Source organism: Nuphar pumila, chromosome 1 (genome assembly GCF_984573655.1).
Source record: "Nuphar pumila chromosome 1, dmNupPumi1.hap1.1, whole genome shotgun sequence".
Taxonomy (NCBI): domain Eukaryota; kingdom Viridiplantae; phylum Streptophyta; class Magnoliopsida; order Nymphaeales; family Nymphaeaceae; genus Nuphar; species Nuphar pumila.
In genome coordinates, this window is record NC_143249.1 from 177,278,942 (window position 1) to 177,423,120 (window position 144,179).

The following is a 144,179-nucleotide window of genomic DNA, read 5'->3' on the forward strand; positions in this document are numbered from 1 at the left end:
GGCTCTACCGGAGCGAGCTTCGGAATGAATATAGAGCCCTGAGGAACCGGCATCGTCATTGAGAATTCATTACCGAAACTGTTCTCGTTCCTGTCCGTTCCTTACCTTGTCCGTCTTGCCTTCCCAGCCTCAAGTGGGTCAAGTCCTTTTATCCTTCCCTCAAGCATAGGTCATTGGGTAGGGATGGCAGTGGACCGGGGGAAAGTGGGGCCCTGCCCCACCTCGCCCCGTTTGGACCGGGGATGAAGGGTATGAAATGAGGATGGAGGCGGGGATGAAGGTTAAAATCCATTCCCGTTCGGGGATGGACGTACACTTTTCCCCGCCCCGTCCCCGCCACTTTTCCCTGCAGTAGCCCCGTCCCACCTCATCCCCGTTTAAACCGGGGATGGAGGACATGATTCGGGGATGAAGGCAGGGGTGGAGGTTAAAATCCATCCTCGTGCGGGGATGGAGGTTCTAATTTTGAGGCAGGGCGGGGGTGGAGACCTTGTCCCCACCCCGCCCCACTGCCATCCTTATCGTTGGATGTTGAGGTTGATATCGCACGAGAGATACACGCCTAAACAGATAGGAAAGGGAAAACCACGCCTAAGCAAACCAAGTAGAAAGTAGACATGTGCTCTAAAGGGTGCGAGCGAGTGTCTCCCAAACAGAGCCTTAGAGTACAGACCATAGAGACTTGGTCATAATGTTAAGTGACGGTTTCATTGGCACAAACCAAACACGCTAAGCAATTGAACAGTTGAAGGGGGGAATAAAAACAGCTATTTTTTTGAAATTTTCATTTGTTAAATGAATTGCTTTTCCATAGTTTAGTGTAATGAATATATAGGAAAAGTTTTGTTGAAATTATGAGTGTAAGTGGGTCAGTTCAGTTTGGATCTCATAAGAGCTATTTTAAATCGGATCCAAAAATTAGATCTAAACTTGTACATGTGTGAATTTGTTGGGGGCTCAATACTAGTTACTTCATGCCCATTTGGGTCATCAGATTTTGGTATATATGGGGTTGGGAGAGTAGCGGGTCATGCCTTTACCCGGCCAGAAATGGGTTTGGTTTAGATGCAAGTAGGGCCATATAGATCAGTTTGGGTCTATGAACAGTTTGTACAAGGTTTAGTTCCGGTATAAACTAGTTAAATTGTGGTAAGCAAGTTCTTGTGTCAAGCTGAAGGCCCAGGATCGAATCCCTCGGCCACATGGGGCGGCTGTTGTTCTGGTAAGGGTCTGCCTAACCCCAGCTTGCCTATCAAAACAAAAAAAAATTAATCGCTTTAATCTTAATTTAGCCTCTGTTAGAGTGTCAGATCCTTATTAGTTTGAGTTGTTACGGCTCCAAGTACAGATCGGTTCAAGTACAAATTACTGTGTATAGATTGAGTTCGGGTTTGGGTCGGATCAATTGCACGTTATGAAGAAGTAACCGGGTCAGCAATAGAATCTGTTTATGTACAAATCGTGTTTGGATTTTAATTTTCATACCAAAGAATTAACCTGATTCAAGGTGGATTAAATTCGGGTCGTATCACTCCTTATTTGTTACGATTTTCAGTTGGGTTCGGGTTTTCCTGACTCACGCACACCTCTAACTGGATCCATAATCGTAGTTAGACATTATATAAGGGATTGTCTTTCTGCTGTATCTCTACATCCATTCATCTCTAAAACAACATTTAACGTCTAACTCAGGTAACCAAACCTGGGTCTACATATACTGCTCGGACCATGTAGGTCCGTTGATTAAACCGACCTACTTTGGTAGTTCCATACTCCAATACTTTCGGGTCAGCATCTATCCAACCTATCGACAGGCCTACCCTCCAAGTAGAATTGTCAACAAGTCTGAGATGACCCGATACGGAACCGGATCATAGTCAATAGGACCAACATTTAGGCTTAATTCAAAGGGTTAAATTAACAAAACATGTTGGAAGATCCACAGGTGTTGACATGTTGATAGAGTTCTGATTAAGATCTGAAATTAAAAGGTAAAATACACATTTATTGATTTTGGATTTTGCTATTGGAATCCGGACTCATATCTGGTCCTGACTAACCCAAGTCTCATCAGACCCAGACCCAAATTTGGTACTGGCTCCTCCAATTCAGATCCAGTTCTAGACATGTGGATCAGTCCAATCATTGGTACCTTGAAGTTTGCCCAAATTTCTGCTTAGTAACAAATATCATTGATATTTAATTTATAATGCATTTATGATGTGCTAATTTATCAGGGGTTGCCCGCATCGCCAGCAGGGTTGTTGAGAGGGTGCTGAGATAAAGGCGCCGGATCAAACCCCGCTGGCGCACTGGTGTGTTCATAGCTTTCAGAGGTGGGCTACGTAAGACAGGGTGGTTGCGATGACTAGGGATGGCAGTGGACCGGGGGAAAGCAGGGCCCCGCCCTGCCTCGCCCCGTTTGGATTGGGGATGAAGGGTATGAAACAGGGATGGAGGCGGGGACGAAGGTTAAAATCCATCCCCGTTCGGGGATGGAGGCGGGGATGGACGTACCCTTTTCCCCACCCCACCCCGTCCCTGCCACTTTTCCCCGCCTCATTCCCGCCCAGCCCCGCCTCATCCCCGTTTGAACCGGACCGGGGATGGAGGACATCAAATGGGGATGAAGGCGAGGGTGGAGGTTAAAATCCATCCCTGCCGGGGATGGAGGCGGGGATGGAGGTTCTAATCTTGAGGCGGGGCGGGGGTGGAGACCTTGTCCCCCGCCCCACTGCCCTTGATTTGATGCATCCAAGTATGACCATCCAACCAGCTGAGGTATCATGCATGCATAAAAACTATATAAGATTATTTTAACGAGACTATACGAGCCGGGCCGAGACAAACAGCTCATGTTTGTGCTTGGCTTGTCTGTGACTAACGAGCTCTTGATCAGCCAGTCATTTAAACGAACTTGACATGAACGAGCATAGGATGATCCAAGCTGACCCGAACTATGAGCTGCTTGGTTCGTTTCCCAAACCTAGTAGGAGGCAATAAGATTTTATCTTTAAATTTGTTGCTTGCAAGACAAATACTTCAACCATTTATGATATAAAATATATCTAAAGCTCTTTTTTCCCTGAGAACAATCATTAAGGGCATGTTTGGAAGAGAGTAAAACTCTTGAAAGTTTTGCCTACGAGAGTTTTTCTAAGTTTTCTAAAAGAAAGTTTTTAGCTTGTTTGTATAGCATGAGAAAAATAGAGTAGAAAAATGTGAAAAAATGAGAGAAAGAGGAGGGTGGTGATGATAGTGATGGTCGGTGGTGGTGGTGGTGGTGGTGAAATATGGTGAGATGGGTGGTGGGGAGTGTAAAAATAAATTCTTTTAGTAGGAAACATTTCTCCACTCTTTAATGGAGGAATGTTTTCTATCAAGAAGTGTACTTTTTAGAAAAACTCTCAGCCAAAAAGTCTTTCTTGTTTGAAAAGGTCAGAAAATAAGTAGGGTTTTTTCATTTTGCATCACTTTTTCTACATCTTTCTGGCTTTCAAACTTGCCCCTAAGGGTGATGAGGGATCACCGGAAAAGTATCAGATACAGAAAGATAGTACAGAGGGAGATGGGGAGGAAAGATAACAGTATAGAAGAAAAGGTCAAATTCCAAAGCACCAATCCATCTATGATCAGAATTCAGCCATTTCACCTGCGCGCAGCCTTGGATGTCTGATTGAATATGAAGATAAATCAAATGAAGATTTGAATATTTACCCGCGATTCCGCTCCAGCCACAGGCACCACCACGCCGAGCAGAGCCACCACTGACAAATGCAGCACCAGTTGGGCTGCTATTTTACAAGTTCAAACAAGTGCTTTACAAGCCGAGCCATGAGCAGCTTATCTCGTTTTCCAGCCCTAGACATAAGGCACATGCATCACAGCGCGTAAAAGCCTGCAATTCAGAATTTCATTTTCAATGCCATGTTGAACATTCTTAGGACAATGGCAGTTGATGGACTAGTTTCAGGGCCACCACTGTTGGCCACTTGCATAAAAGAAGCTGATCATATTGTTTGGTGCCATCCGGTGGCTGTCTATGCACAAAAGGATGCACCAACGGCTGGGAAATCACAGAAATCATAAATGTTCCTAAGTGCACCCTGTCTAGATAAAAGATTTTTTTCTAATCTGCAGAAAACCAAAAATAGATTACAATGTAAAATTGATTTTTACATGATTACTATTAATTGCAAGTTTATATGTGCTTGGTTGAAAATAAATTGCTAAAAGATACTCTTCAAACTTTGATTCTCTGTGATCAAACCTGCGTGATGCAGGAGCAAAGCGAGGCTTAATTTCCATTGTTCCTGCTTTCTTGTTTTTCGTAGTATAACTTGCATAGGATTAGAGGTAAATTAGATTTTCTCCCAAAATCCAGCGACCGGTTTACATCACTATAGCAGGTATTGAGCAGCACAGGGGATCGGTCCGCCCTCTGAAGTTTACCACAATAGGGTACGACCAATTAGGGCTCGATCTTGGTGGCTTTCTTGCCTGAAAAAATAGACTGACTTAGAGGACTGGAACTATGGAAGATGAGCTTGTCTTGAATGGGCTCAGACCTAGCCTTGAGTTTGGTGCCATCTCAGCCCAAACCAAGTTTGGAACACAATCAGTTTTTGAGTTGGATTTTGTTATTGGCAGCTGGATGTGTGATCTACACAAATCCTGGTGTGAAACAAAGCAATGAATGACTGATGTGGAAGTTCTAGATGGACACTTTGAAAAAGGAAGAGATGATGGGTCTCATTGTCTTAGCCAAACATTGGCTTTTGGTGGTCTGGTGTTGCAAACAGGGCAGGATGTGTGGGTGTTAGTGGGAGACCATGATAAAGAGATGATTGTACAACCAAAAGCGACCCATCCTTTTGGGTGTTCCTCTTCCTCAAAAAGGTTTAACCCATCTGATAACTAAGCAGTGCACATGTACACACCCAGCACGCCACCTTTTCCCTGGAAAAGCAGCCTATCACATCCCTGGTTTGCTAGGGCGAGGCCCACCCTAGTGCAAAATGAAGATTATGGACCCTGCTTATGCAGGACTATAAGGCCTCCCACCACCCACCCACAAGCAATCCAGCCCACTTGCAGCTTTGGCATGTGGCGGTGACCTCTCTCTCTCTCTCTCTCTCTCTCTCTCTCTCTCTCTCTCTCTCTCTCTCTCTCTCTCTCTCTCTCTCTCTCTCTCTCTCTCTCTCTCAAAGGATCGGTCCAAAAATAATTTCAATTTAACATGTCTTTTATTTTGTGGGCCTGGATCCACCGTCCTCATGGTCCCATGATGCACTGACCCATCTTGCAACTAGTTGCTCAGATATGTATAAATGAAAGATTGATGTGGAGTCAATAAAATAATGTTGGTTCATTGGTACCATCTCCATCTTTGGCACTGTTTCAAGGTCCACCTACGTAAACATGGTGTTGCACAGACAGGGCTATGGAGGTCATGTAAGATCTCAAGTGGGGTTCCACGTCTTAGAAGCTTTAGAAATAAGCAATAAGACGCCTATTGCCTAGTTTTAAACTCATTGAAGAGACCGAATTCAGTGGTCTGAATTTGTGTAATATATCTTCGTGTGGTCTCAACCATGGTGACAAAAGTTAAAAACGGCAAAATCTCTGCAGGCAAAAAACTCTGGAGATTTTAAAAAAATTCATAAATCTCGTGTTTTTTCGGCAAAATCTCAAGAATAAAAAATAAATTAAAAATATATAAAATTAAATTTTATAAGAAAATATAAATAAAACACATTCAAAAATAAAAAACTCGGGTTTTTATGGTAAATATCTTTTAAAAATATAAATATTGCGATATTTGTCACAGCTTGGAAATCTCGCGAGAAAATTTTGTTTTAAACTTTCAGGCAATTTCTCGCAATATATCGGTGATATTTTTATAAATATCGCGATATTTGTCACAGAGATCTCAACGTTATTGCTTTCTAAATATGGATGGCCATAGGCAAATGCAGACAAGTATCAGAATCCAAACATGCAAGTGCAGGATGTAACACTGTTGGGGGGATTTATGAAAGAATCACGTAGTAGACATCTCATCTTTGGCAAGTTTACTTCCACACGCAATTTAAATCTGGATCTGATTAGGAAGGCTTCTTCTCGGTTCTAACTGTGGAAAAATAACCAACGGGGGGCTCCGCCTTTCTGCTAGGCGCATTTAGTGCAAGTCACCTTGTGTTGGGACGTTGCAGGTTCAAAACCCAATGGTATAGTTGTATAACTGGTGGGGTCTGCCTAAACCCAGCTTGCCTATCAGAAAAAAAAACTGTGGAAAAACGCCCAAGGAGGTGTTGTTGGCTGCTCCCCCAGCCAATTCCCGACTCTGTGAGCTATCAAGAATTGATGGGTTTCTACTGGAATTGAATATAAAAATTGACTATGCCAATGTTGTCAGTAACTCAGTATCAGCGGCCGATATGTATCGTATCAGCAGAAAAACGATACGATACTGAATCAATGATTTTTTAATAAATGTAAAAAAATACTTCAATTACAGGTAAGATAGATCCACCTCCCATTCAGGCGGTTTATCTTTCCAAATGATACAATCTTGTCCCTGATCTAAACAATACAAAAGAATCTGCACAACAACAAATCTGGTTGTCTGAAACAAAATTTGCACTTGTGACATAGCTGTGCACACTTCGAGCAGCTGCTGGGCAAGGGAATTCTTCCTTCCACAGAAGATTTCATACTGTTAATCCACCACCGATTATTGGATGAAATATACAGGTCTCCAACATAGTCCCCAATCTGATTCAGAACATCCTATAAGATTTCAGTTTCAGGCAGGTGGTAATCATAATGATGCAGAAGCACTAATGATGAATAGGGAACTTCTAAGCATCACACCACTTGGGGAAGATCAGTGAATAAGATGGGCCATGATCCACTAGGGAAGATCAGTGAATAAGATGGGCCATGATCCAATTGAAAGTGATGCTCAGTAACCAATTAGGCGCAATTAGAGAACTCAAGTTAATCATCTCTCACATCGTTATTACCAAATGTGACTCAATTTGCGAAACAGATGGTTCCCAATCAATGCTAAAGAATGGGATGATAGGCAAACAAGGTGGTCAAGATGCAATTCCTAACCTGTTCATTGCTTTCATGATTCAATTAGTTATGATCCCAACATTATATAAACAATTATCGGAATAACAATCAGATGACAAATACTCATTTAAGCTTATACTTCGACCGCCACCCATCCCTTAATCATCTATCAAATTGAGCTCTATATGCATCTTGCCTCACACTAAAAGGTAGGTGTGGGAAACAAGGCCGGCCCGCTAATGGACCGGGCCAAAAGCCCGGTTCAGACCGGCCCGTGAACTTATCAGACCAGGCCTATATATATATATATGGCCAAGCCGGGCCAATGCCCATTGCCCGTGTCAGGCAGGGCCGAAGGACCAATCCAGGCCTAATTTATAGGCCCCGGCGGCCGGCCCATTGCCCACCTCTACTAAAAGGCCAAATAATGCATCATTTTTCAACTTTTTCCAAGCCAAACTCAATTTGCATTCAAAACTTCACAAATTAATTTTCCTGGGGTACAAATCCAGCAAAACCAAGATCAAATAAAGGAAAGTCAGATGCGAATGCCGGGGCATTCTTTTTGTTGGCACAAATTTAAACAGTGTCCAGACCCACCTGCCCTAAGCCTGGCTGCAAAAGGTGCAGCTTTAGTACTAAGACCGACAACTTAAGGCCTACCCAAAAGCATTCCAAAAGGCAAAAGAGAGAGGAGCAAACCCACTAACACGTGCAAGGATAATGATTACACATCCACACTTCCCTCCCAACACAAACAACAAATCCAAACAAACCCATCTAGCCTGAAAAAGAGAGAACAAACAACGTGATCCATTCCTTCTTCCCACCTCAGCACCAATATGGCATGCTCAATACAAATAGGTACTCAGACCATCTGCTATCCGTGCTCATACCACCCCTTTCTACTTTGTTCCTGTTCTTCCTTATGGAGCACAGAGAGTTGCAACTCCTACCAGATAAATATTCCACTAGTAAGAAATCAGAGTTTCCATCGCCAAGGTTATCTTGCATCTCTTTCCCTGGTAGCACCGCCGAATGCACCGACCTACCATCAACTGATCTGCAACTCTCAAGCAGTTCACAACCTGGGAACAGTTACAGCTCTTCAGCCAGATCAACTAGACAACATGCTTTCCTCCACCATGGTGGTGACCATGCATTTGAGAATGTTATCAAGGGATATGCAGAAGCGAGGAGCGACATAAGTTGCGCAGAAGCAATGAAACGACAAGCAGAGGAACAGCTGCGGCTTGCCACTGTGGAGAAGGCATATGCAGAGAGAGTGAGAGAATTGACGAAGCGGGAGATGGAGTTGGCAGAGTCTGAGTTTGCATGTGCAAGGCACATATGGGAGAAGGCAGCAGAAGAGATGAACAGGGCACAGAGGATGAAGGAGAAGGCAACTCGACATGTTGATTCCACCTGCATGGACGTTACTTGCCAAGCATGTCAGCAACAGTTTCGCCTATAGTCTTCAGATCACACAATAAAATTTCAAGACGACAGATGCAGCAGCAAAGATTAAGGAGTAATCTGAAGTTCATGTAATCCTCATGCGCACTTTAAACAATCGTGCAGGAACTAGAGGTTAATTTCTAGCCTTCCTGTCTTTTAGCTGTTTCATTAATTCACATGATGTTCCTAAAACTAGAAGGTCCCAAAAAGTCCCTCCTCTAATGACCATCCTGAATCAGCAAAAAGAGGCAGTTAAGTGTTCGACTGATGGTGATCACAGGAGATATGGACTCTTTTCTTCTTTCTTTACATTCATTGTTCAAACACTTGCTGCCTCAATGCAAGCAATCAAAAACGTGAATAAAGCACCATAGTCAGAGAAGTGTTTCTGCTTTCCCTTCAGAGCACTCAAAATGAACACCGGCTTTGATGGCTAAGCCAAAAAAGATCAGTTGGTTCTGAGATCATGAATTTTAAAGTTGCAAAATCTTGTATTGTTCGTAAAGATATAATCAGTAAACTTGTCTGATATTGATATTGATCCTTGACGCCTGAATATAATCCTTGTAACAGAGCTCATCTGTGCTAGAAAACTGTGAAGCAAGAACAGAAATATCTGCATTTTCTTCATCTATGAAAATTCGCGGTACTCCTGCAGAATTATAGACAAATAAAAAGGTTGAAATCATGACAAAGGAAAACAAAAGCATAAAATAAACTATACTGAAGACAGCATGTAGGAGGCCAGCTCATATCAGCTTGAATAAACATGGGTTCAATAATAAGAGTATCAAAAGCGATCTCTCCAAAAGATAGACATCACTATCCAGCTTGAGGTTGCTAATCATTTCAGCCACAAGGAACTTGATTTGTAAGATAACTATAAACTGTTTTTATGGGAGTGAATCCACAGCCTGGGACAATTCAAGATCATCTTTTGCATTGGGTACAGAAAACTGAATATCCTCATATCTTATTTTTATTTTAGATGCAATTTCTGTAATAGTATCCATGTCACAGGGACAAATGCTTTTTTGCATGTGATACATAATACGACACCATTTGGAAAATGACACCATGTATGACCCGATTCATGCAGGACACGGTCAAACCTCATGTCCAACATGGTCACACTGTGTCTAATAAAAAAAGTGTTTATTATTTTATAAATTTTATTTGAACAAGGCACCCCTCAAGTTTTGAACACAGAGACTAAACTCTCCCCTTCTCGTTAATACACAGGCATTTTCATTCCCCAAAAAACTGAAACTCTCTCTCTCTCTCTCTCTCTCACACACACACACACACATCCCGAAAACTGATTAGGCCTCTCTCCTCTCTTTAAATTTAAAAAAATAATAATAATAATGAAAAAATATACAGTTGCATTAAGCTTACATGTTATGGAATTTTAAATTATTTTTAAATGATATATTCAAGCTTATATGTTATACGTAAATTAAAATTATATCTATATACATACTTATATATAGACAAATGCATCCCTGTGCCCTAGTTTTTAAAGAATTAATGAATTCAATTCATTAGTTCATATTGCATCTGTTTCCATGTCCATATCCTTACAAGATAGAAATGTATTGATGTCTGAAGTCGCTGTCATGTAACAGAAAATAAAGTTAGCATAAAAGTCAACAAGTTCTTATCAAAGTGGATTCCTAATTGAGCGCAAATATTTTCCATGATAGAAACAAGAAAACAAACAGAACTCAACACCTCATCATTAAGAGTCAAATAATTCTCTAAGACTAACCATCAGTAGTTAAATTGCTTCAAAGTAATCCCTCAACCAGCATTTGCACGTTTTTTAATGCATAAACTTTAAGCAACATCTAAGCTAATCTTCCAACAATGTGAGTTAGTTGTGAAGCATATGCATTGACAAATAGCATGGGCCAGTTAAAGCTCAGGTCGAGCTTGTTTGCTTATAAAATGATCAGATCTTGTACTTTTAGACATAAGCTCAATAAGTTAAATGAGCCCAAGCTCAAACAATAGCGTGAGCTCATTTATTATGTACATATAAAGTATTATCTTTGTAACATGGGTACTTCTAACAGGCCCTCTTACCTATGTCACATGGATACGGATGCAGAAGTGGGATGTGATGCGGATACGCTTTGTACGATATAATAATTTTCAAAAATTAGGTATATATATATCTGCTCATATGCCTCACAAGGGCATTTTGGTCTTTTCACATGTAAATATGTTTTCCATTTTTCCTTTTTGTATTTTTATTCTTTATTTTTTCCTTTTTGTAAATATCCCAACGTAGCCGTTGGGTAGGCCCCAACAGTTCTATGGAGCCTCTTTCTTGTATATATAGGGTTGTCCCCCCTCCTCTTAAGTAACTCTTTTTCTTCAAGGGTTTTTCCCTAATATAAGTTGTATTCTTTATATGCATTTCATCCCTTAAGTGGCTTATTTCAATATTGCCTGTGTTGAGTGGCTCATTGAAGAATCGTATTGAATCGTGGCATGGTATCAGAGCCTAGATCGATTCTTTGGTGATATTTGGTGCTCCTTCAAGCGTATTTGATTGTTTGAGAAGATTGGGCCTTGCATTGGGAAGCATGTCAACCACTTATCTTGAAGATTTATCATTTCTTGGATGCATAGAAGGAGTGTTTTCTACTCTTTATTCTATTCTCTTGCCTTGTGTATTTTGGTTACCTGGCCGATAAGGAAGTTGTGATGGTAGTGCCAATAAAATTTAATGGAAAGAATTATAATTTATGGGCTAATGCCATCAAGAGGATCCTTATTGGAAAAGGTTTGTGAGAATACGTTGATGGTTCCGCAATTGAACCACAATTTACTCTCACAAAATCCATAAAAAAAATGATGGAACAATTAAAGAAGAGGTTCTTCAAGGAGATGAAAGAGAGAAGGCTCTTGTAAGCTATAAAAAAGACTTTGAAAAAATGGGAAATAGCTTATGCCAAAGTTTTTTCCCTATTCATAGGAAGTATGAGTGAAGATACTTGTGAGACTATTCTTGAGTTTAAGAGAGTCAATGAAGCATGGCTTTTCATCAAACAAACCTACACTCAATGTGATGCCGCCTTGTATACAAGAGCGACCATGAGGAACTGATGGTCGCTCTTGTATATCTGCAGTTCTATTAGCTCTGTTGGATTGATTTGTATCATCTTCAACTTCATTTGTACGTATGATTATTGGAGGTAATGGAGCTCTTGTTTGTGCATCTTTGGGTTTGAATTTGGAAATAGTGCTTGATTGTTGTGCACTATCATCCAAATCTCTCCAACGCATGTCCTCCAATCTCAACGTATTTTCTTCTACAATAAGAAGTTCTGGATTGATATCCCATTTTCGACTAGGACCTTCTTTGTAGCGATTGTTGCACCTTTTTATAACAAGAATATAAAATATGAATGGTAATAAATAATCAATGATAGAAAAAAAGAAAAAAAATGTCAAAACAAAAGTACAATATAATTTAATCATACATGTCAATCAATCGAAAATTGGAATGAATATACACTAAGGTATCAGCACGATCTTCATTGAGCCTATTTCTTTTAACATTGTGAATATAACTATAGGTGCTCCACACTCTTTCTGCAGAAGATGTACTAATAGGTTGAGATAAAACCTTAATGGCTAATGCTCTCAACTCAGGTGTATCACCACCATAAAAACGCCACTAATTAAGCACCGACATTGTAGGATTCAGTGCATATATTCTTGCTGCATTTCGGCTAAATCTTCCACTTATTGATGCAAAAGCCATAAGTTGTGACCTATAAAGTGTAGATAGCTTTTCATTTCTAACAGATATCACTTCAAGCGCGAGCATTGCACCGTCTAAGATATCATTATCCTTTTCTGCAAAAAAAAATGTTTAATAACTATAACAAGAAAATGCAAATAAAATAATAAAACAATTAAATCGTTAAACTTTAAACTTTAAACTTTATTAAATAAATAGAATAAAATTTTTACCAGGAGAAACTCGTTTGACCCCTCCTGCTGCTAGGATCTTGAGATACTCCGACTCGTAATATTTTGGAGTAAGCATGTGGGCTAGACTATAGAGAGGCACATTCATTCTATCACATCTATTTGAGACAATCTTATGAATCTTTTCATACAAATTTGGTTGCCCTTTTAGATTGTCTTTGATTTCCCCCAGCATGTTGTCCATGCCTTCATACACATCACCAATTATAGGGCCTTCATGATCACAAAATTTAATCATCTTATATATGGGTTTTGTAATCAATAATGCTAAACGTACAGAATCTCAATATTCTTCGTCAATAACAGTTGTTTCTGTTGTAACAGCCCTTTTTCATAGTTTCATCTGTGCATTACTGCTTTCACTCACTCCATGTATCTGAAATTACTATGAGCCTCAAGCTCTCCCTCACATCAAGCAAGCGCTTCAAAGTAGTATAATGTGAAGCAAACCTTGTTTTTGCAATCTTTATTAACTCTAATTTTTCATTGCTTTTAAAGATTGCTAGTGCCTTTGAATGATTTGTAATATACTTCACAATTTCTTTACTCTGCAAAAATGTTTCCCCCAACCAATGAAACTCATGTGCCAAATCCTTAAAGATCAAATTAAGTGTGTGCACAACACAAGGTGACCAAAAAATATAATTATACGTTTGTTTTAACTCTTCACCTGCTAACTTGCAATTTGTTGCATTGTCTGTAATCACTTGCACTACATTAGAAGGCCCCACAAGTCTAAATCCCGTCTTCAAAAAGTTGGCAATGTTTGCAGCTGACTGTTGCACATTAGAAAAATCGCGTGCATATAAAAACATAGAGCCAAAACAGTTTGAGGCAAGTATATTTATCAAGTGTTTGTTCTTGATATTTGTCCAACTATCTGAGACAATGGAAACTCCAAACTCCTCAAACTTTTCTCGAAATTCATTTAACTCTCTGTGAACACACACTTTCTCATTGTCAAGCAACGTTGTTCATGTTTTTTCATATGATGGGGGTTTATATCCAGGCACTTTACTAACTGCAGATATCATCTCTTCCCAATATGGTGATCGAAGCACATTGAAAGGTATGTCATTTGCACACAAAAATCTGATAATTTTGTGATTTACATCATCTCTTTCTACCTTTTTAAAGATATCACGAATATCAACTGTTTTTCGGCTTCCACTAGATGATGTAGTCATACTAATAGGCTTCTTCGGATTATCAATTTTTGATCTCCTCAACTCAAATGCACTTGATGAAACCTCCACTCTGCGAACTTGCCTCTTAATTTTTTTTGCCAATTCTGCATTTTTTGCAACTACAGGGCAAAAGGCAATCCCAACACTTTGTCCCTTTAAAGATCCCATGAGATGTGCAAAAACTCGAGTATATGACCCATGATAAATATTTTTGCAGTGCCTGCACATAAAAACCTGGGTTCCACCTTGCTTTCTTTGCCCACTCTTCTTTTGTTTCAATACATGACGCCATAGCACTGTTGTTTTATGCATGCTAGGTGGTTCATCATCTTGGTCATCTTCAGAATAGTAGTCATATTCTTCTTCATCTTCCTCATCGAAACAATTTTCATTTTTGTCCTCAAACTCATATGGACAATCAGAAGACCTCTTGGTCTTGCCCTTTCTTGCATTGTCCTTCCCAACACCACTAGACGATTCATGCTCCAAATTGTACAAAGAATCATCATCGTCATCATAATTATCGTGATCATAGCTTGTGATGGTCATTAATGAAGCAAAGAACAGGCAAATATACCTGCATCATAAAAGTATAGGAATCATTTTAGAACACTTTAAAAAAACTATTATTAACAGCAAAAGATGGAGAGTGGAATGCGAAAACAAAAGGAAAAAAAAGACTCAAAGTGAACCATGAACCCTCCTTACAATCGAATTCCCGTAAAATACTGTGGGGTTTACTAAACAACTTCAGTGTCAACGCACATAAACTAATCATGCTCATTTCTTATAATAATCCAGACAATATGTATCACACACAGTTTGGCAGTCACAATCTAAATTTCAAAACTATGAAACCAATCAGATTTCCTTTTTCTAATAGCATTAACACCTGTAATGAATACAGAGGAAAGCATCAAGCCTTAAAATTCAAGTTTAATCAAACTAAATCTCAAACAAACATGACAGTTGAAACTTGAAACACCACTGATTTAATTTAACCCAGGAAATCACAAATAGGTAGAAGCTTGATAAATCCAATCTAAAAAGAACTGCAGACTAGTTCTATTTATTCTTATCAGAATATGCCCATCAAATCAAATTTAACGAATCAATACATGAATCAGCCAAGAGTCCAAGACTCAATGCATATAGCAAAATTTGTGAATCAGCCAATTTTTTTTTTGAGATAAAATAAAAAATGGCTACAATTATTAATAAAAGACTATTTCATATGGACAAATCGAACTATTTGCTGCAGTCAGGGCTGGGCTACAAAAATGGATAAAAATCCATTTCATATGGAATCAGGGTTGGGCTAGGACTGGGCTTTTAAAAAATAAAAAATAAATAACTATTTCGGGAGGCTCTCGTAACAGTTATTTATTTATTTTTTTTAAAAGCCCAGCCCTAATTCCATATGAAATAGATTTTTATCCATTTTTGTAGCCCAGTCCTACCCAGCCCTGACTGCAGCAAATAGTTCGATTTGTCCATATGAAATAGATTTTTATTAATAATTGTAGCCATTTTTTATTTTATGTCAAAAAAAAATCGGGGACGCTGCCCCCGAACCCCCGACTCTCACACAAAAAAATTTTTTTTGCTACACCCCTGTTTGCGCCCCCCCCCCCCACACACACACACACATGAATCCTAGCTACGCCACTGCACTGAATCCCTACAACTTGCTACTCACGAAACAAACCATTCACAGAGGTATGAATATCACTATCACTTTGATGGATCAACAGTTTGAACACAAGAATGAATAGTGGATGAGACCTCGAGCGAATCGAAAGAGAGAGGTCGTCGAACGTCAGTGGAAGAGAGAGGAACATACCTGAACAGAGACATTGCCAACGTCGATCGAGGTCTTCGGATGTCAACAAAGGAGGAGGTCGTCGATCGTCAGAGGTCGTCGATCGTCAGAGGTCGCCGATCGTCGGAGGTAGCGGATCGTCGGAGGTCGCCGATCGTTGGAGGTCGCAGATCGTCGGAGGTCGCCGGTCGTCGGAGGTCGCAGATCGTCGGAGGTCGTTGGTCGTCGGTGGCCGAAAATGAGAGAGAGAGAGAGAGAGAGAGAGGAGTCGGGTGAAAAAGCAAAACCCTGAGCCTTCATTCTTAAGTTTTCACGATTTTTTTAAAATGTCTGTTTTGCCCTTATTCAGAAATTTTTTTTTAGTTTATTGTTTTTCACGTGTCAATTTCGTTTTGAAAAAGGGTAAAATTGGTATTTCGTAAATGTGTCCCCCTTTAAAGGGGGACGCGATTCCCTTTAAAGGGGGACGCGTTTCTTTTTTTACGTGTGCTTCCCTGTGCGTTTCGGAAGCGCCATGTTTCGCGCTTTCGAAGCGCGTCTCGGGGAAGCGCGCTTCCCCTTATGTATATGCGTTTCCAGTAACTCTGGTTGGACTAGAGTCCAACGTCTCTTTTGGAGAGCTCAAATCTCTCTTCCACTTTTTTGTATATATAGGGGTGAACCCCTTTAATGTAAATTACAATGCTTCTTAAGCATTTTGCGCATGAATAAAGTAATTATTTATTTTTCAAGTGTTCTTTCTTTTATACCCTTTCAAGGGTCATGCTTGTACTGTCTCCAATAGACACTTGTTTGTGAGTTATTTGTGCATTTGTGGAAGACCACCATTTCATTACATGGTATCAGAGCTACAGAATCCTTAGATCTTGAAGTGCTTCTACCTCGATTTTCGTGCCACATTTACAAAAAGTGTTTCATCACCTTGTTATTGGCTCAAACAGATTTGTTTGAAGAATGGCGGATTTGTGCTACAAAAAAAATGGTTTTGTATCCTCTCTCTTATTCCCTTGTCTACTCTTTTTCTTTTCTTCTTTTTTTTCTCTCTCTCTCTCCTCCTATCTATCCCTCTCTTACCCTTGTAAAAGATGGATGACAATGATAAGATCACCATTATTCCTATGAAGTTAAATGATACTAACTATGTAATGTGGGCTTCGATTATGAAGCACCACATTTGGGGAAAAGGTTTATGGATGGTTCCGATTCGGAACCTAAACTATTTTTTATCAAGAGTGATAAAAAGGTTCCTCTAACGGAGAAAGAGTAAGGCGTTATCCACTTATGAAAAGAAATGGAAAGAGTGGAGGATAGGGCATGCAAAAATTATGTCATGGCTCATCAATAGCGTAGACATTAAAAAATGCTCTAGTCTAGCTAAGTTTGAGCATGTCAATAAGGCTTGGGAATACCTCAAAACATGTATTCCCTTAAAGATATTGCACATGTGTGCAATTTACAAGACAAAGTTCGGACAATAACTCAAAAAGATAAAACTATTCGAGAATATTACAATGAGTTGTCCGAACTTTGAGAAGATTTGGTTTTTCTTGAGCCCAAATGGCATTGTGCTAAAGATATCGAGCTTCACCAAAAGCAACTCGATATGAAACATTTCTATCAATTTGTGAATGGTCTAAGGCCGGAGTTTGAATCCACCAAATCGGCCCTTTTACATCATGGAAAAATTTCTTCTATTGTTGATACTATAGAAGAGCTCACTATGGAGGAAAATAGACTTAGAAAAAGTACTCCAAAAGTTGATGATGACTCAGTTTTAGTTGTGTCTAGACCGGAGAATCATACTCGTACTTACAAGCCGCCTCATTTTGGAAGGCAAAACGGTGACTTTGATAAAAGAAAAGTCATTTGTCATCATTGTCATGAACCGGGGCACTATAGACCTCAATGTCCAAAGTTAAAAAGAAGAGAGAAAAAAGAGTTGCATCTGTTGAATCTGAGTCAAAAGATCAAGATGCACCTGTATATATGGCTCAATTGATGAAAATTCGTCAACCTCTTCTCAAAGGGGTATCCTCCTCAACTGGAGTAGCAGTTGCATCTTTCTCCGGTCCAGGTAACTTTCCTTGTCTTTTAGATTTTGGTGCTTCTTTTCACGTGACCGCAAATGTTAATAGTTTATCTAAATGTCTTAAAAATAACTCAAGTGTGTCAAAGGTTTTTACAGCCGATGGCACATCTCTTGAAGTAAAAGGAATAGAATGTTTTGAAAATCTTTAAAAATCCAAAAAAAAAATTATCCCAGAAGTTAGATATATCCCTAAACTTAATTTGAATCTCTTATCTGTCTCGCAAATATTGGACTATGGATGTAATATCTCATTCTCTTCTCATGGTTGTTCGGTACAAGATTGTCAATCAGGGAAGTTGATTTGAGAAGGGCATAGAGAATGAGGACTCTATTACATGAACTTTTTGGAATTACCCAAGAATGCATTTTGTTATAATGTTCAGAAATTAGAATTAGATTTATGGTACAAAAGACTTGGCCATCCTCACATGTCTAAAATTCAATATTTTTCAAGTTTGAAAAAAAATTGTAATTCTGAAATTTTTTCTTCTAAAGACTGCATTCTTGGCAAAATGAAAAGGTTACCATTTCTTAGTAGAACTTTTGTTTCTTCACGACTACTTGAGTTAATACATTCGGATGTTTGGGGCCCCGCACCAGTTATTTCCAAAGGTGGTTATACATATTATGTCATTTTTGTTGATGACTTTTCTAGACATACTTGGATTTATTTTCTTAAACATAAATCTGAAGTCTTTGCTAACTTCCAAATATTTCATAAAATGGTTAAAAATAAGTTTCAAAATGATATTTCTGTTTTTCGCACTGATTCAGGGGGAGAGTTTATGTCCAAAGAATTCAAAGGCTATCTCAATTTACATAGTATTACGCATCAAAGATCATGTCCACACACTCTACAACAGAATGGCCTAGCTGAACAGAAACATCGGCATATTATGGAAACTACTAGGACCTCGCTAATTGCAAATCAGGTTCCAAAAAGTTTTTGGGCTGAAGCGGTCCTAACTGCCACCTACCTCATCAATAGAATGCCATCTTCCTCATTAAAGAATACAACTCCAATAGAAAAACTTATTAATTTAACTCCAGATTATTCTAGATTAAGAGTCTTTGAATGTAAATGTTTTGTTTTCACCAACAAAAATGACAAACTCTCTCCTTATGCAATCTCATATGCCTTTTTAGGATATGTTGATAATAAAAAAGGCTACAGGTGTTTTGATTTTCAAAATGACAAATTATATGTGTCAAGAAATGTATCCTTTTTGGAAAAAGAAAGCTTCTTTGAATTTGAAAAATCCAAGGATGTCACTTAATACTCGTTTTTAATTGATCCAACTTCAAAATCCAATGAATGTGATTTTGGATGTGACCTTGACAATGATCAAAGTCCTATTGTTGTTGAAAATGATGATAATGAAGAGCAAATCCATAGGGATGTTAGTCTACAATATTCAAGACGTAGAGAGCAAAATCTTCCATGTGCATTACAAAAATACTCTGAAGTTCCACCCAGAAGAACCTCTAGAATCTCTAGACCTCTTAAAAAAATTGTGTCTTACGAATCTTTTTCACCCATGTATAGAGAAGTCATTACATTAATGCAATCATATGTTGAATCATCATCCAATTCTCAAGCCAAAAATTATATAGAATAGATAGAAGTCATGAAAATAGAATTGGATGCACTAGAAAAGGTCAACACTTGGATGATCCAAGATATCCCTCCAGGTAAGAAACCTTTAGGTTGTAGGTGGGTATACAAAGTCAAAACCAAAAGTGATGGGACCCTGAAAAGGTATAAGGCTCGTTTAGTGGCAAAAGGATATGCCTAAGAGTATGGCATCGATTATGAAGAAACATTTGCTCCTGTGGCCTGTATGACCACTGTTAGAACTTTAATAGCGTTGGCCTCTATTAGAACATGGCCTATATTTTAATTGGACGTCAAAAATATTTTCCTGAATGAGAATCTCGTTGAAGAAGTATACATGGAAGCCTCACCTGGTATTAGTATGCCTAAGGGTAAAGCTCTTCATCTAGAAAAAAAAATTTATGGTATGGTATGACCGATTTAGTCATGTTATGCTTGATATTGGTTTTCAACCTTGTTTAACTGACACTGTTTTGTTTGTTAAGAAATCTGATGCAGGCATCATTATTATTTTTCTCTATGTGGATGATATGATCATCACTGAAGGCCACAAACAGGGAGTTGCAAATATCAAATCTCTTCTTAAAACTCACTTTGAAATGACTGACTTAGGTTTATTAAGATATTTTTTAGGCATTGAAGTCGCTTATTCCCCTTGGGGGTATTTGATATCTCAATCTAATTTTGCTCTTGATATTGTTTTAAGATCTGGAATTACAGATGATAAGAAAGTGAACACTCCAGAAGTTGTCAATGTTAAAATGAAAATTGATGATGGAGAGCTTCTTGATGATCCTACTTCTTACAGACAGCTTATTGGAGCTCTTTCTTATCTTTCCATTACTAGGCCAAATATAGCTCATGTGGTTCATACAGCTAGTCAGTTTCAGCATGCTCCCACCTCTGTGCATATGGGAGCAGTTTTGCGGATTATTATATAGTTAAAATCCTCTCTTTCACGAGGACTCTTCTTGCCTGTTTCGTCTTCATTAAATTTAATTGCATATACTGATGCTAACTGGGGAGGTTATCCCAATAATAGGCACTCAACTACTGGTTTTTGTGTGTTCCTAGGTGAAGCCTTAATTTCGTGGAGGTGCAAGAAGCAGCAGAAGGTCTCTCTTTCCTCCACCGAAGTTGAATACAGAGTCATGGCAACCACCACTATGGAGGTTGTTTGGCTCAGACGATTGCTAGCGGATATGGGAGCTGAAGCAACGCAAGCTTCAAAGATTTGATGTGACAACAAAAGTGTGATCTACATTGCAAGCAACCGGACATTCTATGAGCGCACTAAATGCATTGAGATGAACTGTCACTATGTCAAATAGGAATACTTACATGGAACCATTGATCTGCCATATGTTACATCAGAATATCAATTAGCAGACTTCTTCACCAAGCCTCTCGCTGCTCTGAGATTTCACTCCCTCTTAGACAAACTTTCGCTCATTGTACCGTAAGTTTGAGGGGGAGTGTTAAAATGTAAATTGTAATACATATATATTATTTAATATTATTATTATATTTTTTTTATTGTTTTTTTTTCTATTTTTCTTTATTTTCTTTTTTAGCATATAGTTCAATAGGAACTAGATATTTGATCCTTGGAACTTGACTGTGCAAATAGTTGTTGGATTGTAGTCCAACAACTATAATAAGAGTCGTTGGACTAGAGTCTGTCTCTTTTGGAGAGCTCAAAATGAGCTCTCCTCTCTCTTCCACTTTTTTGTATATACATGGGTGAACCCCTTCAATGTAAATTACAATGCTTCTTAAGCATTTTGTGCATGAATAAAGTATTATTTATTTTTCAATTGTTCATCCTTTTATACCCTTTCAAGGGTCATGCTTGTAGTGTCTCCAATAGACACTTGCTTGTGAGTTATTCGTGCATTTGTTGAAGACCACCATTTCATTACAGTAGAGGTATCCTTCTCTATGGCCTTCCACAATCAGCTTCCCTGACTGACAATCCTGCACTCAACAACCATTTAATGAGTTACCATAATTATGGTCTAAGATTTGATAATAAAATAAGATATTAAAATTCAATTTGAGAATATATCTAATTTTTAGAATTGAAATCTTTTTTGAGTTTTGAAAATCTTTTTCAAAATTTTCTATTATTTAATTTCAAGAGATGTACCATCGACAATGAAAACATTAGGCACACTTGAGTTAGTATGATATTCGGATAAGATATCAATGTTTGGAGTCATATGAAACGATGTATCGAAATCAAGAAGCCAAGAAAACTTACTGGGGTTAGATAAGGACGAGACTGTGGCTCCCATTATAGAAGATGCTCCTTTAAGAAGAGGTTGAAGAGCTACTAATTATGACAAGGACTTAGCAACTTCAGTGGATGAATCTTGTGAGTTGTCCTTAATCTATTGTGGTGTCTCAACGATAGCCACTTTCTTGTCTTTCCTTCTTCTTAGCTTAGGACACATAGGCTTAATATGTCCCGGTTCATGGCAATAATGACAAATAATTTTTCTTTGTTGTCATACTCATTGTCTTGTTTCCAATAAAGTTTGTTGTCATATTCATTGCTTTATTTCCAATGAGGTGGTTTATATGTATGAGTGTAGTTACCCGACCTAGACACGGCCAAAACAGATTCTTCCTCATTCTTGGTTGTGTGATTCTTCAACTTATTTCCCTCCATGCTTAGCTCTTCTATAGTATCAACAATAGAGAGAACTTTTTCTCTATATAAAAGAGTTGACTTAGTGGTTTTAAATTTGGGTCTTAGCCCATTTATGAATTGATAGAAATGTTCCATATCAATGTCTTTGTCGGAGCTCAATGTCCTGAGGGCAATGCTACTTTAATTCAAGAAGAGTCAATTCTTCCCAAAGTTCGGATAATTCATTATAATATTCTCTAATACTTTTATTTTCTTGAGTCATAGTATGAACTTTGTCTTGCAAATTGCACACATGTATAATATCCTTAATGGAATACATTTTTTTGAAGTATTCTCAAGCATTATTGGCATGCTCATATTTTGTAAGAATTGAACATTTTTTAATATCTACACTATTAATGAGCCAATACATTATCTTGGCATGTCTCATTCTTCATCCTTTCCATTTTTTTTCATATTTGGATATAGCTTTGGTTCTTTCTCCATCTAAAAGAGTCACTTCCTTTCCATTCTCTTCTTTGGTGAGAATTAGAATAGGTTCCTAATCAGATCCATCAACTAACCCACATAATCTCTTGCCCCAAATGTGGTGCTTCATAATAGAAGGCCACATCACATAATTAGTATCATTAAGTTTGATAGGCACGGTGACACTTTCCTTTTCATCCATGATTACAAAAGAGAATAAGAACGTGAAATAAAGAGAGAGATAAAGAAAAGTGGCAAGAAAGAGAGAGAGAGAATGATCATGAACTCTTCGAATAAGATGAATCCAAAGGACCAAGTAAATCTCCAAGAGAGCAATATAGGATCACACGGTCACATAAATGCCAATCACCAAAAGAGCAATACATGATCATGCGAGCTCTGATACCATGTAATGAAATGAGTCTTCAAAACACAAATGTCCACCAATACGAACCCCAAATGGACATGTACAAAAGTGGGCCACAAAGAGCACACTCACAAAACCCACAATGGACACACACGAAGAAGACTCTCAAATATAAAAATAACATTTTATTGGATGTTCAAATATGCTTAAGAAGCATTACACAAAAGAGGGGATTCATTCCCTTTATATACACAAGAAAAAATGGCAAAATGGGCTCAAAGGAGAGCCCATTATAGCAGTTGGACCTAGTCCAACGGCTAGATTTCTATCCATTGGAACCTTTGGTTGACCAAGATACAAAGAAAAAAAAATAAAGGAAAGGAAAAAATAAGAAAATAAAAAAGGAAAAAAATATATAAGAGTTAATATATATATATATACAAACATACATATGTATATATGTATATATGTATACATATATATACATATTGCGATATGTATATACCAGAGTTATCGGAAGCGCCCCTACAATAGGGGAAGCGCGCTTCCCCGATACGCGTTTCAGAAGCGCGAAACGTCGCGCTTCCGAACACGTGGGGAAGTGTCCCCTTTTTTGGGAAGCACGCTTCCCGCTTTTTTCCATTTTATTTTTTTATTTTTTTTTTCTTCTTTTTTCGCTTCCGGTTCGCTTCCTAGGTCGCTTCCGAGACGGTTCGTGATTCCCTTCTAAGTAGTCCCACGCTTCCCGCTTCCTAATTTTTGAAAGTGCCTCGTTTCCCGCTCCCGCTTCCTCGACTGGCAACCATGGTATATACATATATATATATACAATATATACACTATATATGTACATTTTAACACATATGTTTGATCAGTTTGTTTTGTCAGGTATTTCTCAATTACAACTTTCTTATTTGATCTTGTTAGTTTTTGTGTATGAATGCATGGATCTATCATTGTTCGTTTACGAAACATGGAAGCTGCATCATCATTTCCGCACCTTCCTTTGTTGGTGTGTGGTGCTTATATTTCAAACCTTATATACAAGGTGAGCCCCTTTAAACTAGGCCAAACAACTCACCTAGGCCACAGAATCACCCAGCACTTTGACAAGTTAACAGGTCATTGAAATTAATGGTTGACAATATCTTTAACGAAGGATGTACAAACTTACAAATCCCCAACATTTTTTTCTCTTGGAATATATCCAAAGTTCTGCCCAAAAGAATAAAACATGAGCAAAAAGGAAAAAATAAATATAATGGCCATGAAGTTGGTAAATGACATGTATTCGCCTCCATCAAGTGAAGGAAAAACCTGCAACTGTTATAACAAAAACCCACAGGTTGAGCAATGACAGGGAAATAAGTCAACTAAGGAGAGTACCAGAACAACAATCACTTGTACTACAACAGATCAAGCAATAGCAACAAGTTGATGGAAAACCATTGAACATGTCCTCAATAAAACAACACAAGTTGAAGGAAAGCCACTGAATGCATCCTCAATAAGTTCAATGGGCATTATGAGCAACATGGGGTTTAAAGGGCTTTTGAAGGTACATAGCTTTGTCACATGGATACTCCATTTTGGCCCCCATATTGTGTCCTCTTATATAGTAGTCATATGGAAAACTTCATACAGATGGCCATATTCCTGTATCCGCACCTGTATCCATGTGACACAGGTACATAGTTTAGCATAAATTTTACCCTCCAGTTTAATATTAACAAACAAAGATTAGCTAGCTCTACTGTCACTTCTTGCTCGGGCAAAAGGATAGTGGATTGATTCCTAAGCCTATGAGTTCATGTTCCTTCCTCCTAAATATCTTCTCCTCTTTAATATTAACAACAAACAGGGAGTTGACAGCCACAAATAATACAACAATAGCATCTAATGATGATGGATAATCAGTATAACCAGATTATGAACTCCTGAAAGACTTACCTTTTTTTGTTAGAATGATCTGATGATAAGAAAATCATAGCTAAACCAGAGTTACCGGAAGCTTCTTAGATAGGTGGGAAGCTCGCTTCCTGGAAACTCATTTCGGAAGCGCGATACTCCTTGCTCCCGAAACTTGATGAAATCCTCGATTCCCCCACGCTTCTCCTATGCTTTTCACACGCTTCATCTATTCTTCTTATATGTTCTCTTACTCAACTTTTCATGTTTTTTATGTGTTTTCTCATTCTTGTCACTCACTTCCATGTGCTTTCTCTAAATTGGTAGTCATCATTTTTAGATTTCGTTAAAAATTTAATTATTACACTAAAAAATCATGAAATTTAATATTATTTATTTTTATTAGTGTTTCATTTTGATTCTCCTTCAATTCTTATATATATATATATATTATTCCTCGCTTCTCGCTTCCTATACATTTTAAAGTGCATCGCTTCTCGCTTTCGCTTCCTGAATCGTTTCCCGCTTCCGCTTCCTAGTCTGGCAACCTTGAGCTAAACTTATTTAATAGTTACATCAAAGTTGACAATAACATACTCTTCATGAATGCATATAAAAGGTCATTAATGCATAAGAACTATTTGAATAAGATAAAAGAATATATCAAATATAACCCCTAGAAGTAGATCCCTAGGTCATCAACTTTAAATTTTATCAACTGGAAAAATAGAGGGAGAGAGAACTAAACAGAGTACAGAACAATGGAAGAGATTGGAGTTCATTTAGCCTCATTCTGAACAATGGAAGAGATGGGAGTTCATTTAGCCTCAAGTCTATCAGTGTTTCAGTTGTTTGAAATAATAAATATTCATTGTAAATTGAGACACTTAGTCATACATTTTGATGCAATTTATTGTGCAACGATATGTTAAATTAAAATGACTCGTGACTTCGGTCACAACTGGAATTTTAATACATGTGACATAGTTTCTTTATGGGTTTGTTTATTCATAACGACATGCAGTAGATTCACAAATTGCAATCAAATGTTATCATGCATATGGATGAGCTGTGATGATTTATGACAGATGTTGCTCTCTATACTTTGTTCAAACTTGGTGATTAGTTTCCTTTTTTTTTTTTGCTTCGTCATGAGGAGTCAAAGAAAACATAATAAGTAAAATGATGCAACTTATGATGCAAGTGACTAGGTGCATGAGTAAAGGTAAAAACTTAGAAGCAACCTCAATCATGAAGATGGTGTCACTGGAAAGCAAAGCATAACCAACTTAAATGGCACATATTAAGCTACTATGCAAACGAAGGCAGCTAAATGATAAAATAATAAGCAATATAATTATTACTAGAAAAGCTAATTGGAAATCGTATGGCCAGATTGGATTTTGAATTTGCATGATATTTAAAAGTTACATTGCACAATAGCTTCAGATTACAAGTACATTTTCCACTATTTTTCAACTAAAAATCACAAGCTTATTTCAGCTAGTACTAACAAGGAAACTGCAACTCTATGCAAAAGTGCTCTGGATGATGCACATATAGCAGGCTTAGAATAAGGACACATGAGTAGAAAGAAAATGAGCAATGGAAAATTACTATACTAACCATGGAAGCATTCTCTTGCGGCTCCAGCCATAAGCACAACATCACCACTCCGAAGAAACATCGCAATTGGAGGGTGATCCCTATGGTTCCCACCCAGTAGAAAAACAGCTTTGCATCCTAGGCTGCAGTCACCATAGTTACCGGCCTATTTAAGTCCCCCACAGTAATTCATCTATGCAATAATAGAATAACAATGCTATCCAGGAAGCAATACCTGATGCTTACAATGGGCTTACTCCAATCTGCTTCCATGTCATCAACATGACCTCCAAGTGTATCATCTAATGACATAAGGCAAAAGCTTAGGCAACAAAGTCTACAGGATACTTTTTCAGACATAAAGAAAAGATAAAACATTAAGGACGAAAATAAGCATATCCAGTGACAGTTCCACACTAAACTGCCAAAGTATCTTTGAACTACACACATACCAGCACCATAATAATTAATGATTGCAGCTTCTGGGCGGAATTGACCTGCTGGCATGGCCGCCCTAGCTAGTCTCTTCGAAATTTCAGACAGCTTGTCGGGAATCATGCCATGCGGAAGAGAAACATCATAGCTCCGCTACATGTCAAAGTAGTTGAATAAAGATGATGTACGAACCAGTCAGTAATAGAAGGAACTGTTAGCAAAGGACGGGAAGATATTTTCAAGTAAAAAGGAAAAAAAAAAAAAGTAGAAGTGCATCAAAGGAAAACCAAACATATGTGAAATTAAAAAAAAAAAAAAAAGTGGCAGAAGCCACAGGACATAACCAGACCAAATCTGATTGAACAAATGGACAATGAAGATAACAAACTGACATTCACTTACCATGGTATTTTTGTTTATTTTCTTCATGAATAAAGTTCATAAATCTGGTAAAAGAATTCTATAAAGGATGCAAATTTACATGTTCACAACATCCACATATAAGACAAACAAAAAGCAAAGAGTGACAACTGACAACCATGTTCAGTCACCACAAGACATTATGTGATTTATGAGAGTGAAATTATGGCAGTTTATCCCTCTATATCCGATGTGATACTTATCTCCATTAACACAAGGAAGAAGACTGAAGAGCTATGAGAAGTCTATGTGAGTCTTGGTCCAGCAAAAGGTTGGGGGCGCAGCAGGGGAGAGGGGAATAGCTGGTTGAGTTATGTAGCACATAACCAAGAGCTTTTGGGTTCAATTCTTAACACTGTTAATACAACATTTTGTTTATTTAAAATGATCAGCTCTGGCTTGTCTTGGGCCCAGGATAATGAATGTTTATGTGAAAATGTCTTCAAAGAGACTGCACAAAAGCACTAAGTTCTCAAGGTGTGATGTGTGCACAAAGGCACAAGAAGAACACTTGGAACAAATGTGCACAAAGGCATAACACATACAAGAGATTACAAGTGCACAAAAGCATAAAATAATATAGAATCTTTATTGTAATAGAGAGAGCTTTTGCCAAAAAAGCTTAAGAAATACAAAGGGGATGAACCCCTATTTATACAAGTAGGAGGCCTTGGAGGGGCTCCACTCATATACGTTGAAGCCCCTCCAACGGTCACAAATGTGACCGTTGGAGGGGCCCAACATCTATGATGTGGGCCCCCCAAAGGTTGGAATAAATAAAAAATAAAAAAGGAAAAATAGAAAAAATAAAAGGCAAAAAAGAATTACAATCATATTTAAAAAGTGAATATGCGCAAAAAGTGAAATGACAGTTTTACCCTTATTGGGTATTTTATATATATATATATATAGTTTACATTTTAACCTCCCCCCTCAAACTTACAATGTGATGATCGAAAGTTTGCCAAAAAGAAAATTAAATCTAGGGGAACATAGTGCCTTAGTAAAGAAGTCAGCTAGTTGATATTCTGATGTGACATACGGGAGATCAATGACTTTCTTCAGGTATTCTTCTCTAACATAGTGGCAGTCCATCTCGATATGCTTTGTGCGTTCATGAAATGTATGATTCTTGGCAATATATATTACACTTTTGTTGTCACAACACAGCTTTGTAGGCCCTTGAACATGAACACCTATATCTTTTAGCAACCACCGAATCCAAACAATTTTCATGGTTGTAGTTGTCATAGCTCGGTACTCAGCCTTAGTAGAAGACAGAGACACCTTCTGTTGTTTCTTGCATCTCCAAGAAACCAATGATGCATCTAGAAAGACACAAAAACCAGTGATAGAGTGACGATTATTGGGGTCACCTCACCAATCAGAGTCAGTATAAGCAATTAAATTTAATTCAAAAGATGAAAATAGAAATACTCCCTTATTTATGATTCGCTTTACATATCTAACAATTCGAAGAATGACACTCATATGAATTATCGTAAGGGCATGCTGAAATTGACTTGCAACATGTACTACATGAGAGATATCTGGCCTGGTAATGCTAAGATACATCAATGATCCGACGAGTTGCCTGTAAAGAGTAGGATCTTCTAGAGGAATCTCATCATCAATCTTCATTCTTGTTCCTACTACTTCAGGAGTTTCACAGATTTTATCATCTGTAATGCCTGGCCTGTCAATGACCTCACAAACAAGTTTAGTTTGAGACAAAAAATAGCCCTTGCGAGAATAGGCAACTTCAATGCCTAAAAAATATGTCAGAAAACCTAAGTCCAACATTTTAAATTTTTCTGTTAATGCAAACTTGATACTCTTGATTCCTTTGGCATCATCCCCTGTGATCAATATATCGTCAACATATAATAATAAAATTACAATTCCTGCATCAGATTTCTTGACAAACAAAGCAGTGTCAGTATAACATGAAATAAATCTATTTTCTACCATTAAATTGTTAAATCGATCATACCAAACCTTGGGAGCTTGTTTCAAACCATAAAGAGTTTTTCGTAGGCGAAGAACTTTTTCCTTAGGCACATCCATACCAGGAGGAGCATTCATATAGACTTCTTCATTTAAATCTCCATTTAAAAATGTATTTTTAACATTCATTTGATATATGTTCTATTTTTTAAAAGAAGCAATTGTAATTAGGCACCTAACAGTAACCATTAGCGCAACAGGAGCAAAGGTTTCATCGTAATCTATATTATATTCTTGACTATACCCTTTGGCGACTAGAGGAACTTTATATCTTTCAAGTGACCCGTCACTCTTAGTTTTGACTTTGAAAACCCATCTACATCCTATTGTTTTCTTTCTTTTAGGTAAATTTTGGAAATCCCAAGTTTTAACTTTCCTAAGTGCTCTAAGTTCATTATCCATTGCATCCCTCCATTCTAGCATTTTATTGGCTTCTTCAAAATTCTTGGGTTCTATATATGAATAAATAGCACTAAGATATAATTAGGTGAGAAGGATTCATAGGATATAAATCTAGAAAGATTTCTCCTAGTTCTCTCAGTTCTACGAGGATTGTTTATTGAGGAAGGCTCACTATATTCACTATATTTTTCAATTGCACTTTTAAAAGTATTTTTATCTCTATGTGTATATGTAATTGGTTCACTAGATATTCCTTCTTCAATAGTTTGATCAAGAAGTGGAGAATACTCACTCTCTTCTGTATCATTATTAGAAACATCAAATATCATTTCATCATCACTAGAAATATCCTCATTTCTAGACAATAATTCAAATAATTTGGAGCCTTTTTGTAAAAGTTTGAAATAAGGTCTTATGAATTTTGAAATTGTGTCCCCCTCTTTTCAACTGGCAAAATTTTGAAATATTAAAACCATCCAGATTATTTTCTTGAGAAACTTTTCGTAATTCGGGGTCCTGGGGGTAAAATGGAAAGAATTGATAATTTAAAACCCAGGGTTTTAAAATCAAATTTGAAAAGTTTAGAAATCAAATCTGGATTGATAATTTTGAAAATCAGGAGTTTTGAATCTCAAATCCTCATGGGGTTTATATTCTTCAAAACCACTTAAATTTTTTTAAAATGTTACATTTTTAGAAACATATAGTTTATCATTTTTGACATCATAACACCTAAATCCCTTTTGTGTTTACGAATATCCAAGAAAAGCAAGGAATGGCTTTGGGTGAAAGTTTATCATTTTTATCAGTAAAAACAAAACATTTGCATCCAAAAATTCTTAGTCTATTATAATCGGGCTTGTTTTTATACATGATTTCAAAAGGTGATATTTTATTCAAGTTCTTTGAAGGAAGGCGATTTATAAGATATACGGATGCAAGAGTCATCTCGGCCCAAAATCTTTTAGGGATTTTTTGAGAGATAAGCAAAGTCTTAGTGGTTTCAACTATATGTCTATGTTTTCTTTCGACTAGGCCATTTTGTTGGGGTGTTTTGAGACATGATTTTTGATGAATAATTTCATTAGTTTCAAGATAATCTTTAAAATCATTTGAGAGATATTCTCCTCCGGAATCAGTCTTAAGAATTTTTAATTTATCATTGAATTGATTTTTTATCATCATGTGATATGTCTTAAAAGTAAAAAAAAAATGCATGTTTATGCTTGAGAAAGTATATCCAACAAAATCTAGAATAATCATCAACAAAAATGACATACTAAGAAAATCCTCCTTTAGATATAACGAGTGTCGGTCCCCATACATCCAAATGCACAATTTCAAAAGGTTTGGTTGTAAACATAGTTCTTTTACCAAAAGGTAAGCTTCTCATTTTTTCAAGAATACAATCATTACAAGTGAAGTTGTCTTTACATAGATCTTTAACAAAATGCAAATAAGAAAGCTTGACAGTATTAAGATGCCCAAGACGTTTATGCCAAACATTTATAGCTTTATTTTGGGCAATGTTACAAAAATAGTGTTTTGAAATTTGAAGAAATTTCATGTAATATAGATCTCCTTTACTAGAACCTTCATCAATCAACTTCTCAGACCGGCGATCATGTATCCAACATTTATTTGATGAGAATTTGATATTACACCCATGGTCCGATAGAGAGACCAAAAGCAAATTTAAGTTTAACTTAGGAATAAATCTAATTTTAGGAATAAAAAATCCATGATCTTCAAAATTTTCAATTCCTTTAATTTCAAGAGAAGCATCATCCGCGGTTGAGACAAAAGAAGGATATATTTTTGTGTATTTAGAAAGAGCAAAAATATTTGGAGTCATATGAAAGGAGGCACCCGAATCTAAAAGCCAAGAAGTCTTACCGGAATGAGAGAAGGTTGACATGGTGGCCCCGAAAATGGATCCCTTGAGAAGAAGTTAAAGAGCTTACATGATTTGACTTAGAGACAATGCTCCATTGTTGAAAGTAGATGAACCCTCCTCCTTATGTGATTGAAATGTTGTAGACATGGCCACCATCTTCTTCCATTTTAGACACACCGGTTTAATATGTTCCGGTTCTTTGCAAAAATGACATAATTTTACTATAATCTCTTCCTTGGTACCTTCCATTTTGGCCACCATTTTCTCTTGCTCCTTGATTTTGATTTTGGAATTTATTAAAATGAGGGAGTTTGTATGTTTTTACATTATTCTCCGATCTAGAGACGGCATAGGCTCCTTCATTTTCATCTTTAGAAGGAACGACCAACACACTTTGATTGGTTTTGTTCATTCTCAATCTAGTTTCTTTTTCACTTAATTAGTAAGAACCTATGTCATATGGGTGCGGGTGCGGCAAAAAAAAATTATATATATATATGGGGGTCCGGGGGTTCCCCCGGCACGGGTGCAAGCACAACTACGGAACCCAACACCAAATGGGGGTAGGAGCACTTCTCCCTATGGTGGGACGTTGCATGTTCAAAACCTCATTTGTACGTTGAATAATAGCTGGTGGTTCTGCCCAGCTGGACTTAAAAAAAAAAAACCCACGAAACTGTCTGACCCAATTGTATTGTTAGGATCTATACACAAGGCAGGCGTTAGGGTGGGCCGTTCAAGAAATCCCATCTATGAGACTCTTAACTTGGCCATCTTTTCCATCCAAGTTCATCCAGCGCATAGAGTCATCCGACCCAATATCACAATGACAGTTGTGAGTCTTGTGACTGAACCGTGAATGGAAAGTGTAAAGAAAAATGTCCATAAAACCCCTTCTCGCATAAAACTGCAGTACCATCCGTAATGGCTTGTGGTGGGGACCAAACCAATCACATTGCTTCGTTCTACGTGGGTCCCACATAAAAAAACACGAGGCCATGTGGTTGGTCCACCGGCAGAAGCATCCAGACACGATTGTCTTCACAGCGATAAGCATTTTGGGATACGATGGTCATTTTGGAAAAAGAAACAACAGAGAACAGGTACCCCAGTTGCCAACTATTTTCCCAATAAAATGAGGAACCATTTATATATATATATATATAGAGAGAGAGAGAGAGGTCATGGCGCTGGCTCAACAGGATGGGAAGCTGGAGGAGAGGCTTCTGCTACTGCCCAAGTCGAGGGGAAACGGAGCCACGACGTCCGCGGTGCAGGTGGACCATGGTGGTGGTGGGGCATCGTTCCCCAAGGCAGTGCTCAACCTGACGACGACCATCATCGACGCAGGGATCATATCCATCTCGACGACCGTCAAGGCGCTGGGGGCCATCCCCTCCCTTCTCCTCGTCTTCTTCCTCGCCCTCCTCTCCAACGTCTTCATCGAATTCCTGTTGCGCTTCACCGACTCTGGCTCGTCCACATCCTACTCCGGCGTCATGATCGAGTCCTTCGGCCGCCTCAGCTCCCTCACTCTGCAGATTGGACACAAATTTTTTTTTAATAAAAAAGTTGGACACAAATGACCTTGGGTGCGGTCAACGCACCCAGGGTCAGGTTGACCGCACCCGGTGCCGCACCCGCGTCGAGTCGCGTTGATGCGGGTGCGGCACCCTGCTAGCCGAATCCCTGTGACATAGGTAAGAACATCTTCTGGAGGTGGAGATGTAAAAGAAGATATAAGTGAGGATCTAGTTTGCTCAAATTCGGGTCTAAGCCTATTCAAAAAATTGAAAAGTGATCATCTTCCAATTGTTTATGCCTTAGTTCAATAGCTTCTCCACTCCATTTGGGTTCAAGGAGTGCAAGTTCATCCCAAATGGATGATAATTCGGCAAAGTACTCTCTAATGGACATTTCTCCTTGTTGAAGGGTCAATGCCTTTTTTGAAGATAGAATTTGTGGGATAAATCTCTTGAGGTATACATCCTCTGAAGATAATCCCAAACTTGAAATGCCTTTTTAAATTTCAAAATACTGGCATTTATCCTTGTTTCCACCGTGGAAAAATCCATGAAAGGATTTTGCAATTCTTCATTTCCCACACTTCATGCTTCTTATTATATTCTTCAAATGCCTTCTCTCTTTCTTCCCCGTCAAGAACCTTAATTTCACCTTTTTCATTACTAATGATTTTTTGTTTGAGTTCCAGAATAGTGCCTTTGGCATAGCCCCAAAGGTCTTTTCCCTTAATATGGGCTTCCATATTGCAGGCTCAAACATGATAGTTGGACCCATTGAGTTTAAATCCGAGGGAAAAATGAGAATCATTTTTCCCTATGGAAATGCCTTTATGAGAAAGAAAGTCTTCAAAATTTGAAATCTTACCACAACGAATCTTGTTTGAGCTTACTTGATGCATTTTGCTTCACTTGAAATGATTTGCAAGACCTTGTTATGCCAAAAGAATGAGAATGAGGAAAGGGTATGTTCTTTGAGGTGACCATCGTGATGACGCAATACCCAAGCTCTTCTTCTAGAGACCAAGCTATGATACCATGTGAAAATGTCTTCAAAAAGACTGTGCACAAAAGCACTAAGTTCTCAACGTGTGATGTGTGCACAAAGGCACAAGAAGAATACTTTGAACAAATGTACACAAAAGCACAACACATACAAGAGATTACAAGTGCACAAAGGCAAAAATAATATAGAATCTTTATTGTAATGGAGAGAGCTTTTGCCAAAAATCTCAAGAAATACAAAAGGGATGAACCCCTATTTATACAAGTAGGAGGTCTTGGAGGGGTTCCACTCATAGACGCCCCCCAAAGGCTGGAATAAATAAAAAATGAAAAAAATAAAAGGCAAAAAAGAATTACAATCATATTCAAAAAGTGAATATGTGCAAAAAGTGAAATGACAGTTTTACCCTTATCGGGTATTACAATATATATATATATATATATATATATATATATATATATATATATATATTTATATGCAGTCAAAACAAAGGTTAAATTTGCAGATGAGTGGACAACATAACAGCGAGAATGATGGGCAGATTCATATTCATGAGGATTCAAGTTCAGCCTTACCATAGCCTAGAAGGTCAACTAGAGTTAGACATCCTCTACAACGATGGGTCACTTATGAATCGTTTACCGTTGATTTTCAAGCTTTTGCTGCAGCGTTGGATAATGAAAAGGAACACAGATTCTGTGCAAAAACCAGTAATGACCTTAAATGGATTAATGCCATGAATGAAAAAATGTATGCAGTGCATGAATGTGACATGGGAGGTTCAAGGTTGTCCCTCGCCCTTCTGGTAAAAATGTTATAGGTTGTCGATGGGTGTATAGAATGAAGTATAAAGCGGACAGTAGCATTGAAAGATATAAAATACATCTAGTGGTGAAAGTGTAACGCCCCAAATAATTAACTTGAACATTGTGGAATAAAAAAAAAATTTAAACATCAATGGAAAAGCTTTAATAAATCCTTAGTGAATTTATTTGGGTGGGTTACAAGTAATAGCACAGGAGTAATAGCCGTAGGCGAATTAAACTCTTTCATTGAAACATTACAAGTCATAAATTACATCTTAATGAATTGTTACAAGTGATAGTTCCTCAAGACATGCGCAGAAGATATGGTCACATGGCACTGTCCGCAGCGACGACCGCAATTGCTCACCTTTACCTTTTTCCTAAAAATATTAATTCAGAAGGGGTCAGACTACCACGTCTGAGTAAGAAGCATAATATCCATATGAATATGCTAAGTGTCATGTGTACAAGTATATGTGATACACATTTATATCAGCAGTAACAAACCTTTAAACAAGTGTTGGATGTACACTTCACTCACTTAAAGCATTTTATGATCTATTGCATAAAATAAAGACATTCATGAACCATGGCTCACATTAGGTTATCGCATTTTGCATGTAAAGGAAAACAAATCTGAGCTAAGCATCACATGAGTGAATCACCATCATATTGTAACATTTTCAACATCAAGCATTATACGACTACTTGAAGCCTTTTCAGAAATGCATTAACTTTATGTTTTCTCTTGTTAATTACCCTGTGGGTACAAACAGGCATTCGACATCATAGCGGACCGAGACCATACGGGGGTCTATTATGCTTTTCAAATTAATACCTCGTATGACTAATCGTACGAATATCCAAAGGGGACAGTTCACGACCGAGAGAGTACTCCCCAATGGCTAGAACTACAATTAGGATGCACCATGTAACTTCTGCAGAAGACTTGGATCTACCACCTAGGACGCATTGGTAGTCCTGACCCCCTAACTCTGAGGACTAGGGATCAGGTGAGACGCCTCGCTCTCACAAAACATAATTGTCCCACGGAGCTTGTATCATCTACCCTCTCCAAGGTAGACCATGGGTCTGGTAACATACACCGTCTTTCAGGTGTACCCAGAGCCCTGAGAACCAGTAACATATACCGTTTTCAGGTATACCCAGTATCCCGAGAAACCAGTAACATATACCATCTTTCAGGTATACCCAGAATCCCACATTTATATTATATGTGCATAACTTTCATTCTTGTTTGTTTTTGTGTGTGAGTCAGTGCACCACCAATGATTTCCAAAATCCCAACCCACACTCGGGGTGATCTCAGTGTATGCACATTACCCATCGAATGCCCAATAGGCACCAACCATAATTCCTCAGAATTTTGGCTCAACTCTGAGCCGAGTACTTATACTTTCAGCATTTTAAAGTTTTATTTATGAGCTCGGGTGTACGTTTTGTACCCCACTGACCAAATACTCATAAGGCAAGTCTCAAGTACAACTATTCATAAGTGCTCATATGGCACTACAATGGTCCCACAAGACCGCAAGCTCGGTTTTGAGCTTTCACATGATCATGACTTGACAAATGCCCTGTATTAGGCAAATTTTTGCAAAACAAGTATATATATCAACTAGCACAGAAACATATCATAACATTTGTATGCAATCACAATCCAATTTATATGCGAATCAATTTGCATCATAAGTGCCCCTATGGCACTACAAGGGTTCTACATGTGATTCATGCATTGAACATTGGTCGCAACATATATACGTCAACCACACACAAAACCATGTGCAACATGATTGCGTTAGTGACATCTCATTCATTTACCCTAATCACATACATTCTTTTCAAAAGAAGATAATCGAAATTTCATGATGGCAGTGACTATGTGCATTGCAGTGTTTTATTCTATAACCAATATATATCCATATTGGTGAGTTTTCGACCGATTCGAGATATGTGTACTATAGTTCATTGACGATGCTATACATATGTATTCACAAATTGAATTTTTCAGACATAACTACCATGGAAGAGGTGCATATACTGGTGTAGAACAATCACAAGTGCAATGACAGGTTTACCATCGTATCAGGTTTGCATTTGCACTGTAAGACACTTATTGATACAATGACCGATATATAATCCCCATAAGTTGGTACATGTTTGGGGTATGCCATTTATGAATGAAATTTATGAAATTTCAAATGTAAGTGGGCGGTACATGGGTAGAATGACATGCCAAAATTTTGGCCTATTGCTAGAGTTGGTAGACCCAGCTTATAACACCTCCATGGTTATGCTAACTGCTGCCACCGTTAACTACCAGAGTTTGACACTATGGTGTTCAACGGGGCAGCAGAACCATGTTGTACCTTAGGTGACGATAGACAACAGTAGCCTCCGTGTCACCTATAGTACCTGTAGCGCCCGTAGCACCTGCAGTGCCAGCGGCACCAGTAGTGCCAACAATACCTGCAATGCCAGCGGTGCCAGCAGCTCCATTAGCACCTATCGTGCCAGTAGCAGAATGTAAAATATTCAGTTGTACACATTTGTTGTCAGCCACAATATTACGAGTCATTAGAATTTTTGCATCTAGTAGAAATGAGGCATAATTTACTTATAAACAAAGTAATAATTACCATTGTTAATCTATTTTACAAAACTTGGGATAGTTATAAGCATTGATTTTGGGAACGGAGGATAAAATACGCAATATTTGCAAAAGTGTGTCTACGTGCATTATTTTCATAAAATGATGATCAAGCCATCAAATTTCTCTCTTTCTTAGGACTATTGAATGGAACAAGAGTAGGTATATAATTGGGCCTTTGCAATTTCAAGTATCCACCGTGCAACCGACCAATTTTTTTTCCAAAAATGTTTTATCACATAAAACATTTATATATATATACCGATTGGTGTTAGGCAGACTCCTTGAGTTCGATGTGCAGCATCCCCACTCACAATGATGCTTACACGCTGCCCCAATGGTAAGGCATGTCACTACTGGTTTAGTTAGCCCCAGCAAGGCGCAGGGCCGTCAGTGAAAATAAAGGTAACAGGCAATGGTGAAGCGCACCTAGCCACACAAACTGAACTCGGGTTGTATAGCTACCCAGAACCAGCCGAACCAAACCGACCTACAAGGATGGTCCATAAATATATAAATAAATAAATATATATATATATATATATATATATTTGTATGTACTTCCCACATACATATCTATAATGATTAGGTTGTAGCGGACCTCCTTTGGTCCTATCGCGCACTAAACATGGATATGCGCATTACGTCAACAACCAGAAATGAATGTAAACAGTTTATTACAGTGTTTTAAAACTCGCCGAGTCAACTCGTTGACTCGGCTGACTCGGGTCGGCTCGGCCTCGGCTCGGCCCTCCAGCGAGTCAACCCGGCAAGGCAAACTCGGTTTGCCAAAACTCGGGCTTGACTCGGGCGAGTTTTGGGATGTTTGAAATTTGATTTTTGAGTTTCAAATTACAGTTTCGAAATATATAAGTCCATATATTTTAACAAGGGTTACCCCCAGATTTTGTATAAAAATGAAAATAAAAATCATTTAAAGATAAAAAATCATTTAAATCCATAGAATAAAATCGCCATGCATCAACTTATTCTAGCAAAATATTTTACAAATGTGCCTATAGGAAGTCACATTTAGGTTTCATCATCCATTTGTTATGTGAACAAGCATTGTACAGATTCAAATATTAGTAGTCTTTTTATAGTTGTGCCATTAATATATTTCCTGCATAGTTTTCATACATGAGAAAATTGCTTATTTATGTTGATATTGGGCATTCTGTAAACTTTCAATATGCATATATATATCCCTATTTTACATTTATAGATTTGTTAGAGAGGGAATTGAAACTTTTAAAACAAGCTAGCATATATGATTGGCCATTTTAGGAACCGTAGGTAGTAGCAGACTGAACTCATGGTGACCACATCCTCTAATTCAAGTCATGAATTAGTCAAAGTGCTTGTATAGATATCAAATTCAAGCAAACCTTTATAGCTCTTTGCAGTTTTTATATTCTTACAGACATTTGGAGACTATATGTTTACTCAAAAACATGGTTTGAGACAAATTATATATTGTTTTTCTTTTAAAATCAAAAGTTAACAAAACCCGGTCCGAGTGACCGAGTTGACCCGCCGAGTCACGAGTCAATAAAGAACGAGTCGAGTTCCGAGTCACGGGTTTTAAAACCTTGGTTTATTACGTCTATGTATGTATACATATATTCTTGCAATACAAACTCAATAGCATGCTGAAAAAAATTTCTGTGCAGATGATACACGTCGTGTATGCAGGTGTGATGATCCAAACCATACCCCTTTTTTTCTAAGGGGATACCAACTGGATAGCATGCTGAAAATTTTTCTGCGTAGGAGATATACATCCCGCATACAATATACCATGGTCAGGGTCAAAGTGCCCCTAGCCAACTATGTTCAGCAAGGCGCAAAGGACCTTGTTGCGCACTGTCACCATTGGAAATCCTCACTTGCAACAGCAGGCTGGAGTCGGACAGACTCCAGTCTACTGCACTACCATGCTGACCCTAACCCCAACATCAGCAGGGTGCAGCGTCCCCTGTCATACCCACTGCCGCTGGTTCAGGCCAACCTACGTCACACTGGGTCAGACCACTTACCACGGTCAGATCTGATCATCCATTTTGCAGAAAAGGAGAAATACAAACCGAGGTCGAGCAGATCCCGATCCATTCCTCATTTCAACTAAATGTATTTAAACTGAACCTATGCATTCACATGCAAGAATGATAATGTACCAATAGCATACACAATTATAAATATGTGATGCAAAAACAAGAGGTATACGATTTGGAAATAAATGTTGCATTTGTCACGTAATTTAGCCCATACCTATCAAATCTTAATGCAGAATTAAGTAATGATTTCCAGATGTTGAATCGATCTAGTGGTTAACACCGACTCTCATATGTATCTAAACTATGATGAAACATGTATCTACCTATAACCGGTCATAAGCATAAACAAAGAAAATAAATCAGCACATGAGAACATGGCACTCATATATGTATATTATTATTCCTTTGCATTCATATTTTCAAGCAATAGGCTGGATACGTGTACTCCATGCCCCCTAAGTACATGCATAAAGATAAAATGCTCTTACCTTTTTGACAATTTGAATCACCGAGTATTCTTGCACGACGTGACCGGGTTCTAAGCTTGAAATCCTTCCTCCGGTGGCTGTCTCATCCAGCACTCCATTCGGTTTTAATGGCTTGGCAGGGCTGAGGTAGTAGGGACGAAAGGGAAGGGAGGAAAATCATGGGGAATAAGAGGAAAGAGAGAAATGGCTGGGATAGAGAAAACGTGAAAGAGGGAGGAAGATGGTCACACGACTGAGAGGAGCAGACGTGAGAGAGAGAGGGAAAGAGTCAAAAAGTTGATTTTTTTGTAACCCCCCCCCCCCTTAGTCTTTCGTTTTTTTCTTTCTTGAAAACCACCCTCCTCATTCAAGTTTCTTGTAACTCCCTCCATCATTTTCGAAATTCAAGAGGCCCTTCCCATTTATTGTATTGTAACCCCCCCCCCCTTCCCAATTTTGAAATTCGTGGGAAAGAGGATCTTTCCAATTTGGATGGTTGGGTTTCCAACCAAGACCCATCCGTTCCACCTTCTTTCTAGAAAAAACGAGTTTTCCTTTTTTAATGACCTCTTCAATGAGGAGTTATGATCCCTTTCAAATTTCAAAAATTGTCATAAAAGGCATCTTAGTAAAAATATCTCGGCGCACAGGGGGATTTGAACCGGGGTTCTCTTCTCTAAGGGGTAACGAGCCCCACCAGTGTGCCATTTCTTATTTCGTTGCAAATTCTTGCAACATAAATTCATTTAACCTCTTGTAGCCGTTTGGCGGATTTTCCAAAAATAACATCTATTTTTTTTTTCTTTCCTTGGAACCGTCATTCTCATTTAAGACTCCTCCCAATTCTAAAATCGTGGGCACGGTGGTCTTCCCAAAACGTTTTTCTCACCCTCTTCAATTATTGTGTTTCCAACTTGGGAAGTCGGTCAGCCACCTCCCTCTTGAAAAACGTCTTTCCTCATTTAAGCCCTCTTAAATGAGAAGTTCTAAGGTCTTTTCGAATTCCAACAAAAGTAATAAAAATATTTTTGTCAAAATGGCCCTGCACACGGGGGAATTTGAACAAGGGTTCTCTTCCCTAAGGGGTAACGAGCCCCACCAGTGCGCTATTGCTTATTTCGTTGCAAACTCTTCCAACATTATTTTATTTATCCTCTTTTAACATTTTGATTAGTTTTACAAAATGATATTTTTGACAAAAACAAACACGTCCTCTTTCAAAAAAAAATCTGTGTATATGGCTAATGAGATTTGAACTTGGGTTGCCTCCTAACTAGGCAAGACCTCTTGCCATAACACCACTTCACCTCTTGTTGTAATATTGGTCTTGTTTAATGTCTTTATATACGAATTTGGTTCTTGACGAATCTCAAATACGAGTTAGATCGAAAATTATATTTAGATCTTTTGAACTTTCTAACTACGATTCGGATCTTGATTGAAGTTCGACCATATTTGGATCCAATTGTATTCTAATTGGGTTTTGGATCCATCTAGGATCCGAGTTCATACATCGTATCCGAATTCAAACACTGGATCCATTTTATCTTGTTTGGATTTAAGATCCATTTGGATCGACCCTATATCACATTATCGTATTTATTCCAAAGAATTTTACCATTTATTTATTTTAATAATTGTCAAAATTTTGCGTGTTTTACAGAAAGGGTATACTCACGAGTATGGATTAGACCTTGATGGAATGTTTAGTCATGTTGATAGAATGGAAACCATCAAAATTGTTCTCTCATTAGTAGTTGCTTATGATTGGTAATTGAGTCAGATGGATGTGAAGAATGTCTTCTTACATGGGAACTTACATGAAGAGGTTTGTATGGAGCATCCCCCAAGATATCCAGAAGGAGACATTCATTCTACAATCCTATGTTTAAAGAAAGTGATTTATGGCCTTAAACAGGTCTTTTACACGTGGTTTGAGACTTTCAGTGCAGTTAGATCTTTGGTTTTATTTGCAGCCAATGTGACTATTTGTTGTTTATCCACTACGACGGGCTGCAGATCACTATTATCCTTGTTTATGTTGATCATATAGTGATCACAAGGAGCAATTGTGGAAGAATACAAAGATCAAATGATATGCTAGGTAGCAAGTTTCACATGAAAGATTTAGGTACGTTAAAGTATTTCCTTGATGTAGAGGAGGATGACCCAGCATAAATATGCTACTGATTTGCTTACCCGATTTGGTATGATTGATTGCAAACCTACCCAATCTTCTATAGCTATGAATGTTAAGTTGACAAATGGCAAACAAGGACATGAATTATTTGAGCATCTCGAAAAATTCAGAAGCTTGGTTGGGGTGCTGTAGTACTTGACTTTCACTCAGCCAGATTTGGTTTATGCAGTAAACCAAGTCTCTCAGTTTATGAAATCTCCGTGGAGAAGCCATATGGAAGCTGCAAAACATATTCTAAGATACATCAAGGGCTCTATTTCATATGGGTTGATCCATAAGAAGTTTAGAGACAAGCCCCCTAATCTACTTTTAGTTGTAGTTGCACATTCGAATGTCATCTGTAACAGGATATGCAATTTTTCTAGGAAGTCATCTTGTTTTCTGGTCCAGCAAAAAAATAAAAAATGGTTGCTCGGTCCAATACAAAGGCAGAGTATAGAGAAATGGCGACGGTGACAGCTGAGGTTTTATGGATTCGACATTTACTTGTTTTTTGCATCAGAGAGTTGTTCGATCATTATTGTTTTGTGATAATAGAAGCTTTGTTGCAATAGCTACTAATCCCATTCAACATAGAAGAATGAAACATGTTGAGTTGGATAAGTAATTTGTTCAAGAGAAAGTGGAGAGCAAAGAAATTCAACCTTTATTTGTCAAAGGGGAAGACCAAGTGGTTGATTTATTCACAAAGTCTATAACATCTATGAGACATTGGTTTCTGAAAGGCAAATTGTCCATGGTCATTCAAAACCCATGTCCAGTTTGAAGGAGCATGTTAAAGGATGTGCTTGTATATAGGGGTATATTAGTCATTTGAGTTAGAAGAAATACCATGTTGCCTTATGTAATTGTGCCTAGGGGTATTTTTGTAAAACAGCATGTAATCTTAATATATTTTGAGGGATGACCCAAGAGAAAGGGTTTTGCCTTATTCTTTCTCACTTCCTCCTTTCTCTTTCCTCTATTCTTTCTTGTCTTACAGGGCACGGAATCCAAGGAGATGCCTTCGCAAGCCCCTGGTTGAGATAGTGTGGTTTTTACATCTTATTAATACAACTCTCACGTTCAACCTCTCTTCAAATACATATTAAAGAAAAAAAAAGTTCCTATCACAACATGAAGCTTTTGCATGTAAAAAATGGAACATCAAGGTGGCAGAAAAAATGCTACACAAGTAATTAAGAGGAAAGTAGAAGTCCTTACCAACCTTGGACCAGTCGAATTGCAATCCCAAAGTACACCAGCGCAACTTTCTCAATAGAATAGATGTTGGGATCATTTTATGTGAACACCCTGAGCTCGTGCCACAACTTTCCTCCGTAAATACCCACCCAGAACCATTTGATCCCATTGGATCCAAGCACAACCCAGACTCAGACTCACCGACATTTGGATTACATAATTCAACCAGCACCTTCCCCTTCCTGTATGCGTCTAACAAATCATAAATTGGACCATAGATTGCATTATGATTGGTCCTGTTAGGTGGTTGAGGAAAGCTTGCTAAGCTCTCTTTGACCAAGTGGCATTGTTCTTCTGTACTCAACGCATCCAGAATAAAATAAAAACCTAGTTCGGATAAAAAATCTCGAGTCATAAACATGATCAAAGTTTGAGTGAATTTGTTAGGAAAATAACAGGAATGGTGGAGTGATCCATAATAAAACACAAATCCATATTTTCTGAGTGAATTAATAATATCAAATAAACAACAGTTTAAACATCAGCTGATCACAAATATTAAAGAGAAAAAACTAACTTGATGGGCATCAATAGTTGCTTACAAAGAAAAAAAAAGTTACCAGTTAGGGAAAAATGAAAAGAGCCCTAATCTCCAAAAAATGTCGCTGAGTTTAGTTATTTATTTTCATAATATCACACCATTATAAATAGCCATCACCAATGCCATTAGTACCAGGCTACCAGCAACCACTCTCACCAACATGTGAAGCTTCCTTTTTTTTAAACATACCTCACTAATAAGAACACATTAAAATTCTGGTATTTCGTTTTTTATTAGCAAATGTTGCATTCTTTTCTCAAGAATATATACATGCATACGTGTTTGCTACTTTTGCTTGTGCCACATATCTCTAATAGAAACCATCCATTGTCAACATTTTGTTGATATTTTTGTGGATCAAGCACTATGTATCTGATCTACATACTTTATTTAGTCAAAGAAACATGCTTTGAGTGTGCTTCAAAAATGGTGGTCCATAATGCACCCAAATTTCACGATTGAGAAAAACATATTATTGTGTACAAGCACTTGGTCCAACATGTGATTCCTAATAAATGAACCATGTCGAACACATCTCTGGGGTCAGATTGATTGGATAAAGCTCACAACCATACCTTTCAAATAGACAGCACAGTACAGTGGAGTGCACCAAATATGATCCAAACACACACAAAAATGCATACATATCCACACAAACTGGCATTTTTGGCACATATCGTGATTTTTTTGGAATTTTGACTGTGGATGTGTTCTACATGCTTGATTTTGTAGGGACATATGAGCAGATGCTTTTAGGCCTTGAAAATCAACAATCCAAAATTATTTTAAATATTTAAGCCTCAAAATATTATATTTATCCATTGAAAAAACACAATCCAAGTGTCCATTCCTAACAAACATACCATGTTGAACACATCTGTGGGGTCAAATTTGCAAAAAAAAGTGCCAGGAATGCCCAATAAATATATATATATATATATATATATATTTATTTATTTATTTATTTATTTATTATTATTATTATTATTTATATATTTATATTTATATTTATATATTTATATTTATATTTATATATTTATATATTTATATATTTATATTTATATATTTATATATATAGGTCATTGGGTGTGCAACGGATAATGTGTGCACTCATTGTGCATTAGGGCCAAGGAATCTCTCGCTCAATCCAACTCTATGGATGTGATCAAAATGGTTTGTTTAATAAAAAACAGGTTTCGGATCATATTAATGCAATGTGTAAGGAAGATTTTCAAAGGTGCCATTTTTTTCAAAAATTCACAACTTAAAGAGACCATGATTTTATTTCGAAGAAACATGATCCAAAGTTTGATTCCTACCAAACAAACTATCTTTAACACATCCATAGGATTGGATTGGGAGAGAGCAATGATTCTTGTGCATGCGGGACACATTCTTCATTATAAACGCAAACGACAAGAAATTAAGAACACCAATCCATCATTCACAAGACCCACACCTACTAAAATTCAATTTCTGCATATTGAGTTAGAAGCTAAGAAATTCCGCATCAGAACCACGGCTAAGCACACTAAAACACAACACTCAAGGCACAATTCTGCACAAAATCCCTTATAATTTATGCCACGACCAAGAACTACAAATAAAAATGCACAACCCCTAAAATCCAATCATACAAGAAAAATGCAAGAAGAAAGAAACTCTCACTACCGACACTGAATCGAAGAAAAACGAAACAGAAGCCAAAACGCAGTTACGGTAAGAGGAACGAAAAAAACTAATAATCCATTTCATCACATTTAACGACTGATTAACAGATTAAAAGCCATATCAAACACTAAGAGAACGACGAAAAAAAGTTCGAAACCAGGAACCCTAATTTTTAAACGAAAAAGCAGGATTAGGGAAACGGAATCGTTTAGGCAATTGGGTACCGGGGCGATCATCGAAAGCGAAGACAGAGAGGCCGGAATCGTCCGGGAGCTTGCGAATGCCGGGCGGGAGGGTTCCGTCGAGGGCGAATGAGTGGAGGATGGACTTGAAGTCTACGACTTGGGAGAGATCGACGGGCGGGTGGTGCGCACGCGAGTGCTTCTTCCTAGGCGCTCATTCCAAATCAAAACAATTAGAAGAATAAGAGAGAGAGAGAGAGAGAGAGAGAGAGAGAGAGAGAGACCTGGGCTTGGGTTGAGGGTGCTTGTAGAGCTTGTACTTCTTCTCTGCGTTTCTGAACGCCGTTCTCTCCGTGTTCGTCCCTCCGGCTTCCTCGCCGTAACCCATTCGGCCTCTCACTCGATCGATCGGTCGATTGATCGAAATGACGGGCTCAGAGATTTTGAGCGGGCGAGTAAAACGGCAATCAAGCGGAAGTTAATTTCCCGTGAGGTTTGGTAAAAGCGTTTTATGGGAAAAATAAGTATATCCGAAAATAACGGTCCTTTATCACGGAATAAAGACGTTACAAATAGTACCTATAACGATAATTCAAGAAATTTATAAAGCAAAAATATCAGGATATTTTGAAAACCCAATGGTATAGTTGTATAACTGGTGGGGATCTGCCAAACCCAGCTTGCCTTTTAGAAAAACAAAAAACAATTTGGGCTTAGCTACGGATCGGGCAGCCTAAGCCCGTCCAGCAAACTCTTTGGGCTTGGGTGCACGAGTTTGGTTCTTCTGATATAGATTGCAATCTGGTGCGCATGATCCTCAACCAACTTCCATTTCTAAGTTCTAAACTTATAATTAGTCCAGTCCATGTCGAAGCCGTTTCTTTAACACCCTCACAATTATCTGATCCATATGATGAAAATGGATCTGGACCAGCCAATCGAATCCATGCTGTGCCCGATAGATAGGTTAAGTTTGCCAAGAAAAGATGGCAACAGGGGCCCACTTTGTTTGGTAGGAGCAGTTAGTGCACGTCACCTTGTGTTGGGATGTTGCAAGTTCAAATCCCAATGGCATAGTTGTACAGCAGGTGGTGTCTGCCTAACCCCAGTTTGCCTGTAAAAATAAAAAATGACAAATTACCAAAGCAAGACACAGATTTTCAGGTAATGTTGAATTCCTGTCGGAAATATAATATTTGAAGGCTAGCAATATGCTTCCAACCTGAGGAACCTAATTTTTTTCCTTTTCTTTTTTGTTAAAAAGCATCAACAGTGATTCCCCTTTTATCTTGAAATGTTATTTTTCACGTAGAATTTTCGGGATAATTCAATATTTTTTCTTTTCTGGAAATTAGTGAAAGTGGGTAGTTTTTGTAGCTTTGTCTTGGGAAGCATCTTTGGTGACTTGATTGCTTCTACCACATGAATTGAGGATTTGCTGGAACGATGCAAATGATGAGTTTAAAGGAAATCAATAAAACTTTGTTTAACTACAGTTTCAGCTAATCTTAATCTTGACAATAGTGAGGAAACATTTTTTTTTGGGTAAATATGGCAGCCAAAAACCATAAAGGGTTTGGCCTGATGGGATGGGGGCCTAAGCTGCTAGATTCAAATCCCATGAGCTTATGCCCTTGTGCAAGCTAAAAAGTGATGACTCTCCGGGGGCAAAGGGTAAGCCTATGAAGCTTTATGCTGCTAGAACAGCGACCGTAAGTACCTCCGATCATTACAAGAAATTTGTGGATTAGCGACGGTCGTAATCCATCGCTAATTTGTTGCTAAACAGTTTAGCGATGAACTAGCGATGGATAACTTTCATTGTAATATTCTAGTCGTTAATTAACGACAAAACATATTTGTCGCTACTTTTGTCGCTAATTTACGATGGATTAGAGAATATCATAATCCGTCGTGAGGCCATCGTTAATCCACAAATATTTGGTTTTGAGACAGTTATACATCTGTCGTTAATTCCGTCACTATTATAGCGATAGATTATAATTTGTCGCAAAGCCGGTTCAGTTTTGCGATAGATAAATATATGTCCCTAATTCATCGCTAAATTAGAGGCCGATACTAATTAGCGACGGATATTATCTGTCGCTAATCCATCACAAAAAATAAAAAAAATTGTTTGAAATATAAATATCGAGAATTTTTTTTCATTATACAATTTATATATCCTGTGTATAAAAAACAAAGTACACATACAAAATACAAATACAAAGCAGCTGAAACAAATTTAACACAAGATACAAGGTGAAAAAATTTATCGATCCACTATAATCTTCGTCAAGTTCTAATTATTTACAAATGAGTATATACAATGAGTTTCTTTTGAAACAACAAGAAGATGCAATAAATGCAACACATAAATCTAATCATCGCCAAGATTCTGAGCATCATCATCTTCATTGTCTCGATCTGACCCTTCATCCATGCCTCCATCAGCTCCTCTATGTTGATTATCTCCAGCATCTCCTAAGAGAACCGAAAGGTTAGTATTGATAAACAAAATATAATGAAATAAATTATATGCAATGCACCTAATCTAAGGCAATTAAAGTAACATGAATGAATTACACATAGACTAGCTAGCAATAAAGTAAAGGACATTAACTGAAATTAGATATGTTTTCTAAGGCTGACAAAAAAAAATCATAGTAATTCAATCATGCAGATATGTGTTCTAAGGTTGTCAAAAAAATATCATAGTGATTCAAGCATGCATATATATGTTATAAGATTGTCAAATAAATGTATTTTGTATCACAATCATGTATATATGTGTTATAAGGCAGTAAAAAAAAATTATAGTGATTCAATCATGCAGATATGTGTTCTAAGGTTGTCAAAAAACTTTCATAGTGATTCAATAATGCATATATGTGTTATAAGGCAGTCAAACAATTTCATAATGAGCCAATCATGCTTATATATGTATTATAAGGTTGTCAAAAAACTTTCATAGTGAATCAATCATGCTTATATATGTGTTCTAAGGTTGTCAAAAAACTTTCATAGTAATTCAATTATGCATATATGTGTTATAAGGCAGTCAAAAACTTTTATAGTGATGGAATCATGATTATATGTGTTCTAATGTTGTAAAAAAACTTTCATAGTGATTCAATCATGCATATATGTGTTATAAGGTAGTCAAAAACTTTCATAGTGATGAAATCATGCTTATATGTGTTCTAATGTTGTGAAAAAACTCTCATAGTGCTTCAATCAAGCATATATGTGTTCTAAGGTTGTCAAAAAACTTTCATAGTGATTTAAGCATGCATATATGTGTTCTAAGGTTGTCAAAAAACTTTCATAGTGATGGAATCACGCGTATATGTGTTCTAATATTGTAAAAAAACTTTCATAGTGATTCAATCATGCATATATGTGTTATAAGGTAGTCAAAAAACTTTCATAGTGATGAAATCATACTTATATGTGTTTCAATATTGTTAAAAGACTCTTATAGTGATTCAATCATGCATATATGTGTTCTAAGGTTGTCAAAAAACTTTCATAATGATTCAAGCATACATATATGTGTTCTAAGGCAGTCAAAAAACTTTCATAATAATGAAATCATGCTAATATGTGTTCTAAGGTTGTCAAAAAACTTTCATAGTGATTCAATTATGCATATATGTGTTCTAAGGTTGTCAAAAAACTTTCATAATGATTCAAGCATGCATATATGTGTTATAAGGCAGTAAAAAAACTTTCATAATGATGAAATCATGCTAATATGTGTTCTAAGGTTGCCAAAAAAATTTGTAGTGATTCAATCATGCACATATGTGTTATAAAGCAGTCAAAAAAACTTTTATAGTGATGAAATCATGCTTATATGTGTTCTAATGTTGTCAAAAAACTCTTGTAGTGATTCATTCATGCATATATGTGTTCTAAGGTTGTCAAAAAACTTTCATAGTGATTCAAGCATGCATATATATGTTTTAAGGTAGTAAAAAAACTTTCATAATGATGAAATCATGCTAATATGTGTTCTAAGGTTGTCAAAAAAATTCCATAGTGATTCAATCATGCATATATGTGTTATAAGGTAGTCAAAAAACTTTCATAGTGATGAAATCATGCTTATATGTATTCTAATGTTGTCAAAAACTCTCATAGTGATTTAATAATGCATATATGTGTTTTAAGGTTTCAAAAAACTTTCATGATGATTCAAGCATGCATATATGTGTTCTAAGACAGTAAAAAAACCTTCATAATGATGAAATCATGCTAATATGTGTTCTAAGGTTGTCAAAAAACTTTCATAGTGATTCAATCATGCATATATGTATTATAAGGCAGTCAGAAAACTTTTATAATGATGAAAGCATGCTCATATATGGTGAAATCATGAATATACTAGCTTGAAATCTAACGACATGAAACTTTCATACCTGACAGGCACCTGCAGACGAAGTTTTCCTGTCCCAAAAAAAGTTGCACAACTCATTACAGATAACATCGGAAATTGCTTCATGTAAATAGTCACACACTGTGTCCTTAACAAGTTGGCCGATACCATTCCAAGAATTAGCAGGGTCAATCAGACGTTGGGAGCTGATGCTGGCGGGAGAACTCTGAGAGCCCTGGCTGGAGGTGGCAACGACTAGTGTGATGTTCATATTACTCCCAAACCCGAACACACAACCCATTTTTGGTTCACCGATTGTAGTCACCCATGCTGTAGGATTGAAAGGCAGATGTTGAGTGGAGTCATCACCATATCGCTCTATCATTTATCGCTCGTATGACTCGTACAAAGTAATGATTACAGTATAGATTAATAATTAAGAATTACAATGTTCATGGTAACTTGTCTATTATAATGTGTATTAATACAATAAATACATACCATTGTCACTCTCGCCTTCTCTGATACGAACTCACTCGTGCTCTTACGTTTATGTGTTTCAACAAACACATCCTTGTAAGGCACAATGCATCCTTTTTTTGCTTCTTGCGAGGTTAAATGATAAAAAAAATAATTAAAAAGTATGCAACAATACTTATAAATTTGACAATATATATATATATATATATATATATATATATATATATATATATATATATATATATTGATGAGTTACCATTTTCTTTTGGTGGCTCCCAAAAGTCCTAGATCCACCTATGTGTAGATGGGCATCAGGCATCTTCGCTCAATTTTGTGCAGCCTTTGCTGAGCGATTTCAAAATTCATGGCATGCCCACTTATTGCACATTGCATCCCAATGATCTGACCTGATAGTTGGAGGGTCATGGCCCTTCCACTGCAGTGGAACATCTATCCCACCAGATGCTTTTATTGTTCCAGTCTTCATATTGTACAACATGTCTACAAATCGACTAGCAGCCACCTTCTGTCATACCTGCCTCGTGTCCTGCTCCTCCTTTGCAGTCACGAAGTGATTCAAACCCTACAGATAATTTTAGAAAGTTATTACACATGACTATAATAAAAAATTAAATATGAAACACATTAACTATGATAAATCATTATATACCATGAATGAAAACTACAATCTTTCCAACACTTCCTTCAAGTACACTTTTCACTGAGCGACCAGTCCTAGAAGATGCTGAACTAGTGACTGCCTAATTTCTCGTATTACTTCTTGTGGCTCGAACCTCGTGATGAATATGAATTGATAGACACTAACTATCGATATACATTATATATAAGATAAGTATTAGATAAGTGAAAATGAAATACTTATAGTCGATTATCGATATACACTATTTGAATGAGTCATCATATGTCAGACTGAGAAGACCCTGCATCCAACATTGTCTTGTGACATGTATGAATAACTGGTGTGGGTGGGTCATATGCAGACGAAACATCATCTATAGAAGAATGAGTTAGAAATTCACACAATGCACATTTAAACTAATCAAGTATATAATTAGTTAAATGATATACCTATCGAAGTAGCCCGTGAAGATGAAGGCTGAGACTGGCTACCACTGGGTGCTCGACCACTGTGACCTCCACGAATCAAATTCTAACAAATAAAAATTTTATTTGGATCAGTTATACATTCAAATCATTCACATCAAACATTGCAATACATTCAAACATAAGAGCATATGAGAATGTGATGTGGTATGTATTACAAGATGTATTTTACTAGCTCGAGTATGCTTCCTCATCACTTGTTTGTTTTTCATATTCTTTTTCTTCTTCATCGTCCTCTTCGTCTTCTTTTTCATTGGGCGTCAATCCGCTTGGTATATTATTTGAATCACATTCTTTCATACGTGTACCATCGAACAATGGAGATATGACAAGCATATAATGTGTGACATTGTGACCATAAGAGAAGTCATACATATCATCTGATTGATAGTAATCATCTTCTTCAGCAATCTTGTCTTCCTGTAATTGATCATACTCGGGGTATAGTTTAGATTTCACCTTGCAAACTGCCCACCATTCATTTATATCTGACTTCTTTGTATTCAGATATGAAGTATAGTAAACTTGTTGAGCTTGTGAGGCTAATATAAATGGTTCATATGTTCTAAACCTTGCTTTATGATTTACCTCCACAATGCCTGAGACTTTGTCGACTCTTGTTGTTGTGGGATCAAACCAATGACACTTGAATAAAGTTACTCTATTATTTATGCCTAAGTAAGTCAACTCCATTATTTCTTTTATAACATCGTAATAGTCATGTCACTATGTTGCATGCATTAATAACTTAATATTTTCATGTGCAAAATCATTCATTTGAAGCATGTTTGAAGCATTGATAACTTATCATTCATTTTCATATGCAAACTCATTCATAACACGATACATTCATTTGAAGCATATTTTCATGATACAATTTCACATGAAAGACATAATCAAATTGAAAATAACTTCATAAAAGCATGAATACAGTCACATCAAACATTGCAATACATTAAAATCATTCATATCAAAACAATGTCAAACATGTATCTGCAACAAACACATTTCAATATCCCGCTAATTACTACCATGACTAGCATGGAATCTGAACTCCAAAAATAAGAGCACTTCTATTTTCATACATTAAAATCATGCTCAGCATGATTTATGAACTCCATCAAAGCAGTCCTAGATATCCACAATTAAGTGAGTGTATGAACAAAAAAGTGTTGCATCCAAGAAATTAAATAACATGTGATGCGTTTGCATCACTTACTACGGGTATTTACCCGATTTACATGTTATTGCCTTTATATTTTTTTCTTATTTCTTTTTTCATTGTATTTTTAGCCACATGTGATGCTTACCACTAAGCATCGCGCAATTAGCTCAGCTACACACCTGCAAAGCACATTTATATATGACAGGGATAGCAACCCATCAAGAGGCGACAGAGGCTCTGCCATCGCTTGGTAGAGAGAGAGAGAGAGAGAGAGAGTTGTGAGAGGCGTACGCCTCAGTACCTGAAGCGTACGCCTCAGAGGCGAGGCGCACGCTCAAGGTACTGAGGCATTGTTGTGATGCACTTAAAGTAAATATAAAAAGTTTCTAACCCAAATCTGGAATTTCTGGGTTAGAAGCAGTCATGTTCACCATAATAATGATGAAATGTTTCACTAGTGCGAGGCGTTGAGTGTGATGCCACAAATTTTTACGATATTTTAGATAATACCACAGATACTTGAGAATCTCATGTTGTGAGAGGCGTACGCCTCAGAGGTGAAGCGCAGGCTCAACGCCTCGCTTCGCCTCATCGCATTTAACAACCTTGGGCGGTATACCTGCAGACTCACTAGCAAAGGGGATCCGTTCGCGAGTCAGCTGCAGAGCTAGGCTACCAGAACAGGAGGACGACAAGGTCACCGACGTGGGTCAGGGGAGACTTTCAAAAAATAACTGATATTTGCAAAATCGTCTCCTCCCCTCCCTGCCCCCAACAACCTGACAGAAAAGGAAAACAGGGGCGCAACCCCTGCCTTCCTGTCAAAAGAAAAGGAAGAGAGGAAGGGGCAGGAGTGTGTCGCCTCCCTCCCCCGTCTTCTTGTCTGCCTGAAAAGGGAGCAAGCCCCTCCCTTGCTATCAGAGGAAACAAGGAGGGGCTTGGCCACTCCACTGCAAAAAGAGGAAGCAGGGAGAGGGGTGGGCTTAGTTGCCAGGCCGAGCCCGACCCCAACCTCGACCGAGAGGGAGGTGGGCTCAGCTACCTGTTTGAGTCTGACCCCATCGATATATATATATATATATATATATATATATATATATATAGAGAGAGAGAGAGAGAGAGAGAGAGAGAGGGCCTCCCCCTCCCCTGTCGAAAAGAGAGTGAGCGAGCAGGGAGGGGCGACACCCCTCCCGTTGAAATCAGGAGGCAGAGGTTGGGGTTACATCGAGCGAGCAAGGTGAGAAAGGGAGAGAGAAAGGGCGGGGGCGAGAGAGGGGTAGAGGCATCGACCCCTGCTGAAAATAAAAAGAGAGGCAGGGGCATCGACCCCTGCCAAAAATAAAAGAGGGGCAGGGGCATCTACTCGTGCCAAAAATAAAAGAGGAGCAGGGGCTGATGTTCCCTGTCGGACCATGAAGAAAAAAGGGGAGGGGGGGGGGCGTAAAGGCCCCTGCGGCTCTTGAAAGGAGGAGGCAGAGGCCAATGACCGCTACCGACTTCAAAAGAAAATCAGGGCAGGGGCCATTGGCCCCTGTCAGATTCTGAAAAATGAAGCACAGGCCAAAGCCCCCTGCCAAAATCTCCAAAACAGGCGAAAAGTGGGGGAGGGGTCCCGACCCCTTTCGTCGGCCCGCTGGGTGACAAAGAGCAGAGAGAGAGATATGAGGGGAAGAAGAAGGGAAGGGAGGAGATGTACCTGGGGGAGGAGGTCGTCGGTGTCGGTAGACGAGCAAGAGGAAAGGAGAGAGGAGACGAGCAAGAGGGGGCGAGAGAAAGGTCAGATGACCAACGAGGTGGTGCCGACAAAGCTATCAGAGAGGGAGGCGGTCGTCGAAAGGGGGAGAAGGAAGGGCGAGCAACGAGGCAAGAGAAATGGTGAGGGTGTGCGATGAATGAAACAGAAAGTAAAGAGAAAGGGGGCTCGCATTAGGGTTTTACGAGAAATTTAGCGATGGATTAGCAATGACAAAATTTTATCGCAAACGCCGTCATAAATTTGCGACGAAGTAGCGACGAAAAAATGGTGTCGCTAATTCGTCGCGAAGTTGCGATGGAGTGTGAGACATAATTTTTCTGTTGCTAATCCGTCGTAAATTTGCAGCGACATTTGCAATGAAATTTTTTCGTGGCTAATTCTGCAACTAATTTCAATTTTAAGGACGAATAGTTTTCTCTCGCTAATCTGTCGCAACTTTGCGATAAATTCTTTTTGTTACAAATTTCTGTCACTAAATAATATTTTTCTTATAGTGGACAAAGCGAGCACGACTAGGTCTCTGATATTGTGATTGGTTTCTCAGTGTAAATATAAAAAGAAAAATATCAGCAGCCAAATGCTCGTGATCAATAAAAAAAGTTATTTTTCTTTCATTTTTTGCCAAAAAGGGAAAAGACTAAAACAAAAACAAAAATACAATATATTTTTAATAAAAATAACATAAATTAAAGAACTAATTTTGTGTGCTTTTTATAAAAAAATATGAGCCAGTCAAATTCTCCCACCTTTTTCGTGTTTGTTTTTTTAAATGCCAACATAGCCAAGTTCTTGATTTCAACGTGATCATGCATTTTTTCCAATATTAAAATATTAAAAAATTAGTTTTTATTGATTAAAATTTGAAAAAAACTTCGTGTCCCTGCCTCATTGTGCTCCTATTTTTCCAAACAATTTTCAAACCCTCGAGTCCAACCTGCATCACGCGTCCTCTTGTCCACGTGTCTTTGTGAATAGCTAACATGCAACAACTAACAATGCGCCTATCGGGACTTTTCCCTTGGCTACCCATCTCCCCACATTTCCAAAAAAAGAAAAACCCAGACCTTCAAAATTGGATAGAAATGTAATAAAAACAGCCAAAAAAAAATAAAGGTAACAACAACATTTTCTTTTTTCAAAAAAGAAAAGTATTATCATTGTGTATGGCTTTTAGTTAAATATTCAGAAATAAATTAAGAACCAAACCGACCTTTTTTTTTATCAGCAACAAGAGCTTGCCATCTTGAGCCGACACCATAACCATCTTTATAAAACTGGATCCAGTTTTATTTTAACGTCACAATTTTAAAGCTGGTACAATACCAGAAAAAAATGCGGTATTTTCAGAATATCTCCTATTTTGAAACCATCACCTTTTTTTTGGCCTACCATGTGCAGTTGGTGATGGGGGGATTCTCTCCTATAAGCTGATAAAAACAGTTTTTTGTTTAATTTTATTTGTATTCTTACATTTACATATATTGATAAATTTTCAAGATTTACATTCTTACATGGGTAGGAGCTGGTCCTGACTTAGGTCGGGACCCGAACCCACCATGCCCAAACATCAAGCCCCAGGGCTGCTCGGTTTCTGGCCCAATGTGATGTGGCTTAGACGAGCAGAAGCGTGTGACGAGTGCAACGGGGAACGCAGTGGTTAAAATTGCATACGTGGGAACTCTGTTGGGTGAACATTTGAAATTCAAACGCATATGAACGGGAGTTTAGTCCCATATCGTTCAGAAAGAGATGTCGATGCCCCCGCTCTCTTGTATATAAAGGGGTGAGAGGTAAGATCGAAAAGCACGCAGCCGCGTGGTGAGCACAGAGCGAACTATTCTTTCGCCTTTTACTAAAGAATACCGTGTGCTCACCACTTAAAAGCGGCATACGCCTATTTTTAGAGGGTGTTCCCGCTAGGGAAAGCCCTAACAATGGCTTAACATAAAAATTTTCCTTTGCAATATAGGCTTAATGGTTTTGGGTGAGGCCGAGCAAATAATAGGTTTAGTTAGATTGGGATATACCCATACGAATCTAGATCTAGGCTTACAGTCTGGAATATCTTCGAATTTATTGTGAGATTTTAAAAAAATCTTGAATGTGATGTGGTATTTTCAAAATAATGCTTATTTGGAAAATATAATTGCAATATAACAAGACGTGTAGCGTAGGAGACTCTGAGTTGATATTACCACCCAGATCCGAACTCTCTCACCTTGAGGCCGGCGTCAGCGGGCAGTGGCTTGCGGGTCCAAACGTCGGCGACCCAGTCGAAGATCCGGCGGACGGTGTAGAGGAGGGGGACCATGGCCCTGACGGGAGGAGAGAAGAGGGGGAAGCCGAGATGATGTTCCCGGTGAGTATGTGGCAGGAGAGGAGGAAGAGGCGTGGGGTCGCCGCTGGCGAAGCCGCTGAGGACGTATAGTGCCCACCACCACGTAGAGCTGTAATTAAGAGCCTGGAGGTGCGGAAGATTTCCTTGCAAGAGGAGGAAGATGGGGAGAGGGTGGGGAAGGCGTAGCGGGAGAGGGAGAGGAGGTAGAGGGTGGCGAAGGTGAGGTTTCGTCTCCGGCGAGGGGTCGCTCTTCGGTGCCACTGCGAGCAGGGACGTAGCTAGGATTCATGTGAGAGGGGAGAGGAGGGGGGGGCAAACAGGGGTGTAGCAAAAAAAAAAAATTTGGTGTGATAGTCTGGGGTTGGGGGCAGCGCCCCCGATTTTTTTTTTTTTAGATAAAATAAAAGTCTATTTCATACAAATCAAACTATTTGCTGCAGTCAGGACTGGGTTACAAAAATGGATAAAAATCTATTTCATATGGAATCAGGGCTGGGCTAGGACTGGGCTTTTAAATTTTTTTTTTTTAACTGGGCCGGGAGGCAGGACTGGGGTACAGCCCAGTTCCGCCCCCACCCCAGCTCCGCCTATGACTGCGTGGGAAACCCGACATTTTTCTTTCTTTGTTTCTTCAAAGAGAGTGTTTCCTGTATATTGAGAGAGAGAGAGTTTCCTGTACGCTGAGAGAGGCAGAAGACGAGAGAGAGAGAGTTTCCTGTATGTTGAGAGAGAGAAGACGAGAGCTGAGTTTAAGAGAGAGAGGTATTTGTTTATTATTTTTTCTTTCTCTTTTGGACAAAGAAAGACGACTGGAGTGAATGGATAATGTTGAACATGATGAAATCAGCCTGAATTGGGCCTATTTTACCTTGAATATAGATTTACTTAAAAGTTTTCCAAAAGTATATAAAAAGTAAAATTAAAAAAATTCAATATTTGAAATAGTTCAATAAAAAAATGATTCGATTCAGACATTTTTCACCAAAACCGATTCACTTTGTGAACCGATTTCAACAACATTGTTATTGGTATGGACATCATCAGTGTTAGAGCAGAAAGCAGTTGAAACGGAAGCACGTATCCTGAAATGCCAGAACCTTCCTTTTGCAGAAGCCAAGTTCTCCTCACACAGAAACTCCCATGCATACCACCTTTCCACCGTCCGATCAACATCATGCACCACCACATCTGTAACCTTCTTCAACTTGGCTCCCATTCTGGCAATGACTCCAGCACTGTAGATGGCTTCCATCCTTCCTGGTGCATCCAGTCGATCGCCACTAGGACCATCCACGATCACCATGTCCCATTCTCGATCATGCACCTCCTTCGGGAGCCCTCTCATGGCCAATTCACACTCTGAGCCGCGAAGCGAGCCATGAAAGCTGCAGGCGGGCAGTTCACGGGCTTGACGGAGAAGATCATATGCTTCCTCTACCAACTTATCATGCTCGACCTTGTAGATCTGCGATCCCTGGAACTTTAAACTCGAGCTCTCAATGCTTGTGATCTCTTCTAGGAAAACCGATCGGCCCCCATTGTTGAGAGCCATGAACAGAGGAGCTTCAGCTCGCATTCCGAAGACGAGGAGGTTCATGGGAGCTCTGGTGGAGATGAGATTGATGAGGAAGCAGAGCTCTTTCTGAGTGAGTTCTGTGCTGGTGGATGATGAAGCTTGATAGGTCAGTATTTGTGAGGTGTTGGGTGTGAGGTTGGTGCAAGTTAGGGAGTTATTTGGGTGGATGAGAGGAGAGTTGGGTGGTTTAGAGGAAGTCTTGAGTGTGATCCTGAGGAGTCTGAGGAGAGAGAGAGCAGAGAGGATGAAGAAGATGAGAAGGGGGAGTTTCTTCTTTGAAGGCATTATTGGGGGGTCTAGGGATGGATGGTGGTAGTGGTTCATGTGTCAGCCTTTGTGAGGCTAATATGCTTAATATAATACTTTTTCTGTTTTTGAGTGCAACTGAAGGGAGGTTGATGGAATCTCATTAGGTTGGTGATGTTGGGGTTTTGGTTTTTGCTTTTTCTGGCCTTTGCTTGAGAAGGAGGTGAGTTGGTGGTTATGTTGTACCAACTGATGTGAGGATTGGAGAATAACACATAATTGATGGTGGTCATGAATTAACAAGTCCAGTGTTTGGGGAAGGGACATTCTTAGAGCCAAAGAATGCTCTCTGCTGTACTTGAAATGGAGATTTATGCACTGGCTCTGCTTAGAAGCTTTGCATTGGGTTGGAAGTAATGTTTGCATGTGTTGCTAAACTAATTTAAAATATGTTTCACTCATCCCTATCTTCATACCCTTTCTTGGAATTTCATTGATGCAAGTTGTTTTGATCAAATCCGATTCCATATGTGTAATCTACAACATTCATTGAGTGAAGATTGGCACTTAAAATCGTCGAAATCCTAATTGTGTGCAGAATGTTTCATCGATTCAAAAAATAAACAGTTGACAAAACAGATAATTTTGTGATTGCATATTTTTTTAATTAAAAAATACAATGCAATGGTCGTTTCTTATTAAATCGACCATGTTAAATTCATATATAAGGTCAAACAGCTTCAATCATAAGATTTAAGAGGGGTATTGAAGATGGGGGATGACATAGAGGATGAGTGGAACCAAACTCATTGAAGTTTTGCCTCATGCTGTGTTGCCAAAATGTGGTGCTCCCAAATCTTACTAAATGGGTTCATATTTGGTCGCGATTCAAAACCTGCTCAGATGTCACTCACATGAAAAATGGGCTCTTTTTGAACTAAAGCTTAACTTAAAACATGATATCGGATATGATTGCATACTACCGGGAAGAAAATGGGTCAAACATAGATTAGATCAATTTCGACCGAATATTGTATCCAAAATTTGCAAAATTGGCCTGTTTTGGATATGAATTCAACTTGAATCAGGTAATATGTCCTTAGATTTGGATAGAATACGATCTAAGTCGACCCATTTTTAGATTTCTCAAAGAAAAAAGTCATTTTTACCTGAAAAAAGTTATTGGATTTGCTAAAACGAGAATGAGATTTTACGTGCAGTATCTGATAGACATGAAAGACATGTCCTCCAAACCCGAGAACGAGTATGTCCATACAGGTCCAACTTCCACTCGAAAACACATTACAATTTTACAATTCTTATCCAAAACCAAAAATACCATATCGGAATTGTATCTAAAATTCGAACAAACTCAACGATCTATTTGCTATAATCAGCACAAGTCTCGCAAACTTCGCCGAGATTTGAAAGATCTAACATTATTTTTCTGAGATGCTCACGATGTTAGCATAAAATGAATCGCAGAAGAGCCACTTACCGGATGCGGCCATGGGTGATCCGAACGGTGCTTCGGTGGATGTGAGTGGTTGGCATTCTCCTAAGCCAATCGATGTCCTTAATGTCGAATGGTGAGCAGGACACTTGAACACAAAGAAAGAAATCACACGTAAATGTGGCACTCAACAACCACGTATGCCCTCATCAAACATCCATGGAGGTATCCTATTTATAGGAAGATTTGGTGGAGGTCCATAATGGGCACTAGTAGAGGTTCCTAATGGGAACAAATGAACAATTATGAGACCTCCTGTAACCTACAAAACCCAAGAGCCACACCCATGTATGTCCCTTGATGTGCCCATATCAATATGGGTCACATCCAGGTTGGATATGATCTGATCCAAAATTCAACATTCTCCCACTTGACCCATTGACATAGAAAAATACTTCCTCAAGATTCTATACCATTATCTCGATTTAATTTTCACGTGGGTTCACATGCTATCCTGTATCACCAGAATGAATGATATGAGTCATGGAGATAGAACATTTCTATATGAGATGTTATACTTTCATGTACTACATTATTATTCATTTTTAGTATTTGACATATTAAGACTATATTTATGAATAGGTTGGTCTCTAACCAATTCTATTGATCCTTTTATTATTGTTATTGTGTTATTTTCTCTTCTTAAATGAGAGATACTTTACACAAAATCAACAATGCACAAAACCATAGAGAACGAATTTAGTTTCATAAATGTAATCATATATAATCATAATGTATTGTCATACATCAGAAAGAATCAAACAGACTCATCACATTACATGTTGAAAATATAATCCCATTGCTAGCCCTTTAGTAAGAAGATTCTTAGTTATTTTTTTGTACCGATTGTATCAGTACATACTAAATGATTTTTAATCATTTCTTTAACAACAAAGTACTTTAACTTCATGTGTCGACATGAGGTGGTGCTCTTATTGTTATTCGAGAATGACACAATAACTTCATTATCACATAAGATCTTTAGTGATCTCTTAATAGACTTTAATATACCAAGACCTATAATGAAGTTTCTGATTCTTATAGTCTGAGATGAAATCTTATTTAAATCATTAATTTTTGCCTTAATAGCTTTTAAAAATTCCCCCACTGTCCTGTAATGAAAGACGATGTCTCGAATATTCTTAGTCACTCGTGATTGCAAAAGCAACATGCTAAGATTATTTGAGTATTTCCACTTTTCATAGACAACTTCTGAGTGCTCCCACTTCTCATAGACAACCTTTTGATAGACTATTCTATTCTCTGTATAATTAAGTTAATCGCTCTATACGAGATTCAAATCGAAATGATAAATATGAGACCCTATATTATTCACATTTTCTAAGGCAAGCATAATAGGGTCATTATCGTTCCACTTTGGTGAAAACAATAATACTCAGAGTTGCTTTGCTTCCTCAATTCTCAAAGAATTGACTTCAATTTGTTAAACTAGCAAATCATGTAACAAAAAACAGTTTGACACTGTACCTTTGGATACGATCATGCTTCATGGGTTGGTGTACACACCTACTATTACACTCTGTATGAATTTGGAATAAAATGACTAACCTTTAGGTGAATCATTATTTCATAAAGTCACACACATTGTAATACCAAATATCAATCTCAACGCGGTCTAAAGAAACCATCAATCAACACAACTCAGATTACTTTTCTAATTATAATAGTGAGTTGATTAAGATCTATTACTGCAAATATATTAATATTACATAGCATGCCCATGCAATCATGATAATACATGCATATTCATGACAAACTATGTACAATAACATCAAAAACATAAATTCATACTATATCTCATATGCACAAATAAAATATTGATGAAACACATCACATATGTCATGAATTTTGTCATAATTCTTGCCTAAATATCATTGAGAATACAAAGCAACATCAAATGCATGAAAAAGTCATGCATCTATGATAAAATTACATATAAAAGCATAATGAAAATGACAAAGTCATGCTATTGCAGGTAACACCTAGGGATGGCAGTGGACCGGGGCGGGGCGAGGGACAAGGTCTCCACTCCCGCCCCATCTTTAAAATGTAACCTTCATTCCCGGTCCACCCCCATGGCGGGGGAGACTTTGGACCTCCACCCCCGCCCCGTCTCAAAATTCTAATCCCCGTCCCCGTCCATCTTCATGACCACCACCACCATACTCTCCCTGGAAGCTCCTGACATACTCAACGGCATAAGCATCAATGACAAATGGGTCTTAACCGGGCATCTCCTGGCCTCTCCCCTACCTGAGGTCCCTGGAAATATTGACATTGGGCACCCAGTAGGTGAGTCCTGCCTGACCCACGTTGTACATCGCTCTCGCTTCCCCCCCCAATTGACTTAGCGATCAGATTCCACTCCAGAGGGTTCTGGAGAAGGAGGTCGTGGTGAGGATCACCTGCGGGAAGACGGTGGTGGAAGCGATGGTGCCACCAAAATCGCCGTCGGGGGCCGTCGGTGGCGATCCTGTGGAGGGATTCCGACCACCATTGTAAGGCGGGGATGTTGAACCTTGGAACGAAAGAGGCGTTGTTGGAGAGCTGCTGGATCTTCTCAGGGAGGGTGTGGAGGGAGACGAGAGACCGGGCTCGAGTTGCAGAAGGGGTAGGAGTGGTGGTGCGGAGGCTAGCAGGGGAAGTCGGAAAGTGGGTGTTAATGGGTGAAGATGAAGGGGAGGAAGACGATAATGGTGGTGGTGATGAAGACGAAGATGGTGGTGCGAGGCAGAGAGATGGCACCACAGACGAGGCTCACGGCAGTGGCACAGGGTGGTGACAAAGATGGAGTGAGGGAAGAAGAAAGGAAGGATGGAGAGATGGCGTCGACCAATGGTGGTCAGCGACAGCTCGGCTCCAGCGATAATGCAGATGGGGAAGGGAAAGAGGCGACGACTCCAGGGTTAGGAACTTAGGGTTAGTAAATAGTAAGAGAAAATATAAAGGGGCGGGGGCGGGGGAAAGTACCAGTCCATCCTCGCACGGGGATGAATTTTAACCTTCATCCCCGCCTCCATCCCCATTTCATGCCCTCCATCCCCGGTCCAAACGAGGCGAGGTGAGGCCCTGCTTTCCTCCGGTCCACTGCCATCCCTAGTAACACCTGGGGTCCTAGTGTTTGGAACAAGTCATAAAATACCCCGAACCGGTCTAAAACAACCTTTAATCGGTGAAAAAGATCCTAAACCTATCCTAAAATAGCCAAACCGGTTTGAAATATGCACTAAAGCCTATAAACCCCTAAAACTGAATGAGAAAACTCTCGTTCTTTCTCAAATACAGGAAAACAAAGTCTCCACTTGCAGAAATTAGTGAAAAAGCTTTTAAAAATAGTAAGAAAAGACTCTGAACCGATCATAAAATCACCTGATTTGGTCACTGAATCGGTTCTGTCCCTTAAAAAAGATAAATAGTGCATGGATCTAGTTTCAGACTAGATCCGACCCAAAATAGTACATGAGTCAAATCCCTCAATCCAAAGTCAATCTAAAAAAGATTTTGGATTGAATCCCAAGATCCATACCCGATCCAAACAGATCTCAAGTCAGATCCCATGATTCAGACATGGTCCAGATCTAAACTCAGTCAAACTGGATCATGGGTCGGATCCCATGATCTAGACCCAATCCCAACAAGTCTGGGTCTCGGACCTAGTCCAATCGAGTCAGACTCAAATCGGTCCACTTGGAACCCCAACGGGTTTGGGTCCCAAACCGAGTCTGACCAGGTCAGACTTAGACCCGGTCCACCCGAAACCCCAACGGGTCTGGGTCTGGGTCTGATCGAGTCAGACTTAGATTCGATTCACCCAAAACCCCAATGGGTCTGGGTCCAGGTCCAGGTTTCGAACCGGATCTGACTAGGTTGAACTTAGACCCGGTCCACTTGGAACCATAATGGGTTCAGGTCTGACTCAAACTGGTCGACTCAAAAACCTAACAGGTCTGAGTCCTGGACCGAGTTCGACTCAGTTGGACTTAGACCGGTTCACCTAGAACCCTAATGGGTTCGGGTTCAACTCAAACCGGTCCACTCGGAACACCAATGGGTCCGGGTCTTGGATCAGGCCAGACTCAAACTGGTCCACCCGGAACCCCAACGGGTCTGGATCCCGAACCGAGTCGGATCAGGTCAGACTTAGACCCGATCCACCTAGAACCCCAACAGATTCGGGTCTCGGATCGGCTCTTACTCAAACCGGTTCACCTAGAACCCCAATGGATTCGGGTCCCAGACCGAGTCTGGCCGGGTTTATGGATCTTACCTTTCTAGGCGATGAATCTGTGTCCTCAGTACCACCGTTGTCTTGCGATATGCTTGTTGAAGCTTCTGAGCTTACCGTCTCTTTCACCAACTTGGTCTTTACAATTGCATTTCTTGAAGCTTCCAACGTCTTATCAGACACAAGGGAAATGCCTCCCATATTTGACCTATTTGCATCTTGATTCCAATTTTAAGAGCTTAATTCATTAAAAATAACATCACGACGAATAATTAAACTCTTAGTTGTTGGATTATATAATCGATACCCCTTTGTTGTGTCACTATAACCAACAAAAATGCATTTCTCACTTTTCTTATCCATCTTGTTATGATCACTATAATCGATCAAAGAATAAGAAACTCAATCGAAAATTATTAAATTACTCACATTTGGCTTTCGTTGCCACCACGCCTCATATGGAGTCATGTTACGCACAACTTTTGTTGGAGATATATTAAGTATACTGTTGTGTTCACCGCTTCATCCCAAAATTCGTTCGAGAGTTGTTTTTCACTCAACATGCTCTTGGCTATTTCTACGACTGTACAGTTTTTTCGCTGAGCTACACCGTTTTGCTTTGGTGTTTTCCTTACTGTTAGTTGCCTACGAATTTCATTCTTCTTGCAAAAATCTTCAAAATTATTAGATATAAATTCTCCCCCTCTATTTGTATGTAGACACTTTATGACATGCTCACTATCCTTTTCAGAAAAAACTTTGAACTCTTGAAATTTTTTAAATGCTTCTGATTTTTTAGAAAGAAAAAATACCCAACTCATGCGAGTAAAGTCATCAGTAAGTAATAAAAAATATCTACTATTGTTCAAGGATGGAGTGTTCATGGGCCCACAAAGGTTTGCATGAACTAACTCAAGAGGCTTTTTGAATCTCCATGCCTTTTCGATGGGAAACGACAAATGATGTTGCTTCCCATATACACACCCTTCAGAGACTCCATCACTGCATGTTACACTAGGCAACCCCAAAACCATGTTTTTGGTTCTTAGTATTTTCAGCCCATTATAATGTAAGTGTCCATAACGTAAGTGCCAAAGATGCGAAGACCCATCATCTTTGCCAATCAAGGCAACACATTCACGTGTGTAAATTCAAGAGGAAACATTCTATTAGGTGCCATCTTGACTCTGATGAGAGGTTCACTGTCTATTTTCTTTTTTTCTAATTTCACATACTTCATCATAAAAATTAAGTGCGTAACCATTCTCAATCAATTGTCCAACACTCAATAAATTGTATGATAAACCAGGTATGTAATAAACATCATGAATCATCCTTTTATTACCTGATTTAACATCAACTTTAATAGTTCTCTTGCCTTTACTTTGCACTTATTTGTTGTTTCCAAGCCGAACATTCATTCTCATGGATTCATCAATATTGTGAAAAAAGTTTTTTTCACTTGTCATGTGATTACTACAACCACTATCTAGAAACCACATATTATTAGGCTTGGTTTTCAATTGAGAAAGAAAAAGATTACCTTGTTCTTGTTCTTTAGCGACATTGACATACTTCTTTGTTTTCTCCCAACACATTGCTTCCACGTGCCCATACTTCTTGCAATAATATCATTGTTTGTCTTTATAACTCAACCCTTAATTTATCCATTGTACTGACCCATTTCAAATCTCTCATGACCACGACCTCGGCCACGATATCCACCTCTACTTCTTCCTGTTCTTGCATATTTGTTCTCCAAGGATCCTTTGCCACTCGCTTGCTTGTTAGAAATTTTTACCTTGGCTTGAAATGCATTTTCAATACTTTTCTCGGTTGACGTGTTCAACCTAGCCTCATGTGCCAAAAGAGACCCCATTAATTCGTTAATAGAATAATCCCTCATGTCTTTATATTCTTCTATAGCTGTGACGACATGATCAAATTGGTGGCATACTTCGTAGGATTTTTTCTACTACCATTTTATCATCAATTATTTCTCTGAATGTTCTCATTTGATTTACAGTAGTAGATATTTTAGAAAAAAAGTCTTGCACGAACTCATTTTCTTTCTTTAACAGGGTCTCAAAATCTCTACAAAGTGTTTGGAGTTTTACAGTAGTTACCTTACTATCTCCATGATAGGCTTCCTTCAAAACAGTCAACGCTTCATTCGACTTGGTGACTGCCGCAATTCGAGGAAAAATATTTTTCATCACGACTTGCTGCAAAACGAGAAGGGCTTTGGCATCCCTTTTGCGTAACTCCTTTACTTCAGTTGTTGCCTTTTCTGTTGCCTTTGAGCTTTATGTCTCTACAAAACCATTTTCAACTAGATCCCAAAGATCTTGAGAGATGAAAAATGTATTCATCTTAATACTCCAAAATTCGTAATTCTCTCTATTAAAAATAGGTACCAATACATGTGAAAGATTTATAGAGTTTAAATTTGTACCGTTAGACATCATGAATTACACCACGTAATTACAAACTAACTTGAAGATTCGGCTTCGGCAACGATCTTCGCAATGCTCAAACATGCCCAACTCAATCGAACCTGGCTTTGATACCAAAATTATTGATAATACCGTAAAACACGCAGCATACATACTACAAAAGATAATCTAACAGTGGGAGACGTTAGTGCTGAAAACTGTTTAATACAAGGTAAAAACTTAAGATAAAACGTACAGGTTACGGGACCATTATATAGAGATAAAAAGCAAACTCATAATTTCTCCTTCTCATTAGGAGCCACTACCCCACTAATGCACGACTCTTGTAACTCACAGAAAACTGACTCCTTAAGTTTAGGAACCACATCACACGTGGTTTACAAACTACTCTCACACACACACTAACCCACTACTTATGGTTACACATGCACGTAACCCACTTTTTGCATCAGACTATATCACTTAGAGCTGTACGTGGTGGTGGGCACCACCGTCAGCCTTTTCCTACCGCTCGCCTATGTCCTCGGCGGCTTCACCAGCGCCGACGACCATGCCATACAGTCAGCGACCCCACACCTCTTCCTCCTCTCCAGCCATATACTTATCGAGAACATCATCTTTGGATTCTCCCTCTTCTCTCCTCCCGTCAGGGCCATGGTCCCCCTCTACACCGTCTGTCGGATCTTCGTCATCTTCGACTGGGTCGCCGACATTTGGACCCGCAAGCCACTGCCCGCTGACCCCGGCCTCAAGGTGAGAGAGTTCGGATCTGGGTGGTAGTAATATCAAACTCCTAGCCTCATACGCTACAAGCATTATTTTGAAAATACCACATCACATTCAAGATTTTTTTAAAACCTCACAATAAATTCGAAGATATTCCAGACTGTAAGCCTAGATCTAGGTTCGTATGGGTATATCCCAATCTAACTAAACCTATTATTTGCTCGATCTCACCCAAAACCATTAAGCCTATATTGCACATTTATAACATCCTCGAGCCAAGTTACAGAAGACCGTACAAAGGAAAATTTTTATGTTAAGCCATTGTTAGGGCTTTCCCTAGCGGGAACACCCTCCAAAAATAGGCGTATGCCGCTTTTAAGTGGTGAGCACACGGTATTCTTTAGTAAAAGGCGAAAGAATAGTTCGCTCTGTGCTCGCCACGCGGCTGCGTGCCTTTCGATCTTACCTCTCACCCCTTTATATACAAGAGAGCGGGGGCATCGACATCTCTTTCTGAACGATATGGGACTAAACTCCCGTTCATATGCGTTTGAATTTCAAATGTTCACCCAACAGAGTTCCCACGTATGCAATTTTAACCACTGCGTTCCCCGTTGCACTCGTCACACGCTTCTGCTCGTCTAAGCCACATCACATTGGGCCAGAAACCGAGCAGCCCTGGGGCTTGATGTTTGGGCATGGTGGGTTCGGGTCCCGACCTAAGTCAGGACCAGCTCCTACCCATGTAAGAATGTAAATCTTGAAAATTTATCAATATATGTAAATGTAAGAATACAAATAAAATTAAACAAAAAACTGTTTTTATCAGCTCATAGGAGGCCAAAAAAAAAAAAAGGTGATGGTTTCAAGATAGGAGATATTCTGAAAATACCGCATTTTAATATTCAAAATAGGACACCTTTTTTTGGTCAATATTCAATATCTCCAGAAATTGGTGATATTCAGAATATGACCGGATCCCCTCTCGTTACTTTATCACATTAACCACGTCAGCTCTCATTTTTCGTAAAGGTCCAAAAGTCCATATATAGACACAAGTTTTGTATTCCGTAGGATCCGATCCAGCAATACAGTGAATCCAACTCGGTCAATATAGATCCCGAGATTCTTTTGATAGGGCTCCAAATCCGGGACTGTAGAATTCCGGATCATATAATATAAGTCCAACGATCCTATTACACATCCAGATCTTATTCTCAGATCTACATCCGAAGCTCATGCTTGACCGGCAGAATCAATCACAAGGACACGAGTCGGACACTCTACGAGGGAATGGTGCATGGCCATATGTTATGTATACTGATTTTAAAGTGGGTTTGGGGTTTGATGGTGAGTGGCAGGACGTGGCTTGGGCGTGGTTCAGGAGGAGCTTGGGAGTGGCGAACTTGGTCTACTTCTGCACCAACCTGTTGGGTTTGTTGATCCCGCGGTTCCTGTCCAGGGCGTTCGAGGCGTACTTCAAGGAGAAGGACGAGGTGCACGAGAAGGCTGTCGAGGACAAGCCGCGACCGTCCTTCTCCCCAGCTGAGACAGCTGACCGGAAGAAGGCAGATTGATGCCACTGCTTCCTTCTCTCCTTCCATCTCATCTGAAAACTTTTCATTGTTTGGCACGTGTGGGAACTGCTGTGGTTTTTTTTGTTGTTGTTCGTTGCTGCACGTGCCTTGAAGATTTTGCCAAGTTGGTGTTTCTTTTCCTTCTTTAAGCTGGACGTTTGTATATCAAGTTTGGAAGGAGTTTTAACAGTGTGTGTGTGTCCAATTCCTTGTTCCATGGATATGGGTTGGATGGGACACTTGACATCAAGGGATCTTAAGAGATCATTTAAAGAGACCCCTGGATCTAGGGCTGGTAAACGAGAAGCTCGGGACTGGGCTCAATCTTGTTTGTTCACGATCAGCTCGTTTAGCTTAAATGAGTCATGCCCGAACACAAGGTGGTCAGCTGAACTCGGCTCAATAGAGCTTGTATAGATAATATATATAATATATATTTTGTGTAAAAAGAAGGATGCATAAAATATATATATATAAAAAAAAGATGAATGAAAAATATATACAGAATATGGACTATTAAGTATAATTTATAGAAAGTTATATATATATATATATATATTCAAGTATAATATATAAAAATGTATAAACTGGCTATGTATAAATAAAATGGAATGTTTTTTACATGAGCTCGTGTTTGACTAGTCTCATTTAGGGATGGGCCAAGCTCTACTCAGTTAAAGACAAGTCGAGCCACAAGCTCAAGTTGTTGGATTTTAAATTCATCGAAAATACAATATTTGACTGTTAACTTGTTTATGCTAAATAATTGAAAAGATCATAAATGAAACTTGATACGAAAGCATACCTGAATCCATTGATGATCCGATAAATCTTTACGGTTATGATATTCTAGAACCTCTATAGGTGAACTTGTCTTCTTCTCTAAACCTAATGAGAGAAGGACAATTTTCTTTCTTAATGATGGAGAGGCAAAAGATAACAACCACTATATATGGTTTTGAGACCATAACCTAATTATAACTACTTGTGGGCTCAAAAACATTGTCTTACCAAATAACATCTCTAACAATCTGGTCCATTGATTATATCAACATAGAACCAAAATGATCTTTATTATAAATATTGTAATTGGACTCATCAATAATCACGTATATTGACATAACCAAATGACATAGATCAAGTATGGACGTGAAATATGAAAATTATATGTAATGTGTTTAAAACATGGATATTTCTAATTGGTCTTGCCTTAATCTTTAGTGAGATCACAACAAATGAGTATAGAATGAAACAAAAACTTCAACTTTATACTGAAGTGGTAAAATAAAACTTTATTATATCATAGAACTTCCAAATACAAAGTCTCACTAAACCAACATATCATTAAATGATATAACACCCATTCGAGCAGTATGAGACCTCGGGTGACAAACCTTTGGTAAGAGAATCCGCAATCATGGAGTTTGTGTCAATATGTTCTATAGATATTTGACCATTCTGCACTCTTTCTTTAACAACAAGGAACTTGATGTCAATATGCTTTAACTTCGACGAGCTCCTGTTGTTGTTGAAATATAGCATTGCTGAATTATTGTCATAAAATAACTTTAGCGGTCTTTCAATATTATCCAAAATCCAAAGTCTAGTGATAAAATTGTATAACAATGCCATGATTGGATGCCTCATAACATGCTACGAACTCTGCTGCCATAGTGGAAGATACAATCAGTGTCTGCTTGGCACTCCTCCAAGAAATAACTCCTCGACTAATAGAAAAATATAACCTGACATGGATCTGCGACTGCCTTGGCATCCAGCAAAGTTAGAATCAGAATACCCATTGATTTCTAACTGATTTGACTTCCTGTATGTGAGCATGAAACCTTTTATTCTTTGCAATTACCGCATAACCCGTTTGACTGCTTTTCAATGATCCATTTATGAGTTACTAAGAAATCTGCTCAACATCCCTACAATGTATGCTATATTCGGACGTGTACACACTTGAGCATACATAAGACTCCCTAAAGCAGATGCATAGGAAATCTTTTTCATATCCTTAACTTTAAACTGGTGTTTGGGGTACTGAGTGAGACTGAACTTGTCTCCCTTAGCAACAGGGGTATCACCTGGTTTAATATCCTTCATGCTAAATCTATCCAGAATCCTTTCGATATAGCGCTCTTGTGATAATCTAAGAATACCTTGAAAACGATCTCAATGTATTTGGATCCTTAATACAAAAGAGATGTCACAAAGATCTTTCATTTCAATTTTTTTTGTCAGAAATCTCTTGGTTTTGTGCAGTATGCCTATATCATTACTGACAAGTAATATGTCATCGACAAATAAAACCAGAAAAATATATTTACCCCCACTAAACTTATGATATATGCATTCATCAACCACATTCATCTCAAAACCAAATAAGACAACTTAATAAAATTTATGATACCATTGGCAGGAAGCCTGCTTAAGTCTATAGATGGATTTTTTTTAATTTGCAAACTATTTCCTTTGCATTGCCTGAAACAAAATATTTTGGTTGCACCATATATATTGTTTCATCAATGTCACCATTAAGGAATACAGTCTTTGCATTCATCTAATGCAGTTTCAAATCATAATGAGCCACAAGTGTCATCATAATTTTGAAAGAGTCTTTCGCAGAAACTGTAGAGAAAGTCTTTGTATAGTCAATGCCTACCCTTTGAGTAAATCCTTTTGCAACAAGATGAGCCTTATATCTTTCCATATTAGCCATTGAATCCCTCTTGGTTTTAAATATCCATTTGCAATTAATGGGTTTCATACCTTCAGGTAATGGGACAAGATCCCACACATTATTATCCTTCATAGATTTAATCTCCTCATGCATGACATTTATCCACTTTTGAGAGTTAAAACTTTGTATAGTTTGATGGAAGTTGATTAGATCATCTTCCCTTAAGCCAGTATCACCCTCATGTTCTTGAAAAAAAACAATATAATTGTCTGAAATTGCCCTTCTCCTCTCTCTAGTAGATTTTCTTAATGACACTTGTTCTTGAATTACTTAAGGTGTTTCTTGAGGTTGTTGAGTTTGTATTTTAGGAATAAAAGCTTGATTTTGAATAGGGAGATCTAAAGTATTGCCTTGTTCTAGATTTGTTGAAACAATGTCAAAAATAGAAATATGGTAATTGTCAACAACAACTGTAGGAAGATAGACAAATTCTTCTTTAAAAGAAATGTCTTTTACTTTATCACTCCTCCCAAACTCAACATTCTTAAAGAAACAAGCATTTTTTGTCTTAAAAAATGACTTATTCAGATGGTCATAAAATTTATAACCCCTAGATCTTTCAGAATACCTAACAAAACAGCAACTAACTGTTCTTGAATCCAGTTTTCCTTTCATGTGGCCAGTAAGGCCTAGCCTCAGTTGAACATCCTCAAATATGAAAATGGTTTATACTAGGCTTTTTGCCTGTTTACATTTCATATGGGGTCTTGGTTATTGCTTTAGTTGGTACTATATTCAATACATAAGTTGCAGTCTTTAATGCATTTTTCTAAAGGGACTCTGGTAAAGTAGAATGAGAAATCGTACTCCTTACCATATTCTTTAAGGTCATGTTTTGTCTCTCAGCAACACCATTTATGCTATAAGTGACTGACATAGTGTACTGAAGGACGATACCGCATTCATGTAAGAATTTAGCAAAGGACAGTGGTTGTTGTTCACCTGATCCATCATATCTACCATAGTATTCACCACCACTGTCAGATCTGACGACCTTAATCATTTTACCAAGTTGGGTTTCAACTTCAACCTTAAATGATTTGAACACATCTAGAGACTGAGAGTTTTCATGAATTAAATATAGGTCTTCATAACAAGAATAATCGTCTATGAACGTAATAAAATATTATTGACCATTCTAAAAGGCCGTAGGGAATGACCCATAAATATCTATATGAATTAGTTTTAAGTCGTATGTTCTTCTTTCGGTACATACTTTCCTTATGTTTGTTCATTTCTCTTTTATACACTCAACATAAATCTGAAAGTTAGTGAAATCAAAGAAATCAAGAATTTCACTTGTCACAAGCCTTTCAATTCTTTGTTTACAAATGTGACATAGGCGCTTGTGTCATAATAAAATAAAATTCTCATTTGTTAAATTTTTTTTTACCACAGAAATTTGAATGCAAGGTTTCATTATATGAGGCAACAACATTAAGTAAATATAGGTTATCAATCACGGATAAAGAACCGGTACCCATAAGATTTGAATCAAAAAACAATTTAAATTGACTATTTTTAAATAAACAAGAATAACTAGATTTGTCTAATATGGAAATAGAAACAAATTTTGTCTAAATGATGATACAATGTATATTTCTTTCAAATCTAAATAACTATCATTCTTTAACAATAACCTAAAGGTACCTATTGCCTCAACTTAAACTGATTTGCCATTGCCCACATAGATAAATCTTTCAGCATCAATTGACATTCAACAACTTAGGCAACCGTGCATAGACACACTTATGTGAGTGGTAACACCAGAATCCATCCACCAAGGGTGTTTGGGTACAGAAGTTAAATTAACCTCATAACAAACCAAAGCAAGGAGCATACATTTCATTTCACGCCAAGCATGATATTTGGTACAGTCCTTCTTCATGTGACCTTCTTCTTTGCAAAAGAAACAACTGAACTTTGGATCCTGATGTTTCTTCTATTTCTTCTGTGATTAAGGGCCCACTGCAGCTTCCTTATTCATTTTATTTTTTTTTAACTTGTCCTTAGATGTTACTGCCAAGTGAGCACTTTCTGTATTTTTTTGCTTCATTCTTTCTTTTTCTTGCACACAGTAGAAAATGAGCTTATTAATAGTTCATTTGCCATTTTGGAAGTTATAATTGACCTTAAATTGACTGTATTATGCAGAAAGAGATATCAAAACTAAGTGCACGAGCAAGTCCTCAGACAACTCTAACTCTAGTGCCTTTAGTTTTGAAGCAAGATAGGACATTTTCATAATGTACTCCTTAATTTTTCCTTTACCTTTATACATCATTGAAATAAGACTCGAAAAGAGAATGCTTGTCTCAGCCTTTTTATTTTTAGCAAAACATTTTTCGATTTTCTTAAGGAACCTCTTGACATTAACCTCTTCAGACATTGTGTCCCTGAAGGTTTCTAGAATTACACGTTTCATAATCATAAGACACATACGATTCGATCGATCCCACCGCTCATGGTTTCTTTTATCCTCAGTGAAACTCCTATATATAAGAGCAGGCGGTTGATCTTCTCAATGTGCAAGGTCCAGATTCATGCATCTGAGAACAATTATAACATTCTCTTTACAGTTTTTTAAGTTAGAGCCATTCAAAACAGAGATTGAATTTATATTTGCAGATATCATAGAAGCAGAAGTATTTACTATATCAAGAACAAAATAAGCTCATAATTAACATACATATTCACATGCATTAACATAAACAAACATATTTAAACTGTGGTGAACCCCATTACAAAATACCTAACACAACATTGACATTTAGTCTTCAGATAGAAATGTCAATTTGTAAGTGGTACTCTCATCATAGTAATCAAATATGGACAATTAATCCTGTCAAACAACACGCCTTTCTTTGAACCGACTCGTTGTTTACATGGAAAACCTGATAATCATTTCATATTTATTATTAATATATATATATATATATATATATATATATTTGGCATTGGTCAAATAGTAATCTTCCTTTGGGTCGATCACTATTCTCATGAAACCCAAATATATAATCATCTCAATATTCCAAACAAGTTAATTTTCACAAGAGGGGTTACTTTAGAAACATGTTGTTTTAATCAACTCAATTAGAATATCAGGTCCTTATTTTGAAAAGAATACTATAGTTTAAATATGTCAATACATGCATATGAACAAAAAAAATATGATAATAATTCATATAGGGTCGAAAAGTAACTGAAGTCGACCCTCTAAGGGGATCCAAGATGCATACTTATAGGCCCTAAATTCAATAATAAAAGTCCTTAATTTTTTTATTTATTTTAGATTTCAAGTTACATACAAGGGTCTGACCCATGGGATCAGAACAGACCCTTTGGCGGGTCAATACAAGCTTGACCCATCACGAGTCAGACCCCAACACCACAGTCGGGTATAGGGCATGGGCTAACAGGTCAGGTCTTACCAGGCTCGATGCACAAAGGCACCATGCACCCAACCCGGTTCACTCCCCGTAACTTAATGGGGACTGAAGCGGGTCAGCAGCTCCTCGAAGGAAACCAAAGCTGGCCCGACCCCAGCTAGAGGCCGAAACTGGCTTGGGTTGCAAGTGGAGGCTGAACCCGACATGGCTGAGGGTCGAACCGGTCTCAGGCTCGGCCAATTGGAGGTCGAACCAACCCTGGTTCGGTTGGCTATAGGCCAAACCAGAACCAGGCCTAATGGCTGAATCGGCCCAGCCGGCTGAATCGGCTAAATGTCGAATTGTCCTGGGTCATTGAATCGGCTGAAAGTTGAACCTAAACAACATCTTGACTGCCATCGACCCCAGAACGTTTGGCGGTGGTTGATCCATGCTCTGAGTGCCGCCGAAACTCATCCCTACTATCGCTGCCCCCAACCTGTCGGCGACAATGCCAGACTTTGCCCTGAATGTCGCCGACTCATCTGGTTTGAATGGGCGTCCGCCCTTCCGTCATCTAGTGATCTGAGCAGGCGAGCGACTGTCTGACAATTTGATCGAGTGACACTCCGTCCATCAAAATGAGAAAGGGAAAACCCTCGACCGTCCGACGATCTCAGGAGGGCTTACCCCTAGCCAGAGACAATCTAACACAAACGAGAAGGGGGATTGGATCCCCTCGTCTGATGGTCTGAAAATGATCTCCCTGGTTCGATCCAGAAATAGAGAAAAAAAAGGTGGAGGGTCGATCGACCCTCCCGCCCGCCCGACTGAAAGGGGAAGGATCATCTGGTTTACTGAAAGGGGGATGGTCGATCACCTCTCGGTTTCGACAATCCAAAAGGGGGAGGGCCGAATGGCCCTCCTTTCTGTTCTGTCCGGTAATGCAAAATAGGAGAGTCAAACTGCCCTCCCTCCCTCCCGGGCGCTGCCGAATGGTGCGAGGAGGGTCGATCGACCCTCCTTCGCCCGCACCCTACCACCGATCAGAAAACAAAAACCTCAAGAAAAGGGGATTCGGTCATTCCCCTTTCTTCGAGAATCGTGTAGGTACCCAACGATACTTGCACCGAAAACCGACCGCAATGGATCGCTGATCTCAAAAATATAAAAAATCGAATGTGTCAACGATTTAACAAGGACAAGCCACTCTGATACCAATTGTTGGATTTTAAATATATTGAAAATACTTTATTTGATCGTTAACTTGTTCATACTAAATTATTAAAAAGATTAGAAACGAAACTTGATGCAGAAGCGTACCTGAATCCATTGTTGCTTCGTTAGATCTTTACGGGTATGATCTTCTAGAACCTCTATAAGTGGCCTTGCCTTCTTCTCTAAATCTAATGAGAGAGGGACAATTTTCTTTCTTCATGATGGGAATGCAAAAGAGAACAACCACTATATGTGGTTTGTGTACCATAACTTAATTGTAACCACCTTATGGTCTATTTTTAATTCAGTCTATCATAAAATTGAAAATTGACACATGAGGGCACATGAGGTTTCTGCACATAATAAAACCATACCATATGAGATATCATATGATCCAACCGTATCTGATCACTTTATATGGATCTTAACCATAGACATCATATAATGTATGATAAAACATATGTAGGCCCACATGATTTATTTAACACAATCCACTAGTAAACGAGCTGAGCCGAACATGCCCTCTTCAGTTCTTTTACCAGCTGGACCCCCCTCTAGTTTTTTTTTATATTTACACCGAGAAACCGTTTCCAAGATTAGAGACCTAGTTGTGGTGGTTTTGTCTGTCGCATTTAACGTCGTTGTCTTGGCAGCATAAAACTTCGTGGGTTTATCCTTTGCCTTGAGGGAGTCACCACGTAAGGGGTGACGCTTATGGAATTTGAATGTAGACCCCCTGCCTAGCGGTGTATGTCTCATCCCACTACGCCAAACCCCTTTGGGATGCCTTTCAGTAGTTGGAACCTAAATTGGTAGACTAGGTTGCACCAGGGTTTGGAACGAAATCAAAGTATCCAAACACATTAGTCCAATCTTAACTTGAAGAGTGGGAATAGGTGCGGTAAGTGGTTGCATCTGGATCTGGCGATCTAATTATGGGCTACGCAATATGGACTCAGTCAACCATTTTTAGGTTTCAATGTCTATTTGTGGTGGAAGCACGGGGATTTGTGAACTTTGTCAGATTTTATTTGCATGATCACGTTGGAATCAAGAACTTGGTTATGTTGGCATTTAAAAAAAATACGAAAAAGGTGGGAGAATTTGACTGGCCGATATTTTCGATAAAGCACCCAAAATCAGTTCATTAATTTATGTTATTTATTATAAAAAACAAATTTTTTATTTTTATTTTAGTTTTTTGCCTTTCTTGGCAAAAATAAAAGAAAATTAATTTTTTTATTGATCACGAGCATTTGGCTGCCAATATATTTTTATGTTTACACCGAGAAACCAGTCACAGGATCAAAGACCTAGCCATGTTGGCTCTGTCTGCTGTACTTACAATCGCGACAGCGTAAAGCTTCATAGGCTTTAGCTTGCGCAAGGGCTGAAGCTCATGGGATTCGAATTTAGACCGCCTGCCTAGCAGCTTAGGCTCCCATTCCACCAGGCCAAACCCTTTATGGTTTTTGGCTGCCATATTTACCCAAAAAAAAAAATGTTTCCTCACTATTGTCAAGATTAAGATTAGCTGAAACTCTGTACTTAAACAAAGTTTTCTTGATCTCCTTTAAACTCATCATTTGCATCGTTCCAGCAAATCCTCAATTCATGTGGTAGAAGCAATCAAGTCACCAAAGATGCATCCCAAGATAAAGCTACACAAGCTACCCACTTTCACTAATTTCCAGAAAAGAAAAAATATTGAATTATCCCGAAAATGTATACGTGAAAAATAACATTTCAAGATAAAAAGGGGAATCATTTTTTATGCTTTTTAACAAAAAAGAAAAAGAAAAAAAATTAGGTTCCTTAGGTTGGAAGCATATTGCTAGCCTTCAAATATTATATTTCCGACAGGAATTCAATATTACCTGAAAATCTGCCTCTTGCTTTGGTAATTTGTCATTTTTTATTTTTACAGGCAAACAGACCCCCAACAGCTGTACAACCATACCATTGGGATTTGAACTTGCAACGTCCCAACACAAGGTGACGTGCACTAACTGCTCCTACCAAACAAGCTAGGCCCCTGTTGCCATCTTTTCTTGGCAAACTTAACCTATCTATTGGGCACAACATGGATTCGATTGGCTGGTCCAGATCCATTTTCATCATATGGATCAGATAATTGTGAGGGGGTTAAAGAAACGGCTTCGACATGGACTGGACTAATTATAAGTTTAGAACTTAGAAATGGAAGTTGGTTGAGGATCATGTGCACCAGATCGCAATCTATATCAGAAGAACCGAACTCGCGCACCCAAGCCCGAAGAGTTTGTTGGATGGGCTTAGGCTGCCCGATCCGTAGATAAGCCCAAATTGTTTGCGAGTACATTTCAAGGCATGTTTTTTGTTTTTTTGAAAGGCAAGCTGGGGTTAGGCCAGTGTTGTGAGAGGCACGCTCAAGGTACTGAGGCGTTGCTGTGATGCGCTCCTCATCAACCTCCGACCAGTTGTGACCACCGACCACCGGAGTTGCTGTGCTGCCGCTGCTGCTCAGTCTCCTCCGACCACCGGACGACCGGCATATCCCTCGCTTCCGTACCAGCTGGGCGGGTGGTCCTTCTCTTACTGCCTCCCCTCCCACCGCTTCACTTCCATTCCAGTTGTGAGAGGCGTACGCCTCAGGTACTGAAGCGCAGGCTCAACGCCTCGCTTCGCCTCATCGCATTTAACAACCTTGGGTTAGGCAGATCCCTATCAGTTATACAACTACACAATTGGGTTTTGAACCTGCAACTTCCCAACCCAAGGTGAGGTGCACTAGCTAGCTGCTCCTACCAGAGAAGCGCAGCCCCCCTTTTGGAAACATTTCAAGGCATGTTTTGCTTGTTATAGGTAGGATGAGCAATCACAACTCATAAAATAAAAGCTGTGATTGTCAGTTATAAAGTAAATCTTGTAACCAACAATCACCGGATTCAAAGGATAAGCATTCTCAAGTGAGAATCAAAATCATGACTGGAACTTTTTCATGTTTCACTAAACTTGAAAAAGTGTTACGATTGTGATTTGCAATTACAGAATCTTTGAGAAAATCCAACAATCACAAGGCTTTGCACACATACTTCTAATGTGCACTCAATTCTATCCATAAGGGGAGGTGTTTGTTTCTTGCTCTTTCCTACATATAAAGGAGAATCACTTTTTATAGGAAATATGGTCTCTTTTTTAGAATGAATGAAACAAACATGTCCATAAGAAATATGTGGTCACATAATCTTTTCAGTCAAAATGGGTCATACCAATGGAGAAGTACTTTTCCTCTAAAGTGGTATCAAAGGACAGATACTTCCTTAGGTGAAAGTATAACCCCCAAACTGGGGGCTTCGGGCTCCGCTTGTCTGGTAGGAGCAGCTAGTGTAAGTCACCCTGGGTTGGGACGTTACAGGTTCAAAACCCAATGGTATAGTTATGTAACTGGTAGGGGTCACACTAACTCCAGCTTGCCTTTCAAAAAACACAAAAAATAACAAACTCCCCCTAAGATGTGCTTGTCACATGCCCCAGAATCGTCACGAGCAGCTCAGCTTGTTTCCCAGCCCTACGTTGATCGATCCTCATTTTTATTCATCGAGAGACCAATATCGCGATATTTTGAAAAACATCTTTTCAAAATATCCTGATATTTTTGTTTTATAAATTTCTTGAATTATCATTATAGGTACAATTTGTAACGTCTTCAAAATCATGGCTGGAACTTTTTCATGTTTCATTAAACTTGAAAAAGTGTTATGATTGTGATTTGCAATTACAGAGTCTTGAGAAAATCCAACAATCACAAGGCTCTGCACACGTACTTCTAATGTGCACTCAATTCTATCCATAAGGGGAGGTGTTTGTTTCTTGCTCTTTCCTACATATAAAGGCCAATCACTTTTTATAGGAAATATGGTCTCTTTTTTAGAATGAATGAAACAAACATGTCCATAAGAAATATATGGTCACATAATCTTTTCAATCAAAATGGGTCATACCAATGGAGAAGTACTTTTCCTCTAAAGTGGTTGTATCAAAGGACAGATACTTCCTTGGGTGGATGTATACCAAACTCTTCCCCTCCCAATGGGGGCTCTGCTTGTCTTTTAGGAGCAGTTATTGCAAGTTACCTTGGGTTGAGAAGTTGCAGGTTCAAAACCCAATGATACAGTTGCATAACTGGTAGGGGTCTGCCTAACTCCAGCTTGCCTTTCAAAAAAAATAAAATAAAATAACAAACTCCCCCTAAGATGTGCTTGTCACATGCCCTGCTGTAGGAATCCTGTCCCATGTGGAACGCGCCCTTCCTCTGGAAATTTGTATCCCCATTTTCAAATGGAATATTGTTTTGCATGAAAATCATGGGCCGCACTATGGAATCCAATGGGGAACCCTAGTTCCTACGAAAGTGTTATTTTTTTTCCACATTTTGAGGTAAAACAAAGGATCCTTAGGGTCCAAAGTCCAAACCGAGCATATTATTGGACTTGTATTAGAGTATGGAATATGACAGATGCTGTTTCTTTCTTGTCCACGAGGGTTATCTTAAAAGCTTGTTAATTTTACAAGTACTTCATAGTAATTTTATCAAATTAGATGTAAGGTGGTGAAGATTAATTTTCCAAGTACTTCATGGTATGAAACAGTCACTGTTTTGTCCATTTAGAAAGCAGTGCTTTTCTCAACTTTTTTTTATAAGCTTTGCTTTGTCCTATTTGGAAAATTATTTTATTAGCTTTTTTGGTTCAAACCAATAAAGCTGTAAAAGTGAAGACTTTGGGCCTCTTAAAAGCTTCTTCTAATGAATTGTTGCCATTTGTACCACTCTCAGTTTTAGCGACAGAAGAGTTGGTGTAAATGAGAGAATCGACCAACAGTAGTGCACTGTATTCTTTGGGGGGAAAAATGCTTTTTATAATAAAAAGATTCCGTAGTAGATTGCCAAAACGGATCCTTGGAAGAATTATTACATATCATCCTTAATAATTGCTTTTAAGTGTCCATCTTTAGTGGGGTAAGGGTAAGCCTACAGAGTTTTATGCTGTCAAGACAGTTACCATATGTACCGCAGGCAAAGCCAGTGGGGTTAGGTCTCTGATCCTGAGGGTGGTTTTTCTGTGTAAATATCCAAAAAAAAAGGTGTGCATCTCCAAGACAAAAAAGGAGTGATAATGGATATGGTTTTGAATGCAAAAGACAGTTGCAACAGCATTTTGTGTAAGGCTTGAGCAAATATAAAAGTAAGGAGCCAACAGTTATATGAAGAGATTGAAAACTATAGAGGTGTGGTGCATTGATTCCAAAAACTTGGTGCAGCTTAGTTAGGGGACTGACTTCTTATTGCAGTTCATGAGCTTTTCTTATCTAATTTGTAGCAACCAGATACATTCTTTACCCAAGTGACTATTCTGCTTTCCCTTTTCTCTCTCTACTTCAAGAAAGAACTACCTATATCGTTTTGACCAATGTTGTCAGATTGAGAATCGGCCTATTTGTATCGTATGGGCAGAAAAATCAATACGAAACAGACATGAACCTGCATATTTTGAAATAAATCTAAAAAATAGTCAAAATAGTTTTTAATATTATTTTAATATTTTGTGACACGTATCTTTCTGTGGTTGAAAGTTGGCCGATTCATCCATGAATCGTATCGCCCGATTCCCTAAATAGATTTGATCATTCAGGGTCTGAGACAATTGGTTCGAACATCTCAGATATGGGTGGAGAGGTGTCATGTTGACTATGACCTTGTTTCAGTGTCTGAGTGTAAGACCTCTCAAAGCACTTCTTGCTTAAGTCTCTCCACCGCAATAGCCTTGTGACAAGGTACGCACCTCAAGTATTGAACTCGTGACATTCTTCAGCTTAAACACTTTAAGTGATCTACCTAACCAGCTGTGCAGAGCCCTTGTGCTCTTTCTAGTTTTAGTTTAACCCTTACTATCCATGCTATATCCATTGTGGATTTGATCTGTTACATTAATGGCCAGTTTGGATGCACCAACCAATATGGATAAATGTGATAATTAAACTGAGAAACTGGGTCATGCACCAGAAATTTTCTTGATTAACTGCGTGGACACAAACACCCACTTAATGTTTATTAAGAGCCATGGTCCGGTGATTTACAAAAGCCACAACTGACCAAAACAAACAAAAAAAAACTCAATCGAATAACACGAACTTACCTTGAATGCTAGAGAAGTACTAGGGCAAGAACCAGAAAAAAACCATGTCCAATTCTGAGCAGACTACTGTGCAAAAGAATGATTAAAACAATAAGATGAAGGAGGAACACTAAGGACATTAAAAAGAGAAATCATCAGCAAAAAAGAACTTGGCACCATGTTGGTAAGGGGCCAAACCATCTCAAAAGCCAGCAACATTGTGATGTGCCCCATAGCCAATAAGAATATGTTGCTTATTTACTTAGCAACCAACTTCCTACAGGCATTGGAGCATTATGATGCACCAGCCCATGCAATTGTGATGCTTTGCCATCTGACATGTGAAGGCCCATTGGCTCACTCTGTTGGCACTGCTGACCTGCAATCTGATCATCCCACAGTTTATTTTCAGGAAAAATTGGCGTGCTCTTCATATCAATTTTGGACCTTACAGTGTCAGTATGCCAGTATATACTTCACCTTCTATTTCTTCGCTATCCTATCCAGACTCTCTTCCCCAAGTTCATTCTGCAAAGGCTGCAGTTTCTCTTTATGGTGCTGAGTCTGCAGACCCCTTAAGGATCTCTTGTTTCTATGACTTGACCGACAAAGATGCCTTTCCTATCACGCTAGCAACCAAGTTTGTGCTTTCGGGGTAGGGTTTGCTGAAACCAGAGATAGTGCCCTAAGAGTCATGTGATTTAGCTTTGAAGAATTTCAAGCAAACCGTACCTTTGGGCTATGAAAGTAACACGCAGCATTTCTTCATCAAGTAATACATGCTAGATGAACAGTGCCCTTGAGGGGCTTTCAGAGAAAAAGACTATACCATGTTTTTGGAACACGAAAATCAGATACAGCGCACGCGTGCGCGCGAGAGAGAGACTTTCAGAGAAAAAAGAGTACCATGTTTTCGGAACATGAAAATCAAATACAGAGAGGAAGAGAGAGAGAGAGAGATGTTGGTAATGTGGATGCCGTTCCTTGGCCATAATTCATTTTTTTTTACTTCAATGAGTTTACAAGTACCATATGGTAATGCACTGGTGCTATGCATTAATAATTATCATTATGGGGTTTCATGCAAGTTTTACAAATACTTAAAATCACCTCTTGTATTTCTGTTGACATGCTCTCTTTACGAATTTACTAAAATGACTTTTGGTGGTTTGAAGGGAACCTTGTACCTATACATTAATAATTATCATTATGGGGATTCAAGCAAGTTTTACAAATACTTAACATCACATCTCTTGTATCGCTGTTGACATGCTCTCTTTACCAAATTGCTAAAATGCCCTTGGTAGTTTGAAGGGAACTTGTACCATCAATTGTATTTTCAAATTTCTTAAAGAGGGTAGAAATATTCAGTATTAGTATCAATGAAAGGTCTTGGAAATGAGAGAGAGAGAGAGAGAGAGAGAGAGAGAGAGAGAGAGAGAGAGGGATTCAATGTGGGTTTAGTATAACCTGAACTCCGAACAAGGTGCAGGAAAGTGCAGAAAGAGATTCAATGTGGGTTTAAAGTTTAAACGCAGCTGGTTTGCTACGTTGATCAATCACTGTCAACAAAATCCAGAGTAAACCAACCGTCACACAATAGTGAACTTAGCCCAAGTGTCCATTTGAAACAAGACACTTTCCTTACTTTATTTCGAATCAGGTAACCAATCCAAGGACAAAGTGAGGTGCAATAATTGGCAACCATCGAAACACACATGGCTGGTCCCATATCTGCATATTACAAGACATCTGAATTCTCCTTTCATGTGATCTCAGGACCATGTCCATAGATATAAGAATGAAATCTAATATGACATCATAACCCTTCTCTACGTAATCTATCTATTCATAATGATCATCATGTTGGCTGTAGATTGTGCAAGTAGAAGGAAATATCAATTAGGCTGTGTTTGGGAGGTTGTTGTCTGTGGAATTGGGAGGGTGTCCGAGACAGTTATGGTTATTTAAGAAATCCTGTTTCAGCAAAACATTGCTTGGGAGAAAGAAGGCGGGGATCGTGATTTTAGGATGAGATTCAGGAGGTTTCGAATCCTCACTTTTACCCTCTTTCTACTCCTTAAACAATAAAGAGGTATTTACAACTACTCATTTTGAAGAGATTCCTGTGGGTAGTTACCAAAATACGGTCATCTCTCTCTCTCTCTCTCTCTCTCTCTCTGGTTAATCATTTTATATTTAGTTTGGATTTAGGTAACCCAGATCCGATTTGGATAAAAAAAAACGTATCGGATCCATAACATTATCAAATTGGACCCGATGTAAATTATTTGGATTTGGAGTCATATCCGGACCAAGATTCTCTATATAAAATCTATGTCTAGATTAAATATCAATCAGATATTAAATTTTTTACCAAATCTAATTGAATGGACTTATATTCAATTGGATATCTGACCCAAATCTAAATTGTTTGGGTTCTGAATAATGTGGAAAATGGATTGGATTTGCTTAAATCTTTAGTCGGAACTTGAGCTTTGTTTTTAATATCGATTTAGATTTACATATTCGGAGTGTTTCAGTTAATATCACTGATTCAAAATAGACATATGGTTGGATTAAGATATAATCCAATTCATTTATATAACTTGTAGATGTAAATAGACATAATTTTTTTATGCATGAGATTCAGTCCAATTGTAACCCATATTAGGTGTAAAATTGTCAGGCAGACTTGTAAACTAGAATCCTTAAGAAAATTACTAGGGATTCCAAACAATCAAGGAAATCCATATTTCCATTCCAATACACTTTCCTTGAATTTCAGTATTTATATTTCTCCTAACTCCCATCTAATCCCACCTAATGCCCCCTCCCAAACGCAGCCTTATTTCCAAAGAAAACATTTCCATTAGTGTTAGAATACCCTTCTTGAACTCATGCTTCCCAGGCCTTTGAGCAATGTTTCATCTCCGAATCAGGTGAATCGGGAAATACCGATTCGTAGGTGAATGGATCTGAATCGCCCAAATTTTAACCAGGGGAAATCACATGTCAAAAGTATTAAAATATTATTATTAAAATTATTAAAAAACTATTTTAAAAATTGTTTGGATTTTTTTTTAAATTAACCAATTTAGGTCATTAATGTCTCGACCTTCTATGGATATGATATGTATCGGGTGATTCAACCCGATACAGAAAACATTGCTTTGGAGTCTATGACAAGTAGTTTTTTGTTCCAACTCAGCAACGTGCGTTTGAATGTTTATGTCACAGACTACTTTAATATATATTTATAATTTTAATGCTCTTCGAATATTATTTTATTATAAATACATTTTGAATATTAAAAAATCAATTACAGTTTTTTATTGGTTAAAAAAAATAAAAACAGTGCACCCTCATGTCTAATTTTCAAAAATAAAAATTAAAACTTACGAGTCCAACCCACATCAAAGCATCCTAGTTTTTTTTTTATAGTCGAGCTGGGGCGACGCAGATCAGGTCATGCTGAACATGAGCATTTTTGCTCATGCCGACATCGTGGCCGTCTGTTTGCATTTTGGATGAATGCCACGTGGTTTTGTTGACTTTTGAGCTTTTTAAAATGCAAATCTAATGGCCACAATGAGCAAAAACACTCATGTTCAGCATGACCTGGCGTCGCCCCAGCTCGACTATAAAAAAAAAACTAGGATGCTTTGATGTGGGTTGGACTCATAAGTTTTAATTTTTATTGATCCAATACTTGTTCATTGATCCAATACTTGTTGGGATTTGTATACAAACCTTCACTCTTTTGTCAATGGGTGCTAATACGGGGAGTGATCTTTTCAATTCCTGATAATTTTCTCTCTCGCTAATTGTGCTAAGTTTTTAACCAAAAAAAATGTAATGTTAACTCTATCAAAACTATACAAAATATGTAACAATTTTATAAACACATTTTTTTAAAACTTTTTTTAAAGGCTTGTAGTAATCGGTCCATTCAGCTTGTTTCTATTTTTCCTAACCATTCCTTATCCTAAAAAAACACCTTACTTGAACTATATATATATATATATATATAAAACCTTATGGAGTGAGCATTGGTGTAACCCATGTACTATTTGTCTTGAAAAATGCTTTGGATGTTAACCTTTACCACAGAGGGGGCTTCGAGTATCCCAGGCGCTTTCTATCAGATGTCGCTAATGCTTAAGAATGCACATCACCTGCTCTCGCACCCCCCCATGACATCCTTAGTAACTTATTGTAAGATCTTGACAAACCCTTTAAAAATTCTTATGCTTTTTTCCTTAGTTGACCGTCCTTTTCCTTGAATTTTTCAGACTGACCAAGTCGTCAGGTTGACACCTTCCCAAACAAGTATACTGATTTTCATATGTAAGTCTCAGCTTATAAATAAGTGTCTGTCCTTTTCATTCAAACAAGATATCTCAAACCCGTGGATTTGATATCCCCATGAGAAGGGGCATTCGGGCTAGAGATCCATGGATCTGAGGTTCATGGAAATTAAATGCATCCTCATGGAAGTCAAGTAATTTGGCAAACTTGGACATGATATGAAACTTTTGATGAAATCAAAACTATTTCATAAATCAACTAATCTCCCACAATAAGTTTTTCTAACCCTTATTTAAGTGAAGTAAAAAACGATGTTGATCCAGACAAACAAATTCTTAATACAGCCCAAGTCATATTAGATCCAAATGGATGTTACCAACTATCGACTCGTCCTTTAACGACGGTGTAGTTTTTCACTATGAAATTTTTGGTTTAGGTGTGCCTGGTTGAGCTCATTTAAGTCAAGCACGACCCAATTGATAACCCTTACTCAAAGGTTAGCAAGGTTCGAGACGGTTTGAAAGAGGTTAAGTCTAGTCGAACTAAGCGTCTAGCGAGATCGGGCTTAGCTGACCTGGTCAACGCGGCGAGAGTCTCTCTGGGACCGCGTTGTTCACTTGTCAGTCAGAGACGCGGGATCAGCGGTCAGAGAGTGGCGCATCGGTCATTTTGAAAAATTTGAGACGCATTTTCGTAATTACGGAGCAGATAAAGATGGGAAAAGAAGAGAGTGCCATGATTAACCTGTCTTCAACAGTCGAGAAAGTACGGATCCCCGGAGCGATAGCACGCATCCCAACCGGAAACAGCCGGTCTTCTCCCGGTCTCCCGGTTCCGACCGGCATATTATCATTGATCGCTCCCCAAGAGTACGCCTAGCCAAACCCTACTCCCGTTCCCGATAATTCTATAAATAAAAAAGAAAAATAATTCTCTCACGCTTCTCTCTCTCTCTCTCTCTCTCTGAGTTGCGCCACCACTCGCCGCCGATTCAAGGTCGGAGTGCCACCAGATATGAAGAATCTGTACCCGAAGACGAAGGGGAAGGTCCACCCTTCTCCTTCGGTTCTTCACTCTTCTTCTTCGTCGTCGTCGTCGACTGTTTCTGGTTCGGACGCGTCCTCCGTTCTGAAGGTGTTGCCGGCGGCCATCCTAGCGCTGACGAGCGCGCTGGTGATGGAGGATCGAGAGGTGCTGGCCTACCTGATCGCCCGCTCACTGAGCGCGACGCTCGCGGTGGAGGAGAGGCGGAGGTGCCGCCGGAGCCAGCAGCACCGGCCGGCCTTCGACTGCGGTTGCTTCGACTGCTACATCAGCTTCTGGATCCGGTGGGATGCGTCGCCCAAACGGGAGCTCATCCACGACGTGATCGACGCGTTCGAGGAGCATCTCGCCACCGCCGAGGGCTCTGCCGCGGCCGGAAAAAGGCCCAAGGGAAAGAGGCTCTCCGGAAGGAACAAGGGGTTCTGGACGTCTTCTTCAGCCTCTGACATAGCTCCCGCCATCGGGGACTCACCGCCGGCGCCGCAGGTCGAGGAGGCTTCGCCCGTGGCGGAGGAGGCCGATGTGGAGGCGCCGATCGAGGAATGCGGCGTGGAGGAGGAAGAGGTGGAAATCGCCGGAGACGGCGGTGCGCGGGCGGAGAACAATGCCGGAGACAGCCGGACGATCGCCACACCGGCCACCGGGCGGAGCTTGGTGAGGAAGCTTGTTCCGGACGTGATGGGGTTCTTCGCTTCGCGTTTGTGGACCGTTTGACGTCCGGGATTAGGAAAATTAGCGTCATTTTCGCGCAGTCCTTTTTCCCGTCTTTTAGTCTCTCTTTCGTTTAATATATATAAATTATGGGTAAAAATATGAATACACTCTTCCGGCGACCTTCTCGCCGTTCCCGGAAAGTTCTCGCCGAAATCACTCCTCTCTCTGTCTTTTGTTTGTGCTTTTCCGGCGATTAGGGTTTACGGTTTCTTCTACTCTTTGTACAGTAAATATAAGCACTTTTTTTCCCTCACAAAAATTGTTTTTTGTTCTTCTACACTGTAAGACTGCTCTGTAAATAAAGTGTCATCGTGAATCGTGATAAAGTGGAAACTAATTATAAATAAATAGTATGATAATTAATCTCTTCGTTTGAGAGGATGGTCTAGATTAGGGGTTCGATTGAGATGATCGAATGGTATATATATATATATATAAAAATTTTTCTCCTTGTTTTTTTTTTGGTGGGAATTATTGAAGGGTTTTTGTTAGTTAAGTAGTGGGAGGGAATCCTTTTCGAAGAATAATTAAAAGAGTGACGTGGAGAGAATCCCTTCTGGTGTTTTATTTTTTACCCTTTTCTTTTTAGTTCCCATGGATCGGGTCCAATCGAGATTTGACCCGTTTTACGCCTGGTTGAAGAGTGTGTATTTGTAACTGAACTAAGGTCCGAACCGGTTAACGTCGACACTGGATGCCAACCATGGATTTTGGACCAATTATACAATGCTGCAGACGCACGTGAATCCGTTTTAGCTTTTTTGGGCCAGTCCAAAGAAGGCCTCCAGGCTTCCGGTTGGCAAAATCCTTGAGGCCCCTTCTGTTGATTAGGCAGTAAGCTCATTTGTGCTGGTAAACGAACAGATCAGCTCGTGACTTGGCTTGGTTCGAACTCGATGGATAGCTGGTGAGCCAAGCCATGAACAGCTCGTTTAGCTTAAATGAGTCGAGCCCAAACACAAGGTATTCAGCTCGCCTTGCTCAATAGTGCTCATATAGATAAAATATGTATATTTTTATGAATAATATATATTGTGTGTAATATATAAAAGGAAGAATGCATAAAATATATATAAAAAAGATGAATGATAAATATATACATAAAATATGGACTGTTAAGTGTAATTTATAAAAAGTTATATATATTTTTAAGTATAATATATATAAATATATATATTATGTATAAATAACATAAAATGTTTTTACACGAGCCATCACGTGTTCTGAATGTCTCGTTCATGGACGATCCGAGCTTGAACTCGGCTAGGCTAAAACACGATCACGAGTCGAGCCACGAGCTCAATCCGCTAGTAAAGGAGTCTAGCCTGAACATACCCTGTTTGGTTCATTCGGCTCGTTTACCAGCCCTAACTCTCAGCTTTAACCTTGTGGCAAAGATGCTCTTCGTGGGGTTTGAACTTGTGACGTCTCATTTCAATTAGTGATATCCGGACTATGGAAAAGGAATTGAATCAAAACCCCCTTTTTATTTTTTGACATTGTGCTCCCACGCATAGTGACAAAAGTTAAAAACGGAATGATAAGGGCAGCCAAAAACTTGAGAGAATTTGATTTTTTTTTTAAATCTCACTTTTTTTTGGCAAAATTTTGGTAATAATAAATAAATTAAAATATAAAAATTATTTTTATAAGAAAATATAAAAAAATGTTTAAAAATAAAAACTACACTGTTTCTTTATGATAAATAGCCGATAAAAACATAAATATTGCTTTTAAGATGCTATATTTATGTTTTTGATGAAAATGTGAAAATATCCCAAGAAATGACCAATTTTAACTTTTGGGCATTTTCTTGCGATATTATCTCCCTAGAGTTGTCACTGTGCTCCCATGTTAGAAACAAAGTGGTTTGGTGGCTGTGGTAAGCTGGGAGAACGTGGTGCAGATCTGTACCCTTGGTTGGAAAACAATATGGGTTTGGGTTGGATGTGTAACTGGACCTGAATTTGCTTAATGAGATTCTTTTAGAAGAATCTGATCCAATTAGTTGATCGGGTCAGATTTATGTTTTCTGACTTGACATCGGATCTTATTCTGACACTGTATCCAACTGGATCAGATAATGATTACGTACAAGTTTGGATCCAGTAGGATACTTTTGGCAATGTCATGAAATATGTGTGAAATTTAAGAAGCATTCATAATCAATATACTCAGTTCATCAATTAAGCATTCATTATATTTTTAAGTTATCTTGCTTTAATAGAAACTTGTTGAGTACATTACGGGACATATTGTTAATGAAACAATTCATTCATTGCAATTTTTTTTTGAGGAAATACAGAAAATAATTTATTGAAAAATAACAGCATGTTACAGATTAACACATTCATGGTGCAATTTGAGTCTTCTTATTTGGCAAGAGAGTTATGAAAGCCTTTAATGTTAATTATTGGAAAAAAGTTGATAAAAAAGTAAAATGGCAACATTGCCACTAGTATAGGGATGGAGGACATGAAACCGGGATGAAGGCGGGGATGGAGGTTAAAATCCAAACCCGTGTTGGGATAAAGGTGGGGATGGACTTACACTTTTCTCTGCCCTGCCCCGTACTCATCCTCGAACCCTGCCTTGCCCCGTACATGAAACGGGGATGGAGGCGGAGATGGAGGTTAAAATCAAAACCTGTGCGGGGATGAAAGCGGGGATTTTGAGATGGGGCAGGAGTGGATATCTTGTCCCCTGCCCGCGCCCCTTTCCACTGACATCCTACACTAGTATTTATTATATGACTAATTTTTTTTTTTGAAAAATGTATTTTTTTTTTTGAAAAGGTATTATATGACTAAATTGATCAATCACATAATTGTTCTTTTCTAGCTAATGGGTTTTACTAATTTGGATCATTGTTGAGTGATGAAAAACATCCTAAATGAAACATAATAAATAGGCTTTTAGTGATTTTTTTGTTTTATTTTAAAGTTTTGACCATACAATGTGATCTACGTGCTTGATTTTATAAAGACACATAAGTTGGTTTAATGAGTTCACTAATTTTATAAAGACACCTTCACAGTGTTTAAGTGACAGCAAGGACGGAGCATGTTCCCGGAGATTTGCTACGGTGAGTTGCGGTAAGACCAATGGGGCCTTAAAGGGTGGGAGGAAAATAGGAATATCAATGGATTGGATATATCCAAATAGTTAACCTGATTTCAAATTTGATTAGTTAGATTTGATTAAGAATTTCAAATTTGGTTTAGGATTTCATGGCCGAATCCAATGGACATCAGAATCTGATTACATGTATTTATTTGGATTGAATATTAGCATTTTCTCATCTGAATCAGATTTTGAATCTTAATCCATGTCCGAGTAGCCAATATTTGATTAGTCAGATTTGGTATTGGCTACATCCAACCCGAATCCGAACTGGTTACATCCTTGGAGGAAAAGGGTTCTAAGAAAAGAGCGGTTTCGTGAATTTGGTGAACACTATGAAAAGATTTAGTTTTTGCGAGTGACATCAAATCTTATTGATACTGTATCCAACTGGTTCCAATTCTAATTACATACAAGTTTAGATCCAACTAGGATTTTGTAATTTTTTTTTATGCCGAAGAACCCTTGCCGAAGCGAGAAAAACCCTGGGTGGCCCCCCACAACCACCGTGTCTTATGTGGCCCACCTCTGAAAGCTACCGACACATCCATGCACCAGCGAGGTTTGATCGGTCGCCTTCATCGCCGTCAACCCCACAGGGAGGGTAAGCATTCATATAATCAATGTGCTCAGTTCAGCAATTTGGGATTCATTATATTTTTAATTTATATTGATTTAGTAGAAACATGTTGAGTACGTTACGGGACATATGGTTAGGGAAACAATTCATTCATGGTGCAATTTGAGCCTTCTGGTTTGGCATGAGAGTGAGTTATGGAACCCTTTAATGTTAATTATGATTAAAAAGTTGATCAACATTGCCACTGGAATTTAATTTACGACTAAATAGATCATTCACATAATTGTTCTTTTCTAGCTAATGGGCTTCACTAATTTGGATAATTGTTGCTGAGTGATAAAAACATCATAAATGAAATATGCACCATGAAACATACTAAATGATTTTTAGGACATTTTTTGCTTTATTTTTTGGATTTTTAAAAAAGAAATGTGATCTACGGGATTGATTTAATAAGGGTCAACTTTTGAAGTGTTTGATTCCAAAACATTGGGTAGGTTTTTATAAGGTTTGAAAAATCAACAACCAAAATTGTTATAATTTTTTGAAGCTTTAAATATCAAATTTTGCATAAAAAAAAGGTGTTCCAATTTTATTATTAGTCTGATTCACATTCTGTTTAGGATTTCATGATAGAATCCGATGGATATCTGAATCTGATTGCATGTAGTTTTTGGGATTCGTCATTAGCTTTTTCTCATCAGTATCCGAGTCCAATTAGCCAATATCTGATATTAGTAGGATTTGGTATTAGCTACATCCAACCTGAGTCCGAACTGTTTACATTTCCTTGAGAGAAAGGGTGGTTTGGTAATTTGGTGAACACTGTAGGAAGATAATCCAGAGTTAATCAAATGGTTTTCTTTGGCAAGGCCACTTTTGTGTTTTAAATCTTAAAAAGCAAAACAGTGTTGTGGGAGAAACCCTAATGTTTGATGAAGCTCTTGATGCTAATGGTTGGGTTCGAAAGAGTTCACATACCAAATCTGACCGCCCTAGCGATGGAACCACTATCAACTGGTCCAACTTGTACCAGACTTGGGGTTGGTTCGGGTCCATATATATATATATATATATATATATATATATATATATATATATATATATATATATATAATCACTAGAATATGAGAACTACTGTGTGAATCATGATTTCCATGGATTTTGTGTTTTTTTCTCTTGAATCTAACAGTACAGATGTTATCTACATGCTTGGTTTTATAAGAACCTGCTCTTTGAATAGTATGATTTTGATGCATAAACAAGATTTTTTTAAGGCTTTAAAATCAATGGCTCATAATCTTCATAAATATGCAAGCATTAAAAAATCTTATTTTCATAAAAAATACACAATCCAATGGTTGATTCCTAACAAATTCACTATGCCAAGCACATCCACATGGTAGAATTTGCTCTCATATTTTAGTGATTATATATATATATATAGTCACTAGAATGTGAGAACTGAAATATGAAAACTAGAAATATGAGCATTTTCAACACTTCTTTTCTTGCAAATCCAACCTCGAGGATATGCTTGGCATAGTGAATTTGCTAAAAATCAACCATTGGATCATGTATTTTCGATAAAAAAATATGATTTTTTGAATGCTTGAATATTTATGAAGATTATGAGTCATTGATTTTAAAGCTTTAAAAAAATCTTGTTTATGGATCAAAATCGGTTGATTCAAGAGCTGGTTCTTATAAAACCAAGCATGTAGATCACATCCTAGAGTTAGATTCTAACAAAAAATCCATAAAAACTGTAGTTCACACATTAGTTCTCATATTCTAGTGACTCTAGAGAGAGAGAGTCACTAGAATATGAAAACTGAAATATGAGAGTTAGAAATATGGGCATTTCACACTTTTTTAGCAAATCCAACCATGCGAATGTGCTTGACATTGGTATATTTTCTAGGAATCAACCATTGGATTGTTTATTTTCAATGAACAAATGAGATTTTCGAATGCTTGAATAATGAAGATTATGAGCCATTGATTTTAAAATCTAAAAAAATCTCATTTACGCATCAAAATCGACCAATTTAAGAGCGGGTTCTTATAAAACAAGCACGCATATCACATCTGTACAATTAGATTCAAGAAAAAAGAATAAAAAAACCATGAAAATCATGGTTCACAGGTTAGTTCTTATATTTTCAGTTCTCATATTCTAGTGATTATATATAAAAGGTGCTTCTATGGTACTATTGTACCACCATAACTTACTCATGTACACATTTGATTTACATATATCTAAGCTCTAAATGCAAATTCTAATGTTTGGATGATGGCGTCCTATTTTACTATTTTCTCATGTTAAAGTTGACTTGAATATGATGTTTTATAAATTTATGCCATTTTCAAACCACCCCTATTTTCAAGAGTAGCGGTTGATTTTTCATCATCCCAAAAATGAATATGCTGGCACATTAGACATCATAAAACCTTATAACATAATAAATAAACACGATAAAACACATTTGTTCAACTTGATTGACCATATGATGGCCAGATCCATACCAACAAAAGTATGTACTATTATAAGGTATCATGGTACAAAACCACCATATATTCTCTCTCTATATATATTATAGAGAGTAGCTACTAGACCGATCTATCCCTATGGACGGGGATTTTAAAAGGTTCTTTTCCATGTTATTTTTAGAATGATGTGTTTTGCATGTTTGATTTTATATGAATTGACTCTTGGATCATTCAATTTCAATGCATAGATAGGTTTTCATAAGATTTGAAAATCAAGTGTAAAATTTATATAAATATCATAAATATTCATTGCTAAAAAAATTATATTTTTTATCAGAAAACATGGGCCAAGTGTCGTTTCTTAGCAAATTGATCACATGGTCAAGTTTGAAAAAAATAACTCAAAAACCCTTTCCCTTAGGCAGCTACTCTTTTTCTTTATATATATATATATATATATATATATATATATATATATATATATATATATATATATACACACACACACTTTTAAAACTGGATCTAAAAAATATCTAAAGTGACCATGTGTGCCGTCACCCAATCAATCACTTGACCATAGGCCCCACATAATGCAGGGTCTACTCAAAATGCTTTCATGTGTCTGACCATAGCCAATGATCTCGGGTTCTTGTTTTTACTTTCTATTAGCTACACTAACGAAATTTAAATCTCATAGGCTTGTGATCTTGGAAAAACAATTTATTTTAGTTAGGAGAACTTCCATTGCTAAAAAAACCCAGTACCAATATTGGTGACATTGATACAGACCTGGGCCTAAGGTACAGTACGGTGTTTGTGCCATCATCTATATTAGGGGAGATGTCTTCTCTAAATGTGTCCATGCAATCCAAGCTCACCTACACCGCCAAGTTAGAAGGACAAAATGGTGGGTCCCAAGTTTGGGTATGTTGTACCACTATGTTGGTGTCTCTTTATCTTCATTATGCAATACCAACAACAGCCTTTCTGATTTTCAATCTACTTGAACGGTAAAAGATTTATGTGGAAAATCCATTTTAACAAAGTTTTGGTCAGCTATAAATTAAATTAAAATCAATCTAGGGCATGTTAGCAAGGATTATTGTATTTCTCCATGAAAAAAGTATAAGTTGTGATTGTGATTGCTGGCTGTAATATAAAAACAAGTTTTTGTGGTTTCAATTTCATTTACAAAATTTTCTTTATAATGAATTACTTCTTTTAATTGTAGAAGTAAAGATTCTTCGATCTTAGTACAAAACTTAAAGGAAATAAGATTTTCTTTAATCCTTCCAAATATTCTTTCTTTTGTTACTAGAATTGATTGAATTTGTGATAAAAAAGGAAGTTCCTAAAATTATTTCTTGCCTTAATTTTTTTACTAATAAAAATGAAGTCTTGATACATCCTAAGCGCAGACATGTACTTCAGGTAGCTTGTATTCTACTTTCGTCTTTCCCTCATTGTCAGCTCTGACATGATGAAGAGTTTTCTAAAAGCATTGAGTTGGAATCAAACCTCTTATGCAGTTAATACTTGCTCCTGAATCTATTAAGGTTTTATGTTTGAATGTACAGACTTGTAAAACTTTGTATTATACCTCATAATACCACTTTTGCTTTTATAGCTTCTCAATAGAGTTGAATGCTTCCTCAGCATATGTCCTTCTATTTGCGGCCCCTCTTGTTCTTTGACAATATTATCAAACTCACTCTCCTTTCTTAGAGTTTTCTATTATTTGACTTAATTCTTATTTGAGGTTTTGAATTTCTCTTTTCATTTTCCTTTGTTTTTTATAAAGATCTTCATTGCTTAATTTAGCCTTAACTTGTATAGTATTTTGATTTCTTTTGATCAATTCATCTATAGAATAGAACTCTTTTGGTAGAGATGGTTGCTTTTCTTTTTTCTCTACTCCTTTTCGTAGTTCTAAGTATTTAATTAATTTTTTCTTTCTTTCACTAGGATCTTCGATATTGTCCATTATTTCTAGAAGAAATTATTTTTCAAAGGAAAGGACCCAAACCTTATTGTCTGAGTCAGAGGAATAATTATTCTTGCATGCGGATTATTTTTCCGAGGACTCAATTTTGTAGTGTTTGTAAGAGATTTTTCATTTTCTCTCTAAGTTCTACATCTTCCTCTTCAGTTATATGTTGTACCTTTTTCTTTATATCCTTTTGGAAGCATTTATTTGCATAATGCTCATTTTTTCACATTTATAATAGACATAAAAAAAAATTTGTTGAGGTCGTAGCTTTTGCTTGTTTTTTCTAAATCTATCTTGATTCTTATGCTTCCGCTTGTAATCTTTTCTCTTTGCATTGTAGGGACTTTTCTTATTTATGAATTTGGGGTGTTCAATTGAGAATCTAAATTGTTCGCAAAAATCTCCTCTTGCTTTCCCAAAATTTTATTCTGTTTGATCTAACATTTGAGTTTAATATCATTACATAACTAGGCTCCAATAATTTGAATCTTTTGAATTAGATATCCTATATGGTAGGTTGAGTATAGGATGCTTCGTTCCTCTGATTCACCTCTTAATTGAGTTCTAACCATTTTCGCAAAGAGCGGTGGTAATCCTGAGATGAATTTTTCTTTTCAGAAATCATTATTCAGATATGAAGGTTGGTATAATTTTGATAAGAATGTATCTTTATACCATCTAAAGTCTGAAAAGTGTTTTACACCTTAAACTAATAAGTTGAATCCCGATTTTCTCATATATGTCTCTTATGTCTCCCACAAAATGAAATATTATGTTTCTAGTTAGGGTGAAGATGGCATATGTTTGATTATTAGATACAGAGTTTCCCTCGGGGTCCTCTTTTACCTTTATTAATATGGCAACCTTTTGCTCATTGGTGAGATAATTGTCCTACCATCCTCTAAGTTATCCTGAGAAACCAACGATTATCAAGATTGTTGTTTGGGCATTAGTGTGCTCCTAGGCCCTACATGCATTAAAGTGCATGAGTATTTGGTGACAATGTAAAAATTTGGTATTCTGTCATTCCATCTAGATTCCATTCGACTATGGATCTTCCATTATATTGTGATGGTAGTAGAGTGTCTGTTGTTTCCTCAATCTAAAGGTCAACATATGTAGGCCATCTATAATAATGTTTTATCTTGCTGGTCCTGATGAGTCTTTGGGGTTTGGAAGAATAGATCTTATTTATTTTCTTTAGAGATGAGTCTGAATTTTCATTAGATGATTCTATCTTGGTTTTTAAGGTTTATTCTTTTATAGAGTCAGACGATTCTTCTACTTCTGAAAGGTTATTTATTGATGATGAAGTAGATTATTTAATTGATGATTTGGACAATCTAGTCATTAATTTAGATAACATTTTTTTTAATATCTTGTTCATAATTTTATTTTAGGGTCTATTTTTATTGGTGTCTACACTGATTTATGTTTACCGCTACCTACAAGAATTTTGAAGGGTTCTTTTACACATTTTTCTCAAATCTGGCCATACAGATGTGTTCTACGTGTTTGACTTCATAGGAATGAAATCTTGCATTATTTGATTCCAACACGCAAATAAGTTTTTATAAGGATTGAAAATTGATGGTGTAAATTTTTTATAAATATCATAAATATCATAAATATTTAAGGCTTAAAATTAAGTTTTTTAATTAAACAAAGCATAATCGAAGTGTCATTTCCTAACAAATCGACCATGAAGAATGCATCTTATTTGGGAAAAATAACCCAAAAACCCATGTTCGCTCATGGTAGGCTGTCATAGGCAGCTACTCTCTCTCTCTCTCTTGTGTGTGTTGCCTACCGTTGTCAATGGGCCTTTTGAAGAGTTTTGTTCTATGTATTTCTCAAATATAACTATACAGATGTAATATTTGTGAATTATACACAATTATTTAATAAATAAAGATAAAATTTATGTCTCAAATTTGGTTTGAATTAAAACTTAATTTGAATTTGAATTTGAATCTCAAGTTAATTTGAATTTCAATTTGATTAGAATTTTCTCTTGAAATTTAATTTCAATTTGGAGTTGAATTTGAATTTGAGATTTAATTCTAATTTGAATTTGAGTTTTAATTTAATTTGAAATTGAATTAGATTTCAATTTCAATTTAATTTGAAATTAGTTTGAATTAATTAAGTTGAACCCGTGGGATGCCCCTTATGTGGGCCCCTCCTAATGATCTCGAAGTCGCTACTTATACTTAAAGTCAAACTATCTATAAGTTCCTTAATTAATTAGAAAAGTTGTAGTCTAATAAGTTTCGTAAATGATGTAGAAATCCTAATTAGTTAGAATTCATGTAAGTTAAATTTAAATAAATTAGAATATGATCAGGCTTGTTGAAGTTTCCTAATAGAATTAGGAAACTCTAGAGGAACCAATAAAAGGAGGTCCAACCCTTCTCTCTCTCCCATATGATTTTGGTGAGTTTCCTATTCTCTTTCTTTTTATTCTCTTCCTCTCACTTCTCTTTGCCTTCTTTCTCCCACATGCCCCTCTCTTTGAAAGAGGAAGTTGGTGTTGGTAGTAGTTGTACATTGGTGATGTATATATAGGTTGATACAAGGTTGAACTGATATAGGTGAGTACCTTAGTTGTAATATCTTTTATTTTGGATTTCAATCTCAGTTCCAGATTTAAGTTTGGACTTAAGTCGGGTGTTTTTTAGATTTGTAGCATTTGTTTGGTCATGAGTTGTTTTGGACGTACGAAGCTTAAAATGCAGGATTTTTGCAAAAAAAAATAAATATATGAGATCTCTATCAAATAGGTTAAAATCCATGATTGAGTCATGTGAATCTACATCTTAATTCAAGTTCATGGTTTAGAACTACGCTATATGCTTAACCAAACCTTATGTTAAAACATACTATATTAACACCAAAACAATATAATTATGTATTCTACAAATTCAGTTTAGGAATCCTACCTTTGTAGATTAAAGAAAAATATAATGAAACCCTAACCTCTAAGGGGTTTCGCAAAACGCAACGAATTATCGCTTTGGCAATATACCAAACACTTGGAGTGGGGCACGTAACACCAAGAAAAAAAATAGGAACTAAGGTTCATTTGGGGCACTTCTGCATTATAAGAGAGTGCTATAGTGCTGTACAAACAACGAAAAAGTGTCAGAAGGTCTTTTCACACAAAAATAGCAAAAAATAAAAAATCGAGTAAGTCGATTCTATGAGAATCACCCAAAACAAATGAGGCTGGACAGACCAAAATGTCTTCAATGTGGCAACATGATTCCCAAGGCACCCAAATCTGAAGGAAAACACAATTTTCTTGGGAAAATCGTTCTGAAATAAGGAAAATTGAAGGAGTTGGGGTGGAGGAGTTCCACATTGTTGAGATTGACAGAGATGACATCAACTGTAGGGCATGATTCCCAAGGTTGGGAATCGGGTACACAAAATGAAAAACCCTAAATAGGGTAAGTCGGCTAGAAATACCTCAAATAAAAAAGAATTTGGTAGATAAAATGAAAATAATGAAGAAAACATGAGAAAAAAAAGAGAAATAAGAAGATGTATCTCACTTTCACGCTAGAGAGGTAATCATTGGTGTTAATTCCAAAGTATTACATGTACAAATCCCTAGGTGACTGGCTCAATTCCCAAGGAGAAAGGAAAGAGGGAAGAAGAGGCAAAGAGTTTATCAAAAAAAGAAGAAAGGAGATAATGAGGGTGTCAACCCTCTATAGAAGAAAGAAGAGGACAAGACCGTGAGTCGGTGCCCTAGTGGTTCCCACATGACCCCCTTTTGGCACTAAATCGAACAGGTCCTATTTGGATTCATCTTGGATGTAAATAGCCTAAAAACCCTAATTTAGTTTCTAAAAAAAAATAAGAAAAACCATTAAAATTTTAATACCATGTAATATATATGTATTCTATTTTATATGTCAAAATAGAATATCTAAAACAATTAGAATGCCCTTTTACTTATGGTAGAATCCATAAAACCCTAATTTGGATCCAAACCCATATGAGATTTGGGTCCATTCTAAAATTCATCATTTTTTTCAAAATAAATTCTTTCATCATACAAACTCAAAATAAGGATGCTAATTGTATATAGTTCATGGTTTTGGTGCTTTCTAAAATAATAATTTATTCGATTAAAATATTTTTAGTAAATTATTTATGACCAAAATACCTTTTGATAGAATTCTTTTGAAAACTACTAAAATACATCTAGTTAGGCTCAAAACACTTTGAAAACACCAAGATGAGTTATGACTCACTAAAATAAATAGTTTTAATGATAAATTAAATATTTTAAATAATGATTTATCTAAAATAATTATAGAAATACCAATTTTATCCTTTTTGGCCAGAAATGAGTAAATGCACACAAAAATTACTCAAAAGAGAAATTTAAAAGTTACAAATGCATTTTAACTCAAAGATGAAGATGTTTATTTATTTATTTATAATATTAAAAAATTTACTGACATAAATATGTGAAACATGATAATATGCTTATGTGCATTTGAAGGAATATATGCATATATGTGATATAAATGCATGATTGAATGTATGTTGGTATGCATGCCCATGATGTGACTTACATGTTGATGCTAAATTTGAATTATTACATGTATAAGAAATTACTGTTTGGCCTATCAGAGCATAAAAATGCATGTGAATTTTATTTATGAGAATCTGGTGGGAACTAGATTAACAGTTAAAGGATGCCTAATTAAACTTATGCAAGATTGTGCCCGAATTGATGGATATTGACCTAATGAGTGGTAAATTGTGTTTAGGCATGAATGGCAAGAGAATTAACTAAATAAAATAAAATGTGATTTAATTTTTTTGAGCTTACACAGATATGGTAAACAATACTCTAGGTTATGTGAAATTGTTTTATAGCATGAAATGTTGCTTTTCTCAGCCACAAAGAGGGAACTAAGCTACCACTGCAACCGCGAGATGGTAGATAAGTACTTCAGCTGAATGAATTCTGTCAGGTTGGAGGATTGGGAACTCTCTCGACAAAGGCGGCCCCACACATTGAGACATATAAAGATGTGCATGACCAGGTTTAATAAGTCATAAATTGGTTGAAAATACACCCTAGGTTATTGCCTTTAATCCGGTGTGGATCTATGTAGTACCCACAAAAGTTTGTGATAGAAAAATAATCTTATATTGTACATGTAGTTAAAGCATTGCATACATAATCTAAGTAAGAAAAATAATAATAAACATAAGAAGCTACCTACACATTGGTTAGATGAGTTTCAATTATTTCAGTGAGTTTATGCATTGATTAACTGTTTATGCATAAATGTAATATAAGTATAAATGTGTGAATTGTTGAATGTTATATAAATGATATTTCTTAGATGTACATGTATTTGTCAAATTATATCTTGTTCTGATTAATGCATGTCATACTCAAGTTATTAAGTATCTAAAATTACTTGATGATATTTTTGTTTGTACACTATTTGCATGAAATCTTTCTATACTTTGAGGACGTTGTTCTCACCTTATATAATTTTAATAATGTAGGTGATGATGCTTGATTGGGTGATTTTTTTTTGGACTTGAGTGTCTGAACCTTGCCTTGGGATACCATGGGGTTGGCAATGGACTATGGGGTTTTGGCTTATTAGTTTCGGACCTGAATAATTTTATTGAACTCAGTGTAAAGGAAATTTTTAATTAATGGAATTTATTAGAATAGTTGGTGGTTTGACATTGTATCTATAGCATTCTCGATTTCCCGTTTCTGTTGTTGGTTTAAAAAAAAATCTAAAAATTGAGTTATAAATTGAAGGCATTACAACATATGTGTTCTATGCATTTGATTTTATAAAAATGGACTCTTACGTTATTTGATTTTGATGCACATGTAGGTTTTTATAAGGTTTGAAAATTGATGGTGTAAATTTTTATAAATATTATAAATATTCAAGGCTTAAAAAACCATATTTTTTTTTTATCAAAAAACACAATCCAAGTATCCTTTCCTAGCAAATCGGTCATTCTAAACGCACATGCAGGCCAGTTTTGGGAAAAATGACTTGAAAGCCTCATGTTTGCTCGTTGTAGGCTGTTATAGGCACTTAAGGCTATAGGCAGCTACTCTCTTTTCTCTCTTCATATATATATATATATATATATATATATATATATATATGTGTGTGTGTGTGTGTGTGTGTGTGTGTGTGTGAGAGAGAGAGAGAGAGAGAGAGAGAGAGAGAGAGAGAGAGAGAGAGAGAGATCTTTGCGAGGCTTTAGTTCAATTGAAACTTGATAAATTGTATGCAGTGATCACTTCTAATGGACGTTGGTGTTGTGAGCATCAGAAGCTAGATGATGTAATTTTTTTTTGATTTATTATTTGAAGAAACCACATCTCAGATCAAAGACTCCGTTACTCTGGTTGAGCCTGCCATACCTATGGTCATGGTCCTGCAGTTTCTGCATGTTAGTGCACACATGTGCCAACTTAGATTAGACTTACCATTTTACGTTTGCCTATGAAAGTGCAGCCTAAAACTTTGGGATTGGACTTCAGTCGCACACTATTATTCTAGTTTGAGCTCATGTGCTAAGGTTCTGTATGTGGGAAGAGAACACCAATCCCAAAGTGACATTGGGAATAATTTGGATCATGTCTTCCTTGGAGAGGAGGGGGGATCAGGTGCAATGTAATTGCACACTTTTAGGGCACGTTTGGAAGGGAGAAAAACTCTTATAGGAAAAGAAAGTTTTGCCTATGAGAAGTTTTTGAAAAAAAAATTTACTTGTTTGTATAGCATGAGAAAAACATAGTGAAAAAATGAGAAAAAGTGGAAGGGGGTTGGTGTTGAAACTTCTCTTCCACCTCTTTCATTTTTTCTTCTTCACCTTTTTCCCTACACCACCCCCTCATCCACAAACTTATGACTACAACCATCGTTGGAGCTGGCCAAATGGTCGTCAGATGCTACTTCGATAGGTATCTCTCTCTCTCTCTGTTATTCTCGATTTCTCTTCCTCACCTCTTTTCAGCCATAGCTGAGCAAAACCTTCTCCCAAGACGGGAATGCAGTGCCCTTAAGTTTGCCAGATGGAGGCTACAACATCGCCAGAGATGTGAGACATGAGGGAGAGGGAAGTGGGAGAGGTCTGAAATGGGTGATGGGTCATCGAATCTGAGTGCTTGCTGGAGGTGAGATGGGTGGTATGGATGTTGGTGGGTGGTGGGAGTGTAAAAATAAAATTTCTCTTGGTAAAAAACATTCCTCCACCCTTTGGAACAATGTTTCTTATCAAAAAGTGTATTTTTTAGAAAAAATTCTATCAGCGAAAAAGTCTCTGTTGTTTGGAAGGGTAAAAAAAAATCCATACAATTTTTTTATTTTGCATCACTTTTCTTACGTCTTTCTCTCTTCCACACATGCATCTTTCTCACTTCCAAACATGCATGCTTGGAAGAGAGATAAACTCTCAGAAAAAAAAAGTTTTTCTATGAGAGTTTTTTATATGAGAAGTTTTCCCAAAAAAAGTTTTTTGCTTGTTTGTATAGCATGAGAAAACCAGAGTGAGAAAATGTAAAAAAGTGTGAGAGAGAGAAGGAGGAGGGTGGTAGTGATGGTGAGACGGGTAGTGGGGAGTATAAAAATATATTTTCTCTTGGTCGGAAAGACTCCTCTCCCTCCCCATAGAGGAATGTTTCTTATCAAAAAGTGTATTTTTTATAAAAACTCTTAGCAAAAAAGTCACTCTTTTAGAAGGGTCGAAAAATTTGTATAAGTTTCCATTTCAAATCACTTTTTTTACATCTTTCTCACCTCCAAATGTTTTGGAAAAGAGAAAAACTCGTATAGGAAAAGTTTTGCCTATGAGAGTTTTTGATATGAAAAGTTTTCAAAAAGAAAGTTTTTCTTTTGTTTGTGTAACATGAGAAAAAAAGAGTGGGAAAATGTGAAAAAATGAGAGAGAGAGGAGGAGGGTGGTGGTGGTGGTGCTGCTGCTGGTGGTAGTTAGATATGGTGAGATGGGTGGTGAAGAGTGTAAAAATAAATTTTCTCTTGGTAGGAAACATTAATTCCTCCACCCTCTCCCCTCTCCATGGAGGAATGTTTCCTATGGAAAAGTGTACTTATAAGAAAAAAAAAACCTTTTGACTGAAAGATCACTCTTATTTGAAAGGGTCAAAAAAATTCATACTATTTTTTTCGATTTTTATCACTTTTCCTACACCTTTCTCACTTTCAAACGTGCTTTTAGTGTGCTGCACTGACAGGTTGTATCCCAAAGATTGAGGGTGATCCCGTGCAGCATCAAAGTAAGTGTGCAATCATATATTGCATTGCACCTGACCCTCCTTGATTGGAGAGTGGATCTGGACATTTTTCAGTCATTAAAAGCTAGAGACAATGAATATGAACCATGCTCGTGTCCACGTCAGTGATCCCCACTTGACATGCACAGTCAACCCACCGGGGCACATTTGTCTACTTTGCACCATATGGGGTCCACAATAGGCAACACGTGTGCGGTGCACATTCAACATCGCCAATGTTTTTGTGTTACTGAATATGATCGGATCTCTTGTGGCATGACTGACCCAGTATGGGACATGTAGACTTCACTGAGTCAACTGACTGTTGCCATGTCAAACACGGCCATTGGACTTCAAGCTTGAAATCATGGATCCATAAAAGCAAACAGAAAGTTAAAGGTTAGATTGAACAAGGTCTGATGAGTCAAGCATGACCTAGATGTTGGATCTTGTCTAATTCTATCGAGTCCGGTGTGACAGGAACCTTGGGTGCATTAAGGATCCGTTTGGGCCACTGCTATAAATGCGAGTCGGCCTCAATCAATTGATTCAGATTGAAATCGAATCAGCCACAAAAAATCATCAGTCCATTCAAATCCGATTAGGTTCGAATTGGACAGAAGCACCTTCGGCTCTTTTGTTTTATATTTTTATATTTGAAAAAATGAAATATGTATACCACCAAAATATGTAAACTAGTATGAGTCGAGATTTTCATAGAGTTTTTTTTGCAAATCTAACCTTGCAGATGCATTGGGCGTGGTCCATTTGCTTGAATTCGACTATTAGATCATCATAATTGGATCAAGAAATGGAGGCTCCGGTCGTCTTGTAAGAGCAGCTAGTGCATGTCACCATGTGTTGGGTGGTTGCAGGTTCAAAACCCATAGGTATAGTATAACTGGTAGGGGGTCTGCCTAACCCTTACAAAACAAAAGTGATTTTGTATGCTTGAATATTTTTGAAAATTTTGAGTTGTTGATTTTCAAGCCTTAAAAAATACTTCTTATATCGTAATCGGACGATCTAAGAGTTTGTTTTTATAAAACCAAGTATCCAGATCGCATCCATACAGAAAATTTTTTTTATAAAATAAGAAAACCCTATGAAAATCTTGGTACATACCCGTTTACATATTTTGCTGGTTTACTTTTTTATTTTTATAATATTTTAAATAAAAAATAACATTGAACCAATTTAGCCAGATTCAATTCCAGCCTGAATCGGTCATTTCTCTGAATTATTTTGAAAATCGATTCAGCTCTGAAACCGATCCCCTTGTGTATTTCAAGTACCAGCTAAGGTATTCAAATAGCGTTTGTCCTTCTTATAAGCTCTATTAAGTGGGAGCAGGACATTGACATAGATTTTTGGATGACTTCACTTTATAAGCAGCGGCGCTGCGTGCATGATGAGTATGCAGTGACCTGATTGACAGCCACTCATCTTGGTATTTCTCGAGATGGGTGTAGTGCTCATCTCTAAAAATATTGAAGCCCACCCCATCTTGGCTATTAGCTTAGTGGTAGAGGACACTGGACAAACACCTCCATTGCTCCCACCCAAATGGATTTTGGGGCTGGAGATTCTGAAGAACCTGTTTGGCAACCTCTAAAGCCCTAGGAGTTTTACGCCGACAGGACAACGACCATAAGTACGACAAGCAAAGTCAATGTGTCTGGGTCTATGATCCTGGGCTGGTTTCTCCAAGGAAAAAAACCTCCCACAGGCGACAGTAGGTTTCAGTTAGAGGGGGGAGCTAGTGCACGTCACCTTGTGTTGGGACGTTGCAGGTTCAAAACCCAATGGTATAGTTGTATAACTGGTAGGGGTCTGCCTAACCCCAGCTTGCCTTTCCAAAATAAAAAAATTAAAACCTAAAACAACTTATCTTATTGCCCTTTTTACACAAATAAACAATGAGGGCATTTTTGCCACTTTGGCTGGCTAAATGTTAATTGGGTGATTTTAAAACCAAGATGGTCTTTCAAACATGAATTACAAATGTAGGCAGTTAAATGTAAGAAGTGAACCCTTGGGTGGCTTTCTGTAAATAGAAAATAAGTTAGGCAGCCTTTTGTCAATTGTGTTTTTTTGTTTTTCCTTCTTTTTGTTTCTTTTTTTTATCATTTACATTTGGATTGTTGGAAATGTAATAGAGATAACTCCAAAGGATTATTTAAACTTTGCCTTTTAAGACCCATCTACCTTTTACATACATTTGATCCAACCAATTTGTCAATTGACAATTATATTGTTTGGATCCAAACCCGGACCCCTAACACAACCATAAAAGATCTGAACCGGACTGAGTTTTTTTTTGACAGAGAAAGCTGGGGTTAGGCAGAACCCTACCAGTTATACATTGGGACTCGAACTTGCAACGTCCCAACACAAGGTGACCTGCACTAACTGCTCCTGCCAGACAAGCGGAGCCCCATTGGTCTGAACCAGATCAAGTTAAGCCTACTAGATTTGAGAACAACATGGACCATTCATAGTAGATCCGACACCGTCCAGCCTGTTTATTGTTTTGGTGATAGGGTAACCATGGTTAAAGAATCTATAAGACCCCCCCTAACTATGATGACTGATGAGCTGACTTTGCCATTAAGCATCATTTTTTTAATAGTAATGATAAGGTGCTCCCGAGCACCTACTCCATAATTACAACCGTTACATCTGTTAAGATCCAATGGTTATGATGAATAGTTAAATAGTATGTCTTTCAATTATTATTCAAAAACTGTAAAACCTATAAATTTTTGAGGATTATAAATAAATAAAGAAAATCATCCTTGTCCTCAAGTTATAAATGTGTTTTTAGCTTTTAAATTTCATTTACTGGTATTTTACATGTTCAATTGCTCATTTCTGACCAATAAGAGCATAATTGATATTTTTATTTTTGATGAATAACTATTTAAAATATTTATTTTATAATAAAACTATATATTTTAGTGTGTAATGATTTGTCAAGGTGTTTTCACAGTGTTTTGAACTTAACTAAATGTATTTTAGAAGTTTGCAAAAGAAATTCTATCAAAAGGGTATTTTGGTTATAAACAATTTAAGTAGGACATTTCAATCAAATATTAGTTATTAATTCAGAAGTATTAAAGCAATAATTATTTATAGTAGAATAATTATTTTGTTTTAGCAAAATATAAGATTTAAATTTGAAAAAAAATAGACTTTTAATATGGACTCGAAGTCCATATAGGTTTGGACCCAATTGGGTTGATCCAAAAATTAGGTTATTATGAGATTTTAATAACTAAAGAGAATTATATTATTATATTCTTAATCTAGAAATAAAATACATAAGCAATAAGTTTTTTATTTTTAGTATTTAATTAAGCTCGTAACCCGATTTAGGCTTTTGAGTCGATATGGACCCAAACCGGACCCGCATTGGACCCCGTTTGGAATAGGTGCATAGATGGGTCATGTGGGGCCCATTAGAGCACCCAACCTCTCTTATCTTTCTTCCTTTCTCAATCCCAAGGGGTGACACCCTCATTTCTCTCTCACTCTCTTTTGGGGTTTTGAAAGAAACATCAATCCTCTTCTTCCTTCACCCTAGCCGACCCTTGCATAGGGATGCATGCCACCATTTTATCTTGAGATTTGTGCATGTTCTCCAACCTCTGTTGATGCCCCCATTGGTGAGTTCACTTTCCTCTCCTTTGTTGCCTTAATCCTTTTTTTCTTCATTATTTTTTGGGGTTTTTCTCATAGCCGCCCCTTGTGTTTTGTTCTTGGGATTTGTGCCCAGTAAGCAACCTTGGGATTCATGCCCGATTTATGGGGATTTGCATCACTTCCAACCGCCATCGATGCCTAAGAGAGCAACACTTCATCATTGTGTTTTCCCTCTTTTCAAGCATTTTCTTCTAATCGATTACCCTAATTAAGAGTTTTCTTGGTTTTTGTGCATTTCTCATGCATTGAAAATCATGCTCTGCAGTCTGGACGCCATCTCCATCATCAACAACATTGTATCCATCGTCGCCAACCCTTACTTCCTTTATTCCCTTTTGTTTTAATTGATTTTTCCAAGAAAATCAAGTTTTTTGGAAAATGTATGCATTGGAAAGCATGCATCAACATTGGGGATGTTCAGGACTGCGTGCAGACCATGGAGAATACTCAGCCACTGCTGATCAGCCCAGCCTTTGTCATTTTGGGTGTAATCCGAATCGATTCTTGAGAAATTGGCTTACGTGATTGTCGATTTGTATTATTTTGTGTGTGTAAAGAGACCTTCCAACACCTCTGCGTTGTTTGTGCAGTGTTGTAGTGCTCTCTGCCAGCGAGAGAGCACTCCAACTGAACTAGTTTTGTTATTTTTCCTTGGTGTTGCATGTGCACACCAAGTGTTCGGTGAATTGCCATAGAGTCTATTCGGTACGGAGTTCGCGAAACCCCTTAGATTTTTGGATTTCGCACATGTATATTGCACTGATCTACGAGGGTGGGATCCCTAAACTAAATTCGATGAATGCGTAATTAGGTGGTTTGATAACAATCTGGTGTGGTTGTAACATTATGTTGAATGATACGTGTAACATAGTATCATGTTTAGCGAATTAGGTTTTTGAGATATCTAATTAGATGGTTATGCCATGATTTAATTATTTAATGTAACAAGCATATAATTAGCATGATTAAATTATTTTATTTAATTTTATAATACAATTTATAATTCTGAAAATTCAGTTTATGCCTTAAGAATTGTGTCATATGCTAAGTGTTCGATAAAATGCTTAAGAGAGTGTAACTTCCAAAATTTAAAATGGTTTTAAACGAGATTTGAAATCAATTTTCAAATATGAATCATGTGTATTTAAAACTCAGTTTTGAAGAGGTTTTATATATAAGTGCATTATGGTTATGATTACATATGAAATGTGTCATAAAAATAGATATGAGCAAGCACGAATGTGCAAAGTTAACTATGTTAACAAGCACTTCGCAAATGCGGTTTTCGCACATGTTTATTCATTGTTTATGTTTGCAATTGAAAGTTCATAGAGGCACATGTTAATTTAGTTTAAAATTGTATGAATGCTTCAAGGCATGTACCTTATGAATATATGAATTGTCACGCAGATATCATAAATAAAATAATACTTAATGCTAAGTATCGCAAAGTGGCTATTGAGTTAATGCACATTTAAAAAGAAAATGAACATAATATTTATGAAAATCAGATAAACTACTCATGGTGAGTATGTGTAATGCAAAAACATTGTGCAAACCTTAAAATGTAGTTTAGAGATTATATAGAACACGGTTTGAATGTATGATAATAGAAGTGTTCTTTTGTTGTGGTTGAAGCGATCATGCCTGACATGATTTTAGATAACAAAATATTAAGTGCTTTTGTCAGTACATATATGCATATGTATGATTAAAATAAATGTTGCTTGATTGATATGAATGCATAGTTAAAATTGAATGTTTGCACAAATATTTGCATGTGAAGCATGCCATATAATGCAATAAATGTATCATGCATATGAAATTGAATTTGATGAATCATGCACATGAGCATGGATGAATCATGATATGCATCATGCATCAAAGCATATTTGAATGAATCATGTATTATGCATAAAGACATGAATTAAATATGACATGAATCATGTATAGGGGTATGCGAATGTTATCTTGTGAGATAATTACACTGGAATGTGACCTATGACTTTAATAAAAAGATAACTCAGAGATTACGAGTCCAATTGAGGTGCTAGTGAAATGAAACTCTGAGAGATGACTGGGTCCATCCTGATCTCAACAAGATGGTTGGGTCTGTCGCAATCTCATGTCTTTCTTGAAGAGAAAAAAGTAGTACAAACCTCTTGGGGTATTATGATGCTGAAAGACTACGTGTGTCTCGTCTCCGTCCCATAGAGGTTATGAGAACCGGCCTACCCAGATATTCATACGGTAGGGTTAAAAACTCTGTGAAGGAAACATATTATCTTTATTTTTAGCTCGGATGGTGTACGTGGACATAGGCCGGTACAAGGACTCTGTGTCCATCTCTTAATCGCTGCATTGTAGGATTGACCGCTTGTAATACACCCAGTTAAGTCATAGGAGGAAAAAATAAAATACATAGAATAATAAATACTCTTATGGTTGTTCCTAGATAACTATACCCTCTATTGTACTTGATGAGTTTGAATAATAAAGTGAAACAATACATTAGATTCGTAGAATCACAATTATCATGTGCAAAAATATATAGAAATAAATATATAAAATTTTTAATGTTTACATATGTCATTGTATATAAGTGTACATGTGAATAAAAAAAATATACCTGAAGATTCAAGTTGTAGACTTGATATAATGCATGTGAGGTGCATGTATGTGTGAGACACACATGAAAGGTTGAGAGAAAAAGCCTAGTTTTCATATGATAAAAATGCAAAAGTACATGAATGGTCCTAAGAACGAACATAATGATTTCATAAATATAAGAATGCATATCATAGTCACGAGATAAACATGTTTATGCTTGTTTGAGAAAAGAATATAAATGTTTTTATTTTTTATATACTTATATGTCTTAGGGGGGGGAGTCCTTTAACTTCCTCCGGGCGGCGGGGCCTGCGGACGGTGGGACCGGCGAACGGCGAATGACGGGAGTGGCGAACGGCGGGAGCAACGAAAGAAGAAAAGGAAAATCTGTCTGGGATTAGGGTTATTCGAAACTTAGTGACGAAATTAATTCTGTCGCTAAGCCCACGTAAATCAAATTTACGAAACCCGCGATGGACTGCTCTCTGTCGCCACGTCCGTCGCTACGTAGCGACGGACTTGAGTTTGTCGCAAGAGTCGTCGACAAATCGTGCGACCGTAACGACCAAATAGTATGTCGCAAACTCCGTCACTAAATAGCGACGGACTGGGCAACGGACTATAATTCGTCGCTGGTTTCATGTGCTTCATTGATTATAGCGACGGATGTTTGTCGCTCGGTAATCCGTCGCTAACGAGCGACAAAAATATTCCGTCGCTAACAACGTGTTTTCTTGTAGTGAAACAATTTAATATTTGGAACAGTTGGATCGTAGCCCTAGATGAACTCATTGACATATTATTTTGAGGAGTCATATAAAACTTTATAACAAATGAAATTTTTTAAATTTTCTTAAAATTTTGGGTTTTAAAAAAAGATTTAAAAGGTTAGATTTTTAAGAACATTATAAAAACAAGTGTTTAATTAGAGAAAGGGTATCCATTTCTAAGCTAGAAATAAATGCTTCTCCATTGTTATTGGTAACTCTCTCTCTTTCTCTCCATCTCATTTATACATAGAGGATTAATGATTGATGCTTTGTCATGCATTCTTTTTTTTTTTGGTTGGACCATCATTCTTGCTTATATCATGAACAATGATCCATCTTGCATGTCATCTGCATGCATAATATGGTGTCATCCATTCAGTTAATCCATGATATTGGTAAGTAGGATGGTACGATGGTCTATGCAAAAAAAGAAGAAAGAAAGACGCAAGCATGATAGAGTATATATATATATATACTACTACTACTAAAGAACCCTCAGCAATAACCAAGTCACTTAATGAGCTCTTCTCCCAGTGAGGTAAAACTCCAGTCAAGGACATGACCACCCAGCATTATGTGCCCCAACCATGACAGCCCCAATATGCCAGCAAGATTCGATCTTGGGCCTTCAGCTCGACATAGGACCATACTGACCACATGGATAACCTCTGTGGTGGTAATATGCTGTGTTAGCTAGAACCAACATCCAAGCTAGAAAGATTCTTTTTATTTTTTTGGCTCAGCCAAGGGAAAACCTCGTCATGAACCCTTGTGAGAACAACAATAAAACCCTTGAGGTACTCCTGACCCTAGGAGATAACACCTAACTTTGACTTGCACACGAGCGCACATGCTGCGGTTCACTCTCTACTCCATGTATCAAGATCCTAGCAAAATCATATCTTATTCTATGATGAAAATCCAAGGAAATAACCATCACCGTGTGTTGGGACGTTGCTGGTTCAAAACCCAATGGTGTAACTTGTTTAACTGGTAGGAGTCTGCCTAACCCCAGCTTGGCTTTAAAAAGAAAAAACAAAAGAAAAGAGAAAAAAGAAAAGAAAAAAAGGAAATTGAAGGAAATCGTGAACTGCGTGATCCCCATTAAAGTTGGGCACCCTAAAAGAATTTAACGGTGGCAACAGGTTGGGTATGACCCAGTCCCGACCCATAAAGTTAGGGTCATGGAATTGTAACAAAGGGATGGATCCGATTAACCACCTGGGTCAGACCTGCGAGATCCGGAAAGCATAGAGCTCCGGGTATGGTTTATAAAATTCTATACTAAACCTGGATATGAACTCACCCATGATCCAATGAAGATCCACAAATTTTCAATATAAAGAATATAAAAATATATTATCTTACAGGGTATGGACTGGGTCTGGTCTACATGATCCTTGTTTGTACTTAGGTATGATGAAGGGTCTGTTCAGACTCTCATCCGGATCTGGTACCAGCACTCTTAATAGATCCAGGTCCAGACTCACCCATTTCTGTCGGAGCTCCAATCTGTTGACACCGCTAAAAGAATTATATGGATCACATGACAGACCTTTACTGAGCCCTGCTCTCTCTCTCTCTCTCTATATATATATATATATATATATAGAGAGAGAGAGAGAGAGAGAGCCGAATCAAAGATATCAACATTACGACCGGTTCAACAGCCGTTGAAACCGACAAACAAGACAAAGAACACATAAGCCAAAAATAAAGAAGAGAGAGAGAGAGAGAGAGTAATGGGTCTGTGCTAAACCCATTTGGGGTTAAACTGCATGCTAAATGGATTTTTCAGCTTCTCCTGTAATTCTTATGCGGTTCTGTCCCTATAAATGTGTTGAGAATGGTCGATTTACTAAGAATTCACACCTGGATCATGTGTTTTCCATGAAAAAATGATGTTTGGAGCCTCGAAAATTACCATTGATTTTTCGAACTTTATAAAAACCAACCCATGTATTGGAATCAAACGCTTCAAGAGCTTATCCCTATAAAATCAAGTACATATATCACATCTGTACGATCAGAATTTAAAAATAAAATGAAAAAAAACCCAAAAAACCTATTTATCCAGTACTTTAGCACCAAATGGGTTTTATCACCAACCCATTACTCTCTCTCTCTCTCATCTATATATATATATATGGCTTTTCTACTAAATGCAAAATTAACACTTTCACCATACTGCCTGATGTAATACCAGGGTTGCAAACGGTTTGGATATGGGATGGTGCTTTTGCAAATTTTGGATCTCCCAATCAGAACCGAACTGACTTCCCAGTGTATTTTCTGATCCAGAATCCAAACCGTTTGCAGCCCTATGTAATGCTGTTTATCCAGGCATCTAATTACGAGAGCATCTACAAGAACTGGATAAACAGCATTACATAGGGCTGGATAAACAGCATTACATAGGGCTCATGTTCAGCATGACCTGATCTGCTTCATCTGTTATAGAGGCCTAACCCCTTGCCTTAAAAAAAATGTATTCACAAAAGTAGTTGTTTTCTATAAAGCAGTCTCGTAAAGAGAATGGATGGTTGAAGAGGTCCTCCCCTACATCAATTGGGGCCTGACAAGGGCATTAAATGGATCATACTCGGTTTGGATCTGGGAGATTTAAGGACCATTCTGACCTTTGTGGGCCAATAGTAGGGCACATGATTGTTTTTTTCCCTCACTTTTGATATCTTTCCATGAATGATTTCTTTGTCTTACTTCAGATCAGGCTTTAATTGGAACGCAGTGAGGTGTTATATATATAGGACCACTAGAATATGAGAACTGAAAATATAATAACTAGTGTGGAACAGAGTTTTTTTTTTATGACTTTTTATTATTTTCACTTAAATCTGAAGGGACAGATGTGATCTACATGCTTAATTGATCTATGGTTGTTGCTAGGGGTGGCAATCGGGTGGGGTTGGCGGGTCGACCCGGTGGGTTGGCGGGTCAGCATACCTCAACCCGAACCCAACCCATTTAATAAATGGGTCGGCTGTGGCAAACACGAACCCGACCCATTTATTAAATGGGTAACCCGACACGACCCGCCAACCCGTTTAATAAACGGGTTGGGTCGGGTAAACGGGTTGGCGGGTTAGCAGGTGGGTTGGCGGGTTGGTTTGGGTAAATGGGTTGACCCGCCCGCCTAACCCGTTTATTAAACGGGTCAGCCGGGTTGGCGGGTTGGCATACCCCTAACACGAACCTGACCTGTTTAATAAACGGGCTAGGCAGGTAGACCTGTTTATTAAACCGGTTAGTTTAAGCCAAACCCGAACCCGCCTAAGAGGCGGGTTGGCGGGTCGTGTCAGGTTTTGCCACCCCTAGTTGCTGCTTCTCTCAAAGGCATAAAAACATCATACTGGGTGGGAATAACTAGGTGCAACCAAACAGAAACTTGACCTTCCCAATTCCCGCATTGTATCAAGCATGACCATATATAGTTCATGCACATGTTTCTTGTGAAACATGATAAAGTTCATGAACTCCAAAAAGACTTTATGAACTTGGCGGCGTTTAGGATGATATCCAAACATGTCATCAGAATGAGAACTCACAAGTCACAACGCACTACTTTGAGAAAGAATGCCTTTTCGTAAAGGGAATTGGAAGCATATAATATGCGTTTAGAGTGTTTGCCTTTCAGGATTCCCAACGCCTTTATGCTATGATATAAATTCCTGAAATTGGAAAGGAATTAACATATATTGCCCATATCATATCACCGTCATCCCAAAGCGAAAGTTTCATTTGATTTTGTGCTAATATGGAGATGAATAAAACAGATGTCGGCATGAACAAAAACGCTCATGTTCAGCATGACCTGATCTGCTTCCTCTTTTATTTGACAAGAGGACCCTTAGCCTATATTAGGGGTGTCAATGGGTGGGGTTTGGTTCGGACCCAAGTAGAACCAGACTTGAACCAGATTTTTGGGTATGGTATCAGGTCCAGACTTAGGTCTAATCGAGTCCAGAATACAAAAAATCATACCCGGACCTGATAAGAACTACATGAACCAAACCCAGACCATACCTGGTAAAACCATATTTTTTATCATTTTTACATTAAAAAATTGTGGATCATAATCGAAACTCGGGTCAGGTCAGGGTCTTTGTATAAAATTTCACAAACTATACCTAGGTCCATGTATTAATCGGATCTTCAGATCCAAGTCTTAATCGGGTCTTCTTATTTATCACCATTCCTGGACCCTATAAGGTTTGGTTCGGGTCGAGTCCAGGTAAACCAGGCCCGTTGATACCCCTAGTCTATATGCTATCGCTGTCGCTTGCTTCCCCTGCCATTGCTAGCGCTTGCCTTGCCGAGATCGGGATTGACTCACTTCCTCCTTTCAAACATTTAAAAGTCATATTTTTTTCGTCAAAAATGCATGATCGAACAGCTGATTCCTAGAGAATTCACCATGTTAAGCACATCTGCATGGTCGGATTTGCAAAAAAGATGACAAAAATGCCTAATTCACACGGTAGTTCTCATGTGTGTGTGTGTGTGTGTGAGAGAGAGAGAGAGAGAGAGAGAGAGAGAGAGAGAGAGAGAGAGCTGGACTATAGCTTCTGACTTAAGTTTGGCTATAGCCTTATTGTTACATCTATGAAGAAAGGGAACAAAAGAGAGTCCTTACATGAGAGGCCTCTTTAAAGTTCAAAAATCAGGGAAAAGCAAGCAAATGAAGCAAACTGCAAAAATTTCAATACTAGAAGAGTGAACAAAAAATGAGTCTTCAGAGTTGTCTTTGACATGCATGGTGCCTCAGTTCCTGCTTTGTTCACCCATCCCCAGGCTGCTCTTCACAGACTCAGCAGCCCCTTGTGCCATATTCTTAATTTGCTCCCCGGTCTGTAAATCATATAAAAGAAAAAGACAGGAAAAATACTCAGAAAGACCTCTGCAATTTTTCTCTAATGAAAAAAGAGATCTATAACATGAGTTATAACTTGGAACTAAAAGGGTCATCATATTGGATCTGATGGTGCCCTTAATACATGCTTATGAGCCCTTTACCAGGGCTTAGGGTAGTAAGTTTTTAGGTCTTTTACAACCTTGTTTCAAGTAGGACTTACTCAATTTGACTCTCATGGGATGAGCTGGGCAATGGCCTACTCAGAATATATATTGTTGTTTATAGGGGTGGCAAAATCTGACCCGACCCGCCAACCCGCTTCTTAGTCGGGTTCGGGTTTGGCTTAAACGGGTTCGTGTCGTAAACGGGTCAACCCGCCTAACCCGTTTATTAAACGGGTCGTGTTCGTGTTAGGGGTATGCCAACCCGCCAACCCGTTTGACCCGTTTAATAAACGGGTTAGGCGGGCGGGTCAACCCATTTACACGAACCCATCAACCCGCAACCCGTTTATATATATATATATATATATATATAAAAACTTATCTAATCCTAACTCCTAACTTTACACTTTAGTCACCCACCTAACTCCTTCCTACCGAGCCGCAGCCGAGAGCCCGAGACCTCTCCTCTTCAGTGGTGGTGTGCGCCTGTGCGGTTATCGGGTTGACCCATTTAATAAACGGGTCGTGTTCGTGTTTGCCACATCCGACCCGTTTAATAAACGGGTCATGTTCGTGTTGAGGTATTCTGACCTGCCGACCCGACCTGATTGCCACCCCTAGTTGTTTATGGCTCATTGTAACCCTAAAGATGCCCCAAGCATAATAATTTCATGCTTAGCCTTTTAGAAATGCTACTTTTCATTGAAAACCATACGAGTATATTATTGTTATCTCATACTTGGGCTCTGTCTAAATTAAGTCTCAGCTGAATTCTAGTGAGCATGGATGTATAGTTTCTTGGTTTAAAAAACATTGAAGTATACGGACCTGCTGGAGGAACCCTGCAGCCTGTTGCTGCCCTTGCTGGGCAGAGTTCTGTGCACTCTGGGCAGCCTCACATGTCCTGTCCTTGGCTGCATTTGCTGTTTCCTTAATTGACTCTACCCATTGGTCACCCTTTGCCTGTAATCCCCGAGAGAGAGAGAGAGAGAGAGAGAGAGAGAGAGAGAGAGAGAGAGAGAGAGAGGAAAATGTGAGTTTGTAACCTCATGCATGAAAGAGTTGCCCCAAGGGAGGTTGGCATAGTGGGGTGGGGCCTTGGTTCGATTCCCATGGGCATCACCCTTCTGCACAAGCCAACGTGTAGCATAGGCTCCTGAGGTGGCAGACCGAGCCAGTGCGACCAGGTGCCGGGTGCAGTTTCTACGGGTTATAAATAAATAAAAAAAAAACTCATGCATAAAAGAGTTGGTTTATGATGCTAAAGATGTCAGCATGTTCACATGAAAGCTTGTGGGGGATCAAAGCCCATGTGACACATGCCAATGGACAAAGAGGGTCTTGACCGTGCACATAGGGATGTAAACAGGATGGGCTCGGGTCGGATTTAGGCATTACCGAATCTAGCCTAGTTGGGTTAGGAATTGGATGGAATCTGATAAAACCAAATCTGGATCCGACAAGCTTAAAGACCGATATTTGCACATAATCAGGTTAGGGTTTGAATGCAAAACTCAATATCAAACCCGAATGATCCGAATTTTGGCAATCAAATCCAATTATTCAGATTCAGGTCGGATGATAGGTTGGTTACATCCGATCCATTGACATCCCTACATGCACACCAACAATGATGTCTGGATCTTAATAGTTTGTGTTGTGTAATGTAAACGGTTCGGGTTCGGGTTCGGGTTCGGGTTCGGGTTGGATATGTGACTGAATATGAGTTTGTTTAGTAAGATTCCGTAAGCACAACCTGATCCAAATGCTAATCGGACTCGGAATTGGTTGTAGGATCTCAAATTAGAGTCCGACTTAAAGTCCCCGACAAAATCCAACCATAAGATCTAGTAGGGCATGCACTCTAATGTGATTCAGGGTCGGTATAAGCTCTCTATACATCCAACTCCGAAAATAATTACCTGAGATCCGATAAGATCCGGCCTTAGTTTAACCCGTTTAAATCCCTATGTGTATGTGTGTGTACGAGTCTGACATTATTTTTTTGATGACGAGGAACCTTCACTGGAGTGAGGAAAACTCCAGGTGGGGCCCATAGCCACCATGTATGAAAGCTACGGACACACTCGTGCGACAGTGGGGTTTGATCTGGTGCATTTATCTCAGCACCCTAACAACTACCCAGCTGGCCATGCAGGCGACACCCGCGGTATTCTGAGTGTGACGTCATTATTCCAAGATAAGCATATGAGTACGATTAAATAAACTGAATCGGGCCAATGTAAAAAAAAAATGCATTTATAAAAAATAAAACTAAATAAAAACTAATCTTTCAAATGAACTGATTAAAAAACAGTCCGATTTGATTTGAATCGTATTCGGACCGATTTTATCAAATTTTTTGGAAAACTGGTTCACCTAGTGAACCAATTTTGACAACATTGAGACCGATCGATGAGCTATACTGGACCAAGCTTGGAAAAATTAGCAGGAAGAGTGATGGATCCAGCACCTTAGCCTGGCCCGTGGTTTCACCAGCTCGGTACATTTGGCTCGATTGGTCAGCCATTGATTTTTATCACTTCTGATGCTGTGGGGAAACTTCAATCACAAGGGATAGGGTTGGTGTGTATCCCATTTAAATAGTCATTGGGTCCTCAATTTGTTAACACGTGTTATTTGATGGGAATGGCGTGGGCCCACGTGTAAGTTGTGGTGTGGGGTTGGAAGTTGATCTGGATCTTAAGACCCGGTCGTTGGGTCCAAGTAGAAAGTTTGTTGGAGACTCGGCATGGGGTTGGAAGTTGATCTGGATCTTAAGACCCGGTCGTTGGGTCCAAGTAGAAAGTTTGTTGGAGACTCGGCACAAGGCACAGATTAATGCGGTGAAAAAGTATTATCTCTCCCTCTCTCTTCTCATATAAATAATATATATATATATAAATAATATATATATATATATAAATAATATATATATATATATATATATATATATATATATATATATATATATATATATATATATATAAAGAGAGAGAAGAGTCACTAAAACATGAGAACTAAAAATATAAGCATTTTGAACACTATTTTTGCAAATCCAGTCGTGCAGACATGCCTGGCATGGTGAATTTGTTAGGAATCAACTATCGGATTGTTTATTTTGGATGAAAAAAATGTGATTTTTGAAAGCTGGAATATTTATGAAGATTATGAGCCATTAATTTTAAATCTTTAAAAAAATCTTATTTATGCATCAAAATAGGATGATTCAAGAGCGGGATCTTATAAAACCAAGCGTATAGATCACATTGGTATGGATAAATTCAAGAGAAAAGAACAAAAAATTCATGAAAATCGTGGTTCATATATTCTCATATTCTAGAGTCTCTATAAATATATAGATATATATGGGTAGCTAAAATATGTTTAATGGTACTAACCAAGATTTTCATAGGTTTTTTTATTTTTATCAACAATTTTACCATATGCTTGGTTTTATAGAAACAAACTCTCGGATAATCTAATTAAGATGTATAAGAAGGATATTTTAAAAGTTGAAAATTAATGGCTTAGAATTTTTATAAATATTCAAGATAAAAAATTGCATTTTTTGATCCGATTACGATGATCCAACGGCCGATTCTTAGTAAATGGACCATGCCTAATGCATCAACAAGGTTAGTTTTGCAAAAAACCTACAAAATCTTCATTCATACCAGCAAACATATTTAATTGGTAAACATATTAAAGTTTCTCTATAAATATATAAATATAAAATCACTAAAATATGTGAATAGGATTGTGAACTAGGCATTCTCGGCACTTTTTGGTAAGAATAAAAGGTTGGTAAAGCTGAAAAACAATCATCTCCTAGGTTCCCCAAATAAGCTAGAGAATAGAAAATGTAGTTATGCTTTTAATAACCCAAAGACACCAAATTCGAGCAAACTACAAAGACTAATTCAAAACATCAAGATGAACTAGATGAATGAAATCATGAACTAGATGAATGAAATCATGCTCCTCAATGCGAGAGCAACTACTTTCACACCTTTCTTATAAAAGCCTCGATTTTTTTACTTAAGAAAACATGATCCAAGAGTCGATTCCAACTTGATTGTAGATACAATTGATTGTATTAAATACATACCCTTTAACAGATATGATGCGAGAAATGAACAAAAACATCAAAATAAAGCGTAAAAATAAACTAACAGCTATTTTAACAGTTGTTATGTCGATATTATTCCGACATAAACGCTTCCGATATCATTTCCTCAATAATAATATCACGATATTTTTATATTTCAAAACGTTCACTAAAACATGGTGTGTTTTATATTTCAAATTTTCGCCGATATTTGTCACCATATAAAGGCCACAGTCTTCGGAAGAGTGCGAAGAAGAAAAACCGAGCCCCCAAGTTTTCTGTGTAGCAGAGGAACGGCTCCACAGCTCTCGTAAGCAACCCTTTCTCTCTCTCTCTCGCTCTATGTTTTTGTCTTTTTTTATCTGAAGTTTTAGAATTTTGTTTTCCATTTTTGTTCTTGATTTCCCTGAAAAATTTCATGATCCTCGTTTAACATTCGTGTTAATTTGTGCATCCTTATCTTCTGTAATCTTGTTTCTATCTTCTCTTGCAATCATGAAACCCTAACCCTAGTTTTTTTGTCCCTTTTGTATTGCTTTACATCTTTGGCGGAGGAATGGTATGCGTTTTATTGCATTGTTAATGTTTGGTTGGTGAACGTTATCGCAATTTTTGTCCCTCTGTGATGGTTTCTTTATTTTCTTTCTTATCTGAATTGGGTTTTTGTTGTTTGTTTATTGTTTTTTATTTACGAGTGGAAACGGATGGATTTTGAGTTACCTTCTTGCTTATATAAGGATTTAATGGTTTCTTTGTGTTAAATCTTATGAAAATAGACTGGGTTTAGTGTCTTCTAGTCGTATCTTAGTTACGGATCGGTATTGGTTCCTGGTGCTGATATAGTTTGTTCCGCATAAATGTGGGATTATATGCATGCTCACCAATTGCTCGACGTAACGTCTGCGTGGAGTGTAGGTAGAATGGTTGGTATGTTCGTTGGTGAAAATACATTTATGATAACCTCTAATAGTTTTTTTTTTTTTTGGATTAGCAAACTAGGGTTAGGCAGATCCTGACCCAGGATACATCAACAGATACAAACTCTAACATCTTACATCTTCGAAGTAAACCAATAAGGCGGTTTATCTTTCCAACAACGATCATTTCCAAGGATTCCTAGCTTAGTTAACCTGAATGGAACATGAATTTTGTCTTTAGAAGCCAAAATACATCTGATTCTATCAAACCTTTTGAAGAAAACAATAACTTTGTCTTCAATCAAATTCCGACGACCCCTTCCCTCCACTGCCTGGTTGAAAATTCTCACTACATCCCGGCAAAAGCTTTCAATAACTATCTGACCGTGGCTGCAATCCTGTAGAACTTCCTGCCACCACACCAATTCTTTGACAACACCTTTCTCTTGATGTACAAACCACCCTATCTTCATCAACCATCCTTCATGATTTCTAATAGTATACTCAACTCTTCATTCATGATGCTTCCAGCTATAGATGGAGAGCATTATGCACCCTTGTGGTGGGGTGGGGGGTGTCTCCATCGATCAACATAAAAGCAATTAAAATAAATGGGATGGTTAGATCCTTTCAAACTGTAAACTATGTACTCTTACACAAAAAATTGAACTGCATTCCAACTCTTACCATTGAATATTATATCATTCCTATTCTCCCATAACTTCCAAACCACAATCTGAAATGATACAATCCAAACTTGCCAAATGCTTTTTTCATTGAACACAAAGTTGAACCAAGATGTCAAGGCTTCAGTCATGCCCTCCTTTATCTTCCACCTCCTTCCAAACAAACGACATATCCTACTCCAAATTCTCTGTGCAGCAGAGCATTGAAGAAAAATATGATTAGAGGATTCAAAGCCCCTATTACATAAACTGCATTTGCGCATCACATGATGACCTAGCCTTTGCAACCACTCATGAGTCAGCAATCTATTTTTCATTGCTAATCGAAGGGTCATAGCTGCATGAGGCACATGCTTGGATGTCTAAATCGCCTTATGAAGAGTAAGATGTTGACTCTGATCACGAATCTCATCCCATGCCATTTTTGTAGTAATCCTCTTTATCATTTTGCCATAACAATTGATCAACCACCTCACCTTGCCTACTACCCCATACTTGGATGATTTTGCGAGTGTCCTGCACAAAAAAATCAGACATGCATAAAAATATCATCGAAGCTAGAGTGAATGAATTTGAATGGTAATGCTTCTCAAAGAAAGGATTAGATCTCTCAAAATTTCACTCTGCCGGAGACTAATAAGGGGAACATTGCCAATCCAAGGGTCAAACCAAAACTGTACTTGAGAGCCCACTCCCACACTTCACTTTGTGTTCCTTGCCACAATCTCCAAACTGATTTTCATAGACTCCCAACCCCAAGATGCATGACCTTTTTTTCATTTAATCCAAAAGGAGTTTATTTTTTGGTACTTAGCCTCAATAAGATCTGTCTAAGGGTCCGGATTCTTGCAAACAACTTTCATTGAAGCTTTAGTTAGTAGAGCAACCTCCCAACTCATAAGTTGAATGTGATTGTTCTGGTTCGACCCACTCCATAAAAAAGTTCTCAGCATTTTCTCCATTTGATTCACTATCGTCTTGGGGAGTTGAAAACACATCATCCAATAAACCGAAAAAGAGGCCAACACCGATTTCAACAATAAAACCCGTGCAGCCAATGAAAGCATTTTGCCACTACATGATTCAATCTTTTTTTGAAATTTCTGTAGTAAAGGATGACAAAGAGCAGATTTTAGACAGCCTCTAAAAATCGGCAACCCTAAATATTTAATAGGTAGTGTGCCTTTTTTCCATGCACACCAAATCACAATATCCTCCTGGCCGCCCTCACATTGAAAGGAATATAATTTGCTTTTTTGTTGCTCACTAAAAGCCGAAATACTTCTTCAAATTCCTTAATGACCTTAAGAAAATTCCTCATTGAGTTGCTTTTGTCCCGAATGAAGAACAAAACACCATCTTCATATAAGCTATGGCTTCATTGAAATCCTCTCACATCAATGGGTATAATACAACCAATACCTTTTTCCACTTGTAATCTCCTTGATAATCACTCCATGAGTCCATCATAATAAGAAAAAGATAAGGAGACAATGGGTCTCCTTGGCGAATGCCTCTTGAGCTGAAAAACATCGGTCCAGGAATTCCTTTTATGAGCATTGAGAATCTTGTGGTAGTCACACACTGCATTATTTTATCAACCCACTCGTCAGCGAAACCAAAAACACTAGAGAGGATTTAAGAAAATCCCAATCCATTCTATCATAAGCTTTCACCAAATCTATTTTGAACATAAAAGCTGATTTCTTTCTTTCTCCCATATGATCCACCATTTTATGAGCTATTATATTATTTTTCTGTATATTCTTGCCCTTGAGAAAAGCCCGCTGGTTGTGTTAGATGATAAGTTGCAAAATTGGCCTCATACGATTAACAATAATTTCAGAAATGATTTTGTAAACAAAATTACATAAACTGATGGGCCTAAACTCCGTTAACTTCATGGCCTAAGGATTCTTAAGTTCAATATTCTATTTGTGCAATTTATTTGCCTAAAAATTTTGCTTGAGTAAAAAAATTTCATTACTATCCTACTAACGTCCTTCCCCACAATACTACAGTAGCACTGATAAAAAATATCTGAGAAACCATCTGCACCTGCGACCTGGGGCACTGTTTCCTTTAAGTTCAAATACTGCAAATTTGACCTCTTCCGGAGTAATCGGCCCAATAAGTTTCACATTCTCATATGCGTTGACTCCCGGACTAGTTGTACCTTTGAATCTACCAATGGAGCAAGCCTCTTTGCAAAATCAATAGAACTGTGTCACTTCCTTCATGATATCCTCCTGCCTTGATATGAGTTCTCCATCTTCTCGTTAAAGCATCCGAATGCTATTGGATGACACATTTCTTTTGAATTTAGCATGGAAAAAACTTGTGTATTTTGCCACCTTCCTGCAACCATTTCACCCTGGATTTTTTATGCCAAAATGCTTCTTCATAAATCCTCAATTCTTGCAAATTATCCTTAATCTTGGATTTCATACTGAGAAGCTCTAAATCACCATTCTCAATAGATTGTTGGATGCTACCCAATTGGCGTTGACATTCTCTAATATGTTCATGGATGTCTCCAATCTCATCATGAATCCAACACTTATGTCTTTAACCGCTGCCAACTTCTTTACAACTCTGAACATCGCAACACCACTCACTTTGGTCCTCCAACCCTCGTGAATGATGGTTTGACATTCTTCTTGTAATGTCCACATTTAAAAAAATCTAAATGGAGTCCTACTAGCACCAAACCTATTATCTTGACGAATGATTAGGCTATTATGATCAGAGAAAGATTTGAGTATTGCTTCTATCCGTGCATTTGGAAATGATTGAAGCCATTCCGCATTCACCAACGCTCTATCCACCTTGCTGGCAATATGAGGAAGACCTTTCTGTTTATTGTGCCAAGTAAATTTGATTCCAGGAATATGCAATTCAACAAGGCCACAATTTCAAATCATTTCATTGAAATCCTGACAAGAATTCCACGTGGGTCTGCCCCATATCTTTCCGAAGGATCTCTAATGGCATTCCAGTCACATGTAATTAACCAAGGACGTTGAATATGATGATGCATCGGATCATTCCATAGCTGTCTGCGTTGCATATACATATTGCTACCATAGACCCCGGCAAGAACGTCTCCCATAGCTTAGGCCACAACAATCATAAACTGATTTGATTCACAAATCATTTCTAATTATGACGCCATAAACAAATGATGCGGCAAATAGGAGCAGAAAAAAAGTTACCAACAACATTATTGTTAGGAAAGCTCACCACTGAATGACTAAAAACACCGAACTACACTTTGGAATAAGAAAGCTACATCAATTTTATTTTTTTCTAAAACCTCATTAATATCCTTTCTGGCCCAAGCTTGTCGTAGGCCTCTCACATTCCATGAGAGGGTCTTCATTGATATGAGCATTAGCTGGGAGGATCCAAGGCCACTTTATTAAGACCAACCTAGCACCATCATCTTATCTCCATTATTGTCTGTTGGCCCTTTGTCCACACAATGATTATCTAGATTGGATAGAGAGCTTACTTGGTTATTTTCAAACTCAAAAGCCATCTTCAACACATTGGATTTGGAGCTTTTCCTAGCCTTTATTGCGCCCCCCGAATTACGATTTGGATAAAACTTTGAAATGGTTTCAATACGTACCTGCTTGGACCCCACTGTCAACCCAAAATCATTTTTCGAATCTAGACCCATAATTAAAGGGATTTGAGAATCCGTAGATTTCATTTGGGGCATAGAATCAGCATGATTAGAACCAATGTTGTAAGTATCATACCGTATCGTACGATTCAATATGATACATATCGTTACTTTTGAGTTTTGTGATGCAATACATACTTGTATCGCGATACGAGCATGTATCGTACCCGTATCAAATGTATCATACTATATTGTACGATATTGTACGATACAGGGTGTATCATAAGATACACCTTCGACACACTTTAAAAAGGCCAAAAGTTATTTTTTTCATTTTAGGTTTTAAATACCTTTTGAGGGCCAACTTCTCCATTTGTCAATAAGCCATTAGAAGTGCATTTCCACCATTTTTTCACCCAAAGAACGGGGTTAAGATAAAAAAGTGCATTTTTACAAAATTTTCACTCAAGAAAATGGGTTAAGGTAAAAAATCTTTATTATGAGAAATTACAAATCTACTCTCCAAAAATTTATAGCTTCCGGGAGCGCTGCCCCCTACACCCCCCCGCCAACTAACTGCGAAGTTGGATCTGCCAAAATTAAAGTTTTATATCAAGGTAGAAATTAGGCTCCACACTCATGATCCGTCATGATAATGGGACACTCAAGTAATGAGTGAAAACTGAATGAAAATCGAGTGCAACTATTGCCATAATATTTTTGTTTATGTAATATGAAAGTATGAGTCTTGTGACATGTTAATTGCAAGATATTTAATATTTTGTATTGTTCTTAGGGATGGCAGTGGACTGAGGGACAACGGGGCCCCGCCCCGCCTCACCCCGTTTGGACCGGGGATGAAGGGCATGAAACGGGGATGGAACCGAGGATGAAGGTTAAAATCTATCTCCGTGCGGGGATGGAGGCGGGGATGGACTTACGCTTTCCCCTGCCCCGCCCCATCCCCGTTACAATCCGCTTCGCCCTGTCCCCAATCCTTCAAGGGATGACTATAGAACGAGGGGAAACGGGACCCCGCCTCGCCTCGCCCCCGTTTGGACTAGGGATGGAGGACTTGAAACGGGGATGGAGGCACGGGTGGAGGTTAAAATCCATCCCCATGCGGGGATGGAGGTGGGGATGGAGGTTAAAATCCATCCCCATGCGGGGATGGAGGTGGGGATGGAGGTTCGGATTTTGAGATGGGGCGGGGGTGGATACCTTGTCTCCCACCCCTGCCCCGGTCCACTGCCATCCCTAATTGTTCTTGTGATTCTATGATTCTATATTAGTTGATGTTTGATGGTCTTACACGACTCATAGAGACATAAATGCTTCATATGTGATTTTATGGTGTATTTTGTGTAATTCATCATTGATTCATGTGATATGATTTTTTAGATTTTTTGCTGATTTTTCTTGATTTTTTGAATTTTTTATTAAAAATTTATGATACAGTTACAATACCGTACGATACGGTGTTACTTTGGGCTCGTCCGATATGGGTAAAAATACGATACTTACAACCTTGATTAGAACCTCTTCTCTCTAAAATGAGTTTCTTTCTTGAGTTATCTTTTAGTTGCCAAAACCATTTGCAACTCATGCATGGAAGGTTGATGAACCGAATTGGTAACTGCAGATTTTCCTTTGGAATCAATCGAACCTGCTTCCTAACTGGAATTCACTGCAAAGAAGGATTTTCCTGCATCCTGCTCATACTGCCAGCAACCTGTAACTCGTTCACTGTGGATATAGTATCACACTCCTGCTGGCCTATATCTAACAAAACTGTAATAAAGTAAGCGGAAATAGATATAAGGAATGCTAAAGCATACCCAATGTCCTATAACGGACAACCACAAGTGCAATCACAATGAACAAGTCCACAAGGGACAAATACAAAAGCCAACAAAGGGCTTACAAATAAGAAGAGGATGTTATTGAGCATAGGGGCTTAGAAAAAGCCTATTTTACAAAGGGGTGAACACTCCTATTTATACAACTAAAAAGGGAGGCCATTGGGGGGCTCCCACTAAGAGTCGTTGGGAGCCCCCAACGGTCATATTAATGACCGTTGGGGGTCCCAACGACTCTTAGTTGGGAACCCCAATGCAATCCAATCAATATAAAAGAAAAAAGTACAAAAAAATAAAAGTAAAGAAGAAGAAGAAGAAGAAAAAGAAAAAGAAAAAGAAAAAGAAAAAGAAAAAGAAAAAGACTAAAAATAAATGACTGAAATGCCCCTATTGGACAGAATTACAAGAATACCCTTTATTGGGTATGACACATGTTTTAACACCCTCCTTCAAGCTTTACGGGGAGATGACCGAAAGCTTGTTAAGTAGAAAGATAAAACGAGGAGCATTAAGAGCTTTGGTGAAGAAGTCCGCCAACTGGTACTCGGATGTAACGTATGACAATGTAATAGTCCCTCTTAGATATTCATCACGTACATAGTGATAGTCCATCTCAATGTGTTTAGTACGCTCGTGGAAGGTGTGGTTGCTTGGGATATAAATGACACTTTTATTGTCACAATACATCTTCGAAGGTGTAGAGATGACTATGCTCGTATCACGAAGAAAAGAAGGTTGTGAAGCCATACAAGCTCCATGGTTGTAGTGGCCATTGCACAATATTCAACTTCTGTTGAGGACAAATATACTTTGTGTTGCTTCTTGCATCTCTAGGAAATCATAGTCACCTAAAAACACACAAAACCTGTAGTTGAGACTCTATCATTGGGATTTCCTCTCAAATCAGCATCAGTATAAGCAATTAAATCAAGTGACGAAGATGAGGAAAGAAAAACTCCCTTGATTATAGTGTCTCCCTTGGTTATAGTGTTTTTAATGTATCTGATGATTCTTAAGACTGCACTCATATGCACCGTTGTAGGTGCATATTGAAACTGACTGATTGAATGAACTGCATGAGCAATGTCTGGCCGAGTGATGGATAAATATGTCAGAGACCCGACAAGTTGACGGTAGGAAGTAAGATCTTCAAGAAGAGTTCCATCTTCCAATCTTAGTTTGGCATTGATAACTTCAGGGGTTTCTGTCTTCTTGTCGTCGAAATGCCAGGCTTTGAACAAATGTCAGCTGCAAGTTTCATTTGAGAAAGAATGTACCCTCAGGGGGAGTACTCCACTTCAATACCTAAAAAATATCATAAGAATCCAAGAAGACATGTCAATTTTTTTTTTTAAAACTTTCTTGATATCATTAATTCCATGCTTATCACTTCCAGTGATAATCATATCATCTACGTAAAGTAGGAGAATAACCACTAAATACCCTGTACTTTTCACAAAAAGAGCAGTGTCAATATAGCATGAACAAAAACCCAATCGTGTCATTACATTGCTAAATTTATCATGCCAAGCTTTTGGGGCTTGTTTGAATCCATATAACGCTTTGTTGAGTTCAAGAATTTTATCATTACCAATACATACCCCTGACGGTGGATCTATGTAAACCTTTTCATTTAGTTCACCATTTAAAAATGCATTTTTAATATCTAATTGATGAATAATCCATTTTCTAATAGAAGCAACATCAACAAGGGTCGTAACACTGGTCATTCTAGCAACCGAGGCGAAGGTTTTCTCATAATCAATACCGTATTCTTGAAAGTATCCTTTAGCTACTAACTTAGCTTTGTAGCGTTCTAAAGACCCATCGCTCTTAGTTTTGACTTTATAGACCCATTTACATCCTATAGATTTCTTTTCCATAGGCAATGAAGTTATTTCCCAATTTTTTGCTTTTTTAAGGGCACTAAGTTGTAAGTTCATGACTTCAATCCATTGGGGAAAATTCTTAGCTTCATTATAGTGGGATGGTTCATGGAATGAGTGTAACACAATTAGGCATGACCTATATTTTGGTGTTAGTGAATCATAGGAAACAAACCTATTAGGAGGATTTGACATACGACTGAATCTTCTAAGTGAAGTTTCCTCTATGCTAGAATCCTAGGAGTATTTTTCTAATGCATTCATGGGTACTTGTTGACCACGCTGAATATAGGTTTGAATTGGTCTACTACCAATGATATCGTTTTTATCAACATCTTCATTTTCAATATTGTTAAGAGGAGTGTCTTCTTGGTCATTCACCGAATTTTTATTAGGAATCACTTCTTCTTGAGGAAGAAGATCAAACAAGAAAGCATATTCACTTTCATTAATGTCTTCAGTTTTCTCAAAACCATTTTCATTTTTTAAAAAGATTACATCTTTAGACACATATAGTTTGTTATTTTTGGAGTCGAAGCATCTAAATCCTTTTTGATTTTCTCCGTAACCTAAGAATACACATTCAATAGCTTCTGGTGATAATTTATCTCTTTTATGTAAAAGAACAAAACATTTACAACAAAAAATTGTTAACCTATTGAAATTAGGTATTCTTTCAAATAGTTTTTCATAGGAAGATATATTTTGCAAAGATGATGAGATCATTCTATTTATTAAATAAATTGATGTTAGAGCAGCTTCAGCCCAAAAACTTTTTGGAATTTCTTTTGAAATAAGAAGAGTCCTAGTAGTTTCCAAAATGTGCCTATGTTTTCTTTTGGTTAAACCATTTTGTTGAGGAGTTTTAGAACAAGATTTTTTATGGCAAATTCCATTGATTTCTAGATAATTTCGAAACTCTTTTGACAAGTATTCTCCACCCGAATCAGACCTAAGGATAGAGATATTACTTAAAAATTGATTTTTGACAATCATATGAAATTTCTTAAAGAGTGAGAAGACATTTAATTTTAAGTTAAGAAAATAAATCCATACATGTCTAGTAAAGTCATCAATAAAGGTAACATAATATGAATATCCTCCTTTTGATATGACAGGAGAGGGCCCCCATACATCCGAATGAACTAATTCAAAAGGCCTCTTAGACACAAAAGTTCTATTTGAAAAATGAGTGGATTTCATTTTTTCAAAAATACAATCCTTACAAACAAAATTTTTTCCCAAAGAGAAAATAATACATTTTTGAGAAACTTGGATGTCCAAGTCTTTTGTGCCAAGTCTCAAAATTTTTATCTTGGACATAATTACAAAAAAAGTTGGTGGGGAGTTTCAAGTAGTTCATGTAATAGAGATCCCTCCTCCTATGACCTTGCCCAATCTGCTTCTCGGACCGGAGATCCTGCACAGAGCAACCCTTATTTGAGAAGGAGATTTCACATCCATGATTGAAAATTTGAGAAACGAAGAGAAGGTTTAAATTTAGTTGTGGAACAACTCTAACATTTGGCAGTTGAAACATAAGAGGTTTTTGAATTAAAACATAAGTCGAATAGCCCATTTTCAACCGGTGTCATATGAAAAGAAGCTCCTGAGTCAAGGATCTAAGAAGACATACCTGGAGGAGAGGAAGAGGCAATGACGACATCGGATGTAGATAGAGATTTGAGTAGAATTTGAAGCGCCCCCGATAGTTGAGCAAGAGAAAAGAAATATTTTCCTTTGATTGAATCGTCCTTCCTTAGTGTGGTTTCTTCAACGGAAGCAACTCTAGGTTTGGGAGTTTCATTTATCTTGAGACAATTTTGTCTTATGTGTCCCGGTTCTTGACAATGATGGCATATGACATTTTTATAGTTACCATTATAGCTATTTTGCCTCTCAAAATGTGGAGACTTATAGGTCTTAACATGGTTTTCGGGTTTGGATACGACTAAGACTTCATCTCCTTCTTTTATCATGTCAAGACAAGTTTCTTCTTGGCATATTTCGGCAACCGCGTCTTCTAGGGGAAGAGGCTTAGATCTATGGAGGAGAGAAGATCTAACTTGCTCATAATCAAGCCTAAGGCTATGTAAAAATTGAAAAAAGTGTTCTTTTTTCATTTGTTTTCTTCTAAGCTATACATCTTCACTAGCCACCCACTTGGGTTCTAGGAGAGAGAGCTCATCCCATAAGGGACTAAGAGAGCTAAAGTAGTCACGGACACACATGTCCCCTTGCTTAATGGTGCGAATCTTTTCTTGAAGAAAGAATTGTCTAGCGAGTTTTTTTTGTGTGTACATACCTTTCATGAAGAACCATGCCTCGTTAGCTTTACGGAATTTGGCAATGTTTGCACAATTTTTTAACTCTACATTGTTCATAAACCATGCAAGTATCTTTGCATGTTTACTCTCCCAATCCTCAATCTTGGATTGATATTCTTCAATTGCCTTGATTCGTGCGATTCCTTCCAAAGCCTTTTCTTGATTTCCTTTCATTTTGGTAAGTTGAAGTTGAGGTTTCGGAACTGTGCCCATCACATAACCCCAAAGTTTTTTGCTTTTGAGGTTGTTCTCCATAATAGATGCCCATACTAAATAGTTTGAACCATTTAGCTTGAAAGAAAGATCTATCTTTTGTTCACCCTCCATGGTGATTAAGAGAGAGGAGGAAAAAAGAGATACAAGAAAAGCAAATACAACTTTAACAAGAATCACAAGAATCAAGAGCACAACCTTGCTCTGATACCATGTAATAAAGTAAGCAGAAATAGATATAAGGAATGCTAAAGCATACCCAATGTCCTATAACGGACAACCACAGGTGCAATCACAATGAACAAGTCCACAAGGGACAAATACAAAAGCGAACAAAGGGCTTACAAATAAGAAGAGGATGTTATTGAGCATAAGGGCTTAGAAAAAGCCTATTTTACAAAGGGGTGAACACCCCTATTTATACAACTAAAAAGGGAGGCCATTGGGGGGCTCCCACTAAGAGTCGTTGGGAGCCCCCAACGGTCATATTAATGACCGTTGGGGGTCCCAACGACTTTTAGTGGGGACCCCCAATGCAATCCAATCAATATAAAAGAAAAAAAATGAAAAAGTACAAAAAAATAAAAGTAAAAAAGAAAAAGAAAAAGAAAAAGAAAAAGAAAAAGAAACTAAAAATAAATGATTAAAATGCTTCTATTGGGCAGAATTACAAAAATACCCTTTATCGGGTATGACACATGTTTTAACAAAAACATCATTTTGTTTTGCTTCACTGTTATGGATGTCTGGAATTTGATTCTCAGTAGAGTTGTTTCCGCCTCCATATCATCATTGTTCAAAAATGCAAAACTATTTTCAGCTATAGATTCTTTTGCATTATATTTTTATCTCTAGACTTTCTTCCCTTTAACTGTTTGCCATTGGGACTCATTAGAACACTGACTCATTAGAACCTTTAGTGTTCTCCTTCATAGACCATTGAGAGGTCTACGGTATTCCCACTGTGCTTCTTGAATGTGTTGAACCTAGAGGTTGAGCCAAAAATCCAAATTAAGGTGGGCAAAAATGTGTGCATGCGGGCACACACTGCATGTGTGTCCCTATATATATAGTCACTAGAATATGAGAACCGAAAATATGAAAACTAATGTGTGAATCACGATTTTCATTGATTTTTTTGTTCTTTTCTCTTGAATCTGACAGTACAATTGTGATCATGCTTGGTTTTATAAGAGCCCGCTCTTGAATCATCCAATTTTGATGCATAAACAAGTTTTTTTAAGGCTTTAAAATCAATGGCTCATAATCTTCATAAATATTCAAGCATTCAAAAATCACATTTTTCATCGAAAATACATGATCCAATGGTTGATTCCTAGCAAATTCACCACATCCACCTAGTTGGATTTGCAAAAAAAGTGTTGGAAATTCACCACATCTCTCTCTCTATATATATATATGTTTACCAACCAAATATGTTTACAGGTAAGAACTAAGATTTTTATAGGTTTTTTTATTTTTTATTTTGAAAATTTCACTGTACGGACATGATCGAGACGTAAATATACTCTTGGATTATCCAATTATGATGTATAAGAAGGATCTTTTAAGGGTTGAAAATCAATGGCTTAGAATTTTCATAAATATTCAAGCATAAAAAATCGTATTTCTTGATCCAATTACAATAATCCAACAGTCGATTCCTAGCAAATGGACCACACTGAATGCATCTACAGGGTTAGATTTTCAAAAAAAACTTATGAAACTCTTGATTCATACTAGCAAACATATTTGGTTGGTAAACATATTCCAGTTTTCCTAGTCACTAGAAACATGAGAACTAGAAATATGGGCATTTTCAATGATTTCTTTTTGCAAATCCAACCATGTAGATGTGTTCGGCATGATAAATTTGCTAGGAATCAACTGTTGGATAGTGTATTTTCAATGAAAAATGTGATTTTTTAATGCTTGAATATTTATGAAGGTTATGAGGTGTTGATTTTAAAGGCTTAAAAAGAATCTCATTTATGCATCATAATCGTATGATTCAAGAGCTGGTCCTTATAAAACCAAGCGTGTAGATCACATCCATACCATTAGATTTAAGAGAAAAGAACAAAAAATCCATGAAAATCGTGGTTCACACCATGGTTCTCATATTCTCTCTCTCTCTCTCTCTCTATCTATCTATCTATATATATATATATATCTATCTATCTATATATATATATATATATATATATATATAGAGAGAGAGAGAGAGAGAGAGAGAGAGAGAGAGAGGAGGGGTGGCATGACATTTGAGTCAGGGTGGACCCTGCTTACCCTGGCGCAAAACCCCTTATTGGGGATTTCATGGTCAGGGTGGGCATCCTGACCCATATGTGGCTCTGCCTATGCAGTTGAACCATTATTGGGGGCTTATGGTTCTGGAAATTTCTTGTTTTGCTGGTTCAAGAGCCTTTGATTTTCGTTTATGACTATGTAATGTGATACTTTAATGCCTGATTTTTCCCACGTCAATATAGGTACTTTAGGTGATGCTATGGACATATTACATAATACAATTATCATTGTACATAATTATGCGTATTTTATTTGCTCTAGACTTTTTCTCGTGGTTTTAGTGGATTTTTCTATTTACAACAGCATACGTGTGTACACACACACATACATGTCCAACATACACATCCCAGCTGCACCCTTCTTTTGGAAAGCAGCCGTTTCATACCAGCTGTACCTGTGTCATACCACATAGTAGCACTCATAGCTATGTGGCATATGTTCACAAGTGTGGTGCTCCCCACACTTGATTGCCATGCTTATTTTCAATGCAGTGGCGGTGCACTTTCAGTATCAGCATGGGCTTAAATCTGTTTTAGCCCATCATCCGACCTTTTAATCTGTGATCAATTGATCGGTCATGCGTGGATCTGTTCATGTGCGAGTTCTGCTTGCTTGTGAACTTATTTGTTTATGGTGAGGATATGTTGTTTATCTGACGAGAGCTCAATCTTTTTTGTCATTTTATATAGTTATAGCAAAAATGTCTAGGCGGTATGATAGTCGAACAACCATCTTTTCTCCCGAAGGTCGACTTTACCAGGTCGAGTATGCAATGGAAGCTATAGGAAATGCTGGAACTGCAATTGGAGTTCTGGCCAAGGATGGGGTTGTTTTGGTTGGGGAGAAGAAGGTTACGTCAAAGCTTCTTCAAACTTCAAAATCTACGGAGAAGATGTACAAGATTGATGATCATTTGGCATGCGCTGTGGCAGGAATCATGTCTGATGCTAACATTCTGATTAACACTGCACGCATTCAAGCTCAAAGATATGCTTATGCTTACCAAGAGCCTATGCCTGTTGAGCAGCTAGTGCAGTCCCTATGTGACACAAAGCAAGGATATACACAATTTGGTGGGCTTCGGCCATTTGGTGTGTCATTTTTGTTTGCTGGTTGGGACAAGAACTTTGGGTTTCAATTGTACATGAGCGATCCAAGTGGAAACTATGGGGGATGGAAAGCTGCTGCAATTGGAGCAAATAACCAGGCTGCACAGTCCATGCTTAAACAGGAATACAAGGATGATATCACGAGAGAAGCGGCAGTTCAGCTAGTGTTGAAAGTGCTTAGCAAAACCATGGATAGCACAAGCCTCACTTCAGATAAGCTTGAACTGGCTGAGATCTTTCTATCTCCTTATGGAGAGGTGAAATACCAAGTTTGCTCACCAGAATCAGTTAACAAGTTGTTGGTAAAGGTTGGAGTAAACCAGCAGGCTTCTGAAGCCTCTTGAACGGTCTTAAATGCTTCTATAACTAAGTATTCTGTTGGGCTGTTTGTCATTCTAATGTGATTTTTTTCTTAGTTCTAAGGTTCATGTCTTGTTAAGTACTTTATGTTTTGTCTACATATTGTGGAAGGTCCTTCGGACTTGGTTAGTTGTAGCCACTTTTCTCCTGTTGTACCTCTGCATCCTTCAGCACAGTCTCTTTTCCAATAGTTTGACATGTCTACCATGTACTTTATGCTTTGCCTGCCCTCTTGAGTACAACAAGCTTTTGAGATGGGAAAGTTTTTGTATTTTTCGCTGTCTCAACTCACCAATTTGATTAATTATTCTTCTTTTCTGTAGGGGCCTACCTAGATGTGGCATTCAGAAAAGTTAGTGTTGTATTCTTGAATATTTATTTTGTAAAAAGAGGTTTGGTAAAAATGGAAACAACAATGATTGTCAAAAGAGTTGGAATAATTCGGTTTATGCCTTTCAAAAGTAAGTTTCTTCTGTTATGCTCAACACAGTTGGCTTCTTACCTCTTGTTCAGGAAAGCTGCGAGAGCTTGGATTGATCCATTTCTAGGCTTTTGAGACCTCTTAAATGAGGTGGTTTCACATAGGGTTCTGACTGCAATGTGTGTTGATTTTATGATGCATTTGATGTAACGACTCCAACTCATACCTCTTGAAAATGCAGATTTTTTTTAAACAAATGCGAAAATATTTTCAGAGATTCGGGGCTTTTACTGTTTCACTCTCAATTGGATAACCACACATACCACAACAAAGCTTACACTTATCATCCAAACCAAACCATTATTCATTTATTTGAAAGAAAGAATGTTTAAGCAATAATTGCAAGGGACATATCTGAGTTATTTAGATGACATAAAATTAAATAACGAAAAATTAAGCCACATTGTCCCTTTGTGAACCGTTCAGCAAGAATGTAATACTCGTAACTTTCTCAGAAGTCAGTCATTTCACTGATCACTTGCGGTTGCGAAAAACTATCGAAGTAGGTTGTCATAACTGAAATCCTGAGCACATGTACTTCTAATGAAACAAGTGGGCATAAAGAATACAAATAAGATTTCATGCAATCATTTAGAGGAAAGTAATTATGACAACTTCATAATTTCAATTAAGCATTCATGCAATAAGGAATAATTTTTAAGCATGAAGAATCATTAAGCAATAGCATGAATCACAATTTAAATAAGTAGGACATTTAGCATGCATTAGAAATTAAACCTTATGCATTCACCATCATGTACCGATTAAGGGAATAGGTAAAATATGCATGTTCTAATGCTTAGCAGGAATATGCATGATTTATGTGCAATGCATGAACATTTCATTACCTTTCATTAAAGTTTCCCTTTTTATATGCATGCTCTATTAAATACATACAATTTAAGTTTTTCTTTTTAATTATCGTTGCTCGCGGATACACCAAACAGATAAAATCTTTAAGGTTAAGTTAGGTTCCCAGGGTAGCTTAACACACCATTTGTATTTTATTACTGAGTTTTAAACTTAGCCCTCAACCAATATCAGGAAACAACACCATCCATCAGAATATTAGAAAATAACATCTAATGTCGGAAACACCAAGAATATCAGCATTCACAAGTGTCACTTTTCTTGGTATACCAAAACAACAACAGCTGTGTCAAACACACCATCTTCAGGCAAAGTAGTAGACTCTTTTTAAAACCGTGGCCAAGAGAAAAACCTTAATATCGAGTTTAGGAGCAACAACAACGCATACATAGTTTTTGTATCCTCACAATTTGTTTAAAACCGCAATATCCAAGATTTTCACATTAAAGAAGAGACATCAAGGAAACATAAATTTTACTGTTCTTTATTTTTTTTATCTTGTTATTAATTCATCTCTTTTACATTTGCAAATCAACATGCAAAATTAATAACATAAGTTTGTAAATCAACATGCAACCATAAGCTCGCAAATCAGCATACGCAGCTCTTCACGGTCTACCACCCATGGCAACAATAGAACAATACAATCAAAATCATAATATAAACGCAATTTTTGTGATGCATTTAAACAATTAAAGAAAGAGCAAGTAAAACTCAAGGCTCTCCAGGCCTGTGATGATTCATTTAGACTATCGATGCATCATACGCAAAGACTATAACAACTTACAATCATGCTTCCAAATGCATATTTATATATGTCAATTTAACCATGTGCATGATATGTCACATTCATATGCATGTGTTCACCATTCATGTGCATGTGCCTTTACAAAATCATTCCAGATACATGTATTCACTCATGAATCATCTCAATTGGGACAAGTGAACAACTCATGCATTTATGTACATGCAAAACACACATTAATGTATGTATGGACATGCATTTGAAACAAACTTCATATAGTATGATGCTTAAGACGTCACATCAAGTCAAAGCATATAAATAATTCCAAATCTTGACATGTCTCAAGAACCAAAATACATGCACACCACACATTCTGGAAAGTTATATGTACATTTAGAAATGCAAACATGTATCATGTGTATGCCACAAAAATATTCATAAGCATGTCTTTGTTCAATTCGGATGCATACTCAAGTCAAATGCATACTTTTATTCATGAACCAGTTCCAATTAAAATATGTGAACACGCACGCCATGAGGTACATGCCAAAATACATCAATTCCATGTATGCGCATGCATGTGCAAGCAACCTTACACTAATGTCTTAATCAAGCATAACATGTCGATTCTAAGCACAAGAGAAATATCATTCTTTCCTTGATTCACCTCTAGCAAAACATGCATACAAGTATATAAGCATGCGAGTGCAATAATAATAAATTTTCATGATCCATGTTTTCAATACATGCACATGTCCATATACATTCACATGCGTAGAAAGAAAAACTAAATCTTTAACACATGTAAACTAGGGAATAACATGAACACTTTTCATATGAGAATCTGCATATAGCCATATACAATTTGCTGAGTCAATAAACTTGAAAACAATTTTGCAAACCTAATCATCACCTAAGCATTGATCTTAACTGTGCCTAAAAACAATTCAATTCTATAAGCATCAATCAAGTCATTCAAATTATATCCAGCATGAACCCAATTCAAGAACAAAAAATGCAGATTAAGGTATATATATACAAGCATAAATCTTGATCATAACAAACAAAAATAAATCTCGATCATAACTCAATATGAGTCCGTTTTTGTATAAAAACCCCATACAAAAAATTTTTTATGTGTAAAGAACCAAAAACACCCATATAAAAGAGGATCTATGGATCCTCATCCATGTAATCTAGAGTGGACACATAGAATCACTCTTTAACCATGGATTTGCACTAAATATTGCATGAAAATCGAATCGGTATTCGATTTCTCACATGATTCAAAAGAAAGAACTCGTACCTCAGAATCAACGCTTGAGAAAAGCTCAGGGATGCCGATGGCGAGGAACAGCTCAAGCGGGGGTCGTCGAAGTGTCTGCCGAACACAGGGAAGAGAAGGTGAGGTGACTGGTGTGCATGTGCGTATCTGAGTGCACGTGTGTAGGACACTTTCATATTCACATCCTACAGGGCACTCAAGACCCTCAACACGAACAAAATATTATAGAAAATTGGAAGGAAAAATTTAACCATCAGGCAATATCCATATACGCAAGATCTCCATAAAATTTATTAACAAGGCATACAAACCAAATCAGACTGAGTGTATACTGAGCATGAATTTGATTGAGTGCATATTTTGTCCCTTACAAACCAAGCTAATGGTCTTCCTAATTCGTCAATTTGTTTAATAATAACAACATATAATACACGGATTACCTTTGGCAGGAATCAGTGATGTTAATTTACAAGGCTAATTTAACTAGATTTTCAGAATAATAGAACAAAAATTCTATTAACACCATTCATCTTTTGATGACAAATATTACTATAGTTAACATGAACCTTATCATAAATCAATAATATGGCTAATCGCCAACCAAAAATTCGTTTTAGGATAAACTATAAGATGTCCTACTGAAAAACAAGTCTCAAATTTCAAAATATTGAAACAAGATGATACACAGGGCTGATAAAAATTATTAACTTTACAGAACTGGTAATATACACAGCCTAGATACACTGATTCAAAGCACATACTCAGGTTATTCCAAAAACATTTCACGTATTTCATTGGTTATCAATTCTGAACTCCTTTAATCGAAAACCCCCTTTTTATCGAAATCAAAACCCCTTTTTTAACAACATACCGAGATCCTCAAATCAATGATTTGGGGTTTTCAGATTGGGGTTCACCAAGCATCCCGAGTCCGGGGACTTGGGATTTTCGGCAACCCACACAGCATACTCGACCCCACAGTATTTCCTAAAGAAAAAAAATAGTAAAACCTACCTCTTATGGTGCTTTTCCGACGAACGGAGGCTGCTATCGCGAGAGAAGAGGTCTGCCGGCTTCGACTGCTCCGCCGTCGTGAAGGGCTTCGAGAGGGAGAGCAAGAAAACGAGGAAGAGAGGAGCGAGAGTAGGAGGAAGAGACGCGAGACCCCCTTTTGAAGAGGGGATAGACTTTCCCTCCGACGGCTCCGTGCCCCTCCCCTTTGCTATCGAGTTAGGGTTCCTTCAAAACCCTAACCACAAAATTTTTTCTTCTTATTATCGGCAGGTCATGCCCTTTTTAACTCAAGGTTCTCTCTCTCTTTTTTTTTTGTTTTGTTACACGGGGCACGGGTCGAGTCAGAGACCCGCGAACCAACTGTGTCTGAATTGCTTATTAGGATCCGTGATTTAGATCCGTAATTCGTCTGGGTTATGGATCTACAGGTTGGATCCATGTGGATCCAACTGTGGATCCATTCGTTAACTTCCCCTTTTATATTTTTAATATAATTATTATTATATTGCCATTATATATATATATATATATATATTTCAATAGCTATAATATTTATCACCTATATCGATCCCTTTATGGGTCCTGGATTCGAGATTTGGATCCCAGGCCCAAATCAAACCAATTTACACATAAAAATTCCAAATAAATAAAAGACAAAAAAAATACGGTTATTACATTTGATCTTGCCGAGCATTGTTCTATTATGTAACTGGGGAAAACTCACTTTTCTGTTGGCCTGTTTGTTTCATCCAAAACTGGGGGAAAATGGCCCATTTTTTGTATGAAATGAAGCATTTGTGACCATTTTGGGCAAAATGAATGGCCAGCCTACGCATTTTAAACACCCCCATTTCCCCTAGGAAAACAGATTCATACCTCCCTCCACGGGGAAGTATGCCTTTCCTGTAATTTTTTTCTATATTCATGCCTTTTCATATGAGAGGCCTCTCTCTTCCCAGGCGAAACAAATAGGTCCTTAAAAGATGCTATATTCCCCTCCATAAACAGCTGGGGCACCTACTTTACTCTATCCATCACTGTGTAACTGCACAAACCTTACTATTGCTTGGTGACGGGAATCCACGTATCAGTGTGCTTATGCACTGGTCTTGGGGCCTGTTTGGAATCCAGGAACTGGGATAGGAGTTAATGCATTTGATAAAAAGTTGGTCAAACTACCACCTGGTGGCTGTTTGGAAACTGGTAGCTGGGATAGGAGTTAATGTATTTGGGATGAGAAGTGGCATTGTATTTACACTAATTGACAGCTACCAAATCCAGGATTTGGCAGCCGCCACTTCATGAAATGCCACTTCCCATCCCAGCTACTAGTTTCCAAACAGGGCCTTGGCTTCCTAACACCATCCAACAATGTGGTGGTAGAAACTGTCGAGAGAGATTGGACAAGGCTTGATATTGAGAGAGAGAGAGAGACTAAAGAAGATCAACATTATCACTCATGAAGATCAACAAAATGTTGAACCATGAACCAAACAAAATAGAAAACAAAACTAAAATATAGAAAAACAAAAGCTAAAGAAAAAGAAACTACATACAGCTAGCAACAAACAACAAAGCCAAGCTCAACCAGGATTAGAAGAAACCACCGATGAGTGAACGTTGTTCAGACGGAAGGAGAGGTCTCTAAGATGCATATGTAGAATCACATATACATCAACCAGGATTTTATGGACAAGATTATTAAGGATGACCGAAATTTGACGGAAAGTAGCATCATTGCGTGCCATCCAAACAAACCACCAAGTAGTAAGCAACCATGTCTTCCAGATCAGTCTCCACCGCTTGACTCGTCTAATTTCAATAGGGCCCAGGAGTAGATCAAGCGCAAAAGACTCCTCTTTGACAATTACGTCCGGAGATCTCCACGTCCTATTAAATAGGGCCACAAAGATTGGGCAAGACCAGAATAAATGAAAAGTAGTTTCTTCAACAGCTTGACAAAGCACACACCAACTTAGAAACTGAAAGCCCAACTTCTTTAAATAACTGTGAGTCTGAACCCTATCATGCAAAATTAACCAAGTCAAAACCTGAGATCTTGGGGAAGGGCCCTTACCCCATAACGCACACTCAGAGAACCAATCTGCCCCTGGGGGGAGTAACGATCTATACACTTTGTGGGTGTGGAACACACCATTTGGTGTAATCGCCCATTGCAAACCACTGATCATAACTTTCTATATCCCTATTTTGATCTTTGAAGGACGATAAGGCTCTTAGCCACATGCTTTGCAAGTGTGAGATCGCCAACCCCCGGGTTTCATGACGAAAATGAGATAAATCAGGAGCACCATATTTAGCATGAAGCAAATGAGCACATGGAGAACCTGGTTGATGGGGCATCCAACATTGCTTGGCCACAAGAGCAATACTCCTTTGTCTTGGAGCAAAAACACCTAAGTCAGCCATACGCCTAGGTAATACCACCGTTTGCCAACCAACCAAATGGCACTTACTCTTAAGTTGACACTCAGACCAAAGAAAATCTGTCATTAAACGACAAATCTGCTTCTCCACGTCCACAGGCATCACGAACATTGACATGAAGAATTCAGGGATATCAGTGGCATCATCATCTTTCAGAATTAAATAAATAATTGCCAAGTGGGTTTGAATAGGCAATCTGGAGTTGCGATAAAACTCATCAAACATGTTAATAACATCAGAACCTGGAGCTTTCCACCCCGACAAACCTTTGATGACCCTAAAAATCTCATCTTCAGAGAACTTCATTTGCATAATTTTGGGTTGATCTTGCCGAATCGAACCAACAGAAACAGGACCAATAACACTCTTCACAGAAAGTG

General features: G+C 37.8%; 5 protein-coding genes and 2 non-coding genes across 7 annotated transcripts; 5 read left to right on the forward strand and 2 right to left on the reverse strand.

The window, feature by feature from the left end:
- The first annotated feature begins 7,563 nt into the window (after positions 1–7,563).
- On the forward strand, positions 7,564–8,557 carry LOC149851403 (uncharacterized). The gene has a single exon (XM_090014950.1). It carries the CDS (start codon positions 7,931–7,933, stop codon positions 8,555–8,557), a length of 627 nt encoding a protein of 208 aa, XP_089871076.1. The 5' UTR covers positions 7,564–7,930.
- A 64-nt stretch (positions 8,558–8,621) lies between these two features.
- Positions 8,622–46,178, reverse strand: LOC149851404 (DNA N(6)-methyladenine demethylase ALKBH1A-like). Its single transcript, XM_090014936.1, has 7 exons — positions 46,075–46,178; positions 45,833–45,996; positions 43,362–43,723; positions 26,719–26,854; positions 26,502–26,568; positions 26,288–26,409; positions 8,622–9,193 (listed from the first exon to the last, which is right to left on the reverse strand). The coding sequence occupies exons 1-7, from the start codon at positions 46,176–46,178 to the stop codon at positions 9,054–9,056; spliced, it is 1,095 nt and encodes a 364-aa protein (XP_089871062.1). The 3' UTR covers positions 8,622–9,053.
- Positions 46,179–56,506: 10,328 nt separating this feature from the next.
- Positions 56,507–56,625, forward strand: LOC149851405 (U5 spliceosomal RNA). The gene has a single exon (XR_016426470.1). It is a non-coding gene; the product is annotated as a U5 spliceosomal RNA (small nuclear RNA).
- Positions 56,626–63,213: 6,588 nt separating this feature from the next.
- LOC149851406 (uncharacterized) lies at positions 63,214–69,375 on the forward strand. The gene is made up of 3 exons (XM_090008358.1): positions 63,214–63,296; positions 67,525–67,825; positions 69,160–69,375. The coding sequence occupies exons 1-3, from the start codon at positions 63,214–63,216 to the stop codon at positions 69,373–69,375; spliced, it is 600 nt and encodes a 199-aa protein (XP_089864484.1).
- Positions 68,127–68,245, reverse strand: LOC149851407 (U5 spliceosomal RNA). The gene has a single exon (XR_016426473.1). It is a non-coding gene; the product is annotated as a U5 spliceosomal RNA (small nuclear RNA).
- Positions 69,376–88,067: 18,692 nt separating the features above from the next.
- On the forward strand, positions 88,068–89,071 carry LOC149851408 (uncharacterized). Its single transcript, XM_090014962.1, has one exon. The coding sequence runs from the start codon at positions 88,188–88,190 to the stop codon at positions 88,929–88,931; it is 744 nt and encodes a 247-aa protein (XP_089871088.1). The 5' UTR covers positions 88,068–88,187; the 3' UTR covers positions 88,932–89,071.
- A 32,840-nt stretch (positions 89,072–121,911) lies between these two features.
- Positions 121,912–137,218, forward strand: LOC149851409 (proteasome subunit alpha type-4-like). Its single transcript, XM_090014972.1, has 2 exons — positions 121,912–121,968; positions 136,177–137,218. Exon 2 carries the CDS (start codon positions 136,188–136,190, stop codon positions 136,938–136,940), a length of 753 nt encoding a protein of 250 aa, XP_089871098.1. The 5' UTR covers positions 121,912–121,968; positions 136,177–136,187; the 3' UTR covers positions 136,941–137,218.
- The last annotated feature ends 6,961 nt before the right edge of the window (positions 137,219–144,179 follow it).

What these genes read in the sequence shown, in the direction of transcription:
- LOC149851408 (XM_090014962.1), top strand. Translation starts at nt 88,188, where the DNA reads ATGAAGAATCTGTACCCGAAGACGAAGGGGAAGGTCCACCCTTCTCCT.
- LOC149851406 (XM_090008358.1), top strand. Translation starts at nt 63,214, where the DNA reads ATGGCGTCGACCAATGGTGGTCAGCGACAGCTCGGCTCCAGCGATAAT. An exon ending in AAAGAGGCGACGACTCCAGG is followed by an intron (nt 63,297 to 67,524) that starts GTTAGGAACTTA and finishes TTTTTGCATCAG; the next exon opens with ACTATATCACTTAGAGCTGT. An exon ending in CCGCTGACCCCGGCCTCAAG is followed by an intron (nt 67,826 to 69,159) that starts GTGAGAGAGTTC and finishes GGTGAGTGGCAG; the next exon opens with GACGTGGCTTGGGCGTGGTT.
- LOC149851404 (XM_090014936.1), bottom strand. Translation starts at nt 46,178, where the DNA reads ATGGGTTACGGCGAGGAAGCCGGAGGGACGAACACGGAGAGAACGGCG. An exon ending in CGCTTTCGATGATCGCCCCG is followed by an intron (nt 43,724 to 45,832) that starts GTACCCAATTGC and finishes TATCCGAACTAG; the next exon opens with GTTTTTATTTTATTCTGGAT. An exon ending in CATTAATTATTATGGTGCTG is followed by an intron (nt 26,569 to 26,718) that starts GTATGTGTGTAG and finishes TTATGTCATTAG; the next exon opens with ATGATACACTTGGAGGTCAT.
- LOC149851409 (XM_090014972.1), top strand. Translation starts at nt 136,188, where the DNA reads ATGTCTAGGCGGTATGATAGTCGAACAACCATCTTTTCTCCCGAAGGT.
- LOC149851403 (XM_090014950.1), top strand. Translation starts at nt 7,931, where the DNA reads ATGCTCAATACAAATAGGTACTCAGACCATCTGCTATCCGTGCTCATA.